Source organism: Bombina bombina, chromosome 1 (assembly GCF_027579735.1).
Source record: "Bombina bombina isolate aBomBom1 chromosome 1, aBomBom1.pri, whole genome shotgun sequence".
In the NCBI taxonomy this organism is placed as follows: domain Eukaryota; kingdom Metazoa; phylum Chordata; class Amphibia; order Anura; family Bombinatoridae; genus Bombina; species Bombina bombina.
Genome location: NC_069499.1, coordinates 776,873,798 through 777,017,976, shown reverse-complemented (window position 1 = coordinate 777,017,976; position 144,179 = coordinate 776,873,798).

Below are 144,179 nucleotides of genomic sequence, written 5' to 3'. Positions count from 1 at the left end.
AAAAAAACTAACACCTGAAGTGTGGAATGAAAAATCTAAACCTCCAGCCTCCCACATCGCCACCACTAAATAAACCTATTAACCCCTAAACCACCAACCCCCCCCCCCCACATTGCAAAACACTAAATTAAACTATTAACCCCTAAACCTAAACCCCCCTAACTTTAAATTAAAATAACAATATAACAATCTTAAAATAAATAAAAACTTACCTGTGAAATAGAAATAAACCTAACATTAAACTATAAATTAAACTAATACTAAATATAAAATTAAATACTACCAATTAAAAACCTAAATTACAAATTTAATTTTTTTTAAAAACACTACGAAAAAAAATAAAAAATCTAAAATTACAAAAAATAATAAACACTAAATTACGAAAAATAAAAAACACTAAATTTACAAAAAGTAATAAACGAAATTATCAAAAATAAAAACAATTACACCTAATCTAATAGCCCTATTAAAATAAAAAAGCCCTCCCAAAATAAAAACACCCCCTAGCCTACAATAAACTACCAATAGCCCTTAAAGGGGCCTTTTGTAAGGCATTGCTCTAAGTTAAACAGCTCTTTTACCTTAAAAATTAGCCAATAGGATTTCAGTAGCTCTCATCCTGTTAACTGTTTTGAACAGCCAATAGGATTTCAGAAGCTCTCATCCAATTGGCTGATTTGAATTTGAAGAATCAAATCAGCTAAAAGGAATGCAAGATACGCCATTTCGAAACGGCTACCTTGCATTCAACTTCAGCGTACGGAGGTGACCATATGAAGAGGATGCTCCGCGCAGGATCCACTTCCAGGATAGCTCCGCTCTGTTCCGCACCACAAGGATGAAGATAGAAGACGTCCCCAAGATGGATGAAGGTGTCGCCACCTGGATGAAGACTTCTTGCCGCCTGGGTGAAGAAGGATGTCCGGACTTCAGGAAACCATGAGTAGATTTTATGGGGTTAGTATTAGGTTTTTTTTGTTTTTTTGGGTTTTTTTTTTTTTAGATTAGGGATGGGCACTTGCAAAAGAGCTGATTGTCCTTTTAAGGGCAGTGAAAAAGAGCTGAATGCCCTTTAAAGGGCAATACCCATACAAATATCCCTTTAGGGGCAATGGGTAGTTTAGGATTTTTTAAAGTTATTTTTTTATTTTGGGGGGTTGGTTGGGTGGTGGGTTTTACTGTTGGGGGGATTTTTTTTTTCAAGGTAAAAGAGCTATTTAACTTAGGGCAATGCCCTACAAAATGCCCTTGTAAGAGCTATTGGTAGTTTACTGTAGGTTAGGGGGTGTTTTTATTTTTTGGGATGGTTTATTTTTATAGGGCTATAAGATAAAGTGTAATTGTTTTTATTTTGGATATTTTTTTTTTATTTTTGTAATTTAGTGTTTATTATTTTTTGTAATTTTAGATTTTTTATTTTTTTTGTAGTGTTAGGTTTTTAAATTTGTAATTTAGGTTTTTAATTGGTAGTATTTTTTTATTTTAATAGAATAGTAATGTTAGTTTAATTTATAGTATAATGTTAGGTTTATTTTTATTTCACAGGTAAGTTTTTTATTTATTTTAAGATAGTTATATTGTCATTTTAATTTAAAGTTTTAGGGGTTAAAGTGAAGGTAAATTTTCAAGAATGAGTGCCCTTTTTTTAAAAATACTATTAAGAACAGGTGTACTTTCATTTATGAAAGTTTACATTTCACCCGTTTTCTTAAAATACTTACCTTTTCTTCTTGAAGCCACTCCAGCGCTTCACCAGCCCGTCGCAAGGCTCTACATGCGTCAGCAATGACGATTCCGGCATCCTCCAATCATGGTTTACCTCCCGGGGTAATCATTGCCCGAGACAACGCCGTGATTGGAGGAAGCCGGTTTCGTCATTGCTGGGTATTTTTAGGGGTTAATAACTTTATTTAATAGTTGCGATGTGGGTGGGTGGCAGATTAGGGGTAAATAAGTTTAATATAGTGTTTGCAATGCGGAAGGGTGGCGGTTTAGGGGTTAATAGGTAGTTTATGGGTGTTAGTGTACTTTGAAATTAAGAAGATAAGTACTGGCACTAGTTATAGTGTAAAATAGGAATTAATGGAATACAGTAATAATTCCGGTGCTACCCCTCCAAATATAATATCAAAATGAATAACACTATTTAACACAAACATGTTTCGGCTGTTGTATCAGCCTTTCTCAATGTGTAGTGACAAGCCGAGGCCCAGGTGCTGCCTCTTAAAATACCACAACCATTATTGAAATCGTCCAATCTTATCGTTCAGAATTATACCACCCCCTAGCTAACCAATAACAGTCAATTACGTATCAAACAATGAGGGTGCATGGTTGTCAACCGTTCTAATTGGTTAAGGGGCCGTATATGTTGATAATATTATTTGTATGTCTGCAAGCTATAGCTTGTAATCAGTGTTTAAATATGTATATCCAGAGTGTAATATCTGTCTTAAAATGAATACTGTTATGTAAGCGAACTCTCGGGTCTAATCATATTGATGCCTATGTGAAATGTATGACAGCTGGTCTGTGCTTTTTCTATGCGTTCATTTGTCTGAATATATATTAATGCTTAATAGATGTGTTTATATCATAAGGTTACCTCCGTTACAATTTCTATTTAGAATGTATGGATGCAGAGTATCTTACTTCGTAGGGCGAATGAGCAGATCCTGACTTGATAGGTGCCAGTTGGGTGACCAGTACACTAACTTATTACCACACATTAGCCTTTGGTAAATAACCTCCCGGGTCTGATAGTATAGAAACCTTTGCTAGAGTATATAGTTTAGACTTACTTTTCTATATGCACGATGTGGTTCCACATCTATATTTACATCATGTGATTGATGCTTTAAAGTTATCAGTATTTGGAAATAAATATTGTTGACATAGTATAAGTTTATCGTCCATATGATACTGAACGTGTTGCAATGTACTACTCATATTTGTAGCCTCCCGGGTCTCACATTATGGATACCTACATTAGAGTGTATGACAACTTGTCTCTAATTATTATGTGTAGTCATTTATTTCTGTGCATAATAGTACTTATCACATATATTTGCATCACTTAATAGGTGCCATACTAGCACCCGTTAACGATACATTGATGTGTTGCATATTACTTAGTGTAGCACATTTGACAGCCCTTGGTTATATGAGTGAACAATAGTTAATGGGTGCTTGAACTCATTTCCACACATTTCTACCTTAATAGTGTGACTAGGTTAGTACACCTTCATCTATACTTTGATTGACACGATAGGCAAATATATACCCAAATATAAAGCTATGATATGCTATACAAATTTAATAGGACTAATAATTACACTTCATATGGGTTGTGTTATGGGCAGCACTAGATAGTATTAAAATATTTCTCAGTTCATTAACGTAAATAGTAGTCCCATGGTTACTTGTAAATCAAGTTGTTATGGCTCTTTTGCGTTAAGATATCTATAGTTTAAGAATTCATCAAATAAATAGTACTGAGTCAACATACTAAGGTGGCGTTCAAGAATTGCCATTAAACATCCACCCCATATGAACCCAGCATACTTTAATCAGATATCTGATCACTGATAGAATTTACAACTATCCAAGATACATTAGTTCATATCTGTAAAATATCTTAAACCTAGTCTAATATATGATATAGTAGTAGGTTATGGTTATTATAGAAACACCCAATAATTGTTAGCTTCGTTCACCCTGTTTGGCATAACTGTATTCAACTTAAAGATCCAGCCAGTCTCTCTCTGCAGAAGGATTTTCTCACAATTTCCACCTCTAATGCCAGGTCTGACCTGTTCCAGACCCCAACATTTAAAGGATGTAGTTTTACCTGAGTGGTATTGGAGAGAATGTTTGGCCACACTGATTATTTGTTTACCCTTATCTAAATCCTTTTGTGCATTGCATATATTGCTTAAATGTTCGGTTATTCTGATACTCAGTCTACGTGTAGTCATACCTGTATAAATAATATCACATGAACATGACAGGCAATATATAACGTTACATGTAGATATGAATCTAACAATGTTTGAATCTGACATTGTTTGCTTCTTTAGTTTGATTGCTGAAACGTGGTTATACTAGAAAACTTTTGGCTAGAGCTTACCAGAAAGCACTAGCAAAAGACAGGTCAGAACTTCTCAAACCAAAGAAGCGAAGAATGTCAGATTCAAACATTGTTAGATTCATATCTACATATAACTGTCAAAGTGATAAAGTGACCACTATCATCAATAAACATTGGCATATTCTGAAAAGTGACGAGACATTGAAGACACTTCTACCTGATAGACCTTCATTCACTTTCAGACTAGCCAACAATTTGATGGACAATCTGACCACCAGTCACTTTGACAGAAATAGAAACAAAAAGCCCATTTACCAAGGCTCAACTCCATGTGGACACTGTAAAACATGCCAGTTTATGATAAAAAAAGAGACTATCACTGATAGATTTGCTAAAATCTGGAAAATTTAAACCCATATCAACTGCCAAAGCAATAACGTTATATATTGCCTGTAATGTTCATGTGATATTCTTTATACAGGTATGACTACACGTAAACTGAGTATCAGAATAACCAAACATTTAAGCAATATACGCAATGCACAAAAGGATTTAGATAAGGGTAAACAAATAACCAGTGTGGCCAAAGATTTTCTCCAATACCACTCAGGTAAAACTACATCCTTTAAATGTTGGGGTCTGGAACACGTCAGACCTGGCATTAGAGGTGGAAATTGTGAGAAAATCCTTCTGCAGAGAGAGACTGGCTGGATCTTTAAATTGAATACAGTTATGCCAAACGGGATAAACAAAGCTAACAATTATTGGGTGTTTCTATAATAACCATAACCTAGTACTATACCATATATTAGACTAGGTTTAAGATATATTACGGATATGAACTAATGTATCTTGGATAGTTGTAAATTCTATCAGTGATCAGATGTCTGATTAAAGTATACTGGGTTCATATGGGGTGGATGTTTAATAGCAATTCTTGAACGCCACCTTAGTATGTTGACTCAGTACTATTTATTTGATGAATTCTTAAACTATAGATATCTTAACGCAAAAGAGCCATAACAACTTGATTTACAAGTAACCATGGGACTACTATTTACGTTAATGCACTGAGAAATATTTTAATACTATCTAGTGCTGCCCATAACACAACCCATATGAAGTGTAATCATTAGTCCTATTAAATTTGTATAGCATATCATAGCTTTATATTTGGGTATATATTTGCCTATCGTGTCAATCAAAGTATAGATGAAGGTGTACTAACCTAGTCACACTATTAAGGTAGAAATTTGTGGAAATGAGTTCAAGCACCCATTAACTATTGTTCACTCATATAACCAAGGGCTGTCAAATGTGCTACACTAAGTAATATGCAACACATCAATGTATCATTAACGGGTGCTAGTATGGCACCTATTAAGTGATGCAAATATATGTGATAAGTACTATTATGCACAGAAATAAATGACTACACATAATAATTAGAGACAAGTTGTCATACACTCTAATGTAGGTATCCATAATGTGAGACCCGGGAGGCTACAAATATGAGTAGTACATATTATATATAGAAATTGTCACGGAGGTAACCTTATGATATAAACACATCTGTTAAGCATTAATATATATTCAGACTAATGAACGCATAGAAAAAGCACAGACCAGCTGTCATACATTTCACGTAGGCATCAATATGATTAGACCCGAGAGTTTGCTAACATAACAGTATTCATTTTAAGACATATGATCTTTATATAAGGAATAGGAACAGATATTACACTCTGGATATCCATATTTAAACACCGATTACAAGCTATAGCTTGCAGACATACAAATAATATTATCAACATATACAGCCCCTTAACCAGTTAGAACGGTTGACAACCACACACCCTCATTGTTTGATACGTAATTGACTGTGATTGGTGAGCTAGGGGTTGGTATAATTCTGAACGATATGATTGGACGATTTTAATAACGGTTGTGGTATTTTACGAGGCAGTTCCCGGGCCTCAGCTTTTCACTACACATTTAGAAAGGCTGATACAACAGCCGAAACGTGTTTGTGTTAAATAGTGTTATTCAGTGTGCACTATTTTTCGTTTTAACTTAGCTGTCCATTATCCCTGTCACCTGAAGCCGAGGTATGCTGTTATCAGCCAGGAAACAGGGGGATGACGAGACTTAGCTTAATTTTATGGTGAAGGTATTAGATATTAGAGGTCTTTATTTTACATTTTAATGAATATTATTAAAGTTTAATTTTTTATTACTCACTTTATAGGAAGGAGTGCTAATTTAAACCCCCACTTAGGTTCTTATTTACCTCTTTTTCATTTTGTTAGTGTACTTTGTAACACTTTAGTTATGAGTTTTGTGAAACATTTTTGTCACACAAAATCCATAACTACTGCTCTCAGATGGTGGTATGGATCGAGTCGGTATAGGCTGTAATGCCAGCATTTTAGCCTGAATGCACAACCTGTAATACCTGCGCTATAAAAATACCACACAAAAAGATAATTTTTTTGAGTGCGAAATGGACGTTGCGTTACAGGCTAAAATGCTTGCATTACAGCTATACCGACACAATTTGTAATATGCATTCCTAGCCATTCCAGCGTAATGGCCAATTTTTCAGCGTTCAAAGCCATACAGCACCGTAACGCAAAACTCGTAATCTAGGTGATTGCTCTTTGTTCATCATTGTAAAACCAGCAATTTGTGATTTAAAGCATATGTAAAATATATTACAATATTATGCTTATATTTATAAATATTAAAATGTTTATTATTAAATTAAGGCCTTGATTACAATCTTTTGACGATTTCCTCTTGTCATGACCAACTCTCCTGATCAGACTGTGCAGGCAAGGATGTGACTGAGATGTGAGGATGAAAGGGTTAACAAAATACTTTCTAAACTATTCTAGCTCCAGAAACTATAAAAATCAATTTTATCACCACCCACTATTTGCATCTATAACTCCAAATGCTGGCCACCACCAAGGATAATTAAAACTCCCCACTACACAGATTAAAATCCAAAAACCCAATTTGCCAAAAATCTATCTATCATCTATCTATCTATCTACCTATCTATCTTTGTGACCTCTGCTTCATAACTGCTCGCCAGAAACACGGGGCATTCGGAGCTTGATAGATAGGCCCCAAAGTGTCCAACTCCCCCTCTACAGTTTTGCTTTTAGAGACACCTATATCAGATCCGCACAATATAGTTAAACAAATTACAGAGCTTATGTTACCACAATTTGAACAGATCAAAACTGACATTTTGAATCTAACTACGGAAATTAAACAGTTCACACATAGAGGCCGAATTATTAAGCTGTCAACTATGCTGCATTCGACGGCACCAATATGCTCGCCTAACATCGTGGCTGCGGACCTGAATACACTCTCCTTATTTATAAAAAAAAGCTGTCAAAAAGCCACGCACCAAGTACGGGGCGATGAGCAGCGGACTTTTGTTAACTAACAGTCATCGATCTCGCTGCTATTTGACTTTTTCTCAACTTTATTTATACCCTATCACTAAACACTGCAACAATACTAAAATGTTAAACCCATATCCCGCCGCTCCTGGACCCTGCTGCAACTTTAATAAAGTTATTAACCCCTATACCGCCGCTCCCGGAGCCCACCGCAACTCTAAAAAAGTTATTTACCCTTATCCCGCCACTCCCGGACACCGCCGCAACTAAATAAATATATTAACCCCTATCCCGCAGCTCCCAGACCCCACCGCCACTAAATAAATGTATTAACCCCTAAACCCCTGGCCTCCCACATCACTACCACTTACTAAAGCTATTAACCCCTATCCCGTCACTCCCAGACCCCACCGCTAGTGATGTCGCGAATAGTTAGCCGGCGAATAGTTCCCGGCGAACATAGCATGTTCGCGTTCGCCGCAGCAGGCGATCATATGCGATGTTCGATCCGTCCCCTATTCGTCATCATTGAGTAATACTTTGACCCTGTACCTCACAGTCAGCAGGCACATTCCAGCCAATCAGCAGCAGACCCTCCCTCCCAGACCCTCCTACCTCCTGGACAGCATCCATTTTAGATTCATTTGGAAGCTGCATTCTTAGTGAGAGGAGGGACAGTGTAGCTGCTGCTGATTTAGTAGGGAAATCGATAGCTAGGCTAGTGTATTCAGTATCCACTACAGTCCTGAAGGACTCATCTGATCTCTGCTGTAAGGACAGCACCCCAAAAAGCCCTTTTTAGGGCTGCTTTTTTTTTTTCCTGTGTAATCTAATTGCAGTTGCCTGCCTGCCAGCGTGTGTGTCAGGCTCACAGCGTATACTGTGCCCACTTGCCCAGTGCCACCACTCATATCTGGTGTAACAGTTGTGTAGATTTAAAAAAAACAACACTTTTTTTACTGTGTTAAATAATAGCAGTCAGTTTCCTTCACACGTGTGTGTTTCAGTGCCTGCCTGCCAGGGCACAGTGTCACCCCAGTGCAACTCATATCTGGTGTAACAGTAGTGTAGATTTAAAAAAACAACACTTTTTTGACTGTGATAAATTATAGCAGTCAGTTTCCTTCACACGTGTGTGATTCAGTGCCTGCCTGCCAGGGCACAGTGTCACCCCAGTGCAACTCATATCTGTTGTAACAGTAGTGTAGATTTAAAAAAAAAACACTTTTTTGACTGTGTTAAATAATAGCAGTCAGTTTCCTTCACACGTGTGCGTTTCAGTGCCTGCCTGCAAGGGCACAGTGTCACCCCAGTGCAACTCATATCTGGTGTAACAGTAGTGTAGATTTAAAAAAAAAAACACTTTTTTGACTGTGTTAAATAATAGCAGCAGTCACTGTGCTCGTGCACGAGAAGTTATCTGGGAGCAGGCACTGATTGGCTAGACTGCAAGTCTGTCAAAAGAACTGAAAAAAGGGGCAGTTTGCAGAGGCTTAGATACAAGATAATCACAGAGGTTAAAAGTATATTATTATAAATGTGTTAGTTATGCAAAACTGGTAAATGGGTAATAAAGGGATTATCTATCTTTTAAAACAATAAAAATTCTGGTGTAGACTATCCCTTTAAACGGGGAGTTTGGTCTGTCACTGTGAAGCGGGCGTAACCCTTACACTACCTGATAGACACAGCATCATACCTGATGTTTTAAAGCACGTTATTCCAAACAATTTAGGAATGTTAGGTGATTTATGCCCTTTATGGATTAAAACCAGACTCTGCATCAACTATGTAATTTTCCATGGGAGTTTTGCCATGGATCCCCCTCCAGCATGCCACAGTCCAGGTGTTAGTCCCCTTGAAACAACTTTCCATCACTATTGTGGCTAGATAGAGTCCCTGTGGGTTTTAAAGTTCGCCTGCCTATTGAAGTCTATGGCGGTTCGTCCGGTTCGCCTGTTCGCGAACAGTTGCGGAAGTTCACGTTCGCAGTTCGCAAACCCAAATTTTTATGTTCGCGACATCAATACCCACCGCCACTAAATAAATGTATTAACCCCTAAACCCCTGGCCTCCCACATCACTACCACTTACTAAACCCATTAACCCCTAAACTGCCAGCATTGCCATAAACTAAATTAAGCTATTAACCCCTAAACCTAACAAGCCGCTAACTTTACATTAAATATTAACTCATCCCTATCTTATAATAAATTTAAACTTACCTTTAGAATTAAAATAAACTATATTAAACTATTAATTAACCTACTCTAACTATTATACTACAATTACATTAAACTATATTAAACTATGAATTAACCTACCCTAACTATTATACTACAATTACATTAAACTATATTAAACTATTAATTAACCTACCCTAACTATTATACTAAAATTACATCAATTACATATTTAAAAACCATACCCTACTCAAATTATTTAAATCAACTATTAAAAATGACTAAATTACAAAAAAAATAACAACTAAGTTACCAAAAATAAAAACACTAAGTTACAAAAAATAAAAAACCACAGTATCAAAAATAAAAAAGAATTACACCTAATCTAAGAGCCCTATCAAAATAAAAAAGACCCCCCCAAAATAAAAAAAACCTAGCCTACACTAAACTACCAATGGCCCTTAAAAGGGTCTTTTACGGGGCATTGCCCCAAAGAAATCAGCTCTTTTACCTGTAAAAAAAAAAAATATAAACACCCCCCAACAGTAGAACCCACACAACCAACACCCCCAAATAAAATCCTACCTAAAAAACCTGAAAAGGGTATTTGTATGGGCATTGACCTTAAAAGGGTATTCAGCTCTTTTACTGCCCAAAGTCCCTAACCTAAAATTAAAACCCACCCAATAAACCCTTAAAAAAACCTAACACTAACCACCGACGATCCACTTACAGTTTTCGAAGACCGGACATCCATCCTCATCCAAGCGACAGAAGTCCTCAGCGAAGCCAGCAGAAATCTTCATCCAAGCGGGCAGAAGTCTTCATCCAGATGGCATCGTCTATCTTCATCCATCCGGCACGGAGGGGCTACATCTTCAAGAAATCCGGTGCGGAGCATCCTCTTCTTCCAATGGTCAACGAGGAATGAAGTTTCCCTTTAAGGTACGTCATCCAAGATGGCGTCCCTTACATTCTGATTGGCTGATAGAATTCTATCAGCCAATAGGAATTAAAGGTAATCCTATTGGCTGTTACAATCAGCCAATAGGATTGAGCTTTCATCCGATTGGCTGATCCAATCAGCCAATAGGATTGAGCTTGCATTCTATTGGCTATTCCAATCAGCCAATAGAATACGAGCTCAATCCTATTGACTGATTGGATCAGCCAATAGGATGAAAGCTCAATCCTATTGGTAGATTGCAACAGCCAATAGGATATTGTCCCCTTTAATTCCTATTGGCTGATAGAATTCTCTCAGCCAATCGGAATGTAAGGGACGCCATCTTGGATGATGTACCTTAAAGGGAAACTTAATTCGTCGTTGACCATCGGAAGAAGAGGATGCTAAGCCCCGGATGTCTTGAAGATGTTGCCGCTCCGTGCCGGATGGATGAAGATAGAAGATGCCGTCTGGATGAAGACTTCTGCCCGCTTGGATGAAGACTTCTGCCGGCTTCACTGAGGACTTCTGCCGCTTGGATGAGGATGGATGTCCGGTCTTTGAAAACTGTAAGTGGATCATCGGTGGTTAGTGTTAGGTTTTTTTAAGGGTTTATTGGGTGGGTTTTCGTTTTAGATTAGGGATTTTGGGCAGTAAAAGAGCTGAATGCCCCTTTAAGGGCAATGCCCATACAAATGCATTTTTCAGGGCAATGGGGAGCTTAGGTTTTTAAGATAGGGTTTTATTTGGGGGTGTTGGTTGTGTGGGTGGTGGGGTTTACTCTTGGGAGGGTATTTGTATTTTTTTTGCAGGTAAAAGAGCTGAATTCTTTGGGGCAATGCCTTTCAAGGGCCATTGGTAGTTTAGTGTAGGATATGGGGTTTTTTAATTTTGGGGGGTCTTTTTTTATTTTGATAGGGCTCTTAGATTAAGTGTAATTCTTTTTTATTTTTGATACTGTGTTTTTTTATTTGTTTAACTTAGTGTTTTTTATTTTTTGTAATTTAGTAATTTTTAATAGTAGATTTAAATAATTTGAGTAGGGTTAGGTTTTTAAATATGTAATATAGTTAATTTAATTGTTAGTTTAATGCAATTTTAGTTTAATAGTTAGGGTAGGTTAATTAATAGTTTAATAAAGTTTCATGTATTTGTAGTATAATAGTTAGGGTAGGTTAATTAATGGTTTAATATAGTTTATTTTAATTCTAAAGGTAAGTTTTAATTTATTATAAGATAGGGATGAGTTAATTTTTAATGTAAAGTTAGCAGCTTGTTAGGTTTAGGGGTTAATAGCTTAATTTAGATTATGGCGATGCGGGGGGCTGGCAGTTTAGGGGTTAATAGGTTTAGTTAGTGGTAGTGATGTGGGAGGCCAGGGGTTTAGGGGTTAATAATTTTATTACAGCTGTGGCGGGGTCTGGGAACGGCGGGATAGGGGTTAATACATTTATTTAGCTGTGATGGGCTCCGGGAGCGGCAGGATAGGGGTTAATACATTTATTTAGTTGCGGCAGGGTCTGGGAGAGGCAGGATAGGGGTTAATAACATTATGTAGGTTGTGGCGATGTGGGACGGCAGATTAGGGGTGTTTAGACTCGGGGTTTATGTTAGGGTGTTAGGTGTAAACTTTACTGGTTTTCTAACATATAAATCAATGGATATCTGGCAGCAACAAACATAAGCTTTTGCTGCTTTCAGACTCCCATTGATTCCTATGGAATCCACGGCCTCCAGGGTGGCGGATTGAAAACCAGGTACACTGGGCCGGAATAGTGGCGAGCGTACCGGTTAGAAGTTTGATAACTTGCAAAAGTTCTCAGATAGTGCCGAATTTGTATTCGGAACATCTGTATTGATGTAAGCATCAATCTGTATCGGTTTGAGACCGGCGGATCATATGTTACGTCGCAAATTTCAACTTTTGCTGGTCTGTAGGCTTTGATAACTAGGTCGAATCAAGCTTGCCACAATTACACTGCGGAATTTCAGCATATTTGCGGTTGACGGCTTGATAAATATCCCTCATAGGGGCCTATCTATCAAGCTCTGAAAGGCCTGTGTTTCTGGCGAGTCTTCAGACTCGCCAGAAACAGCAGTTATGAAGCAGCGGTCACAAAGACCGCTTCTCCATAACCCTGTCCACCTGCTCTGTGCAGGCAGACAAGAATTGCAACAATTCAACCCAATCGACTATGATCGGGTTGACTGACACCCCCTGCTGGCGGACCATTGGCCGCGAGTCTGCAGGGGACGGCGTTGCACCAGCAGCTCTTGTGAGCTTCTGGTGCAATGTTAAATGCGGAGATCGTATTGCTCTCCACATTCAGCAATGTCTTGCGGACCTGATCCGCAATGAGGTAGAACAGCGAGTCTCTGATTTAGAGGACACTAACATTCATCAAGAGATGATTATTAAAGAACAAACTAAACATATTGTAGACATGCAACATAAACTTAATGAGATTGAGGACTGTGCAAGACGGAGTAACGTCAGATTCATAGGTATACCAGAATCCAATGAACACCAGGACTTACTTAAATATATCTCCGTAACGTTACCACAAAGTTTAGGAATTGATCCCACTTTACTACCCCTTGCAATAGAGAGGGTTGCACCACTATAAACAAAGGACTCCATTTGACCACAATTTTAATGTTTCAAGATATTTCTAACAAAACCTCATTATGGAGGAGAGAAATGTTGCCCTTCTGCACTAAACTAATAAATATTGGCATGAAGGCTACAGTTATATATCCTGCAAGAATTAAGATTTTTACAGAAAATGAGTGCTTGATGCTGAGTAATCTGAGGGAGTTAACGGAATTATTTAAAAATAAAGGTATTTCATTGTAAGATGGCGATATGTGGTTACTTTGCTTGAAAAACAGAATGTATGTGTACCTGCAAAAATATATGTTACAACTTGAGTATAACTAGCTGATTCTTTGGATAAGAGATCATTTGTTATATCAGATGTACTTCAGTTTTAAATTATTTTTTTCCCCGCCTCCTCCCTCTCATTGGCAGGATAAGTCCATTGAGTTTTTTGTCAATAAATTCATCTTTTTAAGATAATTAAATGAAGGATCAGTTATGTTTGGCTTCGTGGAATGTAGGAGGGATTATATCCCCACAAAAAAGGAAAAAGATCATAGCACAATTAAAAAATGTACCCCTGATATAGTCTTTTTACAAGAGACACACCTAAAAGAAGTAGAACTGGCTAAATTAACAGCAGGGTGGGTCGGAGAAGTAGTCGGAACTCCCTGTGTAAGTAGGAAGAAAGGGGTTGCATTTCCTTTTAATAAAAGACTTCAATATAAAATCTTGGGGGTTGAATAGGGCTCAGAGGAAAGATATATTATCCTCCAACTGGAGGTGGAGGGTATCGCCCTAACACTATGTAATATTTATGGATCTAATAAGTCAGAAAAAGCATTTTGGGACAGGTTACAAGTGAAGCTCCTCCCATTTCACTTGAAAAATTAAATTATTGCTGGTGATTTTAACCTTACATTGTACCCTACATTAGATAGGTTGAGACCTACGATTAACAGAAATAGTAAACAAGACACTAAAATATTTAAAATGTTCAGTAAGACACTGCGTGTTAAAGATATATGGCGGATACAGAATCCGGACTTAAAGAAATACACATGTGAGTCGCAGGCGCATCAAACAATGTCTAGGTTTGATTATTTTTTATTAGCTGATAAAATGTTAATTTACAAAATACTAGCTGATATTAAGGAAATTATCATTTCAGACCATGCCATTATTACTTTAAATATTAAAGTTCGGAATAATCAGGCAATAGGTAATAGGTTCTTTTTCCCTAGGTATCTTGTTACAAATGTCCAGTTCAAAGCATGGCTGAAATTAAAATGGAAGGAATTCTGTCAGTATAATTATAGTCCAGAAATATGAACCAAAATTTTGTGGGAAACTTTTAAAGCCGTAATAAGAGGGGAAATGAAGGCGTACTTAGTTATACAAAAACGCAAAATAATAGCTAGAGACACACAACTGGCGAATCAACTACAAAATGTCTATAATTTTTATATTAGTGACCCGGCCAAAAAAAATGTGGGACATTTATCAAGAAAAAAAAAGGGAAAGAGAAGTATCACAAAAAATGGGACAAGAGGAACTTTTTTTCTATAGGCACGGGGGCAAGTCCGCACAATTCTTAGCCAATATAATAAAAATTTAAAAAAAAGAAATCCCTGATAGAATCTCTCAAAACCCCACAGGGTAGAATTACTAATATTAAAGAAATTAATGAGCATATTCTGCAAAATTTTCAGAAATTATACTCAAATAATAAAATAAACCCACAAGCTAAGGAGAATTTCTGGAAAGGTATACAGACCCCAAAGATAGAAAAAAAGAAAATTACATGAGTTAAACACCCCTATTTCTCACAAAGAAGTTAATACTGCCATTAAGAGAGCAGCGGCTAGTAAAGCTGCCGGACCAGACCAGATCCCGGCAGAACTTTATAATTGTCTCATAGAATATATTACACCAACACTGGTTAAATTATTTAACAATTATTATGTGGACGACATGCCTTGTTCTAGTTATTTTACGTCATCTTTAATAGCCTTGATTCCTGTAAAGATAAAGAAGAGATCAGTTCATACAGGCCAATTTCAATATTAAATAGCAACTATAAAATTCTTACAAGTATTATAGCAAACAGACTTAAATCAGTCATTGGACCCCTTATCCATAAGGATCAAGTCGGTTTTATGCCTGGTAGAAACTCTTCATGTTATTTAAGGAAAATCCAATTGATATTTAATAACTTTCAGATATCTGAACAGAAAAGAAATTTGTCCAAGGAGCCTGATGCAGCAATAGTCACAGTAGATGAGGAGAAGGCCTTTGACTCCATTACCTGGGACCACTTGTTTTCAGTGCTTTCTAGGTTTGGACTCAAGGGCCCTTTTTCTAATTTTATTCATACAATTTATAAACAACCTAATGCTGCCATTATTATTAATGATAGGCCTACAGTTAGTTTTCAGTTACATAGAGGATCAAGACAAGGTTGTCCTTTATCTCCTTATTTATTTAACATGGCTCTTGAACCCTTAGCTATTTGCTTAAAGGGACAGTCAACACCAGACATTTTTGTTGTTTACAAAGATAGATAATCCATTTATTTCCCATTCCCCAGTTTTGCATAACTTACACTGTTATATTAATACACTTTTTACTTCTGTGACTAACTGGTATCTAATCATCTTCTGACCTCCCCTAATCACATGACTTTTAGTTATTATCTACTGACTTGCATTTTAGCCAATTAGTGCAGTGTCTGCCACTAGCCACGGGCGTGATCACAATGCTATCTATATGGCCTACATGAGCTTGCTCTCCCCTGCTGTGAAAAATAAATAAAATAGAGGCGGCCTTCAAGGGCTTAGAAATTATCATATGTGCCTTCCTAGGTTTGCTTTCAACTAGAATACCAAGAGAACAAAGCAAAATTGTTTATAACAGGAAATTGGAAAGTTGTTTAAAATTACATGTCCTATTTGAAAAAGAGATTGAAGGAATTAAAGTTGGCACAAGAAAAGTATATTCCTTTATTAATACAAATATTGCAGGAGTTTAGTGCCTTTTCGGGGTATAAAGTTAACACAGCTAAGACAGAAATCTTTTGGCTTAAGAAACAAAAAAAAATCATATCTTGGTTCTCAGTTTAAAGAAGCCAAAGAGGCAGTCACGTATTTAGGTATCAAACTTTCCAAAGATAGTAATGACTGGTACAGGCTCAACTACCCCACAATTTTCGCTAAAATAAGAAGCAATTTGAAAAACTGGGCTAAATTTAAACTAACTCTAACAGGCAAAGTGAATTTGATAAAGATTGTGATATTCCCCAAACTTTTTTGCTTAGTGCAAAACATACCAATTATGATAAATCGGGAAGACTTAAGTGTATTTAAACAGGGGTGCCTTTAATTTCTGTGGGGGGGGGGAGCAGAGAGCCATTGCTTTTAAAACACTGTCATTATATAGGGCTAATGGCAGTTTGGCCTTACCAGATATTGAAGTATATAATTTAGTGGCCATCTCGAAGTTAGCGTTAGATTGGTTATACTGGAGCTGATTATTACGCAGTACAAGCTATCGGCTAGATTTAGAGTTCGGCGGTAGCCGTCAAAACCAGCGTTAGAGGCTCCTAACGCTGGTTTTGGGCTACCGCTGGTATTTAGAGTCAGTGATTAAAGGGTCTAACGCTCACTTTACAGCCGCGACTTTTCCATACCGCAGATCCCCCTACGCCATTTGCGTAGCCTATCTTTTCAATGGGATCTTCCTAACGCCGGTATTTAGAGTCGTTTCTGCAGTGAGCGTTAGAGCTCTAACGACAAGATTCCAGCCGCCTGAAAATAGCAGGAGTTAAGAGCTTTCTGGCTAACGCCGGTTTATAAAGCTCTTAACTACTGTACCCTAAAGTACACTAACACCCATAAACTACCTATGTACCCCTAAACCGAGGTCCCCCCACATCGCCGCCACTCGATTAAAAATTTTAACCCCTAATCTGCCGACCGCCACCTACGTTATACTTATGTACCCCTAATCTGCTGCCCCTAACACCGCCGACCCCTGTATTATATCTATTAACCCCTAACTTGCCCCCCACAACGTCGCCGCAAGCTACTTAAAATAATTAACCCCTAATCTTCCGACCGCAAATCGCCGCCACCTACGTTATTCCTATGTACCCCTAATCTGCTACCCCTAACATCGCCGACCCCTATGTTATATTTATTAACCCCTAATCTGCCCCCCACAACGTCGCCGACACCTACCTACACTTATTAACCCCTAATCTGCCGAGCGGACCTGAGCGCTACTATAATAAAGTTATTAACCCCTAATCCGCCTCACTAACCCTATCATAAATAGTATTAACCCCTAATCTGCCCTCCCTAACATCGCCGACACCTACCTTCAATTATTAACCCCTAATCTTCCGATCGGAGCTCACCGCTATTCTAATAAATGTATTAACCCCTAAAGCTAAGTCTAACCCTAACACTAACACCCCCCTAAGTTAAATATAATTTTTATCTAACGAAATAAATTAACTCTTATTAAATAAATAATTCCTATTTAAAGCTAAATACTTACCTGTAAAATAAATCCTAATATAGCTACAATATAATTTATAATTATATTATAGCTATTTTAGGATTAATATTTATTTTACAGGCAACTTTGTAATTATTTTAACCAGGTACAATAGCTATTAAATAGTTAAGAACTATTTAATAGTTACCTAGTTAAAATAATAACAAATTTACCTGTAAAATAAATCCTAACCTAAGATATAATTAAACCTAACACTACCCTATCAATAAAATAATTAAATAAACTACCTACAATTACCTACAATTAACCTAACACTACACTATCAATAAATTAATTAAACACAATTGCTACAAATAAATAAAATTAAATAAACTATCTAAAGTACAAAAAATAAAAAAGAACTAAGTTACAGAAAATAATAAAATATTTACAAAGATAAGAAAAATATTACAACAATTTTAAACTAATTACACCTACTCTAAGCCCCCTAATAAAATAACAAAGCCCCCCAAAATAAAAAATTCCCTACCCTATTCTAAAATACAAATATTACAAGCTCTTTTACCTTACCAGCCCTGAACAGGGCCCTTTGCGGGGCATGCCCCAAGAATTTCAGCTCTTTTGCCTGTAAAAAAAAACATACAATACCCCCCCCCAACATTACAACCCACCACCCACATACCCCTAATCTAACCCAAACCCCCCTTAAATAAACCTAACACTACCCCCCTGATGATCTTCCTACCTTGTCTTCACCATGCCAGGTTCACCGATCCGTCCTGGCTCCAAGATCTTCATCCAACCCAAGCGGGGGCTAGACATCCACTGAAGAAGTCCAGAAGAGGGTCCAAAGTCTTCCTCCTATCCGGCAAGAAGAGGACATCCGGACCGGCAAACATCTTCTCCAAGCGGCATCTTCTATCTTCTTCCATCAGATTGAGCTCGCATTCTATTGGCTGTTCCGATCAGCCAATAGAATGCGAGCTCAATCTGATTGGCTGATTGGATCAGCCAATCGGATTGAACTATATTCTGATTGGCTGATTCCATCAGCCAATCAGAAAATTCCTACCTTAATTCCGATTGGCTGATAGAATCCTATCAGCCAATCGGAATTCGAGGGACGCCATCTTGGATGACGTCCCTTAAAGGAACCGTCATTCGTCGTCTAGTCGTCGGAAGAAGAGGATGGATCCGCGCTGGAGGTCTTCAAGATGGAGCCGGTCGTCATCGGATGGAAGAAGATAGAAGATGCCGCTTGGAGAAGATGTTTGCCGGTCCGGATGTCCTCTTCTTGCCGGATAGGAGGAAGACTTTGGACCCTCTTCTGGACTTCTTCAGTGGATGTCTAGCCCCCGCTTGGGTTGGATGAAGATCTTGGAGCCAGGACGGATCGGTGAACCTGGCATGGTGAAGACAAGGTAGGAAGATCATCAGGGGGGTAGTGTTAGGTTTATTTAAGGGGGGTTTGGGTTAGATTAGGGGTATGTGGGTGGTGGGTTGTAATGTTGGGGGGGGGGGTATTGTATGTTTTTTTTTACAGGCAAAAGAGCTGAAATTCTTGGGGCATGCCCCGCAAAGGGCCCTGTTCAGGGCTGGTAAGGTAAAAGAGCTTGTAATATTTGTATTTTAGAATAGGGTAGTGAATTTTTTATTTTGGGGGGCTTTGTTATTTTATTAGGGGGCTTAGAGTAGGTGTAATTAGTTTAAAATTGTTGTAATATTTTTCTTATCTTTGTAAATATTTTATTATTTTCTGTAACTTAGTTCTTTTTTATTTTTTGTACTTTAGATAGTTTATTTAATTTTATTTATTTGTAGCAATTGTGTTTAATTAATTTATTGATAGTGTAGTGTTAGGTTAATTGTAGGTAATTGTAGGTAGTTTATTTAATTATTTTATTGATAGGGTAGTGTTAGGTTTAATTATATCTTAGGTTAGGATTTATTTTACAGGTAAATTTGTTATTATTTTAACTAGGTAACTATTAAATAGTTCTTAACTATTTAATAGCTATTGTACCTGGTTAAAATAATTACAAAGTTGCCTGTAAAATAAATATTAATCCTAAAATAGCTATAATATAATTATAATTTATATTGTAGCTATATTAGGATTTATTTTACAGGTAAGTATTTAGCTTTAAATAGGAATCATTTATTTAATAAGAGTTAATTTATTTCGTTAGATAAAAATTATATTTAACTTAGGGGGGTGTTAGTGTTAGGGTTAGACTTAGCTTTAGGGGTTAATACATTTATTAGAATAGCGGTGAGCTCCGGTCGGCAGATTAGGGGTTAATAATTGAAGGTAGGTGTCGGCGATGTTAGGGAGGGCAGATTAGGGGTTAATACTATTTATGATAGGGTTAGTGAGGCGGATTAGGGGTTAATAACTTTATTATAGTAGCGCTCAGGTCCGCTCGGCAGATTAGGGGTTAATAAGTGTAGGCAGGTGTCGGCGACGTTGTGGGGGGCAGATTAGGGGTTAATAAATATAACATAGGGGTCGGCGATGTTAGGGCAGCAGATTAGGGGTACATAGGGATAACGTAGGTGGCGGCGGTTTACGGAGCGGCAGATTAGGGGTTAAAAGTGTAATGCAGGGGTCAGCGATAGCGGGGGCGGCAGATTAGGAGTTAATAAGTGTAAGGTTAGGGGTGTTTAGACTCGGGGTACATGTTAGGGTGTTAGGTGCAGACGTAGGAAGTGTTTCCCCATAGGAAACAATGGGGCTGCGTTAGGAGCTGAACGCTGCTTTTTTGCAGGTGTTAGGTTTTTTTTCAGCTCAAACAGCCCCATTGTTTCCTATGGGAGAATCGTGCACGAGCACGTTTTTGAGGCCGGCCGCGTCCGTAAGCAACTCTGGTATCGAGAGTTGCATTTGCGGTAAAAATGCTCTACGCTCCTTTTTTGGAGCCTAACGCAGCATTTGTTTGAACTCTCGATACCAGAGTTAAATTTATGGTGCGGCCAGAAAAAAACCCGCGGAGCGTTAACAGCCCTTTTACCGCCGAACTCTAAATCTAGGCCTATGGAAGAAAACCTGGTCCAGCCATATTCTCTTACAGCTCTCCTCCACTGTGCCGCTGAAAATGGGCCACCTAAAATCAGACAAATACTGGTTATTCAAAACGTGATTGTCGCCTGGCAAAAAATATTCAAACTGCTGCACATTAATCCTAGATTCTCCAAATATTTGACTATCTTGGGTAACCCTAATTTTATTCTGGCATTAAACTCCAAAATATTTAGAGAATGTGCCTTAAAGGGCCTAAGATATATATGGCAACTTAGAGAGCAAAGTACAGGGAGAAGCAAGTCATTTGAGGACCTAAAACAGGAATTTGGGTTGATAAATAGAGAGTTTTTTGCTATCTTACAGGTCCGACATTATGTACAAACATTTGCTTTTGATGGTCCTGAAGAGGACAGGTGGAGCATTCTTAACCCAGTGCTAAACCTCTTTAGAGCAGGTAAATACTCTATCTCATTATTATACAAAACAATTTTGAGTTTCTTTGGTCAATTAAAGGTGCAAAAGATTGCACAGGTCTGACAAGTGGCAACAGAGGTTATCCAGAAAAGCTTCAAGTTAGTAGATTCTGCAATTCTCTCATCTTCATGGAGAGAATTGCACACCAAACTGGTAAATAGAATTTATATTACCCCAAAAATTAAAGCTCATTGGGATAAGTCAGGATCGTATTGTCATAAATGTAAGGAAGTAGAGGCAGATATATATCAATGTTTTTGGAGTTGTCCGAAAATAAAGAAATTTTGGTATAAAAAATAAATTACTGGTTAAATAAAATTAACGGTAATCAGTTTCAAATAATAGACAACCATGTTTTTTTAATAGATGGTCATAAAGAAATGCATTTTCAAAACGTCCATCAATTTAATGTCATAATTATGGTAGGCAGATTATTGATTTTGAAATACTGGAAATCAAACAAAGCCCCTAACCTGACAAAATTACAGCAGAAACTTACAAACCAGATAATTATGGAGCAAATGGATACTTCAATAAACTCAGAAACCCAAGTTAAGTGGTTCTTTTATAAATGGAAGAACGTAATTATAAGCTATCCTAAAGAGATACATAAACAAATTATCGCACCTTTCAGGGGCACCACGTATCTTGATTTAGCCATAATTGATAATGAATTTCCGGATTTATAGATGACATGAGGAGGAGAGGGAAAATATATATAATTTTTTTCCTCCCATTTTGTTTTCCTCTTTTTTGTTTTTGTTTTGTTTGTTTTGATCCACTATCTTCATGTTTAAATTATGGTAAACAAGAAGTGAAAATAGCCAATTCATATACAAAAAATTTAACGTTTGTTGTAAGGGCAGTTTGGAAAGCCCTATGAATGGAAAAATTTATGTATGGACTTTTTGAGAAATGGAGCCTTCCTTATGAGAAACATTGTGTTGACACTAACAATGTGTGACTATTGTCTTTTCTTTTGTCTTGTATTATTTATGATCATATGTCTTTTCTGATCTGTATTATGAACTGGTAAATAAATAAAGAAATAAAAAAAAGAAAAAAAAGAGAGATACTGTTCTATGTCACTGTAGGACTTAAGGCACCAGGCCTCTGTTGGTGGGCAGTAAAATTTGGCCAAGTTAAACTGAGAAGCTATTTATCTCAGGAGGTCTGTTTTTTAAGCAAAAAACACAGAGACATACATCCTCTGACAACACTAAATAGTTAGCAAACATACAAAAGTTAAACCCTTATACCTAAAATCATGAGGAAAACACTCTTTGCTTTCTGACTGAATTTAAACCTGAGTTTCTCTAGGTAAAACAATGCTAAAGTGGTATAAACTGGAAAGGTCTTGAAAAGGAATTCTCATGCATTAAGTACCGCTTTTCAAAATAGAAACCAGGAGGTCTCCTAAAACTGACACATACAATAGCCGATTCACACCTCTTTAGATTATAGAAAACTTCTATTCATGTAACCCCTTTGTTTCCTCTCCAAGGAAAAGAGTAAATTTGCATGTGTAACATTAATCTATTATTATCAGAATACATCCTCTTGGCAGGATGGACATATTTCAATAGTCAATTCAGGACATGCACACTAAATCAAAACTGATTCATAAGAGTGTCTTACAAGTGATTGAGTCTATGTTATTGAACTCACAGTCACAACACTGTTTGCAAATAGCCATGAAATAGTTGTAAATATGTTTAAAATGCCCTTTTGAGGACTTATCAAGTTCCCAGAGGTGTCAAATTGGAGCCAAAAATTGCATTGCGAATGCCGTGATATTTTCAGTCCTATAGGGAAAATAGAGATTATATCAAGAACCAAAAACATGTTTGTCAGTCGAAAAGACAATATTAAGATTGTGCAGAATTGAAAAGTATCCTTTTTTAATCGAAAAAGATACAAAAAGCCTCTGCCAAAAGATTGTAATCACGGCCTAAATGTTTAAAATTGTATTGTGTATGTATGAGTACACATACATACATAGACATACATACACACATACAAATCCCCACATACATATACAGTCATGGCCAAAAATATTGGCACCTCTGCATTTCTGTCAGATAATGCACCACTTCACCCAGAAAAGTGTTGCAATTACAAATGTTAAGGCATTTTCATGTTTATTTCTATTGTTGGTATTGGTATGACACAAAAAGCGGAGGAAAAAATGCCAAATCTGAAACATTCCAAGCAAAACTCCAAAAATAGACTGGACAAAATTATTGGCACCTTCTCAAAATTGTAAGAAATTATTGCATTCCAAGTTTGTGATGTTCCTGTAATTTGTAAATTTGTAAATTAATCTCACCTGTATCAATTGACAGGTGCTGACAATATAGAAATCACACCAGCAACCCATTAAAATTGTGAAAAATTGACTGAAGCTTTCTGTTGTGTGCCACATTAAGCATGGAGAAGAGAAAGAGCAGCAATTAATTTTCTGAGGATTTGAGAACAAAAATTGTGGAAAAGCATGGACAATCTCAAGGTTACAAATCCACCTCCAGAGATCTTAATGTTCCTGTGTCCACTGTGCGCAACATTGTTAAGATGTTTACAGCCCATGGCACTGTAGCTAATCTTCCTGGATTAGGATGAAAGAAAAAAATTATCAAAGATTGCAATGAAGGATTGTTCGAATGGTGGATAAAGAACCTCAATCAACTTCCAGACAAATTCAAGCCGACCTTCTGGCACAGGGTACAAATGTGTCAGCTCGCACTATAAGTCGCCATCTGAATGAAAAGGGACGCTATGGTAGGAGACCCAGGAGAACCCTACTGCTGAAACAGAAGCATAAAAAAGCCAGATTGGAGTTTGCAAAATTTACCTGAGAAAGTAAAAATCCTTTTGGAGGAATGTGATGTGGGCAGATGAAACAAAATTACAGCTTTTTGGTAAAACCCATCATTCTACTTTTGTCAGAAAAAAAAATGAGGCTTTTAAAGAAAAGAATGCAGTCCCTACAGTCAAACATGGTGGAGGTGCACTGATGTTTCAGGGTTGCTTTGCTGCTTGAGGCACAGGATGTCTTGACTGTGTGCATGAAATTATGAAATCTAAAGACTACCAAAGAATTCTGTGGTGCAATGTAGGGCCCAGTGTCAGAAAGTTGGGTCTCCGTCAGAGGCCATGGGTCTTACAGCAGGACAATGACCCAAAGCACACGTCAAAAAGCACCCAGAAATGGTTTAAGACAAACTGCTGAAGAGTACTTCCCAGGAAAAGGAACCCTTACAATCTGAGAGACCTGGACTAGTTGGTGAAAGAAGAGTGTGTCACGCTGCGCCGCTCTAGCCGTTGCTAGGGGCACAGCGTCTCCTTCCTTGCTTGTTGCCAGGGGCTGTGTTGGGTCCGAATGTGTGTGGTGTCATCGCCGCACGCTTCTCTCTCTCTGATGCTGGTCGGGCGCCTGTGGCGTGATTTCTGCGCCTATGTAAGTTTCTCAAAAACGATCTATCACTGCCCAAGTATAGGTGTTACTTTGTGTGCTCCTGGGTGTAATAGATCGTTACTTCTCTGATTGCCTTATTGATATACTGCTGCTGAACTCTGCCTGTCTGACCACTCTACCTGTTAACCCCTATATTGCTTGATTGATATACTGCTGCTGAACTCTGTTTGTTTGACCACTCTGCTTGATTAACCCCTATTGTTCTGGATTGCCTCTCTGTTCCCAAACCCTGCCTGCCTGACCATTCTAATGGTTTACCTTTGGACTGCTTTGCAGTTGCCAGATCCTGCCTGCCTGACCCTTCTTATGATTTACCCCATGACTGCCTTTCTCTGATTTCCTGTCTGTTGCCGCCAAAGACCATCCTGCCTGTGGTGAGTGCCATTTACCTCATCTTGCAAACTTTCTCTGCTCTGGGATTTTCCCTATCATTCTGGCTCGACGCCAAGATAAGAAGACTACTGGCCGAGTTCGGTCTGATAGTGGAATATCCCATGAGCATTACATTATACTTAAGAAGAACAGTTTATCTTCAGGGACAGATGTTGGGAACCCATACCACACAGTTGCAGAGTATGGATTCCAAACTAGAGGCTAGAACCGCTCAACTCTCTTCACTACTTACAGCGAGGAATACCACTCCTGTTGTTGTACCGACAGTCTCTGCTCCAAGTACTGCAGCTTCTTCCTCTGCTTCTGGAAGTATACCCCGGATACCATTGCCTGACAAGTATGAAGGTACTACTGATTGCAGGGATTTTCTTAACCACTGCAGGCTACACTTCCACAATGATCCTCACACCTTTCAGTCTCACCAGTCAAAGGTCACCTTTATTGTTTCTTTACTGAAAGACAAGGCCCTAGCCTGGGTCTCTCCCCTTTTGGAACAGAATGCTCCACTCCTGAACGATGCGGATGCGTTCATTGCTGCACTTACTTCTGTGTTTGGCACTTCTGGCTGTACTTTAGCTGCAGAATTTTCTCTCCTAGATCTCTGCCAGGGCAATAGAACTGTGGCACAATTTGCCATCGAGTTTTGCACCTTGGCACTAGAGACCAGTTAGGATGGCAGTGCCCTCAAGGCAGCCTTTAGGAGGGGTCTGCATGAATGCATCAAAGATTAACTCACTTATGGTGATATTCCCTCTTCTTTGGATGACTTTATAACACTTTGTATCAGTCTAGACTCTTGCTTCCAGGAGAGACAAGCCGAGAGAGACAGAACTCGAAGAATCCTTCCCTCCCCTCCTTCCATTCATCCATTTTCTGCAGTGTCCTCTACCCCTTCTACTTCTCCAGCCACCCCTGTAGAGGAACCCATGGATCATTCACCCTTCAAACCCTCAGAGTCTAAAAGACAGAGAAGAAGGAGATTGAGACTATGCTTTTATTGTGGTTCTGACTCCCACCAACTAAATTATTGTGACATTCAGCTGGGAAAAGCCAATGCTTAGGGGATAACACTGGGGTACCTCTAAGCTTGATCTCTACTAAATCCCCTCACTCCTCTCAAGAATATATATCCAGTACCAAGCTCCTCCTCTTCCTCCTGGTCCATGGTGACCCTAAATATGAGGTAGCTAAGATCCTGGACTCCAGATACATGCGCAGACAACTGCAGTATCTGATACATTGGAGGGGTTACTCTGTGGCAGATTGTTCCTGGGTTCCTACCCGTGATGTGCATGCTCCATCTTTGGTCTCCAAATTCCATACTGCTCATCCTTTGAGGCTGACTCTGGAGGGAACCCTTGAGAGGGGGGCTTTGTCACCCCGTGCCGCTCTAGCTGTTACTAGGGGCACGGCGTCTCCTTCCCTGCTCGTTGCCAGGAGCTGTGTCGGGTCTGGATGCGTGCGGCGCTGACGTCATCGCCGCACACTCCTCTCTCTCTCTCTGATGCCGGTCGGACGTCTGTGGCGTGAATCCTGTGCCTATGTAAGTTTCTCAAAAACGATCTATCACTGCCCAAGTATAGGTGTTACTTTGTGTGCTCCTGTGTGTGATAGATTGTTACTTCTCTGATTGCCTTATTGATATACTGCTGCTGAACTCTGCCTGTCTGACTAATCTGCCTGTTAACCCCTAAATTGCTGGATTGATATACTGCTGCTAAACTCTGCTTGTCTGACTACTCTGCCTGTTAACCCCTAAATTGCTGGATTCATATACTGCTGCTGAACTCTGCCTGTCTGACTACTCTGCCTCTTAACCCCTAAATTGCTGGATTAATATACTGCTGCTGAACTCTGCTTGTCTGACTACTCTGTTTGTTAACCCCTATATCGCTGGATTGATATACTGCTGCTGAACTCTGCTTGTTTAACCCCTCTGCTTGATTAACCCCTATTGTTTTGGATTGCCTCTCTGTTGCCAAACCCTGCCTGCCTGACCATTCTAGTGGTTTACCTTTGGACTGCTTTGCCGTTGCCTTTCTCTGATTCCCTGCCTGTTGCCGCCTAAGACCATCCTGCCTGTGTTGAGTGCCATTTACCTCATCTTGCAAACTTTCTCTGCTCTGGAATTTTCCCTATCATTCCAGTTTGATGCCGGGATAAGAAGACTACTGGCCGAGTTTGGTCTGATAGTGTAATATCCCACGAGCATTACAGAGTGGTCCAAAATCCCAGTTGAGAGGTGTAAGAAATTAATTGATGGTTACAGGAAGTGATTGATTTCAGTTATTTTTTCAAGGGGTCTGCTACCAAATATTAAATTCAGGGTGGCAATAATTTTGTCCAGCCCATTTTTGGAGTTTTGTGTGAAATATGTCAGATTTGGCTTTTTCTCCACTTTTTTGTGTCATATCAATACAAACAAAAGAAATACACATGAGATTGCCTAAAAATTTGTAATTGCTACAATTTTCTGTGCGAAGTTGTGCATTATCTGACAGAAATGCAGGAGTGACAATATTTTTGGTCATGACTGTATATATATATATATATATATATATATATATATATATATATATATATATATATATATATATATACATTGTCATATACCATATCACTTTAAAGCAATGTTAACACCATTTATATAATTTTAAAAATATAAATAGTTGAAAGTTTTGTTCTTCACTCAGTAAAAAAAATTTAAAAAAAAAAATGTTTAAAACATTTTAAACGGATGAAAATTAAATAATTGTCCCTTTTTTCAAGAACTTTATTTTTTTATTGGTTGTCAAATAAAACAACATACAATACTGTAATAAAAAGAAAAACAGATGTGTTTTTATTTATGTATATGTTTATTTATTTGTCAGAACAGTGAATACATTAGTATAAACATTACACATTTTTATAAACATTATACATTAGTATAAACATTTTACAGAGTAAATGCAAGCTCATTAAGGGACAGATGATTTAAAGCTCTTCTTTTCTAGCGAAATTGTCTAAGAAGTCCAGTGGCGTCACTAGGGTTGGTGTCACCCGGTGCGGTACGTTATGGTGTCACCCCCCTCCCCCCAGAAAGCAGACACACACAAACACAAAAACACAGGCACACACACATACAAACACTCAGACACACTTAAAAACACACTGAGATGCACACGCAAACACTCGGAAACACACTCAGACACAAGCACAAAAACACTCAGACACACGCACAAAATCATTCAGACACACACACAAAAACACTCGGGCACACACACAAACACTTAGACACACACATACACAAAAACACTCAGGCACACAAACAAACACTTAGACACACACATACACAAAAACACTCAGGCACACACACAGAAACACTTAGACACACACAAAAAAGCACTCAGACACACACACACACACACACACAAAAACACTCAGACACACACACACACACACACAAAAACTCAGACACACACATACAAAATATGTAAACTGCACTGCAGTTTACATATTTTGGCTGTTCCGATCAGCCAATAGAATGCGAGCTCAATCTGATTGGCTGTTTTGATCAGCCAATCGGATTGAACTTGATTCTGATTGGCTGATTCCATCAGCCAATCAGAATATTCCTACCTTAACTCCGATTGGCTGATAGAATCCTATCAGCCAATCGGAATTCGAGGGACGCCATCTTGGATGACGTCCCTTAAAGGAACCGTCATTCGGCTAGTAGGCGTCGGGAGAAGAGGATGTTCCGCGTCGGAGGTCTGCAAGATGGATCCGGAAGAAAGAAGATTGAAGATGCCGTTGATAGAAGACTTCATCCGGATCATGGACCTCTTCAGCTCCCGCTTGGATGAAGACTTCATCCGGATCATGGACCTCTTCAGCTCCCGCTTGGATGAAGACTTCAGCCGGATCATGGACCTCTTCAGCCCCCCGCTTGGGCTTGGATCAGGACATCGGAGGAGCTCTTCAGGACGGATCGGTGAACCTGGCAGGGTGAAGATAAGGTAGGAAGATCTTCAGGGGCTTAGTGTTAAGTTTATTTAAGGGGGGTTTGGGTTAGATTAGGGGTATGTGGGTGGTGGGTTGTAATGTTGGGGGGGGTATTGTATGTTTTTTTTTACAGGCAAAAGAGCTGAATTCTTTGGGGCATGCCCTGCAAAGGGCCCTGTTCAGGGCTGGTAAGGTAAAAGAGCTTTGAACTTTTGTAATTTAGAATAGGGTAGGGCATTTTTTTATTTTGGGGGGCTTTGTTATTTTATTAGGGGGCTTAGAGTATGTGTAATTAGTTTAAAATTGTTGTAATATTTTTCTTATGTTTGTAAATATTTTTTTATTTTTTGTAACTTAGTTCTTTTTTATTTTTTGTACTTTAGCTAGTTTATTTAATTGTATTTATTTGTAGGAATTGTATTTAATTAATTTATTGATAGTGTAGTGTTAGGTTAATTGTAGGTAATTGTAGGTAGTTTATTTCATTAATTTATTGATAGTGTAGTGTTAGGTTTAATTGTAACTTAGGTTAGGATTTATTTTACAGGTAAATTTGTAATTATTTTAACTATTTTAGCTATTAAATAGTTCTTAACTATTTAATAGCTATTGTACCTGGTTAAAATAAATACAAAGTTACCTGTAAAATAAATATAAATCCTAAAATAGCTATAATATAATTATAATTTATATTGTAGCTATATTAGGGTTTATTTTACAGGTAAGTATTTAGCTTTAAATAGGAATAATTTATTTAATAAGATTTAATTAATTTTGTTAGATGTAAATTATATTTAATTAGGGTTAGACTTAGCTTTAGGGGTTAATACATTTATTAGAATAGCGGTGAGCTCCGGTCGGCAGATTAGGGGTTAATAAGTGTAGGCAAGTGGAGGCAACGTTGTGGGGGGCAGATTAGGGGTTAATAAATATAACACAGGGGTCAGCGGTGTTAGGGGCAGCAGATTAGGGGTACATAAGGATAACGTAGGTGGCGGCGCTTTGCGGTCGGCAGATTAGGGGTTAATTATTGTAGGTAGCTGGCTGCGACGTTGTGGGGGGCAGATTAGGGGTTAATAAATATAATATAGGGGTCGGCGGTGTTAGGGGCAGCAGATTAGGGGTACATAAGGATAACGTAGGTGGCGGTCGGCAGATTAGGGGTTAAAAAATGTATTCGAGTGTCGGCGATGTGGGGGGCCCTCGGTTTAGGGGTACATAGGTAGTTTATGGGTGTTAGTGTACTTTAGAGTACAGTAGTTAAGAGTTTTATAAACCGGCGTTAGCCCAGAAAGCTCTTAACTACTGACTTTTTTCCTGCGGCTGGAGTTTTGTCGTTAGATGTCTAACGCTCACTTCAGAAACGACTCTAAATACCGGAGTTAGAAAGATCCCATTGAAAAGATAGGATACGCAATTTACGTAAGGGGATCTGCGGTATGGAAAAGTCGCGGATGAAAAGTGAGCGTTAGACCCTATTTTGAGTGACTCCAAATACCGGCGGTAGCCTAAAACCAGCGTTAGGAGCCTCTAACGCTGGTTTTCACGGCTAACGCCAAACTCCAAAACTAGGTCCAAGAAAATTCTGCTCTCAGACTCTGTTCCAAGTCTGTCAGTGCACAGCCCCAGGCCACGTGTCTACCGCTTCTTATGGCCAAGCACCTCTGCTCTCTGCCCACCCCCAGACCCCCGCCTGCCCTCCCCTCCTACCTCTTCAGTGTGAACTTAGTGTACCGTACCAGTCTGCTGGGCATCATACGTGGCTCCTTTTCTTTAGAGACAGTGTCAGACTCCACTGCTCCACACGCCACTGAGCAGTGACCACAGATAGGCAGGCAAGTTTAGGCTAGCAGTGCAACTTCGCAAGCCCCACGGCACACCCACAACATTCATAGTGAAATTGGGCAGTGGAGGAGAAAAGTACAAACAAGCAAAAGCAGCCGGGAAAACTATTTGTGGAAATTGCAGCGCTGGCTCAAAAAAATGAAGTGTCTACAACTTTCCCAGTCCCACTAATGTTCACAAATGCTGGCCACTCTAATTTTTGGTGGTGTCACCCCCTGGAGGGTGTCACCCTGGTGCGGCCCGCACCCCCCTAGTGATGCCACTGTATCTCTCTCTCCCCCAGCTGAATTTTAAAGTATCTTGCCACAGTCTTAAAGAAAATTCACAGACCCACTCACTTCAGCTGACACAGCCTTTTGCAACAGGTAGCCTCTGGAAGATAATTATCCCATTATACTTCTACCCTGTTATTACTAATGTGTGTGTTGTAATATGTATTGGCTATTCTTTTTACTCTTTATTTTAAATGCATATTGGAGCACATTGATGGACATATATCTTGCTTGTTTAATGGTTTTATTTTCCTCAATGGATGCCTCTCTTATCTCTTTAATTTGTGAACTTTCCCTGTGTTTTTTGCCTGTATGACCCCTAGCTCCAATGTCTATGCCCTCCCTTAACTTTTTTGCAGGCCAATCTAACACTAATACATCTCTCTCTCCCCCAGCTGAATTTTAAAGTATCTTGCCACAGTCTTAACCCCTTAATGACCGGACCATTTTTCAATTTTCTTACCCTTAATGACAATGGCTATTTTTACATTTCTGCAGTGTTTGTGTTTAGCTGTAATTTCCCTCTTACTCATTTACTGTACCCACACATATTATATACCGTTTTTCTCACCATTAAATGGACTTTCTAAGGATACCATTATTTTCATCATATCTTATAATTTCCTATAAAAAAAATATAAAATATGAGGAAAAAATTGAAAAAAACACACTTTTTCTAACTTTGACCCCCAAAATCTGTTACACATCTACAATCACCAAAAAACACCTATGCTAAATAGTTTCTAAATTTTGTCCTGAGTTTAGAAATACCCAATGTTTACATGTTCTTTACTTTTTTTGCAAGTTATAGGGCCATAAATACAAGTAGCACTTTGCTATTTCCAAACAACTTTTTTTCAAAATTAGCGCTAGTTACATTGGAACCCTGATATCTGTCAGGAATACCTGAATATCCCTTGACATGTATATATTTTTTTTTAGAAGACAACCCAAAGTATTGATCTAGGCCCATTTTGGTATATTTCATGCCACCATTTCACCGCCAAATGTCATCAAATAAAAAAAAAAGTTCACTTTTTCACAAATTTTGTCACAAACTTTAGGTTTCCCACTGAAATTATTTACAAACAGCTTCTGCAATTAAGGCACAAATGGTTGTAAATGCTTCTTTGGGATCCCCTTTGTTCAGAAATAGCAGACTTATATGGCTTTGGGGTTGCTTTTTGGTAAGTAGAAGGCCGCTAAATGCTGCTGCGCACCACACGTAAATTATGCCCAGCAGTTAAGGGGTTAAATTAGGTAGCTTGTAGGGAGCTTGCAGGGTTAATTTTAGCTTTAGGGTAGAGATCAGCCTCCCACCTGACACATCCCACCCCCTGATCCCTCCCAAACAGTTCTCTTCCCTCCCCCACCCCACAATTGTCCCCGCCATCTTAAGTACTGGCAGAAAGTCTGCCAGTACTAAATAAAAGGAGTTTTTCTTTTTTTTAATAAAAAAAATAAAATGTTTTAGCTGTGATGGACTCCTGCCTTAGCCCCAACCTCCATGATCCCCCCCCCAGCTCTCTAACCCTCTCCCCTACCTAATTGCCGCCATCTTGGGTACTGGCAGCTGTCTGCCAGTACCCAATTTGCCCCCCAAAAAAGTGTTTTTTTTATTATTTTTTATTTCCATTTTAATTTTTTCTGTAGTGTAGCAGCCCCCCACAATACCCCAACCCCCTCCCCCTCCCAGATCCTCATATATTTATTATTATATTATTACTTTCCCCCCCCTCTTCCCACTCATTGGTGTCAGTGTGGGTAGGTAATCGCGCGCGCGCACCCGCGCGCGCACGCGCACGCGCACGCGCGCCCCCGCACGCTCCCGGCACCCGGCGTGCACATTACACTAACAGGAGCCGGATGCCGGGTAGCGATGGGCCGCCCACCCTCCTCCCTGTTGCGCTCCCACCCACCAACGAACCGGCCGCATCGCTACCGGTGCAGAGAGGGCCACAGAGTGGCTCTCTCTGCATCGGATGCTTTCTAAAGGGTATTGCAGGATGCCTCAATATCGAGGCATCACTGCAATACCCTGAGAGCTGCTGGAAGCGATTGCGATCGCTTCCAGCACTCTCTTAGACAAGTGACGTACCAGGTACGTCCATTGTCACTAACTGCAAGTTTTTGCAGGACGTACCTGGTACGTCACTTGTCATTAAGGGGTTAAAGAAAATTCACAGACCCACTCACTTCAGCTGACACAGAATTTTGCAACAGCTGAATTTTAAAGTATCTTGCCACAGTCTTAAAGAAAATTCACAGACCCACTCACTTCAGCTGACACAGCCTTTTGCAACAGGTAGCCTCTGGAAGATAATTATCACATTATATTTCTACCCTGTTATTACTAATGTGTGTTGTAATATGTATTGGCTATTCTTTTTACTCTTTATTTTAAATGCATATTGGAGCACATTGATGGACATATATCTTGCTTGTTTAATGGTTTTATTTTCCTCAATGGATGCCTCTCTTATCTCTTTAATTTGTGAACTTTCTCTGTGTTTTTTCCCTGTATGACCCCTAGCTCCAATGTCTACCCCCTCCCTTAACGTTTTGCAGGCCAATCTAACACTAATACATCTCTTTCTCCCCCAGCTGAATTTTAAAGGTAGGCTTGTAATGGCATTTTATAGTTTGGTTATTCATGTAGCCTGATTAAAAAGAACGTTGCAGTTGAAACCCAAATTACTTATTTTTTGATTCAGATAAAGCATGCAATTTTAAGCAACTTTCTAATTTACTCCTATTATCAATTTTTCTTTGTTCTCTTGGTATCATTATTTGGAAAAAGCTAATAGTTCACTCAGTGTTAAAGATGGGAAAATGTTGAATTTCTTACTCATACACTGCAATTTTTTTTACTCATCTGGGACTAGTGGAAATTTCAAGTCCTGTATTTACATACAATATAAAGATTAGTAGATAGATAGATAGATAGATAGATAGATAGATAGATATACACACAGATACACACACAATTAAATTTAAATATATTTTTTAATTGTGGGAAGAACTAAATTCAGCAAGGAGCTGAGTTTTGTAGCATACGCCGTGCCCCATAGAAATCTATTTAAAGGAGTCCCGCTATCTGACCTTCAGATGTTAGCTTAGCCAAGGCTTTTGCTCAAGCGCTAAAATTTTACTTTCAACTAGTAATAAGAGATTAAGGGGCCTATTTATTATGTGTCTGTCTGCCCCCTGCAGATTTGCGGCCAATCGGCCACTAGCAGGGGAGTGTCAATCAACCCGATCGTATCCAATCTGGTTCAATTGCGGCAATGTCTGTCCACCTCCTCAGAGCAGGTGGATAGGTTATGGAGCAGCAGTCTTTAGACCGCTGCTTCATAACTGCTGTTTCGCCAGAAACACGGGCCCTCAAGCTCCATACAGAGCTTGATAAATGGGCCTCTAAGTATAAAAGCTCTATTGATTTAACTTGAGCTGTGTTAGCCCTCATAATCACTAATATTTTTGCATTCCACTTGTAATCAAGCCCTGAGTTTTTTAACCCCTTGAGTGCTAATGATGGCTCAGAGCCGTCACTAGCACTCTCCAAACTTGAGGGAGATCTGGGGGCTCCCACCCGCTCCTACCCCGGTGTTCGGTTCTGCATAATGAAAGGCATCGCCGGGGCTTCCGTTTTGCGTGGTGACGTCACGCACAACTTTATTTAACATTAACAATGTTAAATATAGGAGCAGGGGACATGCTGCTTAGAAGCCTGTATCTCATGCATCTAAGCAGCTACAACAGTGTAAGTCTTGGGGATCTGAAATAAATAAAAAAAAAATATTTTTAAAAATATTAAATAAAAAACCCTTTAAGAAAACCTTAGCACCCAGGTGGGAAAGTGCTTAGCACCCAAAGGGTTAATACACTTGCTTCACTTTTTCATTTTAGGTGTTGTTTAGAGTTATTATAATGAAATACAAAAAATCGCCTAACTTTTTTGAGTGATGTATGTTTATAGCTACAGTCTGTCTGTGTGTTACAGCACCATACAAAAATCACTAATTTACTGAGTATACACAAAGGGGCCTAGTTATCAAGCCGTCAACCTCAAATACGCTGCGTATTCCGCAGCGTATTTGTGGCGAGGCTGATACGCCTTAGTTATCAAAGGCTCGAGACCGGCAAAAGTAGAATTTTGTGACGTAAGCTTCGATCCGCCGGACTCAGTCCGACACAGATCGATTCTTACGTCACTCCAGATGTTCCGCACACAAGTGCGGCACATTCTCACTACTTTTGCTAGCTATCAAAAAACTAGCAGGTACGCTCGGCACTTTTACGGCCCAGCGTACCTGGTTTTCAAAGCGCCAGCCTGGAGGCGGCGGATCCCATAGGAATCAATGGGAGTCTGACCATAGCGAAAGTACAAGTTCGCTGCTGACAGACATCCCATTGATTTCTATGGGAGCTGTCTACACCTAACACCCTAACATGTACCCCGAGTCTAAACACCACTAATCTGACCCCCCCTACACCGCCGCAACTAAATAAAGTTATTACCCCCTAAACCGCCGCTCCCGGAGCCCACCGCAAGCTACTCTATACATATTAACCCCTAAACCGCCGCTCCCTGAACCCGCCGCAACCTATATTAAATGTATTAACCCCTAAACCGCCGCTCCCTGAGCCCGCCGCAACCTATATTAAATGTATTAACCCCTATCCTGCCCCCACTACACCGTCGCCACCTATAATACATTTATTAACCCCTAATCTGCCCCCCCTACACCGTCGCCACCTATAATAAATTTATTAACCCCTATCCTGCCCCCCACTACGCCGCCGCCACTGTAATAAAATTATTAACCCCTAAACCTAACCCTAACCCTAACGCCCCCTAACTTAAATATTAATTAAATAAATCTAAATAAATTAACTCTTATTAACTAAATGAATCCTATTTAAAACTAAATACTTACCTTTAAAATAAACCCTAATATAGCTACAATATAAATAATAATTATATTCTAGCTATCTTAGGATTTATTTTTATTTTACAGGTACCTTTCAATTTATTTTAACCATGTACAATAGCTATTAAATAGTTATTAACTATTTAATAGCTTACCTAGCTAAAATAAAGAGAAATGTACCTGTGAAATAAATCCTAACCTAAGTTACAATTACACCTAACACTACACTATACTTTAATAAATTATTCCTATTTAAAAATAAATACTTACCTGTAAAATAAACCCTAAGATAGCTACAATGTAATTAATAATTATATTATAGCTATCTTAGGATTTATATTTATTTTACAGGTAACTTTGTATTTATTTTAGCTAGTTAGAATAGTTATTAAATAGTTATTAACTATTTAATAACTACCTAGCTAAAAGAAATATAAAATTACCTGTAAAATAAATCCTAACTTAAGTTACAATTAAACCTAATACTACACTATCATTAAATTAACTAAATAAACTACCTACAAAGAACTACAATGAAATACAATTACATAAACTAACTAAAGTACAAAAAATAAAAAAAAGCTAAGTTACAAAAAATAAAAAATTAAGTTACAAACATGTTAAAAATATTACAACAATTTTAAGCTACTTACACCTAATCTAAGCCCCCTAATAAAATAACAAACCCCCCCAAAATAAAAAAAATCCCTACCCTATTCTAAATTACATAAATTTCAAAGCTCTTTTACCTTACCAGCCCTTAAAAGGGCCATTTGTGGGGGCATGCCCCAAAAAGTTCAGCTCTTTTGCCTGTAAAATAAAAATACAACCCCCCCCCAACATTAAAACCCACCACCCACATACCCCTAATCTAACCCAAACCCCCCTTACAAAAACCTAACACTAATCCCCTGAAGATCATCCTACCTTGAGTCGTCTTCACTCAGCCGAGCCACCGATGGAACTGAAGAGGACATCCGGAGCGGAAGAAGTTAATCCTCCAAGCGGCGCTGAAGAAATCTTCCATCCGATGAAGTCATCATCCAGGCGGCGCTGAAGAAGTCTTCGATCCGGCCGATGTCATCTTCAAAGAGGCGCTGAAGAGGTCTTCTATCCGGGCGAAGTCATCTTCCAAGCCGGGTCTTGAATCTTCCTTCCGCCGACGCGGAACCACCTTCTTCACCGACGAACTACGACGAATGATGGCTCCTTTAAGGGACGTCATCCAAGATGGCGTCCCCTCAATTCCGATTGGCTGATAGGATTCTATCAGCCAATCGGAATTAAGGTAGGAAAATCTGATTGGCTGATGGAATCAGCCAATCAGATTCAAGTTCAATCTGATTGGCTGATCCAATCAGCCAATCAGATTGAGCTCGCATTCTATTGGCTGATCGGAACAGCCAATAGAATGCGAGCTCAATCTGATTGGCTGATTCCATCAGCCAATCAGATTTTCCTACCTTAATTCCGATTGGCTGATAGAATCCTATCAGCCAATCGGAATTGAGGGGACGCCATCTTGGATGACGTCCCTTAAAGGAGCCGTCATTCGTCGTAGTCCGTCGGTGAAGAAGGTGGTTCCGCGTCGGCGGAAGGAAGATTCAAGACCCGGCTTGGAAGATGACTTCGCCCGGATAGAAGACCTCTTCAGCGCCTCTTTGAAGATGACATCGGCCGGATCGAAGACTTCTTCAGCGCCGCCTGGATGATGACTTCATCGGATGGAAGATTTCTTCAGCGCCGCTTGGAGGATTAACTTCTTCCGCTCCGGATGTCCTCTTCAGTTCCATCGGTGGCTCGGCTGAGTGAAGACGACTCAAGGTAGGATGATCTTCAGGGGATTAGTGTTAGGTTTTTGTAAGGGGGGTTTGGGTTAGATTAGGGGTATGTGGGTGGTGGGTTTTAATGTTGGGGGGGGTTGTATTTTTATTTTACAGGCAAAAGAGCTGAACTTTTTGGGGCATGCCCCCACAAATGGCCCTTTTAAGGGCTGGTAAGGTAAAAGAGCTTTGAAATTTATGTAATTTAGAATAGGGTAGGGATTTTTTTTATTTTGGGGGGGTTTGTTATTTTATTAGGGGGCTTAGATTAGGTGTAAGTAGCTTAAAATTGTTGTAATATTTTTAACATGTTTGTAACTTAATTTTTTATTTTTTGTAACTTAGCTTTTTTTATTTTTTGTACTTTAGTTAGTTTATGTAATTGTATTTCATTGTAGTTCTTTGTAGGTAGTTTATTTAGTTAATTTAATGATAGTGTAGTATTAGGTTTAATTGTAACTTAAGTTAGGATTTATTTTACAGGTAATTTTATATTTCTTTTAGCTAGGTAGTTATTAAATAGTTAATAACTATTTAATAACTATTCTAACTAGCTAAAATAAATACAAAGTTACCTGTAAAATAAATATAAATCCTAAGATAGCTAGAATATAATTATTAATTACATTGTAGCTATCTTAGGGTTTATTTTACAGGTAAGTATTTATTTTTAAATAGGAATAATTTATTAAAGTATAGTGTAGTGTTAGGTGTAATTGTAACTTAGGTTAGGATTTATTTCACAGGTACATTTCTCTTTATTTTAGCTAGGTAAGCTATTAAATAGTTAATAACTATTTAATAGTTATTGTACATGGTTAAAATAAATTGAAAGGTACCTGTAAAATAAAAATAAATCCTAAGATAGCTAGAATATAATTATTATTTATATTGTAGCTATATTAGGGTTTATTTTAAAGGTAAGTATTTAGTTTTAAATAGGATTCATTTAGTTAATAAGAGTTAATTTATTTAGATTTATTTAATTAATATTTAAGTTAGGGGGGCGTTATGGTTAGGGTTCGACTTAGGTTTAGGGGTTAATCATTTTATTACAGTGGCGGCGGCGTAGTGGGGGGCAGGATAGGGGTTAATAAATTTATTATAGGTTGCGGCGGGTTCATGGAGCGGCGGTTTAGGGGTTAAACTATTTATTTAGTTGCGGAGAGGTGCGGGATCAGCAGGATAGGGGTTAATAATTTTATAATAGAGGGCGACGGTATAGGGGGGGCAGGATAGGGGTTACTAGGTATAATGTAGGTGGCAGCGGTGTCCGGGAGCGGCGGTTTAGGGGTTAATACATTTATCAGAGTTGCGGCAAGGTCTAGGAGCGGCGGTTTAGGGGTTAGTAACTTTATTGAGTTGCGGGGGGCTCCGGGGGCGCCGGTATAGGGGGTAGAACAGTGCAGTTTAGTGTGAGTGCTTAGTGACAGGCTAGCAATAAAGCTGGGAAAAAGCCGAAGGGCAGCGAGATCGGATGAGTGATAACTGTCACAGTCCGCTGCTCATCGCCCCGCGGCTTTTTGACAGCTTTATTTGATAACTTAGGCGTATTTTTTCAGGTCCGCGGCGGCGAAGGTAGGCGAGCTTAGGCGGACGTATTGGGCCGGCGAAGCCAGAAAAGTAGACGGCTTGATAACTAGCCCCCAAAGACTCAGCTCAAGAACAAGTGCTGTGGACAATTACAAATAGTAATACTGGGTGTGACTCATGAAAGGATATGATTCATGCAAATAGAACACATTCTAAGTATCTGTATTGCTGCTTATTAATTACTGTAGCAGACGTGTCTTGTTTCTTTTTGCTTCTCTCGAGAATTAAATGCCACATAACATATGCTAGATTTTGGCAATCATATGTTTACAGAAGTTTAAAAAATATTTTGAGCAGTTGTGCATGAAATTATTTAATATCTCTCATGAGAGGAAATGCTAACAATGTTAAAACCAAGTACAACTGCTTTCTATGAATATAGGTTTTTTTTATATCTCGTGAGAACCGGTTAAGTAGAATATTAAATTTCCACAGCCACAACTTGGAAAAAGAAGAGACAATACAGGTATGTAAAGGCAGATATAAATAGAAAAGATTGGATCTAAAGATACAATTGAAAATTGTAACATTAACAGGGCCATAAATCGTAGATAAAATGTTCCCTACGTATTGTCTCTTGGGTGTTGGACGTAATCAGGTTAGTAATTGAAGCAATTCTGTTATTCTTTCATAAATAATGCTCTGTTGGGGATACTAATTTTGTTATTGACATGGCTGTATTTAACATAATGTTTTAGTCCAAAACTGTGAATACCAAACTGTGTATACTTATTCACACTGATACACACATTCACAAATATTATAGATAGATGAGAGATAGATGGATAGATAAAACATCTACAACTGATTAATGGTGTACAGTACCGCACTGGGAGTGCATTTTGGACAGCATTAGTTAGCCACATATAGGGCTAGATTACAAATGGAGTGCTTGTGGGCATGCAATAAATAACCAGCCATTACAAGTGGCTGGTTATTGCTACAGCGAGCTCACGGTAGCAATTAGCACTTATAAAATTAACCAGAGATCAGATCTCTGGTTCATTTTATAAATGTGCCCCAAATGCACATGCAAATACAGTGTAGCATATCTTATTAAAAAAATTAGCATTTTTATTTCTTAGTAAAATAACTCCACTAGGTAGTATTTTGGGGGGAAAGTTGGCGGGAGTGAGGTGTTAGAAAAATAACGGCACTGAAAAGTGTCTTTACATTGAGGTCTATGGGAATTGTGTGTTCCCAGTAAATATATATATATGTATATGTATATATATATATATATATATATATATATATATATATATATACACTAGTCCTAAAGCCTGTGTACATGGGCCATTTTTTGCAGTACAGAGGTTCCACCCCTTGCTCTCTCTCTATCCCCCCTCTCTTTTGCTCTTTCCCCCCTCTCTTTTGATCTCTCTCTCCCCCTCTCTTCTGCTCTCTCTCTCCCCCTTTCTCTATTTTGCTCTCTCTCTCCCCCTCTCTTTTGCTCTCTCCCCCCTCTCTTTTGCTCTCTCTCTCCCCCTCTCTTTTCCTCCCTCTCTCTTGTGCTCTCTCTCCCCCTCTCTTTTGCGCTCTCCCCCTCTCTTTTGTGCTCTCTCAATCTCCCCTCTCTTTTGCTCTCTCTCTCCCTTTCTTTTGCTGTCTCTCCCCCTCTCTTTTTCTCTATCTTTTGCCATCTTTTTCTCTCTCTCTCTCTCTCCCCCTTTCTTTTGCTCTCTCCCCCTCTCTTTTGCTGTCTCTCTCCCTCTCTTTTGCTCTCTCTCTCCCCCTCTCTTTTGCTCTCTCCCCCTCCTCTCTTTTGCTCTCTCTCCCCTCTCTTTTGCTATCTCTCCCCTCTCTTTTGCTCTCTCACTCCCCCCTCTCTTTCCCCCTCTCTATTGCACGCTTTCTCTCTCCCCCCTCTTGCGCTCTCCCCCCTCTCTTTTGCTCTCTCTCCCCTCTCTTTTGCTCTCTTTCCCCTCTCTTTTCCCCTTTCTCCCCCTGTCTTTTGCTCTCTCCCTCCTCACTTATGCACTTTCCCCCTCTATTTTGCTCTCTCTCTTTCCCCCTCTTTTCCCCCTCTCTTTTGCGCTGTCTCTCCCCTCTCTTTTGTGCTCTCCGTTCTCTTTTTCTCTCTCCCCCTCTCTTTTGCTCTCTCTCCCCTCTCTGTTGCTCTGCCCCCCCCCTCTCTTTCCCCCCTCTCTTTTGCACACTCTTTCTCTCCCCTCTTTTGCGCTCTCCCCTCCTTTTTTGCTCTCTCTCCCCTCTCTTTTCCCCTTTCTCCCCCTCTCTTTTGCTGTCTCTCTCCCTGTCTTTTGCTCTCTCTCCCCTCTCTTTCCCTAATTTCTGTTATATCTTTTTTTTAACTTCTGCCAAACCATCTTTAAGGATCTTTCCCACTTGTTGCAGGAGGGTGTTGAAGTCTTCTTTAGTTGTGAGTGAGGTTAGATCTGCTCTAGTTAGAGGAGCATTGGTTTCTGTGTCAGAACCTATAGGGTTCAGGACATGCATGGATTCTTCTTGTTCAGAATCTATTTCTTGCTCTTGTGATGTACTCAGAGCTGTGAAGTAAGTGTTAAGCTTGGCTGTCGTGGAAGGGATGGTTTTAGGTGCTTTATCTCCTTTGGGCTGTCTCCTTGCCGCCATGTTGTCAGGTATATGAATAACAGTAGGAGAATGCACTAAGGAATGACGTCTCCATGCTGGGTAGTGTGTTGAGAAGCCTGTGTACATAGGCCATTTTTTTCAGTACAGCGGTTCCACCCCTTGCTCTCTCTCTATCCCCCCTCTCTTTTGCTCTTTCCCCCCTCTCTTTTGATCTCTCTCTCCCCCTCTCTTCTGCTCTCTCTCTCTCCCCTCTCTCTATTTTGCTCTCTCTCTCCCCCTCTCTTTTGCTCTCTCTCTCCCCCTCTCTTTTCCTCCCTCTCTCTTGTGCTCTCTCTCCACCTCTCTTTTGCGCTCTCCCCCTCTCTTTTGTGCTCTCTCAATCTACCCTCTCTTTTGCTCTCTCTCTCCCTTTCTTTTGCTGTCTCTCCCCCTCTCTTTTTCTCTATCTTTCACCCTCTTTTTCTCTCTCTCTCCCCCTTTCTTTTGCTCTCTCCCCCTCTCTTTTTGCTGTCTCTCTCCCTCTCTTTTGCTCTCTCTCTCCCCCTCTCTTTTGCTCTCTCCCCCTCCTCTCTTTTGCTCTCTCTCCCCTCTCTTTTGCTATCTCTCCCCTCTCTTTTGCTCTCTCTCTCCCCCCTCTCTTTCCCCCCTCTCTATTGCACGCTTTCTCTCTCCCCCCTCTTGCGCTCTCCCCCCTCTCTTTTGCTCTCTCCCCTCTCTTTTGCTCTCTTTCCCCTCTCTTTTCCCCTTTCTCCCCCTCTCTTTTGCTCTCTCCCTCCTCACTTATGCGCTCTCCCCCTCTATTTTGCTGTCTCTCTTTCCCCCTCTTTTCCCCCTCTCTTTTGTGCTGTCTCTCCCCTCTCTTTTGTGCTCTCCCGTTCTCTTTTTCTCTCTCCCCCTCTCTTTTGCTCTCTCTCCCCTCTCTGTTGCTCTGTCTCTCCCCCTCTCTTTTGCACACTCTTTCTCTCCCCTCTTTTGCGCTCTCCCCTCCTTTTTTGCTCTCTCTCCCCTATCTTTTCCCCTTTCTCCCCCTCTCTTTTGCTGTCTCTCTCCCTGTCTTTTGCTCTCTCTCCCCTCTCTTTCCCTAATTTCTGTTATATATTTTTTTAACTTCTGCCAAACCATCTTTAAGGATCTTTCCCACTTGTTGCAGGAGGGTGTTGAAGTCTTCTTTAGTTGTGAGTGAGGTTAGATCTGCTCTGGTTAGAGGAGCATTGGTTTCTGTGTCAGAACCTATAGGGTTCAGGACATGCATGGATTCTTCTTGTTCAGAATCTATTTCTTGCTCTTGTGATGTACTCAGAGCTGTGAAGTAAGTGTTAAGCTTGGCTGTCGTGGAAGGGATGGTTTTAGGTGCTTTATCTCCTTTAGGCTGTCTCCTTGCCGCCATGTTGTCAGGTATATGAATAACAGTAGAAGAATGCACTAAGGAATGACGTCTCCATGCTGGGTAGTGTGTTGAGAAGCTGAGTTTCCACAGTATGTAAAATTTGATTTGCGTTCAGTAGTTTTTGTTAAGTTTTGCTTATGCCTTGTGAACTGCTTGAATTCACCTTGGGATTCTGTGTTATGAATTATTGCAGCACTATATGTTGGTTATTCTACCTCACAGGCCTCGTCCACCCGTTAATTTGTATTCCTGTACTTCTCCCCATGAGTCTTTTATCCTATACTTAATGTACAATTATATTGAGGAGAGGTTTATTCTTCGTATCGCCTATATGCCTGTGTCAGCTGCAAAGATTTTGTCAACTCTAGCACCTTTAAATTTATCTTTGGAGGCCGAACTGCATGTCAGTGCCAAAACTGCTGTTTGCAGCCTTCTGCGGCTAGTGCTGTATCTCAGCTGCTTTATAAAGTCAGTACTTATGCTTATATTATGTAGCGCTTATGTGCCTGTAATAGTTGCAAAGTTATTGCCTACTTCGGCACCTTTAAATTTATTTTATAGGCCCAACTGCGTATCAGAGCTAAACTACTGTGTCTTAATTCCCCTGTCCAATCCCGGTGTCTGCCTCCACTTATGCTTATCCAGGTGTTAGCACTGTTTTTAGTTCTGCATATAAGGTTGCTGGTCCATGGAGAATAAAATTGGGTCCCGGGACCGGAAGCCTTGAGGAAGAAAAGTTTTCCGGTACAGATGGCTCCTGTGTTATACTCCGGTGCTATGGCGGTCCGTTGTACTGCTTTTCAGAGCCTCTGGCAGATGTGCTGAGTAAAGGGGTTGTAAATTATATCTTTAGGTAGGTTTACATGCTTTGGTTTTTTTCCCCTAGCTAAACTCAGTACGGAGCTCCAACTAAATGCGACCGTTCATGTCGGCAGTCGACTCCGCCCGCATTTTTTTTTTAATGGCTATTAAAGGTAGCCATCCTCACCTGTGATCTGTTTGCTGGTAATTAGTGTGTGTGTATAAAAGGTCAATGAGTTTCTAGACTCCTGACAGACCCTTTCATCTTTCATCCAGTGCCGCACTGACGTTTCTGGATTCTGAGTCATGGGGAAAGAACTGAACTGTACAAAACAGGAAAAGGATATAAAAAGATATCCAAGGAATTTAGAATGCAAACCAGCAGTGTTCAAACTCTAATCAAGAAGTGGAAAATGAGGCGTTCTGTTTGATAACATAGTGCATTCATCTTACCATCATTCTGACCAAATTTCCTGTGCGTTTGTAGCTCACACATCCCCAAAACATCAGCGATCCACTTCCGTGTTTCACAGTAGGAATGGTGTACCTTTCATTGTAGCTCACACATCCCCAAAACATCAGCGATCCACCTCCGTGTTTCACAGTAGGAATGGTGTACCTTTCATCATAGGCCTTGCTGACTCCTCTCCAAATGTAGTGTTTATGGTTGTGGCCAAAAAGCTCAATTTTGGGCTCATCACTCCAAATGACTTTGTGCCAGAAGATTAGAGGCTTGTCTCTGTGCTGTTTGGCGTATTGTAAGCGGGATACTTTGTGGCATTTGTGTAGTAATGGCTTTCTTCTGGCGACTTGACCATGTAGCCCATCTTTCTTCAAGTGCCTCCTTATTATGCATCTTGAAACAGCCACACCACATGTCCTGTATTTCACTTGAAGTTATTTGTGGGTTTGTCTTTGCATCCCGAACAATTTTCCTGGCAGTTGTGGCTGAAATTTTACTTGGTCTATCTGACCGTAGTTTGGTTTCAACAGAACCCCTAATTTTCCACTTTTTTATTAGAGTTTGAACACTGCTGATTTGAATTCTCAATTCCTTTGATATCTTTTTATATCCCTTTCCTGTTTTATACAGTTCAACTACCTTTTCCCGCAGATCCTTTGACAATTATTTTGCTTTCCCCATGATTCAGAATCTGGATGAAAGATGCAAGGGTCTGTCAGGAGTCCAGAAACTCATTGACCTTTTATACAAACACACTAATTACAAGCAAACAGATCACAGGTGAGGATGGTTACCTTTAATAGCCATTAAAACCCCTTTCTGTCAACGTGTGTGCATGTTATCAGGCCAAAATCACCAAGGTATGTAAACTTTTGATCAGGGTCATTTGGGTAGTTTCTGTTGTAATTATGATTTAAAAAGAGTAAACACAGTTGATTGATAATAAATGGCTTCAGCCAAACACTAACGATGAGTGAAAGAAAACGTTTTGTGTTATCATTCATATTCTCTGAAAAATGGCCAAGAAATTATAAATTCTGCCAGGGTGTGTAAACTTATGAGCACAGCTGTGTGTATATATATATATATATATATATATATATATATATATATATATATATATATATATATATATATATATATATATATATATAAGCAGGAGAGCACTCGCACAACTAGGTCAACCTGCCAGGGTGCATGCAGGAGCATGAATAGAAGTAGAAAAATGGCTTGCACTCACTGGACTTTTAAATACGTGCCTTTATTCGTGACGTTTAAGTTGGTAAATTTCTAATCCGGAACCTCTCTTGGGATCAATTTTCTCCTATGATAGTGTGATAAATACAGTCTGTGTAGTTTCAGATCTATCTCCTTTTTCTTCAATTTTAAGAGGGCTACAAAATAGAGCAGCAACTAGGTAGTGCGAGTGCTCTCCTGCTGCTCATATTTTGAATTTTTGTGTTGAAGCACCCACCAGCAAGATATGCCTCTTCCCTAGAAATCGTCATTTTATGCTTTCACATACTATCACTTTCACGGTGTATTTACATTAGTATCTTTGTGGACTACATTGGTTTCTAAATCCTCTAATCCTCTACTATGGATAATGATATTGAGGATACTGAACTGCTAACCTTCACTGAGGTGGATGCTGCTAGAATCATTTTCTCTGCTGAAGAGGACACCACTGGTCTTGAAGTATGGCGCCACCTGGTGGAGATTCATAGATGACATCTTTGGCATATGGTGGGGCAGCAGGGACTCCCTGGTCCGCTTTGTGGATGAGATCAATCATGAGGTAGCAGGCCTGGAGTTCACTTTAAATTTAAGTGAAGAAAGGATGGTGTTTCTTGACACTGAGATATACAAAAAGGGTACTGAATTAAAAGTTGATATACATTGCAAAGAAACAGATCGCAATACCCTTTTAAGGTATGATAGCTTTCATAACAACAGGTTAAAGGACTCATTACCTAGGAGTCAACTTATTAGGGTGGACAGAATTGTCAGTGAGCAAGAAATCAAAAAAATTAGGTTTAAGGAAATGGGCAAAAAGTTTCTAGATAGAGGGTATCCTGCAGTGCTTATTAATCAAGAGATACAAAATGTACATAGAGTAAGGGATAGAGATAAAGCAGGACAAGCTAAAGATGATAAATTGATCTTTATATCCCAACATAATGAGCATAATAATAAGATATCTAAGATTATAAGAAGGCACTGGCATATCATCCAGGATTGTAATAAAGAAATAAAAGCATTGCAGAACAAACCTATTATGGCCCACAAGTGTGTTAAAAATCTTGGAGACTTTCTAGTAAAATCAGACTTAGGATCTAAACGACCAAATAAAGAAAGGTATATCACTGAGAGGAATGTAGGTTGTTACCCATGCTTAGGGTGTAGTAACATAAGTCAAATATTAGAAAGAAAGATGATAAGGCTCCAGTAGCTTGCCACTTTGTGGAATTTGGCCATAAAATTAGCCAGTTACGTTGGCAAATCATTGATCAAGTGGGAGTGCTCAGAGGAGGAGGTGACAGAGAAATGTTTCTGAAACAAAGAGAGGCATTTTGGATCCACAGGTTGGATTCCATGTACCCTAAGGGGTTAAACAGAGAATGGGATCTGTCTGTCTTCCTTTAAGCAAACTCACTTTTAAATCCCTTTCTGGCAGTATGATGTTAAAAAACTTCTTATTACAAGTCTGAGTTCCCCTCTACTTACTCTCTTGATTGTTGTATCATGAGTGTATTCCTAAGGTTTAGAGTTATAAATTTAAACAAAGTTATTTATGGTTTATGCAGAATAATTTTTTATATCTCGTGCTTTGTAGGATTAAAATAAAGATTTCATACATTGTAAACAATAATAACAGTACTTTGTTTAAAGGCTTTAAATTAAAAGAGTTGCAAAATCGAGAGGTAATTATATTTCTGTAAGTGTACATCTGCTTTTTACCTATGTTCTGTAATTTACCTGTTCTTAGTGTAAATACATTGTTTTTATTTATGTCTCTATTTGTGGATGGCAGAATCTACATACTTAAATCACAATTGTACATATGTTTAAATAAGAGATGAAAAGGTTAATCCAAGCACAAGGTGTGTTACCTTGGATCCTGAATGTGATTGGTTGACACTGCCTTTAAATTAAGAGACAGGTGCATTACTGTGTATGCATGATTAAGAGACTGTGGTCTCGAAACGTTGCATACCTGTCTTGTATGCTTTTAAACATTTAATAAAGAAGATTCCTTTTACTTCACTGGTGCTGTGGACAGTTTTGTTTGTTATACATTGTGGAGCTGGAGGTCGCCAGCTCGACCAATTTGCATCAAAGCCTAGGAAGGCATTGCCCTGTGCCGGTCTCATCTCACAGTGCCATTGTTTTCTATGGGGATATCGTGCACAAGCACGTTTTTGAAGCTGGCCGCGTCCGTAAGCCCTGCTGGTATCTAGAGTTGCAGTGGCGTTAAATTATGCTCTACGCTCCCTTTTTGGAGCCTAACACACTGAAAACCCAGCCATTCTGTGAACTCTAAATACCAGCGGTATTTAAAAGGTGCGGGAGAAAAAAAGCACGCGTAGCTAACGCACCCCTTTGGCCGACAAACTCTAAATCTAACCGATAGTGTTTGTTTGTTTTTGTATTATAGAATAGTTTTTTTTTTTTTTTTGAATCAAAGATTTTTATTGAGGCAACACAAGAAAAAGAAAGAAAATAAACATAATATACATTTTACATCAATTTGGTAGATTTTGCATACAAGATATTGTTTATCCAATGGACAATGAAACCTTTTCATATAAGATAGTAAAGAAATCTTAATTCAGATATCATATGTGTATCTCATCAGAAGAACATAATGAAAATAAAGGACATTGTATGCGAGTACAAAATCAAATGTATATAATCTAGTGTTACCTCTTTTTTCTTTTTGTTTCCTATACGAACGTATAATAAAGTTATAGAATTTGAATAGCCTGAAAAGCTTATACTTCTTATAGAGTGATACGTTAATTATAAAATAGATGTATTTATTGTCTGAGAATTTACAAATTATAGGGAGTCATGACAAGTTGCTCCTACTAAATGCACGTAATTGGAGGACAAATTGCCTCAAGTTCTTTGTAGACAGAAAGGTAGGAGCAACTTATAGCAATACAATATCAATAGCGGGTGAATACAGCTTATTTGTCCACCTAAACTAGAGGTGGACGGTAGCTAGATAATTTGTCCACCTAAAATAAGAGTGGACAATAGCTATGAGGGCGGGGGACGGAGCTATAGATTCTATTGGAGTTCACTGTGGTAAAAACATGCTGAGCAGTGCATTATACCCAGATAATTTAATGTAATAAGTGAACCTGAATGAGTATGTTAATCTGCTTAGGTGGTGGCTTCAGTCAAAATAGTCTTCCACTATAGTCATAAAATGATATTATCTTAATTTACTTATAAGGTCATTATATGCTGAGACCTTATACTTGGTATGTGGATATTTGTATAAATAGCACTAATTTACCAAACATAATAAGTATTAGCTAAGTGAGACCAAAATCACCAAATACTATAACTTAAACTGATCTACATTCACCAATAAAATTGTATTTTACTGTCTCGGCCGCAGACAGCACTATTGGAAAATATAATAGATTCATGTAGATTAGCCACTACGCTACGGTTGTATCAGCTGATGTATGCCATTTACTTAAAAAGTATTTCCATAACTTTACTGATCCTGGTCTTGCTGTTGATCCCAAGGAGGAGGACAACTAGGCAGCAATGGTTGACACTATTAGGCTCCAGCCTACTTAAATTATGGTATTACTTCAAAATAAAGATATATCTTTAAATCTCATACACAATAACTTATTTCTGCGATCAGATAGCTACTAAGCTATGCAAATTTACAAACTGTTTCATTGTATGTGAAGCATAATAAGCATAATGCAGCTGGTTTCCCATCTATCTAACTAATGTATATAAAAACTCTAAAGCCAACTCAATTCCTATTCTATACCTTTGGGCATAAACATAGTCCTGACTATAATCATGCTGGCAGTGAACAAAAGAGAAACTATTAAGAAAACCCTTGAAATCTCTCTAAACGTTTGATGGGGTAATAGAGTTAGCTTATATAGTGAAGGGACTGGAGATAAGTACGCAGAAACTGAGGAACATGACATGGAAGCACTTTTATATCAGTCTAGACAAAGAAATCTTATCTGGATCCAGTTATACAGAACTTGTGAACAGCATCTTGCAAAGTTCCATACTTTCACATCAAAGCCAACTGCATGTTGTGTGGGAAGCTAAGTTTCAATATGTTTAGCTGTAGCCCATTAGTGTGTCAGTCATTGCTTAAGAAGTTATTGTAGTGGGAAAACAATATTGATGTTCCTAGTTGGCTAAGCAATACAAATAACTTCTATGCCACACTCAGATATACTAAAGTTAGCTAAAAATAGGGATATGTACACTCAAGAAAAAACATACAGTATAATTAGAAATGGTCAGGAGGATTTTCAAAATAAAGGACGAACCGGGTGGCTATCAAGTTACAGTCTTTGTTCAAAATGTATCGTGTACCAGGGCTGGTCCTCTAAAGCTAGTGTCTCACAATATGAAAGTGGAACACGGGTATATAGGTGTTAGTCTTAGGGGATGTGCTCAACAAGGGTGTCTGAACTAACAGTCAATAGGCATTCCAGGCTGCAGCGTCTCTCCAAAAGCTCTGAGAGCTTCTAACCGACTCCTCTCCTGCAGCTAACAAAAGTCTCATACCCGTGATGACTATTGAGCAGGTCCGCTGAGGGGGTTATCCTGGTAGAGCTGGAAATTCTTGGGTGCCCGCCACGCTCAGCACCAATCTGATTCTGCGACCGGCTGTAACCACTTGTGGGATTCTTAGTGCAATCGGTATTGTGCCTTTTAGCATTTGGCTCTGGAACAGGGAGAAAAGTAGCTAGCGCATTCTTGTGTAGGAAATGGTAATCTGCTAGCACGTAACTGCAAATTAAGTGGCTGCAGCTCTGCGAGGTCTCCGCTACACTGAGTGACTCAGTGAGAGTTGTATTCCTAGACTTACTTGCCGGGTCACCTGTCGCATAGTTATAGTCGGGCTGTAGAGAAAATAATTCTTGGCTCCCAACTTCAAGAGGCATGTCCATCACATGGAGCTCGCTCTTTGCAAGCAAGGGAGTAGAGTTTTGTGTCGGGTAGTTAGCTGCATCTTTCAGACCCGGTCTATGGCATTGCAGGGAATTTTAGTGAGACATACCATATGATCCATTATAGTCTAGGATAGAGCCTGCAAGCCTTTCCCTTTGCGTACGGGGTTTATCTCCAAGCGTTGATGTAGCGATGTTATCCACCTTGTCATGTTCTATACAATCCCACTGTGTCACAGCAGATCTGAAGTGGGCTATAATGTCAGCGAATCCAATTGTCATCTGCTTGTCTAAATCTAACAGAGCTATGTAAATGTACGACCACGCTTCTATTATTTATTTAATTAATTTAATGATAGTGTAGTGTTAGGTTTAATTGTAACTTAGGTTAGGATTTATTTTACAGGTAATTTTGTAATTATTTTAACTAGGCAGCTATTAAATAGTTCTTAACTATTTAATAGCTATTGTACCTAGTTAAAATAAATACAAAGTTGCCTGTAAAATAAATATAAATCCTAAAATAGCTACAATGTAATTATTAGTTATATTGTAGCTATATTAGGGTTTATTTTATAGGTAAGTATTTAGTTTTAAATAGGATTAATTTAGTTAATTTTAGGAATATTATTTCTTTTAATTTAAATTATATTTATGTTAGGGGGTGTTAGGGTTAGGGTTAGAGTTAGGTTTTGGGGTTAATAACTTTATTATATTAGCGGCGACAGTGCGGGCGGGAGATTAGGGGTTAATAATTGTAGGTAGGTGGCGGTGATGTTAGAGAGGGCAGATTAGCGGTTAATACTATTTGTTATAGTGTTTGTGAGGCGGGAATGCGGCGGTTTAGGGGTTAATACATTTATTATAGTGGCGGCGAGGTCTGGTCGGCAGATTAGGGGTTAATAAGTGTAAGTAAGGTAGCGGTGACGTTGGGGGGGCAGATTAGGGGTTAATAATATAATGCAGGTGTCAGTGATAGCGGGGGCGGCAGATTAGGGGTTAATAAGTGTAAGGTTAGGGGTGTTTAGACTCGGGGTTCATGTTAGGGTGTTAGGTGCAGACTTAAAAAGTATTTCCCCATAGGAAACAATGGGGCTGTGTTAGGAGCTAAACGCTTGTTTTTTTTTTCAGCCCAAACTGCCCCATTGTTTCCTATGGGGATATCGTGCACGAGCACGTTTTAGCTGCTTACCGCTACCGTAAGCAACGCTGGTATTGAGGGTTGAAGTGGAGCTAAATTAGTCTCAACGCTCGATTTTTTTAGCCTAACGCAGCCCCTCAGACAACTCTAAATACCAGCGTTGTCTTAAGGGTGCATTGGGAAAAAAAGCAGCGTTAGCAAACTGTGTGTGCCTTGTGGGAGTAGAGGGAAGAGGTTGAGCAGTCTTGGGGGTAAATTTATTAATGTGCGAGCTGACATGATACGATGTAGCGTATCAAGTCCGCCTCACATAGATAAATGCCGACGGCATTTTACAATTTGATCAAGAATTGCTCACCATTAATATCTGTCTGGAAGAAACTGATGAATTGCAACAACAATATCTACTAACATTTCTAAGTAAAACTGTTTAAATTTTGCATTTATTGGACTTAAGTGCTCTGATTCTTTTGTTGTTTAGGGGGTTAGGGGTTTTTCCACTTTTTTGCTCTATTGACTGCTATGGTGGAATATGTTAACATGCATGTGATATCCTAAGCAGCTTTTTGTGCACATTGGGTTAGCACTTGTGCGAAAACAGTTAACTTTCAACATTTAATACGAGTACTACCCGACGCGCGTAAAAAGCTTACTTCTAGCAGAGTTAGCGCACAAGCGGAAACATTAAATACTGCTCCACTTGTAATCTGGCCCTTTACGTGTTTTAATTTGGACTTAAACTACCGTGCAGCCATAACCATATGAAAAAGCACCTGAATATCACATATCAATACATTCATTGCGTTCATTGATATATAATTCCCGGTGCAGAGGCTATGATCTTCCATGAAAACCAAAGTAAAAGGACTGAAAGACTACTTCAAATACTTCTGTTTCTTAATGGATTTATAAAGATTTAGATTCACATCAATTCTTATAAATAATTATATAAGATTTAGATTCACATCAATTCTTATAAATAATTTTATCTTCTTTTTCTTTGGAAATTTATAACTGTGTCATTGGGTTCAGGCAAATATGGTATGTTTAACGTGTCATATAATTTTCTACATTTTCACCAACTTGAATCATTTTATAGCTTAATAATTAATAGTGATACAATACGCTAAAAAATGGTTTCTAATTATTGCATTATGGGTTATATCTGATTAAATTACATTCATATTTTTGCAGGTCCACTATAATTGCCGATATAAGTTGCATGACTGTTAAAACAGAATCCTCCATAGAATCTGATATCCAATAACCATACAGTCCCTTACTGTAACACTAGTTATACTTGACTATGACTATAAACTGCTCATTACTAAGGCTAATGTATAGTAAGGAGAATAACTGGTTAAGGATCCATCTTGAAATTAGGTTTTATTAGATGTTTTCCTATACAACCTTTTGTAGATGCATGGGGAAATACTATAGCGATACATTAAAGAAATATGAAACCCAAACATTTTCTTTTGAGGTTCAGACAGACCATATAATTTTTAAATAGTTTCAATCAGATTGAGCTCGCATTCTATTGGCTGTTCCGATCAGCCAATAGAATGCAAGCTCAATCTGATTGGCTGATCGGATCAGCCAATCGGATTGAACTTGATTCTGATTGGCTGATTTCATCAGCCAATCAGAATTTTCTTACCTTAATTCCGATTGGCTGATAGAATCCTATCAGCCAATCGGAATTCGAGGGACGCCATCTTGGATGACGTCCCTTAAAGGAACCGTCATTCGTCGGGAAGTCGTCGGTGAAGATGGATGTTCCGCGTCGGCGGGATGAACATGGACCCGGAAGAAAGAAGATTGAAGATGCCGCTTGATAGAAGACTTCAGCCGGATCATGGACCTCTTCAGCTCCCGCTTGGATGAAGACTTCAGCCAGATCATGGACATCTTCAGCCCCCCGCTTGGGCTTGGATCAAGACATCGGAGGAGCTCTTCTGGATCGATCGGTGAACCCGGCGTGGTGAAGACAAGGTAGGGAGATCTTCAGGGGCTTAGTGTTAGGTTTATTTAAGGGGGGTTTGGGTTAGATTAGGGGTATGTGGGTGGTGGGTTGTAATGTTGGGGGGGTATTGTATGGTTTTTTTTTACAGGCAAAAGAGCTGAATTCTTTGGAATTCAAGGGGGGGGTGAGGGAGGTAAGAGAGCTGTTTGGGAGGTAGCGATAAGGGGATGGGAAGTATCAAGTGGGAGAGTGATCTCTACACTAAATCTAAAATTAACCTTACCTGATACCTGATTAACCCCTTCACCAACAGGAATAATAGGTGTGGTGTGCTGCTACAATTAGCAGCCTTCTAATGACCAAAAAGTGATGACAAATCCCTGTATATCTGCTATTTCTGAACAAAGGGGATCTCAGAAAAGCTTTTTTAATCATTTGTGTCATGATTGCACAAGCGGTATGCAAATAATTTCAGAGAGAAAACCAAACATTTTGAAAATGTTACTAATTGTTTTTATATGACCACATTTGGCGGTGAAATGGTGGCATGAAATATAACAAAATGGGTCTAGATCAATACCTTGTGTTGTCTACTTAAAAAAATATATCGTTTTGACAGGTAACTAAAAAAAAACAAGGCTGTATTTCTGTTTAAATGGAGTGATAGCAAAAATACTAAAGATTCTCCAGTATTTTGGGTAAGTTCTTCTCTGAAATTCCCAGAGAGTCTAAGCCACAATTAAAGAGCAGCTACTGGCTCGATATGACATCACCACTGAGGCCCACAGACGTTCCAGGAACTAAGGAAGAGAGAGCATGATTTCAATGCTGAATGGGCTTATAAAATGTATAGAGCTGGGTCCAACTGGTGGAAGGGGTGCTAAGTAGAGAAAGGATTGCAGCTTGTGCTACTGGAATAATTCTTTATCCACACAGCTCCAAAAACCCAGGATTGGATGAGGAACCGTAGACCTCTTACTGTTGAGAAAGCAGCCAGGTTGGCAAATAAGTATGTTGACACTCGCTGGTGCATAAAGCCACCCCCAGGGGGGCCAAGATTCCAAACCCTCAACTCAACCCCAAGGAGCCCCCCTTTCCCAGACTGCAACACATACGTTGCACCTCCGCAACACCTGTGCTGGCAAGGGCACCACAACACCTGGCCCCGGACAAACCCTCCAAAACCACTATAGCCTTAAGTCCCAAAACAGACTCTTGCGGTGGAGCAAACTCTGTACTATGCCCATGGAGGGACTGAGGCTACCCCTGGGCAGCTGGACGCTTGAGAAGAGGTCTATGATATCAGCACTATCCACCCCACCCCAGGAGACAAATGGAATCATAATTGTCAGATGGTGCTTGTTAACTGGCAACTGGCCCGAGACCTCATGGATTCTGGAGCCACCTTCACATTGATACAGCCTCACCGGGTTCCATACAGATATATAGGGGAATGGATAGTGACAGTATGGGTAGCAGGGGGAGCAATCTACCACATACTTACCACCAAAGTACACCTTCACTGGGGAGCTGGGGCCGGGATGTGTCCATGGGTGTTATGGAGGATCTACATGCTGAAGTCCTGCTGGTGAATGACTTAGGCCACCTGACCTCCTTCCCTCCAGAGGGATAATGTTGGCAAGTGACACGGGCTAAAGTCAGATGGGAGCAAGCCACAGGGACCCAGTTAAGACCAAACCCCCATACAAAACCCCCGACTGATCCCCAACTGACATGGTCCCCCCTTATAAATACCAACAATCAGTTAGGGAAAATCCCTCACTAGCCTGATACAGATCCCTTGAGGATGCCAAGGCAGATGAACCAGGTTTGGAGTGTATTGCATGGGACAAGGGACTGTTGTATAGGATTTCTGATGGGGAGGGGAGAGATACCACCAAACTCGTTAAGCGGCAGCTGGTGTTGCCTTGGAAATACTGGGCTGAACTCTTTAAGTTTGCCCACAATATTCCCCTGGCTGGGAACCTTGGACACAATTGCACCCTCAAGTGGCTGACAATATTCTCGAACATGTTACACTTGCCCAGCAGGTTGGGAGATGAGGGGACAATCCTAAAATGCCTCTCCACTTCTTACCCATCATCAATGAACCCTTCCAGTATATCTTGGTATACATTGTAGGTCCGGTAGCCAGACCCACCACCTCTGGGAAAGGTACATTCTCACCCTTGTTCCCCAGAAGCAGTGACTATCCAGAATATTGCAGCAGAGACCATAGCTGAGGCTCTGTTGAAGATATTTACTAGGGTAGGTTTCCCCAGTGAAATAATTTCTGATCAGGAACCTAATTCACAGCAGAATTGACTCACAAGCTCCGATGGGCATGTGGTTTTAGGCCCATTCTTAGTGCCCCATATCACCCGCAGACAAATGGGCTCTGTGAAAGGTTTAATGGGACATTGAAACAGATGGTTAGGAAATTTGCGGCTATCCACCATAACTGGGAACGATTTCTGCCTCACTTACTCTTTGCCTACCAAGAGGTGCCACAGGAATCCACAGGGTTTTCCCCCTTCAAGTTATTATCTGGGAGAATAGTAAGAAGGCCCTTAGACCTGATTTGGGAACACTGGGAGGAAGAGACCAAAGAGGATGGGGTGCCCATTATTCCCTATATACTCATAAAGGATGGGGTTCCCATTATTCCCTATGTACTAGAGTCCTGAGACAGATTGGAGTTTCTGACTGGCCTGGTACAGGAAAATCTTTAATCTGCCCAAACAGAAGCTGTGGTATGACCAGAGCCGGGAATTCTGGGTCGGACAGCAGGTCCTGTTCCTTCTACTAACACGACTGAACCAGCTACAGGCAGCCTCGGAAGGGCCCTACCGTATCCCAGAGAAATTATGCGACACGAGGTACATATTTGATAAGTGTTCTAATGAGCGGATTAGGCAAACCTTCCATGTCAATATGATGGAGTACCTAAAGAGGGATGGGGATATAGCTGCCCTATGTGCTCTCCCCAGTTATTAAATTAAGAACCCTCCTCTCCCTGATTTGTTATGGGCTATTAACGTGGTCAACTCACTCTACCAGGCCCATATAGGTCCCAAACTAAGGAATAAGGAGAAAGGGGAGGTGCAACTGAGGTTAGAAGGTAATAAACTTATGTTTTCTTCCCAACCGGGTGTCATTCATCTGCCCAACACCATGTTTAGACCACTAGTCAGACACCACTCCATCAGTCTGCCTACCAGATAACAGAGTTGGTAAAGTCCGGGATGCAAAAAGATATAGCTGAAATGGTAGACCTAAGATTTATTGAGCCCTCCACCAGCCCCTGGGCCTCCCCAGTAGTCCTGGAACCTAAAAAGGATGGGACTACCCAGTTCTGTTTAGACTATCAAAGACTCAATAACAAAAAGGTGACTGATGCATACCCAATGCCTGGAGTAGATTAACTTCTGGACCAATTGACTAACGGGCACTATGTGTCCACCCTAGAATCTGCCTTCATCACCCCATTTGGCCTTTACCAATTTAAGGTTATGCCTTTTGGGATGAAAAATTCTCCTGCCATCTGAGGCTATTTTTAGCCAGACCTGGGAAGACCATCTTCGGCACCTGGGGGAAGTGTTAGACCACATCTCTGCAGCTGGCATAACTCTCTGGCCAGAAAAGTGTCACTTTGGGATGGCGGTGGTCCAATACTTAGAACACTGGGTTGGGGGTGGAAAGCTGCATCCTGAACCGGCTAAGATAGATGCAATAGTGAACTGGCCAATCCTCCAGATGAAGAACCAAGCACATGCGTTCTTAGGGTCTGCTGGATACTAAAGAAAATTAGTGCCCCAATATAGTGAGATGGGCGAACCCCTGACTGCCTTGACCAAAAATATCTGCTCAAAAAGAAGAGTTTTTTAGAATGTGCTGCTGCCTTTCAGGAACTAAAAACAGCTCTAGCAAGTACTCCTGTCCTGGCTGCTCCAAATTTTAACAAATGGTTTCTTGTCCAAACAGATGCCTCTATGTACAGACTGGGAGCAGTGCTGAGCCAAGTCAATGAATTAGAAGAAAAACAACCGGTAGCCTTTCTCAGTCGGAAGCTATTACCTCTGGAGGTCGGTTATGCTGCTGTGGAGAAGGAGTGTCTGGCCCTGGTGTGGGCACTAAAGAAACTGAAGCCATACCTTTATGATAATTGTTTACAAAATCTCCTAGTCTGGTTGAACCAAGTGGCTGGGAATAATGACAAACTGTTGCGCTAGAGCCTAGCGCTTCAACCACACAATTTTACAATACAATATCGGCCAGGCAGGGGCAATGGAAATGCTAACCGCCTTTCAAGTCAATCCGAATTGAGCCTAGCGCATATACCTAAACAGACTGCAGCCAACTCGCCAAAGGATCTAGACCGGTCTGCTGGACCTTCGGTTAAGGGGGGGCATTGTGACACAAAGCCAGTTGCTTATTTTTCAGTCCAGAACAAGATGGTTCCTACCCAGAAGTCCCTTTAACTATTTTTCTTTCTGACCTATTAAGCTCTGTACCTCATCCTTTCACAAAAGCACCATTTTCAGGACATTTTTTTTAGCCGCCAGGATGTATTTTATAGTACCAGTGGTACCCCTACTAATCCCAGAATGGGTGCCTGAAAAAGAGGTTTAAAAGAATACCAAACACTTGGGGGTGCTCCCACTACAATCTGGGTGCTTCACTATTAATGTTACCGGACATAAAGGAGGTAGGGCTAAATGCTATGCCCAAGAAGCCTTTTCTCCCGGCAGGATCTTTGCACAAGGGGGGAGAGCAGGGGGGAGTATGTAATTGACTTTGCATATTTACATTTTACATTAAAGTGTGTTACTCTCTACTGCACTAAGCCTTGCCTGGATTTTGTATGGGAGGGAAAGAGCTTCTTCACTACAGAGCTCAATCACTGCATATAGGGCTATTAGTCGAGTAGTCTGGTCCCTGTAGCACTCTAGTGGTACTTGGAGAAGGGAGAACAGCACAGTGGAACGGATCTGACCCTCACCTCAGGGTGCAATCCATTAGGTCCCAATACACCAGTGCACTAAGTTCACCAGATGAACTTATTTATCTTCAGCAATACCAAAATTAATCAAATGAATGGATTGGATACAAATTATGGAGTATGTTTTACGTGCTGCATTTCTATTTCTAAATAAATTTAAATCTTTTAAAATCTTTTTCTCCCACTTAGTATCACTTTATGCTCTTAGGTGGAGAATGTCTTATTTTATGAGGCTGATGTAGACCTGCACTTTTTATTCAGCTATGTACCATGTGTAAAATAAAGAAAAAGCAGTGTACAGTTAAATCTGTCTCATGATCATAATTGTACTGCAAAATTTGTTAAAAAGATTTGTTTCACACACATCAAGGAGTTGGTTGTCAGAGCTTTGGTTGGCACTCACTATATTCGGTGTAGTGGCCAATAACTGCCTGAGGACGTATTATGAGTGATACGGCATAAAATAGATTCTACTCAGTTGTCAACTGTGATGTCATATTACTAAAAGATAATCTGGAAAAATGATGCTGAAGTCTCATGATGCTGAATGTATGTAAAAGGAAAAAATTAATCAACAAGTAGAGACAAAAGCATGTATACAGTGAGTATGTGCAGCAACTCTCCTTCAGATACCTGCAGTGTAACCCAGCTTTCAAAATTGTGGCCCAATAATTAGAGTAAGTTGTATGAAATGTATTTAGGGCCAGATTACAAGTGGAGCGCTAAATATCGCTTTCAAGAAAGCGATATTTGCACTCTACTGTGTAATACCAGCGCACCCTAATGTGCACTGGTATTACAAGTTAACCGCAATGCGAACGCGAGCTCACGTTCAAATTGCTGGGAAGCATTGCGCTCACAGGAGCGTGCTTCCATAGGCTCCAATGAGAGCATCATTCTTATGCCGTCGGAGACGGCATCAGCACCTAAGTACAGTGAAGGGGGTAAATAGGGGAGAGATTGCAGCGTTTTCAATCAGCCAATCAGATTGAGCTCGCATTCTATTGGCTGTTCCGATCAGCCAATAGAATGCGAGCTCAATCTGATTGGCTGATCGGATCAGCCAATCGGATTGAACATGATTCTGATTGGCTGATTCCATCAGCCAATCAGAATTTTCCTACCTTAATTCCGATTGGCTGATAGAATCCTATCAGCCAATCGGAATTCGAGGGACGCCATCTTGGATGACGTCCCTTAAAGGAACCGTCATTCGTCGGGAAGTCGTCGGAAGAAGAAGATGGGTCCGCAGTGGAGGTCTTCAAGATGGAGCCGGTCCTCATCGGATGAAGATAGAAGATGCCGCTTGGAAAAAGATGGTTGCCGGTCCGGATCTACTCTTCTTCCCGGATAGGATGAAGACTTTGGAGCCTCTTCTGGACTTCTTCAGCCGTCGGATGATAGATGTCTAGCCCCCGCTTGGGCTTAGATGAAGATTTCGGAGCCTGGAACGATCGGTGATACCTGGCATGGTGAAGACAAGGTAGGAAGATCTTCAGGGGCTTAGTGTTAGGTTTATTTAAGGGGGGTTTGGGTTAGATTAGGGGTATGTGGGTGGTGGGTTGTAATGTTGGGGGGGTATTGTATGGTTTTTTTTACAGGCAAAAGAGCTGAATTCTTTGGGGCATGCCCCGCAAAGGGCCCTGTTCAGGGCTGGTAAGGTAAAAGAGCTTTGAACTTTAGTAATTTAGAATAGGGTAGGGCATTTTTTTATTTTGGGGGTCTTTGTTATTTTATTAGGGGGCTTAGAGTAGGTGTAATTAGTTTAAAATTGTTGTAATATTTTTCTGATGTTTGTAAATAATTTTTTATTTTTTGTAACTTAGTTCTTTTTTATTTTTTGTACTTTAGTTAGTTTATTTCATTGTATTTATTTGTAGATATTGTATTTAATTAATTTATTGATAGTGTAGTGTTAGGTTTAATTGTAGGTAATTGTAGGTATTTTATTTAATTAATTTATTGATAGTGTAGTGTTAGGTTTAATTGTAACTTAGGTTAGAATTTATTTTGCAGGTAATTTTGTAATTATTTTAACTATTTTAGCTATTAAATAGTTCTTAACTATTTAATAGCTATTGTACCTGGTTAAAATAAATACAAAGTTACCTGTAAAATAAATATTAATCCTAAAATAGCTATAATATAATTATAATTTATATTGTAGCTATATTAGGATTTATTTTACAGGTAAGTATTTATCTTTAAATAGGAATAATTTATTTAATAAGAGTTAATTTATTTCATTAGATTTAAATTATATTTAACTTAGGGGGGTGTTAGTGTTAGGGTTAGACTTAGCTTTAGGGGTTAATCCATTTATTAGAATAGCGGCGAGATTCGGCAGATTAGGGGTTAATAATTGAAGTTAGGTGTCGGCGATGTTAGGGAGGGCAGATTAGGGGTTAATACTATTTATTATAGGGTTATTGAGGCGGGAGTGAGGCGGATTAGGGGTTAATAACTTTATTATAGTAGCGGTGAGATCTGCTCAGCAGATTAGGGGTTAATAAGTGTAGGCAGGTGGAGGCGACATTGAGGGGGCAGATTAGGGGTTAATAAATATAATATAGGGGTCGGCGGTGTTAGGGGCAGCAGATTAGGGGTACATAGCTATAATGTAGGTGGCGGCTCTTTGCGGTCGGCAGATTAGGGGTTAATTATTGTAGGTAGCTGGCGGCGACGTTGTGGGGGGCAGGGTAGGGGTTAATAAATATAATATAGGGGTCGGCGGTGTTAGGGGCAGCAGATTAGGGGTACATAAGTATAACGTAGGTGGCGGTCGGTAGATTAGGGGTTAAAAAAATTTAATCGAGTGGCGGCGATGTGGGGGGACCTCGGTTTAGGGGTGCATAGGTAGTTTATGGGTGTTAGTGTACTTTAGAGCACAGTAGTTAAGAGCTTTATAAACCGGCGTTAGCCCAGAAAGCTCTTAACTACTAACTTTTTTCTGTGGCTGGAGTTTTGTCGTTAGAATTCTAACGCTCACTTCAGACACGACTCTAAATACCGGAGTTAGAAAGATCCCATTGAAAAGATAGAATACGCAATTGACGTAAGGGGATCTGCGGTATGGAAAAGTCGCGGCTGAAAAGTGAGCGTTAGACCCTTTCCTGACTGACTCCAAATACCGGCGGTAGCCTAAAACCAGCGTTAGGAGCCTCTAACGCTGGTTTTCACGGCTACCGCCAAACTCTAAATCTAGGCCTTAGAAAATTAAATAAAAAGATCGATCTCTGGTTCATTTTCTGAGCACTAATTGCTACTGTGAGCTTGTGGTAGCAATAACTAGCCACTTATAATGGCTGGTTAACTATCGCGTGCCGTCTGATTTGTACGTGCACAATAATTTAGCGCAGAATGTTATACAGGTACAAAACCCTTTATCCAAACTGCTTGAGAACATAAAAGGTTTTGATTTTGGAATAGTCTGGATTTCAGAATAATTGTATTTTAAAATGGTACCATGTGTAAATAACAATATGTTCATGTCATAATACAACTTATACCTGCAACCTAAAGGCAGTTTTATGTAATTATTTCATATTTTTGTATACACAACAGTACCATCAGAAAGACAGTGCTGTTCTATATTTAGAAAGGTTATACTTGGTGTTTTAAATAAATATAGATTAGCATTTGTATTTTATAACACAAAAAACAAACAAAAGACTCAGGTGGAGAACATTGTAACTTGCTGGTGTGGACAATTTGTCATTTTTAATAATTTTGGGCCAGATAAGAAGAGGAGCGCAAACGTTTGCCTGCAAGCCATAAGGGATTTATTGTGTGTCTTTGCGCTTGTCGGCTTTCCGCTGGTAATATGAGTTGAAAGTAAATGCGATCGCTTGAATGATTATCGCTAATTCAGAGCTCTCGTTAACTGTTTTGCACAACTAAGTTGCACAAAACACATAAAAAATAGATTTCAAAGTACAGTTACAATCATAGTAACACTATCTAATACATTTTTTATAAGGGCTTAATTATAGGAGGTCTCAGGTGTTAGAAAAAAAAGGCAGACAAAGGGCTTTAACATAGGCATACATACATATATATATAGCAAGAGGTAAGGGGCGCTCTATCATATATATATATATATATATATATATATATATATATATATATATATATATATATATATATATACATATATTATATTATAACAATTCTATATTGACTAAATACAATCAACCTTATAGAGAAAAACACTTTTAGAAAAATACAAATAAATATATAATATAGATCAGATATATTAGACAAACCATATGATTTAATGGTCCGGGATGAACACAGTCCCAACAGAAAGTCTCAATTAGGGTATCAGATTCTCGATGGTTTTGTAAATCCAATGTGGTCAGGTAATCCGATTCTGTAAGTAGGGCATAGATGGAAGGATGCTCTCGTCCTCACAGACTAGTCTGGTAGAAGCTACAGAGAAAAGAGATAATGGAGGGGCGCCTCATGTGTGCATCAGTATGTAAAGATGAATCAATCAGATAGGCAATGCCAAATGGATACTCACATTTAGCCCAAGTACACTTATGTATTGGTAGAAGGAGGCTGGTAACTTGGGGTGTACCAGCTAACCCTCTCCTGGTGAAGGATGATCCTGCCACACTCAGTGTGTGATAGATACCAAAAAGAAGTCAGAGGCAGTGGTGATACTGCTCAAGAAGGTGCTAAACCAGAGCTTGTATAAAACAAGTTTCTTTTTGGTATCTATCACACACTGAGTGTGGCAGGATCATCCTTCACCAGGAGAGGGTTAGCTGGTACACCCCAAGTTACCAGCCTGCTTCTACCAGTACATAAGTGTACTTGGGTTAAATGTGAGTATCAGAATATGGGGCGATAGTAAGCGCTAAATAGCTTAAAAGGCTGGAAACTAAATTCTGGCGAAAATAATTTTTATTCCATATACATTCAAATTAAAATCACAGATAAAATGTTAGAACACAATGTTCATGTAAAAATACAGTAAAATTCTATTCATGGATCCATGAAATATTCCAGGAGTTGTGTAACTGGCTAGTTTAGTTATACAAAACCTTGAATGAAACTCACCCCAAAGTTCATATGTATGTTTGGGATGGATGTGTAAGTCGGTTGCCTGACTTTGAGGTCAGATTGTGCATACAATTGGACAAATTTCAGCAAATGGAAACAACGTGTGGACTGTGGTTCAAATCGAAACAATGTGATGTGTAACAATAAACAATAAGTTAACTTTCAATGGGACAATAAAAATCTCAGCACATAATGGTGTAAAAACATTCGTTCAAACTTCAGTACAAAGTTCACAAAATAATGCAATCAAAGGTGTGTGAGATCCGTTACCGGACCAAGTGAAGGAGGGGCTGTGAGAAAACGTGACTTTGATGCAAAAGTAGGTGTCCCACCCCACAGGAATGTGAATCCACACTAGCGCTAGTGAAAAAATACAAAAAGAAATCTAAAAAATATATAGTTCAATGTAGATCAATCTTGATATCTTCCAAATTTTGTGTATTTGTAACCATATGTTCTGGTGGTATAAAAATCGACAACAAAATGGTACTTTTAGATAAATGTTAAATCCAGTGTTAAAACAACGATATGTGAAAAAATGGGAGACAAATGAAAAAAATGAAAAAATGTGACACGAATGAAAAAAATATATGTGTATCCTCAAAAATAGATGAATAATCCCTTAAAGATTAGAACAAAAATTATGTATCCACAATCCAAAAGTATAAAGTAGGTATAAAAAGGTAAAAATCTTGATGGGCAAAGGATTATGGTGGACAGAATTTCTATATGGGTGCTCCTAAATGTAGAGCCGCTTCAGCACCCTAGGTGCCAGATCCGGAGGTGGTGGTTACCAGCTGTTAGGTGATATTGTTAGTGTCTATGATGGAAGTCCATATATATATAAAATACTGTTCATAAAATCAATATCACAAAAATATAAAAAAATATATAAAAAAGAAAAACCTGAAAGAGAAAAAAAGAAACAATAGTGCAACACTGTATATAAAGGACAATATTGGTATTAGAATCAAGCTCACCAGTATGTCTGTCAACGCGTTTCGGCCACGATTTGGCCTTTCTCAAGACTATACTGAATTTGTGTAGACTGGGATCTTATAAAGCCTAAATGTGGGATTGTTTGTGGGCGGTTTTGGCGCCAAAATCTGAGAGGAAATTCCCCTTCCTATTTGCCTCAAAGCATCTCTGGGAGGGAATTCCCCTTCCTGTTTGCCTCAAAGCATCTCTGGGAAATGTACAAGTGTTAACTTAGTCTAATTTTCATCATCGTTTCCTATCTTCTTATATCAGTTTGATTATATGATATAGTGCTAATTCTCAATTGTATTTTACAAGTCTTTCATTTCCCGGATCTATAATATACGTTATACCATTAGAACTCTAAGTTAACCTTCTATCGTATTATAAAAGTATAAATCTTTATCCAGTGTATTGCATCTTAAAGTGTGTGCCTTTTTTCGGAATAAGGAATAAGGGAGCTAGTTTTTGGATTTCGATCGCTTAATTTGTTTTTATTGGAAGAGAGTAAACATATCCGAACCGGATGTGACGGCTCCCGTGTTGCTATCTGGTATCTGTAGTTCTATCATGAGCTTCCGGTTTGTTGTTCTGTTGCTGCTACTACTATGTGTGGCTTACGGTAGTTGTAAATAATGAATAGATCTACTTTCTTATGGGGGGATGTAGTGGCTGACACTTGGATTTTGATAACATAGTTCATTATTGTAAAAAGGGAGGGGAGTTTTTCGGAACCGGAAGTCTCGGCTCCCATATTGCTATCTGGTATATATCGTCTAACATATATTTCCGGTTTTACCTATTGCTCCATTGATATTACTTCCTTGTGCTGTTCACAAATATTATAGATAGGGAGTGAATATACTCTCCTATGTCGACATAAAAAATCAATTGGTATATTTATATTCATAATTGAATATCTTCTTATGTTTGTGTGTTAATTCGTAAGTGAGAGAATCTTTCTGATAATTCGGATATGCCTATATGGTTCCTTCACTATATGTGGGCTCGTTGTTGACTTGGTCATATCAATGTCACTAGTCTGGAATTAAGAGGATAGTGTTTTTTGAATAAATGTCTACGTAGTTATGTTAAGGTCTATAATATGTCCAGTTTGGGTCTCTGTGTACAACATTAGTCAAATGATAGTTTCGACAGCTACGTTTCTAGTGGATGAAGTCTCTGTTGACTTTATTGAGATGTACCTTAGATTTTACTTTATGGCTTGTTGCATTGATTAATGGTCGTGGTGTATGTGATCAGTCCGATCTTGTGACCACTGAACGATCATGATATATGTCCGAGTATAATCCCAACTATAAGTGTGTATATTAGCTTCTATAATTTGTATTTAACAAGGGGCTGATACTGTGTTCAGGATGGATAATTCTCATATTCAAGATGATTCTTTTAGGTATACTTGAACTGTATACCTGGGACGTGTGTCTGAAAACATATATGATAAAAAGGTCCTTATGTTTATAAAATTTCAATCTATGGGGAATAATTTGGATATATTCTCTAAATGTGTCATCATGATTGGTATTATTTTATTTCATTTCATGTTATTTCATAATCCCATTTTTGGATTATGAGCTATATGTATGGATCTGTTATCATTCGGGTGGTCAAAGCCTCACTTGCTTTCGATGCTAAATCTCTAGATGGAAAGGCTATTTGTCTTTTAGTACTTGGTGACTCATTTGGGGGATACTTTTAGTTTAGAAGATGGACCTACTGTCTGAATTAGTGGCAGTTAATTTTAGATGGGAACTCTCTGTTGTTTGGATCTACCTAAGGATCCTGGTTAGTGCAGAGTGAGAAGATGAGCAAGGTCTTCCTTGTGATTGAGACCTTTGGGGAAAAGGCAATCCAGCATAAATATCCATTTGGATTCATTATATAACAATTTCTGTTCGTGGTTCCCTCCCCGCCAGTTTTTTCTGACTTTCTGTATTCCAAAGAAGCAAAAATCCTTCATATTCCCCTTGTGGATAGTCGCAAAATGTTTATATAGTGGGGTATCGATTCTTCCTTTTTCTATACAGAGGATGTGCTCCCTCATCCTATCCTTAAGGGCTCTTGATGTTTGCCCTATGTATTGAAGACCACAGGAGCAAGAGATTAGATATATGACGTTCTTGTCGCTGCATCTGATTAGGTCTCTGATCTTGTATTTCTCATTTCTATGATGTGAAGAAAACGTCTCAGTTTTTTGCCCATTCTTACATGCCTTACAGCTCGGGCATGGGAAGAATCCTCTGATGTTTTTGCCAAGATGGTCAGTAGTGGAGTTGGTGTTCCCTTTTCTTGGTATACTGGGTGCTATCATACATTTTAGATTTTTCGTTTTTCTGTAAATAAATTTGGGGTTGGGAACTAGCTTCTCCCCAATTATGTCGTCTTCTTTTAGTATCGCCCAATGTTTCCTGATGATATTTTCTAGAATATATCTATTCTCGAAAAACTCGGTTATCATCGGTACGTCAATCACATTATCATTCCACATTATTCCCGGTTTTGTTTTATAGCCTAAAAGGTCCAGTCCAGGAAGTCTAATCTTTCTTGACTGTATTGATATGTAAACTTCAGGTTCATCTCATTTTGGTTCATTACTTTTAGAGTGTGTAGCAGGTCTTCCGATGTTCCACTCCAGATCAAAAAGATGTCATCTATGTATCTGGAGTATAGAACCAGGTCCGCGCCAGCTGGACATGAGTCCCAAAAGATGTTCTCCCATTGTCCCATATACAGGTTTGCGTAGCTTGGCGCGAACCTGGTCCCCATGGCTGTTCCACACTTTTGCTTGTAAAATTTGTTGTTGTTGCAGAAGTAGTTGTGATTTAATATAAAATCAATGCTGTCCAAAACAAATTTCCTTTGTTCTTCTGGTATGTCCTGGTCTTTCATTAGAAAATTGTTGACTGCCTTTAATCCCAAGTCATGTGGGATGCTCGTATAAAGTGACATCACGTCACATGTGGCCATTATGTAATTCTTCTTCCAGGTGATGTCATTCAGTAGTGTCAGAATTTGGGTCGAGTCTCTCAGGTATGATGGTAATGCAATAACATGTCTCTGTAAGATTTTGTCAACATATTCTGATAGATTACATGTTAAAGACCCTATCCCAGATATAATCGGCCAACCCGGCAGATTTTCTAGGGATTTGTGGACTTTCGGTAGTTGGAAAAAGACCGGAGTTCTTGGATGTGTTATTCTTATATAGTCATATTCCTTCTCACTTAGTACACCTTGGGTTTTTGCTTCTCCCAGTAGGGCATCCAGCTCCCTTTTGAATCTTTTTACTGGGTCACTGCAGAGTTTATGGTATGTTTTCTTATCGCCTAAAAACCTCATACACTCATCCTCATACTTCGTCTTGTCCATGATGACTATTCCGCCACCCTTGTCGGCCGGTTTGATTATCAGGTCGTTGTTCTTCTCTAGACATTTGATCGTCTCCAATTGCGGTCTTGTGAGATTATGTTTTATTTTATTACATTTCGATAATTTGAGGTCTCTAATATCTTTACAGACATTCATTTCGAACGTTTCTATACAGCTCCCCTATAGGATAGAAGGTTGATTTTACTTTGAGATCAGTGTGTGTAAATCTGTAATTTGTTCCACCATCCATCCGTGTTGGATGTGGATCGATGGGTGATTTGAGGAAATGTCTCTTTAGGGTCAGTTTTCGTACTAGTTCTTTAGCATTAATGAATGTTTGGAATTTATCCATTTTCTTCGATGGAGCAAAACTCAATCCGTAGGAGAGTACGTCTTTTTCTTTGTCCGTCAATGTTTTGGAACTGAGGTTAAATAATCCTCTGTTGCTTCTATCGGTATCCACTTCTGTTGGGTTATCCGTACTCGGTGTTACTGTTGGATGTTTCCCAGATTTTTGTTTCTTTACTCTATTGCCCCCTCTCGATCCTCTCGGGGTTTTCTTTTGTGTATGGAACTTGATGGTTCTTCCATGTCTGTGTTTTTTCTTTTCAGTGTTATTTTGCTCTTCTCTTTCTCTCTGGGTGGAAGGGGGCTCTCCCCTAAAAAAAACCTGGTCACTATTTTGGCCATTTTCATGCCCCACCTTGGTTTTTTGGTTTTGCGGGGTCTGTTTTGATTGGCCCATCTCCAGATTGTGGTGATGTCGCTGGTCACTCAACAACCTCACATGTTTAGATGTATTCTGATTATGTGGAGGATATTCCCTCCAGCTCTGTTTCCTATACCCATTATATGAGTAATGATTATACTCTCTGTGGTCAGTGGGGGGGGCGAGTGTTTCCCATATAAATGGGACGGTCTCGACCTTGATCTACTGGTGGTAGATCCCTTCCATAAATTACCCTCGATGGGGGTGGTGATCTTCTATAGTCCTGGTAATAGTATGGTTGTCTGTAATTGTGGGTCTGCGAGCGAGGTTGTCCGTAGTTTGGCCTGTTATTACCATGACGTGGTTCATTCTCTCGATAGGAATATTCGTGTTGTCTTCTATTATGGTATCGTGGTTTTCTTTCATGGTATCCATGGTTGTCATAGTCTCTGTAGAGTCTCTGGTCTCTCTCATATTGAGTATGTCCATAATTCCTGTTATATGAGAAATTTCTTCTATGAAGGTAGTGGCTGTTACTCGGCCTCCTTGGCGAATAATTCTGTGGCCTCTGTGTTCTGTAGTGTACTTGGGTTAAGTGTACTTGGGTTAAATGTGAGTATCCATTTGGCATTGCCTATCTGATTGATTCATCTTTACATACTGATGCACACATGAGGCGCCCCTCCATTATCTCTTTTCTCTATACATACATATGCATGTCTAAAGATGTATATGTAAATATATATATATATATATATATATATATATATATATATATATATATATATATATATATATGTCTACACATGTGTACATATGTATTTATATGTGTACATATGCATTTACAGACATATATACACAAATAAATACATAAATACATATCTACAAACATATAGACATATATATAGGTGCATTTGAGCCCTTTGCAGTTAAAGGGACATGAAACACACATTTTTTTCTTTAATGATTTACAGAGAGAATGCAATTTTAAACATCTTTCTAATTTACTTCTATCATCTAATTTGTTTTATTCTCTTGATATTCTTTGCTGAAAAGCATATCTAGATATGCTCAGTAGCTGCTGATTGGTTGCTGCACATAGAAGCCTCGTGTGATTGGCTCACCCATGTGCATTGCTTTTTCTTCAACTAAGGATATCTAAAAATGAAGCAAAATAAATAATAGAAGTAAATTGTAATGTTGTTTAAATTTGTATTCTCTATCTGAATCATGAAAGATTTTGGGTTTAGTGGCCCTTTAAGTAGAAGAAAACATGTAAAAACATATTTATGCAAAATTCATATTTAATAGTGTTAGAGTGTGCATTTACTGTAAATATTTCACATTCCAATGTTCTGCACAAAAATAAATATGAATCCAGAAATGTCAGTGCAGAACTGGATGAAAGATGCAAGGATCTGTCAGGAGTCCAGAAACTCATTGACCTTTTATACACACACACTAATTACAAGAAAACAGATCACAGGTAAGGATGGTTACCTTTAATAGCCATTCAAACCCCTTTGTGTCAACGTGGGTGCATGTTATCAGGCCAAAATCAGCAGGGTATGTAAACTTTTGATCAGGGACATTTGGGTAGTTTCTGTTGTCATTATGATTTAAAAAGAGTAAACACAGTTGATTGATAATCAATGGCTTCAGCCAAACACTAACCATGAGTGAAAGTTTTTGTGTTATCATTCATATTCTCTGAAAAATGGCCAAGAATTCATAAATTCTGCCAGGGTGTGTAAACTTATGAGCACAACTGTATATATAGGTATAGATATAAATTGTACAAAAATAAAACTCATATATATGTAGAAATATTTAATTCTGAATAAATAGAACATATTCTGTTATGTGAAGAACATTGGAATGTGAAATATTCATATTTTCATGCCAGGTTAGCGCACATGAGAATAATTGATCTGGTTTGCGCGAGGGTGTGGTGTTTTTTTTCCACTTTATTTTCTCCATTGACTTCTATGGGGGAATACATGAATGCGCACGCAATATTCTAACTTTAACTTTTTCCGCGCTTCAGGTTAGCACACGAGTGAAAACAGTTTACTTTTATAATACAAGCACAACCCAACGCGTGCAAAAAGCTTACATCTAGCACAATCAACGCTCGATAGGGAGCATTAATTAGCACTACATTGGTAATCTGGTCTTTTTTTTTTTTCTTTTTTTTTTTAAATATTAATGAAAAACTTAGAATTTCTGAATAATTCTGGATTTTTCTATTTGAGGATTTGTACCTGTACTAGAATCATGTGTGCTTCCTTCAAGCTCTGAATTTGAATATGCACAAGATAACATTTAAGTAAAAAAAATAAAAAATAAAGTTCTAGATATTGGCATCATGGCATTGTTGTTTAGTAATACAAAAAAAGGGTTTCCTTTGCTTTCAATTTAAAAAAAAGGTGTTGATTTACTTCTATGGGTGTCTGTGCCAATAGGAAGGTCACAATGGTAAAAACTATAACATTCTGAAAAGAATATAGAGTTTGAACAGCTGCCAGCCATTGTATTCCTTTGTAGTTTAAGACAACACATGCTGTCAACAGCTTTGCAGTGGGATTTTATGAAGGTTGGGTAATCAGTGGAACAAACTTCTGGAATCCTTGTAGGAAATACTAAACATTGCTTCCTTCACTATTTGTATTTGAAATTATAATGGGCTTAACATTTGGCATAAGTGATATATTTGTAAGTGTCACTTTCACTTCAAGAGAGGGACAATTGTTTAAACCACATATGACATATTAATCTGACATATAGTAACATGTGAGCTGTAAATTTCCTTTTTACTATACTTTTATAAAGTACTAAACAGAAAAATGTGACACTAATTTTGTTGAAAAATATATTGTTCTTGAAATATACACCCTATCTTTTTTAAGGACATTGTACTGTAACATTTTCTCTTTTTTAACATGTTCCCAACAATCAATGTTACTTCCTGGAGTACATTAAATGTTATACAACTATATCCTTTACCTTTATTTTGTATTTTGAAAAAATGTGTTTTTGACTGTTGAAACCACCACTTATATTGAAAATTGTAATAATGCAAAACTGTCTATATAAAAGCTATGCAAATTAGAGGTAGCATAATAAATTAGCCTCCGAGTGAAGATGGTGGAAGAAAGAGAGCCCAGGTCATTTAAAGGGTGTCCTGACAGCTTCTTTAAATACAATAAAAGCTTATCAGCAACTTGCCTGCGTACCATTTCCCTTTAAGTAGAGTGATGCATAAGTTATTACACTGTATTGTTGCTAATGAATGTTCATATATCATAACAAATGCAAAAAGTCCAGGCTAAAACATCTATGAATAGGGCATCCAACATTTTAAATGGGTAAATCATAGGGTGAACACATTTTAGAAATGTTATTAACCAAAACAAAAATAAAAAGGTAATTCAGCTATGAGTGGACCAGTGACAGAGACATAGATATACACTTAGAGAAGAAAGGGTGGAGCTAATTTCAGCAATGGCCTCTGTGGGGGGAGATGCTAGAGGTGCTATGTATCCCAATCATAATTATAGCACCCCTCAATCTCATAAGTATCAGTAGCCATATATTTGCAAGGTAGTCACTTGTTAATATGTGTTTGCTTTATCCAAGATAGGAAGAGAATAACATGGTGGGAGGGAAGTTAAAGGGACAGTCTGCACCAGAATTTTTGTTGTTTAAAACGCTACAGTAGATAATCCCTTTATTACCCATTCCCTAGTTTTGCATAACCAACACAGTTATATAAATACACTTTTTACCTCTGTGATTACCTTGTATCTAAGCCTTTGCAAACTGCCCCCTTATTTCAGTTATTTTGACAGACATCCATTTTAGTCAATCAGTGCTGCCTCCATAGAACTCCTTGTGCATGAGTACAGTGTTATCTATATGATGCACATGAACTAAAACCCTCTAGTGGTGAAAAACTGTCCAAATGCCTTGGGAGAAGAGGCGGCCTTCAAGGGCTTAGAAATTAGCAATGAACTTCCTAGGTTTATCTTTCAACTAAAAATGCCAAGAGAACAAAGCAAAATTGGTTATAAAAGTAAATTGGAAAATTGTTTAAAATTGCATTCTCTATCTGAATCATGAAAGTTTATTTTGGACTAGACTATCCCTTTAATTAAGAAAAACAGGGATACATTTTAGAAAATGTTGATTCCGCTCACCAGATGCCACCTTTTAAACAACCCATTACAGCAACTACAGTAAGCACCAGTCGTGCTTCCAAAAATCTTATAATGGGTGGGGGTGGCACTTTTTTGGTTTAGAAACATGTGTTCTGGGGGTGGGATGAAAGAAGGAGAAGGCACAGTTGAAGGTGCTCTGAGGGTGTTGCTGAGCAGCCCTGGGTGTGGATTGGAATCCCTGGGACAAGCTGGGAATTTTTTTCCATTTCATCCTTATCTTCAGCCCAATGGGGTGCAAAGTAGTAGATTAGAGGTGCTCCAGACTCCCACTAGAACCAGCACAAGTTAACACTCAAAGTTTTTTCAGGTCTAGAACCTCCCCTGAATTTCAAATAAAAGGACCAGGCTGTTCCCCAGCTTAGCTGTCAGCGTGGGAGAGCATGTTCAGTGATCTAGACAGGCAACATTAGAGGAGTAAATAGTGTGGGATCACAGTCAATTGTTTCAATGCATCACCTTGTTCTGGTCATAAGTAACTTGCCTGAGGATACTGATAAAGTGCTGTAAAATTACACCCACCATGGCTCATACACAAACAGGCTAGACAAACATTTCCCTGTTTGCATTGCAGTGATGAACTTTTTGTCTTCTTTCATAATATTAGTGTTTGTTTAAATTTAAAGGAAAATTCTTGTGTACAAATGCTATGTTTCATTGGAGCATTTTATTTTTATACAAATTCCTTTCATTTACCTTGTGTTTAGTTACTTCACGTGCCCATTTGGACTCCTGGAATAGTGATAGGAAGGTACACATGTATGTCTGTTCCTTATTGGCTCACCAGCTGTAGCCTGATCTTAAGTGGCACAGGAATAAATACATAGTAAAAAAAATAAACTAACTTAAAAATAAAATGTTATAACAAAATAGAGAATTATATTTTTACAACATAATGTAATTTAGCATTGGCCCTTTATGCTTGTTATTCCATTAATAATTTACCATGTGGTACCTAAGATATAATCACTCTGGGTATATGAAGGGTCATTATAAAATTCCCAGCCCTTATAATTGTTCATTCATTTTAACGTCCTTTGAACGTATGGGCTTTTTCTTCTGCACATTTTGAAATAGTTTGTTATGTCCCACAAGGAAGAGACGCCCCTTTATCTCGCTCTTTCATTCTCTCACTAAATTCATCCCTTGTTTGCCAGCAGGTCCGAACACAGATGGCTTCCTTATTGCAACAGAAGCAAAAATGCTACATTAATGTTTAAAGGGATTAAAAAAATCCTCTTGGCAACAGTGGCATATGTTACCAGTTAATTGTAGCATTGGAAGCTTCCCTGCTGTTTTAAAACATGGAGTTCCATTTACATGCTTTCTGTATAGCTGCATGAAAATGTCACGTTTGTTGATGTAAAGTCTGAATTCACAAATAAAATGACCTATAAAGGATATTGTTTAAAATGTTTAGGTTTCACTACACAGACTGAATTCTTTTTATACAGTACTCTAATTGGTAAAAGGGTTAATATTTTTTTCCTACATAACTTAGCCTTTCAAAATCTAATTATAAAAAGGTTATTTAAACCTTTTTTTCATATAGATGATAAGAAAGCGGTTATCTATATTCAGTAATAAAATAATTTGTCTCTATCTGCGTTTAGTTTGCTCTGCCCCCAAGATGTAAATGTTTTTAGAGAGGTTTCACTATTGACACTTAGTCAAAAGTGCAAGTCAAAAGACTGTAGGGAACCTATTAATTAGGATTTTGTTTTGTAGTTGATTGTGGGAATTTAAAAGGATACAGATATTAAAAATGTTATATATTTTAGACATTAAATGCTATATTATAAGTGGAGCGCTAACGTTTGTTTGAAATTTAGGAATATTGCGCCCGCACTAAATTGCGATCATATTACAAGTTGAAAGTAAATGTGTGTGCTTAAATGCAATCGAATGTAAAGCACGCCAGGTTAGCGTGACTGAGGACCTCGCATAAAATAAAAGTTGCACTAAACATAACATAAATACAATATAATGTTACACTCATATAAACACTGATAAAAATGAATCATATACTTATTCATAAATATTATTTATAAGGGTTCAATGGTATATGATATATAGCCAAGTATTTGACTGCAAAGGACTATACTAAATAGATAGATAGATAGATAGATAGATAGATAGATAGATAGATAGATGTTTAAATAATAATGATATAATAATATTTAATAATGTGTTTTACTGTATATTTACTGTAATCTATATATGCTTATACTAATATTTAACAATATTTAACATTCCAATGTTCTTCATATACAGGAAACTGTTATTTTTATTATTAAATATATATATATATATATATATATATATATATATATATATATATACAGTATATATATATATATATATATATATATATATATATATATATATATATATATATATATATATATATATATACTTCGTGTTTTGCGCTTTAGGTCTACCACGGTGTTGGGTTAGCGCACATGAAGAATGAGTTATCTTAAGGCAAGTTATGTAAAATATTAAATATAAAATATTTAAAACTATTAATAATAATTATTAAAGATACTGTAATATATACAGTATATATAATCTATAAATGATATAAAATGTTATATTACATCTAAAATAATTATTTACATTAATTTTTAATATTTTTCAGTATTTTATATTTAATAAATACATAACACACATTAACAGAGCACACAACAAATTAGTGTACTCCTGTTGTTGTTTTTTGCTTAAACTGTACAAGAGTACACTAACTATATATGTATATATATATTTATCTTTTATATACAGTATATATATATATTTATTTTTTACAGTATCTTCAAAATTATTATTAATATTTTTTAATATTTAATATTTTACATAAAGCGCCTTACAGTAATTCATTCTTTAAAGCGCATTATGCACATTTTACATACCATTGTTCTTCACATAGAATTTTTTTTTTTTAAATTTATTTGTTATTATTATTTCTACATATATTTAATAATGTTAATTCAAAATATATATCTATAACTATATATCTAAAGGGATATATATGTAGGTATAGGCATATATAGATATATGTATTTAATATTTTATATTTAATAAATACATAACGCACATGTCTCATGTCAAGTTAGCATACATGAAAATCCAGTGTACTCCTGTTACACATATTTTACATTTCAATATTCATCACAGAATAATTTTTTTATATTTTTTATTGAATATATATTTCTACATATATTTAATAATGTTCCACTATAACTATATATCTATAGGAATAGATTTATAGGTACAAGTATATATTATATATATATATGTATTTAATAATACAAATAAAATCTTCCTGTATGTAGAGAACATTGGAATATAAAATATTAATAACTCCTGTCAGGTTTACAAGCATAATAGCTGATTACTTTGGGGCAATGCCCCACAAAAGGCTGATTAGAATAGCCAATAGAATTACAGTAGCTCTTATTCTATTGGCTTTTCAAATCAGCCAATAGAATTATAGTAGCTCGCATCCGATTGGCTGATTTGAATTTAAAGGCTCAAATCAGCCAATAGGAATTCAAGGGACTCCATTTTTAATCGCGTACCTTGAATTCCTTTTCAGTGTACGGCGATGATCATATGAAGAGGATCCTCCATGCTCAGGTTCCGGTCTTCAGTTCCAGTGGTCTTCAGTTCCAGCGTCGCCGATCTTCAGTTCCAGCATCGCCGGTCTTCAGTTCCAGATGGACGGTCTTCAACTCCTCCGCTCCGCGCTGGCTGAATCCTGGAAGAAGAAGATGTCACCGCCTGGAAGAAGACTTCTCCGCCTGGAACAGGACCTTCTCCGCCGGTCTTCAGGACAGGTAAGGAGCACGTGGGGGTTAGACTTAGGTTTTTTAAGGGGGGATTGGGTGGGTTAGAGTAGGGGTATGTGGGTGGTGGGTTGTAATGGGGGGGTTGTTGTTTTTTTTACAGGTAAAAGAGCTGATTACTTTGGGGCAATGTCTCACAAATGGCCCTTTTAAGGGCTGGTAATAGAGCTGATTACTTTTGTAATTTAGATTAGGGTAGGGACATTTTTTTATTTTGGGGGGCTTTGTTATTTTATTAGGGGGCTTAGAATAAGTGTAATTAGCTTAAAAATCTTGTAATCTTTTTTTATTTTTTGTAATTTAGTGTTTGTTTGTTTGTTTTTGTAATTTAGTTTAGTGTATTTAATTATATTTTAGTTTAGATAATTGTAGTTTATTTAATTAATTTATTGATAGTGTAGGTGTATTTGTAACTTAAGTTAGGATTTATTTTACAGGTAAATTTGTAATTATTTTAACTAGGTAGCTATTAAATAGTTATTAACTATTTAATAGCTATTGTACCTAGTTAAAATAAATACCAAGTTACCTGTAAAATAAATATAAACTCTAAAATAGCTACAATGTAATTATTAATTATATTGTAGCTATCTTAGGGTTTATTTTATATACAAGTATTTAGTTTTAAATAGGAATAATTTAGTTAATATTATTAATATTATTTAGATTTAATTTAATAATAATTATGTTAGGGTTGTTAGAGTTAGATAGGGTTAATATAGTTAATATATATAATATAATAACTATATTAACTATATTAACCCTAATATAATTAGGGTTAATATAGTTAATATAGGTGGCGGCAGTGTAGGGGGATTAGATTAGGGGTTAATATATTTAATATAGGTGGCGGCGGTATAGGGGGATTAGATTAGGGGGTTAGAGATTTATTAAAGGTGGCGGCGGTGTAGGGGGATTTAGATTACAGGCAAAAGAGCTGATTACTTTGTGACAATGCCCTGCAAAAAAGCCCTTTTAAGGGTTGGTAATAGAGCTGGTTACTTTGGGGCAATGCCACGCAAAAAGCCCTTTTCAGGGCTATTTGTAGGATTAGACTTAGGTTTAGTGGTATGGATATTTTAGTATTTTAGGGGTTAATAAATTTAATATAGGTGGTGGCGGTATAGGGGGATTAGATTAGGGGTTAATAATTTTAATATAGGTGGCGGCGGTATAGGGGGATTAGATTAGGGGTTAATAATTTTAATATAGGTGGCAGCAGTGGCGTCGTTACAGGGGGCAAGGGAGGGCAACTGCCCCCCTAGAATTTCCTTTGCCCCCCCCGTCAGGCCACAGCATTTGTGTACCTCTCCTCTTGCCAGCTTCTCCGTGATATATACCACTATGATCCTGCCTAGACTTCGCCACCCTTATCCTTGCTCTGTGATTATCCCTCCCTCTAAGTGCTCCTTTTACAATCTGCAGGTCGCTCCTCATTACCCGCCTCTAACTCATCATCAGTCCCTCCCACAACCCGCCTCTCCTTTGCTGTCACTCTGCCTCCAGTCCCGGTACCTGGCTGGCTTACTTCCGGAGGCGGAGCATCTTCAGCATGGATCGAAGAGTGGCCCGTACCCGGCCTGTGAATGTGAGTGTCTGAGGTACCGGCGGGGCTGCTTGTTATTTATGGAGTGAGAAATATGTAGGGTCAGGGTGGTACTATGTGCTGCTATTTGTAGTAGTAATTTTTAAATAATATGCGCAGTGCAAAAACGCATAAATATGCTGCAGCACATTGTCTAGCAATGCAAGCGTGTGGCATTACTTGTAGAAGTTGTAGGTTGTAGCCATAGGTTATGGGCGAAAGTCCACGCATCTATTGACCAGGTCCAAGTCTTGTTACTTTCTGCCAATCAGAGTGTCCCAGCTGAGCTCTGCTGGCAGCCAGCAAAAAATATACAGTAATTTGTGGTAGTGTTTTTTTAGGACAATATGGTGGAGGGTGTTTCATGTATAGATAGAAATGATATGAAGACCATAATAATTCCATAACAGAGGCTTTGTTAGATAAAGGGTACTCTCTCAATGTGTTTGATATTCGTCAGGGATTTCAGAATGAGCAGGTGCAATTTTTTTTATTGTTGATCTCTGCAATAAAAAGGATCCTATTTGTGTGTATGTACTGTGTATGTGAGTGTGTATTTATGTATGTGTGTAACTGTGTATGTATGTATGTGTGTTTGTGTAACTGTGTATGTATGAGTAACTGTATGTATGAATGTGTATGTAAGTATGTTTGTATGTATGTTGTTTATGTGTGTATTTGTGTATGTGTGTGTCTGTGTGTGTGTATGCGTATGTATGCATGTGTGTGTAACTGTGTGTGTATGCATTTGTGTGTTACTGTGTGTGTATTTGTATTTATGTGTATGTATGTGTAACTATGTGTGTATGCATATGTGTTACTGTGTGTGTATGTGTATTTATGTATATATGTGTAACTGTGTGTGTATGCATGTGTGTTACTGTGTGTATGTGTATTTATGTGTATGTATGCATGTATGTGTAAATGTGTGTGTATGCATGTGTGTGTAACTGTGTGTTTGTATGCATTTGTGTGTAACTGTGTGTGTATGCATGTGTGTTACTATGTGTGTGTATGTATGCATGTGTGTGTTACTATGTGTGTGTGTATGCATGTGTGTTACTATGTGTGTGTATGTATGCATGTGTGTGTGTGTATGCATGTGTGTGTATGCATGTGTGTGTTACTAGGTGTGTGTATGTATGCATGTGTGTGTTACTATGGCCTCTAGTTATCAAGCCGTCAACCTCAAATACGTTGGAATTCCGCAGCGTATTTGTGGCGAGGCTGATTCGCCTCAGTTATCAAGCCCTAGACACCAGCAAAAGTAGAAAATAGTGACGTAAGCTTCGATCCGCCGGACTCAGTCCGACACAGATCGATTCTTACGTCACTCCAGATATTCCGCACACAAGTTCGGCACAATCTGACTACTTTTGCTAGTTATGAAAAACTAGCAGGTACGCTCGGCACTTTTCCGGCGGCGGATCCCATAGGAATCAATGGGAGTCTGACCATAGCGAAAGTTCATGTTCGCTGCTGCCCGATATCCCATTGATTCCTATGGGAGCTGTCTACACCTAACACCCTTACATGTACCCCGAGTCTAAACATCCCTAATCTGTCCCCCCCTACACCGCCGCAACTAAATAAATGTATTACCCCCTAAACCGCCGCTCCCGGAGCCCACCGCCACTCTAATAAACTGATTAACGCCTAAACCGCCGCTCCCGGACCCCACGGCCACCTACATAATACCTATTAAGCCCTATCCTGCCCCCCCTACACTGTCGCCACCTATAATAAAGTTATTAACCCCTATCCTGCCGATCCCGGACCCCGCCGCAACTAAATAAATTGTTTAACCCCTAAACCGCCACTCCCGGACCCCTCCGCCACCTATATTAAACTTATTAACCCCTAATCTGCCCCCCCTACACCGTCGCCACCTATAATAAATTTATTAACCCCTATCCTGCCCCCCTACACCTATCCTGCCCCCCCGCCACTGTAATAAAATTATTAACCCCTAAACCTAAGTCTAACACTAACCCTAACACCCCCCCTAACTTAAATATTAATTAAATAAATCTAAATAATATTTCTCTTATTAACTAAATTAATCCTATTTAAAACTAAATACTTAGCTTTAAAATAAACCCTAATATAGCTACAATATAAATAATAATTATATTGTAGCTATCTTAGGATTTATTTTTATTTTACAGGCAACTTTCAATTTATTTTAACTAGGTACAATAGCTATTAAATAGTTATTAACTATTTAATAGCTACCTAGTTAAAATAAAGAGAAATTTATCTGTAAAATAAAAACTAACCTAAGTTACAATTACACCTAACACTAAACTATACTTTAATAAATTAATCCTATTTAAAACTAAATACTTACCTGTACCTATAATTAATAATTACATTGTAGCTATTTTAGGATTTATATTTATTTTATAGGTAACGTTGTATTTATTTTAGCTAGATAGAATAGTTATTAAATAGTTATTAACTATTTAATAACTACCTAGCTAAAAGAAATACAAAATTACCTGTAAAATAAATCCTAACCTAAGTTACAATTAAACCTAACACTACACTATCATTAAATTAGTTAAATAAATTAGCTACAAATAACTACAATTAAATTCAATTAAATAAACTAACTAAAGTACAAAAAATAAAAAAAGCTGTTACAAAAAATAAAAAAAATAAGTTAAAAACATTTAAAAAATATTACAACAATTTTAAACTACTTACACCTAATCTAAGCCCCCTAATAAAATAACAAAGCCCCCCAAAATAAAAAAATTCCCTACCCTATTCTACATTAAATAGTTAAAAGCTCTATTACCTTACCAGCCCTTAAAAGGGCCTTTTGCGGGGCATGCCCCAAAGAAAACAGCTCTTTTGCCTGTAAAATAAAAATACAACCCCCCCAACATTAAAAGCCACCACCCACATACCCCCCTTAAATAAACCTAACACTACCTCCCTGAAGATCATCCTACCTTGAGCCGTCTTCAGCCAGCCAACCACCGATGGAACTGAAGAGGAGATCCGGAGCGACAGAAGTCATCATCCAAGGGGCGCTGAAGAAGTCTTCCATTCGATTGAAGTCATCATCCAAGGGGCGCTGAAGAAGTCTTCCATCCGATTGAAGTCAACATCCAGGCGGCACTGAAGAAGTCTTCCATCCGATTGAAGTGTTCATCCAAGCGGCGTCTTCAATCTTCATCCATCCGGAGCGGAGCCATCTTCAGACGAGTAACGACGAATGACGGTACCTTTAAGTGACGTCATTCATTCAAGATGGCGTCCCTTCAATTCTGATTGGCTGATAGGATTCTATCAGCCAATCGGAATTAAGGTAGGAAAAATCTGATTGGCTGATTTAATCAGACAATCAGATTGAAGTTCAATCCGATTGGCTGATCCAATCAGCCAATCAGATTGAGCTTGCATTCTATTGGCTGTTCCGATCAGTTTTAATGTTGGGGGGGGTTGTATTTTTATTTTACTGGCAAAAGAGCTGCTTTCTTTAGGGCATGCCCCGCAAAAGGCCCTTTTAAGGGCTGGTAAGGTAATAGAGCTGGGGGGGCAGGATAGGGGTTAATAGGTCTTATGTAGGTGGCGGCGGGGACCGGGAGCGGCGGTTTAGGGGTTAAACTATTTATTTAGTTGTGGCAGGGTCTGGGATCGGCAGGATAGGGGTTAATAAATTTATTATAGGTGGCAGCGGTATAGGGGGGGCAGGATAGGGGTTACTAGGTATAATGTAGGTGGCGGCGGTGTCCGGGAGCAGTGGTTTAGGGGTTAATACATTTATAAGAGTTGCGTCGGGGTCTAGGAGCGGCGGTTTAGGGGTTCCGGGGGATCTGGTATAGAGGGTAGAACAGTGTAGTTAGTGTGGGTGCTTAGTGACAGCTTGTCAATAAAGCTGTCAAAAAGCCGAAGAGCAGCGAGATCGGATGAGTGATAACTATCATAGACCGCTGCTCATCACCCCGTACTTGGTGCGTGGCTTTTTGACAGATTTATTGATAACTTTGGCAAAATTTTCAGGTTCGCGGCGGTGATGGTATGCGAGCTTAGGCGGGCGTATTGGGCAGGCGAAGGTAGGTAAAGTAGACGGCTTGATAACAAGAGGCCTGTGTGTGTGTGTGTGTGTGTGTATGTATGCATGTGTGTGTTACTATGTGTGTGTATGTATGCATGCATGTGTGTTACTGTGTGTGTGTGTATATATATTTTATGTATGTGTGTGTATTTGTGTCTCTGTGTGTGTGTATTTTGAAGTAGGGGCTGGCTGTGTAAATTGGTACATGGAGTATTAGATAGACACACACACACACACCCCAACAAACACTCAGGGTCTGTTCATTGGTCTTCATTAGTGACTTTTTTAACATAGGGGACCTGGGGAGGGGATTAATTACAGAGCCCTGATTTTTGCTGAAATTGCTTTAAACTATAAAGAAAATCTTTTGAGTGTTTTCTTCTCTCTCTCAGGTCTGAAGCAATACCTGATGAAGAAAGGAAAACTCTTGAAAGCTTATATTTTTAAGTATTTCGGTTAGTACAATAAAAAGGTATTATTGCATAATGCATTACTCTTGTATTTTGGAATGTTATTTATATATATATATATATATATATATATATATATTCAGTTTATTTTCAGTGGTATGATTTACTGGTGAAGATTATTAGTGCCCCCCCAGTTTTGACTGTGATATCGTATGTGCCCCCCCCCCTATATATTGTTCCTAGAGTCACCACTGGTTAAGTGAATTTGGACTTGTGGTCCAAGCTAATATAGCTATAAATTACTTATCGTTATACCTTCCTTTAGTTACAGAGTAGGACCATAATGGGCCCATTATTAACAGTGGGGACAAAATCTAGGGAGGCAGGGAATATGATAAAACAACCACTTTTAAATTATTATAGAACTCCACTTAGAACCCATGATAAAATAAAACAATTTTAATATATAATTAATTAAGGACACCAGAGCTAGTCAAGACTATGTGATGTTGTGATAGGTTTCAACACTTTAGGAACATTAGTAAGTCAAATAGTACATCTAGAACACAAAATGGAAAGTAAAACAGAAGCCAGCTATCAAGAACTTGTATGAATAAGAGAACATTAAATATATGTAAAACTGTTCTTATATCTACATGAATATGCTGAACCCTCTGAGTATCTGGTTTCAAAAAATAATGTAAGATATCATGTTTAGGGCTCTCAATAAAGGTAAAGAAGACGGTTCTCTATAATAATAAGATGGCTTTTGGTCTTAATCAATAATATACCCATAAATAACGATGTGTAGGCTGTAGTAAGATGTTCAACATCTATGAAACATAAGTTTGGGTATGTATCAGGGAAGCGTCTTGATAAAGCAGCTCATGAGTTTTATATAAAAGAAAGAATGAAAGAATGCCTTCCGCGGGACCGCTAACAATCCAAATAGCATGGTTACTAGCCAACACCAGACTTAGGGGAGCAAAGGTTTTCAGGTAAGCCGACCACTCTTGGGGAGCTAGGGGATCGACCTGTGATTCTAATACGTCCCACCAAGAACAGAGATGGCAAATCTTTGTTGACTATGTGGGGAGTCTCTTCCGAACTGTATAGCAGAAGCCGCATACCCCCATCGTAGGTTGATGAGATTCTCCTGACACTCAGTCCGGTAAGACAATCAGTTGTTGGTCTATGTGAAGGGGGAGAGTCGCCTGACCCGGTAAGTGTAAAAGAAGTCCCCAATGTATAGTTTACAGGCCGGTTTACCAAGATATCAGTTATTTCCAAAGATTTGTCAGTCGAATGAATCGAGAGCTCTGTATAAAGAACTGAGCTTAGACATGGTGCGCAGGACCCCTTGGGAACCGGTCTCATCGCCAGAAAGCCCTGTCTCGACTCTTCAATTGTGGGCGCCATGGTAAAGCCCTCCCCTGACTCACATAAAACTTTTGGCCAAGCAACCTCAGTTAATCTCTCCTCGCCATCTACCATTAGATTAACCGGAGAGGTATACTCATCTGGGACCTCTGTTGTGGTATCGAGCATCTTAGATGTAGATACAGCCGATAAACAGGTCTTTGCTTTATCACCAAAGTCGTCCCACTCCGCTTCCAGAAGCTCCATGAGGGAGTTAAAATGGCGATCCATTTTATTTGTTATGTATTGCAGCAGCGCCACAGACTCCAATGCGTCGTACTGTGTCCTTGAGTTCCTATTAGCTTGTGATAGATCTGGAAGAGTGTCTGGACAAACAGCAGACCAAGAGCTTCTCTACCCCGCCAATTCCTTAGCCGGGGGGGGGGGGGGGTATTTGACAAGGTGTCTCAGGCCTCTGTCAAACTTAGGTAGTCCAATATCAGTGTTCTGCTGATCAGAATACAGGATAGAAGGATTTGTCTAGCTCTGAGTCTTCCCTTCAGTGCACCTGCCGATGTTTGTGGTAGATAGGTGTACTTAACAAAGGGTATTCAGTTGTATATTTAAAGTTTAGTCAGAGCTTCATATCTTTGCGACTTGACGAGGCTGCGGCTTGAACACGCCCCCGTAACTTAGTATTTTTTTATTGTAGATTTAAATAATTTGAGAAGGGTTAGTATTTTTTTTTATATGTAATATAGTTAATTTAGTTGGTAGTTTAATGATGTAATTGTAGTATAATCGTTAGGGTAGGTTAATTAATAGTTTAATATAGTTTAATTTAATTCTACAGGTAAGTTTTAATTTATTATAAGATAGGGTTGTTGTAATTTTACTGTAAAGTTAGCGGGTTGTTAGATGTGGGGTTAATAGCTTAATTTAGTTTATGGAGATGTGGGGGCTGGAGGTTTAGGGGTTAATAGGTTTAGTTAGTGGTAGTGATCTGGGAGTCCAGAGGTTTAGGGGTTAATACATTTATTTAGCGGCGGCGGTGTCGGGGAGCGGTGGAATAGGGGTAATAATAACTTTATTTAGTGGTGGCGGGGTCCGGGAGCGGCAGGATAGGGGTTAATACCTTTTATTTAGGTTGCGGCGATGTCAGGGCAGCAGATTAGGGGTGTTTAGACTCAGGGATTATGTTAGGGTGTTAGGTGTAAACTTTACTGGTTTTCTACCTTAGAAATCAATGGGATATCTGGCAGCATCAAACATAAGCTTTCACTGCTTTCAGACTCCCATTTATTCCTATGGCATCCATGGCCTCCAGGATGGCAGATTAAAAACCAGGTACGCTGGGCCAGAATAGCCGCAAGCGTACCAGTTAACCATTTGATAACTTTGAAAAAGTGTCAAATAGAGCCAAATATCTATACGGAACTTCTGTAATGACGTAAGCATCAATCTGTGTCAGATTGAGACCGGCGGATCGTATGTTACATCACAGATTTACTTTATAGCTACAATTACATGAGGCTGAAGTTAGTTTATCAATTAAGTGATGAGAAAGCATAAAAGTGCCAAATAAACAAAATTTGCATGTGTGATATATATATTATTCCCATAGGAAAGGTAGCTTGGTAAAAAATGGGATTAACAATCCCAGTAAGTTTAAACCAATGTTTCTCAACTCCAGTCCTCGAGTCCCCGTAACTGACCAGTTTTTCATGATACCTTAACTAGAGTACAGGTGAAATAATCAGCTGATGGGTTAAAACATGTTAGTAACTATGGTTATGGATCAGCTGATTACTTCACCTATGCTCTTGTTCAGATATTGTGAAAATCTGGCCTTTTTTTTTGGGGGGGGGGGGGTTTCAAACAAGCTTTATTAAATAAATAAGTAAAGTTTACAATGATGACATGGTGGCAAAAGCCCACCAGTCCAGCATATTTAAATACAGAAACATATCAATTTACTTTACAAAAGAGATAAAAAGAAGAGAGGATTAGGGAACTAAAATATGATCAGTTATCTTTACCCAATAATAATAATCAGTATTGTCTCTCTATAATAGGGAGGGTCAATTAAGTATCCAACAGTCCAGTTATGCGTTCCACATTGGGCTTGTAGTTTTTAACTTTAACAATTCAAACATTTAAAGGGACGTCAAGTCCAAAAAGAACTTTTATGATTCAAATAGGGCATGTAATTTTAAACAACTTTCCAATTTACATGTATCACCAATTTTGTTTTGTTCTCTTGGTATTCTTAGTTGAAAGCTAAACCTAGGAGGTTCATATACTAATTTCTTAGACCTTGAAGGCCACCTCTGATCTGAATGCATTTTGACATTTTTGAAGTTACCTAGGAGTGAGCACTGATTGGCTAAAATGCAAGTCTGTCCAAAGAACTAAAATAAGGGGGCAGTTTGCAGAGGCATAGATACAAGGTAATTACTGAGGTAAAAAGTGTATTATTATAACTGTGTTGGTTATGCAAAACTGGGGAATGGGTAAAACAGGGATTATCTATCTTTTTAAACAACAAAAATTCTCGTTTTGACTGTCCCTTTAATAAAACAAAAGGTACATTTCGGGTTATTGGTCAGTACAATCAGTCTGATGATGCTATCAGGGAGGCTGATTGTAATGTCTTAATGATAAAGAAGCAATAGAGCATACTTGTATTATTCAAGGGCACATTCATTTTTAACGAGGGATTTGATACCTCTATTCGATCATATGCAAGGGGGTGGTAAAGCGTATGTTGTTTATATAGTGGATGGTATTGAGTATAAATACTCTTCCCAGTAAAGTTTTATTGCATAATAGGAGAAACATTGTTTTAACCTACAGTATGTTTAAAGAACTTTTATTTCTATGCCAACTTTGGGCTGGATTACAAGTGGACACAAAAATATTAGTACCATTGTGTTTTAACATCACTCAGTTTAAATTAATAATGCTTCTATTACAAGTCAAACTTTATTTTGTAGGTGATAGTCTAGGGCACACAAACATCTGAATTTCAGACAGACTGGTAAATATGTAATATATGGTAAATATGTAAATCCGGTAAATATGTAAATCCGATAAATGTTGGGGAATGTGAAAATAGTTTACCTCCAATGAATGCCAATAGTAAAAATGGTTGCTCATATAAACTGCTATACAATAAAGAAGAAGAAGAGTTACTGTTTTTTTAGAGTGGTGAATATACCTAAGGAGGTCTTTCTTCATCAGAAGCATCGTAAAATATTCAACACAACTTTACCTTAGTCCCTAACAATGCTTTCAGAATGCCCACACCAAGCTGAGTTTTGTCACTGGTCCATATAATATTTATGAGCGAAAATACTCTTTCAGATGTATCATTGTTTCCAGATATCATTAGTTGCCATCTGCCTCTGTATGCCAGCCCATGCTATAGTTGCAAGGGTGCCAATCCCAAACACAATATCCCCTGCCTCTGTATGCCTGCCCATGCTGTAGCTACAAATGTTCCAGCACTAAACACAATATCCCCTGCCTCTGTATGCCTGCCCCAGCTGCAGCTATAAGTTCTCCAGCCCCAAACACATACCACCTCCATCTGTATCCCAGACCATTCCGTAGCTGTAATTGCTTCAGCCCCAACACATATTATCTTCCTCTGTATTCCAGTACATGCTGTAAGTTCACCTACATATTTGATTAAGTTAAAGTATACAGAGATATTAACACATACTTGATTTATCTTTCTTAATCATGTTTATGGGTTTGCAGTTGCACGTATATTGCCATACTCTCTGCTCTGCATGACTTGAAAAGTATATATGACATGTAGGAGATGTCAGAATATTGATGCGCTAAAAACACAACTTTATAAGACAGATAGCACACACACACACACATATATAAATATATATATATATATACAGTATATATAAATATATATATACCGTATATATATATATATATATATATATATAAGACAAATTATAAAGTCAGTAGCAAGGAACTAAATATAATGAACTGTGGTTATGCAATGTGTAAAACCATATCACATTTAAGTATAGAACTACCCCAGCTCTGTACGCTGTACCTGGCACAGATGATCTCTGTATAGCAGCAAGAACAAATTACAGGAAAGACCCAGGTGGGGGTTAAATATAGCACTCTTTCCTAATTGTTAAGTAATTAATTATTAAAAGGTAATACTTTATTAATAACTCAATAAAATAAGAGGGAACCCCCTCTATAGGGTATACAGATTTAGCCAAAAAGTAATAATTAAACTAACATGTTATTACACCCCCTGTTTCCTGGCCTACATCAGCTGCAGTCAGCATCAGGTACCAGGGGTGATAACATGAAAAGATAATAGTGCACAGATTGTGCACTGTAACACACAAACACGTTTTGGCCTTGTATACAGCCTTTTTCAATGTGCTTTGGGACAAGTCGAAGCCCGAGTGCCACCCCTTTAAATAGCATCACTGTGGTTAGTCATCCTCCAATACTAGCTCCGAATTCTACACCACCTCCCATTAGACCAATCTTGAGCGTTCCAACCGAAAGATAGGCGTGTGGTTAGCTTGTGCATCGATTGGCTGTCAGTTGGTAATGGCGTGGGGAGGGGCAGACAAAACCTTTGTCGATCAAAGTTAGCTACGCCTAATGTGACATTAGTTGTCATATAACTGTCCAATTTTAGCAACAGCTTAAGCTGGTTATGTTTATTTTAGACAGGGCAGAATGCCTTTCCTTCGGTCAAACACTATTACAACATACACTTTGGCTAAAAAGAAGAGAAAGGGCGCCTCCTAGTGTAGCCAATGGGTGGCGTTAAGGGAGTACAAAATGCTGGTAATATACTCACATAATATAAAGGCAAAAATAATGCCGAGGGAGATGGTCTAAGAATTTAGCAGTGTCCCAGTAAACTGTGCACAGGAAAGGGCAGCTCCTCCTGGAATCAGTGGAAGATTCAACGATCTAGAAAGTGAAAATAAGAAGGGCGACTCCTAGTGCAGAGCAATAAGGTAGATGAACCCCTTATCTGAATCCCAGATGTACAGGTACTCACAATTTGAAGCGCACACGATGCGTGCAAATATCACCTACTGGGTATATTACAGTGGCCCAGTCTACATATTGCTCTCAGTGGCAGATAAAAAAGATCCCAATGTGTCCTTCGCTGTTAGGCGCTAAAGGCCGTGTAAAAATAGGAGACTTAAGATGATATTAAATGTATAAAAACTTTGGCCTAGATTTAGAGTTCGGCGGTAGCCGTCAAAACCAGCGTTAGAGGCTCCTAACGCTGGTTTTGGCCGCCCGCTGGTATTTGGAGTCAGTGATTAAAGGGTCTAACGCTCACTTTTCAGCCGCGACTTTTCCATACCGCAGATCCCCCTACGCCATTTGCGTAGCCTATCTTTTCAATGGGATCTTTCTAACGCCGGTATTTAGAGTCGTTTCTGCAGTGAGCGTTAGAGCTCTAACGACAAGATTCCAGCCGCCTGAAAAAAGCAGGAGTTAAGAGCTTTCTGGCTAACGCCGGTTTATAAAGCTCTTAACTACTGTACCCTAAAGTACACTAACACCCATAAACTACCTATGTACCCCTAAACCGAGGTCCCCCCACATCGCCGCCACTCGATTAAAATTTTTAACCCCTAATCTGCCGACCGCCACCTACGTTATACTTATGTACCCCTAATCTGCTGCCCCTAACCCCGCCGACCCCTATATTATATTTATTAACCCCTAACTTGCCCCCCACAACGTCGCCGCAAGCTACTTAAAATAATTAACCCCTAATCTTCCGACCGCAAATCGCCGCCACCTACGTTATCCCTATGTACCCCTAATCTGCTGCCCCTAACATCGCCGACCCCTATGTTATATTTATTAACCCCTAATCTGCCCCCCACAACGTCGCCGACACCTACCTACACTTATTAACCCCTAATCTGCCGAGCGGACCTGAGCGCTACTATAATAAAGTTATTAACCCCTAATCCGCCTCACTAACCCTATCATAAATAGTATTAACCCCTAATCTGCCCTCCCTAACATCGCCGACACCTACCTTCAATTATTAACCCCTAATCTGCCGACCGGAGCTCACCGCTATTCTAATAAATGTATTAACCCCTAAAGCTAAGTCTAACCCTAACACTAACACCCCCCTAAGTTAAATATAATTTTTATCTAACGAAATAAATTAACTCTTATTAAATAAATGATTCCTATTTAAAGCTAAATACTTACCTGTAAAATAAATCCTAATATAGCTACAATATAAATTACATTTATATTATAGCTATTTTAGGATTAATATTTATTTTACAGGCAACTTTGTAATTATTTTAACCAGGTACAATAGCTATTAAATAGTTAAGAACTATTTAATAGTTACCTAGTTAAAATAATTACAAATTTACCTGTAAAATAAATCCTAACCTAAGATATAATTAAACCTAACACTACCCTATCAATAAAATAATTAAATAAACTACCTACAATTACCTACAATTAACCTAACACTACACTATCAATAAATTAATTAAACACAATTGCTACAAATAAATACAATTAAATAAACTATCTAAAGTACAAAAAATAAAAAAGAACTAAGTTACAGAAAATAAAAAAATATTTACAAACATAAGAAACATATTACAACAATTTTAAACTAATTACACCTACTCTAAGCCCCCTAATAAAATAACAAAGACCCCCAAAATAAAAAATTCCCTACCCTATTCTAAAATACAAAAATTACAAGCTCTTTTACCTTACCAGCCCTGAACAGGGCCCTTTGCGGGGCATGCCCCAAGAATTTCAGCTCTTTTGCCTGTAAAAAAAAACATAAAATACCCCCCCCCAACATTACAACCCACCACCCACATACCCCTAATCTAACCCAAACCCCCTTAAATAAACCTAACACTAATCCCCTGAAGATCTTCCTACCTTGTCTTCACCATCCAGGTATCACCGATCCGTCCTGGCTCCAAGATCTTCATCCAACCCAAGCGGGGGTTGGCGATCCATAATCCGGTGCTCCAAAGTCTTCCTCCTATCCGGCAAGAAGAGGACATCCGGACCGGCAAACATCTTCTCCAAGCGGCATCTTCTATGTTCTTCCATCCGATGACGACCGGCTCCATCTTGAAGACCTCCAGCGCGGATCCATCCTCTTCTTCCGACGACTAGACGACGAATGACGGTTCCTTTAAGGGACGTCATCCAAGATGGCGTCCCTCGAATTCCGATTGGCTGATAGGATTCTATCAGCCAATCGGAATTAAGGTAGGAATTTTCTGATTGGCTGATGGAATCAGCCAATCAGAATCAAGTTCAATCCGATTGGCTGATCCAATCAGCCAATCAGATTGAGCTCGCATTCTATTGGCTGTTCCGATCAGCCAATAGAATGCGAGCTCAATCTGATTGGCTGATTGGATCAGCCAATCGGATTGAACTTGATTCTGATTGGCTGATTCCATCAGCCAATCAGAAAATTCCTACCTTAATTCCGATTGGCTGATAGAATCCTATCAGCCAATCGGAATTCGAGGGACGCCATCTTGGATGACGTCCCTTAAAGGAACCGTCATTCGTCGTCTAGTCGTCGGAAGAAGAGGATGGATCCGCGCTGGAGGTCTTCAAGATGGAGCCGGTCGTCATCGGATGGAAGAACATAGAAGATGCCGCTTGGAGAAGATGTTTGCCGGTCCGGATGTCCTCTTCTTGCCGGATAGGAGGAAGACTTTGGAGCACCGGATTATGGATCGCCAACCCCCGCTTGGGTTGGATGAAGATCTTGGAGCCAGGACGGATCGGTGATACCTGGATGGTGAAGACAAGGTAGGAAGATCTTCAGGGGATTAGTGTTAGGTTTATTTAAGGGGGTTTGGGTTAGATTAGGGGTATGTGGGTGGTGGGTTGTAATGTTGGGGGGGGGTATTTTATGTTTTTTTTTACAGGCAAAAGAGCTGAAATTCTTGGGGCATGCCCCGCAAAGGGCCCTGTTCAGGGCTGGTAAGGTAAAAGAGCTTGTAATTTTTGTATTTTAGAATAGGGTAGGGAATTTTTTTATTTTGGGGGTCTTTGTTATTTTATTAGGGGGCTTAGAGTAGGTGTAATTAGTTTAAAATTGTTGTAATATTTTTCTTATGTTTGTAAATATTTTTTTATTTTCTGTAACTTAGTTCTTTTTTATTTTTTGTACTTTAGATAGTTTATTTAATTGTATTTATTTGTAGCAATTGTGTTTAATTAATTTATTGATAGTGTAGTGTTAGGTTAATTGTAGGTAATTGTAGGTAGTTTATTTAATTATTTTATTGATAGGGTAGTGTTAGGTTTAATTATATCTTAGGTTAGGATTTATTTTACAGGTAAATTTGTAATTATTTTAACTAGGTAACTATTAAATAGTTCTTAACTATTTAATAGCTATTGTACCTGGTTAAAATAATTACAAAGTTGCCTGTAAAATAAATATTAATCCTAAAATAGCTATAATATAAATGTAATTTATATTGTAGCTATATTAGGATTTATTTTACAGGTAAGTATTTAGCTTTAAATAGGAATCATTTATTTAATAAGAGTTAATTTATTTCGTTAGATAAAAATTATATTTAACTTAGGGGGGTGTTAGTGTTAGGGTTAGACTTAGCTTTAGGGGTTAATACATTTATTAGAATAGCGGTGAGCTCCGGTCGGCAGATTAGGGGTTAATAATTGAAGGTAGGTGTCGGCGATGTTAGGGAGGGCAGATTAGGGGTTAATACTATTTATGATAGGGTTAGTGAGGCGGATTAGGGGTTAATACATTTATTATAGTAGCGCTCAGGTCCGCTCGGCAGATTAGGGGTTAATAAGTGTAGGTAGGTGTCGGCGACGTTGTGGGGGGCAGATTAGGGGTTAATAAATATAATATAGGGGTCGGCGATGTTAGGGCAGCAGATTAGGGGTACATAGGGATAACGTAGGTGGCGGCGGTTTACGGAGCGGCAGATTAGTGGTTAAAAGTGTAATGCAGGGGTCAGCGATAGCGGGGGCGGCAGATTAGGGGTTAATAAGTGTAAGGTTAGGGGTGTTTAGACTCGGGGTACATGTTAGAGTGTTAGGTGCAGACGTAGGAAGTGTTTCCCCATAGGAAACAATGGGGCTGCGTTAGGAGCTGAATGCTGCTTTTTTGCAGGTGTTAGGTTTTTTTTCAGCTCAAACAGCCCCATTGTTTCCTATGGGAGAATCGTGCACGAGCACGTTTTTGAGGCCGGCCGCGTCCGTAAGCAACTCTGGTATCGAGAGTTGCATTTGCGGTAAATATGCTCTACGCTCCTTTTTTGGAGCCTAACGCAGCATTTGTTTGAACTCTCGATACCAGAGTTAAATTTATGGTGCGGCCAGAAAAAAACCTGCGGAGCGTTAACAGCCCTTTTACCGCCAAACTCCAAATCTAGCCGTTTATATGGTATAAATAATATGACAATGAATGATAATATATATATATATATATATATATATATATATATATATATATATATATATATATATATAAAAAAACAATCCAGTATTACTCACTACACGTTTCTCGGCGTTAACCACGCCATTTCCTCAGGCTAATAATAAACGTTGGGTATTACTATTCGATTTATCATGCGTTTAATACAAAGAATTGTATCTAAAGTGTGTGTTGTTCCATCACTTATTAGATCAACTGTATTGTCTGTATTGCACATTAGGTACAAAATCTTAATGACCAAAACTCAAGGTGATAATGCTTGTGGCCGCAAGTAATTTTCCCAAAGGTTTAAATGCTTATAGTCACAAGCTGTGTCATGTGAGCCACAACCGCTGTAAAATCTAAGGCAGAAAACAGAGCAATAATATGATTCAGTAGTAGACTAATATGGTATAGGGCAGCACATATCATTAGACAGTGTAGCTATATGTTACCTATATAGGCAATATCTACGATCTGATAGAGCAAGTGTGCACTATCTCTTAGTATATGAATATCATTATATGGGGTCTTTAATCCCATCATAATAAAAGTATCACATCCTTGATTTTAAACATCTCCCTTAAACAGCGATAGAAAATATATTATTTGAACATCTTGGTACTTAGACAAATTATATCTTAAAGTATGCACAAAAAATGTCTAATGTCCAGGATAAAGTATTGATATATATCCATATTAATCAGATCTCAAATTGTCTAAATTGTTGGCCATATATGGGAGCTACATCCCTCTTAATAAAAACAGACAAATATTGTGATGATAATTTCAGACACACTACTTATACATGGTTGCCTTACAGATAGACCCAGTAATTATTTGCCTTGTTCATTCCATGTGGCATTACTGTATTTAATTTAAAATTCCAGTTGGTTTCTTTTTGGAGTAAAATACGCTCACAGCTACCTCCTCTTATCCCTGATTTAACTTTCTCCAAGCCCCAGCATTTAAAAGTGGTGGTCTTACCACCATGATATTTTAATAAATGTCTGGCCACACTCGCTATCTGTTTACCCTTTTCAAGGTCTTTATGTGCATTACGGATGATACTCATGTGTTTTGTCATCCTAGTGCCCAATTTTCGGGTGGTCATACCTACATAGAGGCTATCACATGAGCACGATAAGCAATAGATAACATCAGTACTTTGACAGTTTATGTGTGTTTTAATTTTCCATTTCTTATTAAATCTGTTGGCAAATCTTACAATGCCCGCATGTAACCGAACCCATATAGATAGGTGCTTTTTTTCGCATTCCTATTAAAGTGGCTGGTAGTGAGGTTAGCAGTGAGGTTCCTAGCTCTTCTAAATGTGAACGATGGTCTATCTGGTAATAGTTTTTGCAGTTGCCAATGTTTTGTGGACATTTTTTGTTAATTGTTCACTCTGGCAATTAAAGGTAGAAATCAATCTTAGTGTGTCAGCTGATTTCTGCTCTTTTGGTTGTAAGAGATCAGTCCTATTTTTAGCCAGAGCTTTGTGATATGCTCTGGCCAGGATAAAGTATTGCTATATATCCATATTAATGAGATCTCAAATTGTCTAAATTGTTGGCCATATATGGGAGCTACATCCCTCTAAATAAAAACAGACAAATATTGTGATGATAATTTCAGACACACTACTTATACATGGTTGCCTTACAGATAGACCCAATAATTATTTGCCTTGTTCATTCCATGTGGCATTACTGTATTTAATTTAAAAATCCAATTGGTTTCTTTTTGGAGTAAAATCCGCTCAAAGCTACCTCCTCTGATCCCTGATTTAACTTTCTCCAAGTCCCAGCATATAAAAGTGGTGGTCTTACCACCATGATATTTTAAGAAAAGTCTGGCCACACTCATTATCTGTTTACCCTTTTCAAGGTCTTTGGGCGCCATGTACTAAATGGCGGGCGGACAGCTTCTCAACTCGCGAAGCTGTCCGCCCACTTTCGCTACACACGGGCAGCGGATCTATTGATCCGCTTACCCATATGTATCATTACACACTGATCGGAGTGTGTAATGCCCGCCCCTTCAATCGTGCGACTGAAGGGGCTGTCAATCACCGAGAGCGAACGTGCTCTCTGTGATTTTGCCTCGCCATCTAAGAGGTGGCGTAGGGTGTAGGAAGCAGCAGTCTAATGACCGCTGCTTCTTACATTGCGGGAAGCAGGCTCGCATATGCGAACCAGCCCCGCAAAGGCTCCGGAGCAGCTTTCGCTGATTCGTACATGGAGCCCTTTATGTGCATTATGGATGTTACTCATGTGTTTTGTCATCCTAGTGCCCAATTTTCTGGTGGTCATACCTACATAGAGTCTATTACATGAGCACGATAAGCAATAGATAACATCAGTACTTTGACAGTTTATGTGTGTTTTAATTTTCCATTTCTTATTAAATCTGTCTGTTATGGTTTCCTTTTTAACCATGTGTTGGCAAATCTTACAATGCCTGCATGTAACCGAACCCATATAGATAGGTGTTTTTTTTGCGTTCCTATTAAAGTGGCTGGTAGTGAGGTTATCAGTGAGGTTCCTAGCTCTTCTAAATGTTAACGATGGTCTATCTGGTAATAGTTTTTGCAGTTGCCAATGTCTGTGGACAATTTTTGTTATTTGTTCACTGTGGCAATTAAAGGTAGAAATTAATCTTAATGTGTCAGCTGATTTCTGCTCTTTTGGTTGTAAGAGATTAGTCCTATTTTTAGCCAGAGCTTTGTGATATGCTCTGGCCAGTAGTTTCTTAGAATTACCACATTGAAGGAGTCTGTCCCTTAGCAAATTAGCTGCCTTTTTAAAAGATTCCTGTGTAGTAAATGTTTTCCTTATTCTTAGGTATTCTCCATAAGGAAGACCCTTAATAGTAGAAGGATGGTGCTGACTAGTGGCAGCAGTATATTATTAATGGCTGTAGGTTTTCTATATGCTTCCATAGCCTATTGGTCCTGCATCTTATGGATAGTTAAACCTAAGAATTCAACTTTATCTGTACTCATGTTATATGTCAGGAAAAGGCCAAATGGTTTGGCATTCAGTGTCTTAAAAAATTCCTCCAGTAGTTCTACCGGTCCCTCCCATACAAATAGAATATCATCTATATACCTGGACCAGTGGGCAATATATTGAGTGCAATTACTGAGAGAATAATATTATACCACCATTTCCTCCCACCAGCCCAACTGACAAGCATTGATTGCCACTATGTCCTGCTATAGTATATAAGTATAGAACTTTCCCATCTCTGCACACACTGTACTTGGCACAGATGGTCCATGTATAGCAGCAGCAGACAGGCTGATAACCACTATGCCATACTATCTCATATAATATAACTACCTCAGCTCTACAGACATTGTATCTGGCACAGATGATCCTTGTATTACAGCAGCAGAAAGGCATTGGTCAAAACTATGACGATCACCAGAGATATCCTGCCCCACTCTGCAGCCAATAGGGACTGCCCCAGTTAAATAATACTGCTGGTCAGTAAAAGCATCAGAGGCTCCCAATAAAAAGTGGAGCAGACTCATTTAACCCTGCTGCATTAGCTTTATGCCAGCCTTTTGGCACTGGGAATGTAAACTGGGATACCTCAACACCTGCTGGTTTGGAGAAGTAACTGCGGCTGAATTTGTGGAAAGGGAATTTGGTTCAAACACACACACACATATAAACATACACAGGCACATACACATGCACTGACTATTTTAAAACCTCTGTTATAGTTATAATTATAATTAAAAATTAAATATGTTAGTTCCATATATTTTTTATGCGTTTTGTTACGCAAACTATTAAGAGATAATGGTTTACTTCAGATCTCCAAGCATTTTGTATACACTCAAGCACTCACCACTTGCCATATTAGAGCCAATAGTACTCCACATTTCATTAAAAGTATAAGGTAAATAAATACCATAAAGTGCGCTCTACTTGTAATCTAGGCCTTTATGTACCTTTTCCTAGAACACATAACATCAAGCCGGAACGGGTCAGCCGTTAACTTGCATCATGTTTTTTGTTTGTTGTTACTTGTTCATATTTTTAAGTTTTATTGATAACCGTTGCTCTTCTGATTATTTATATTGTAATACAAAAACAATGAAATACATAAATATATGAATTAAAAATCAACTATAGTTGTTGAAATGTGAATTGAAAATCAGTCTAATATTAATATTAGGAGATAAATAAATACATTATTAGTATACATGTATACCTTACCTACATCAGATAGTCAGCTTTATCACCTAATAATTCACTATACAACATTAATAGAATAGCTAAGAGATCTATATAGGGGCATGTAAATGAATTAGACAGTATATAATATATTTTGTGATATGTTTATCATTTGAGCAAGTCGAGAAGTATAGATATGTTTAAAATGTTCAGGAGTATAACAGAAATGTTGTTGTCATAATCTAAATAGACAGCAGAACTTCAAAACACATCAAGGGATTTTCTACTCATTAATCCCATTTTTATAATTTAAAATTAATTTGCTACATTTATCATTTGTTCACTAAGGAGACTCCAATAATCTCTGGTATCCTCTTTATAATGAACAGTTTGGCTGTGGTAAGGACATTTGGAGCTACCCTGATCAGGTGATTAACATACTGCTGAGTAACATTATTCTTTCAGTGCCTCTATTCTCTGATTAACAATTACACAATCTGAAATGAGTTTTTCATGGTGCGAATCCTCTGCCCTTGTGTTCATGAACAACTTATCCGATGCCCAAGAGAAAAAACACAATCTACACACAACTGGCAATAATATCTTAATTAGCTCAACAATTTGTAGTTTTGTAGTCTTCTTAAATGCACATGGAAGTGATCCATTAGATTTAAAGGAATACTAAAGTCAAAATTAAACTTTAATGATTCAGAACTTTCAAAATCACTTCCATTATCAAAATGTGCACAATCATTTTATAGGCACACTTTCTGAGGCACCAGCTCCTACTGAGCATGTGCAAGAATTTACAGAACATGCATTTTGTGCTTCTCTTATGGCTGTCACATGATGCAATGGGAAGGAAAATGTAATTTATTTAGGGCTAGATTAAACAAGTCGTGGGCTATTGCTAGCGTGGGCTGTGATTACCAATATCGCAACCATGCTAATTTGCACACATATTACAAGTGGAAACTAAATGCATTAGCTTGAACGCAAACTAAATCAGAGGACATCAGGTTTGTGCGAGGGAAGACCTAGTGTAATGTGTAAGGGTTAAAAAATAAGTTGCACAAAGAATTTAAGTACATTAAAATAAAGTGTTACACTCTTATATACACTATCTGATAAAAATTATTCATATAAATATTTTTTTAAACGATAAGAGATAAAAGGTATATGGTATAAGACAATGTATTTTCAAATGGCTATTATGTATATAACATATGATAAGAGATAAAAAGGTATATGGTATAAGACATGGTATTTGCAAATGGCTCACTGTACTAACAGGCGGATGGACGGCTTCTCGACTTGCGAAGCTGTACGCCCGCCTTCGCTACATATGGGCAGCAGATCTATTGATCCGTTGGCCCGTATGTACCAATACACACCCATCGCAGTGGGTAATGCCCACCCCATCATTCGCGCGACCAATCGCGCGACTGAAGGGGCTGTCAATTACAGAGAGCGAGCGAGCTCTCTGTGATTTTCCCTCGCCACCTCAGAAGTGGTGCAGGGTATAAAAAGCAGTGATCTAATGACCACTGCTTCTTACATTGCAGGAAGCAGGGTCACATATGTGAACCTGCCCCGCAAGGGCTCGGGAAAAGCTCTCACTACTTCGTACATGGAGCTCATAGTCTAAATATGTGTATGTGTGTATAGCTATGTATATATATATATGTATATATATATATATCTGCAAAAGACAAAACACAAGCGCAACTCAGATTCATAGGGCTGAATAGTTTATTAAACAGACAAGTGCACATACATATGCACTTACAAAATGTCAGATAAAACAAGTATATATTAGCTGCTAGCGTGATATATGCAGTCCTGATAGTCCTGCTACTGCTAGTGTAACTCTCCACTGCTCACGCACTCGCCAAGTTATGTATAGTAGCTGCTATATGACTCCAAATGTCAAATAGCACATACGGCTCCAACTCAACACGTTTCTTCTGCTACCTATGCAGACTTTCTCAAGAGATTAACGGAGTATGAAGAAAACTACATATCGAATGTTTAAAAATAGTGCTAGAACATACCTACATTTGCCTATTGGACGATAAAGATAACGTAACAACAAATGAGGAAAGCCCTTCTGATTCTACATGGTACACTAAATGAATATAACAATGTTGAAAAAATGCAACTTAGTAACAAGGGAAAACTCTCTTAAGGGTGTTGCGTGATGTGTCCAGTTTGGTTATAAGGGAGTCAATCAGATAAGCGCTCTAAGCAATACGAGTAGGTATTAAGGAACATGACGCCATATCCATTTGGAAAGTGTAAAAATGATAATCACACAATGCAAGGTGTGCTAGTGCTCATTAGACAGGTTACATCATTCAAAACATAATAATTGAACATGTAATAAAAAGAAAAGTTAAAAATAGAGAATAAAAAACTGACAATAGAACAGCAAAACAAATTAATGAGCAATCACGATCCTGAAAAGTTAAATTTTTTTATAAATAAACAATACTTTGCTCATATCTGAATTAATAGGCTACCATTGAAATATTGTATAAACATTGTACAGAGTTCGCAAAAGGATTTTAACTCTACAGTAGAACAGACCATATTCAAAAAAAGGAGGTAAGAATATATTGGTGGATAGGAAACCCTTTTCAGGGTTAACACTAGTATCCTGATTAAACTTAACCCATGGAGGCCTACTTTATCAAGCCGTCAACTTTCTTGCATTCGACGGCACCAATACGCTCGCCTGACATCGCCTAACATCGTGGCCGCGGACCTGAATATGCTCTCCTTATTTATAAAAAAAGCTGTCAAAAAGCTGCGCACCAAGTACGGGGCGATGAGCAGCGGACTGTTGTTAACTAACAGTAATCGATCTCGCTGCTATTTGGCTTTTTCCAAGCTTTATTTATATACTGTCACTAAACACTGCCACTATACTAAAATGTTTAACCCCTATCGCGCCGCTCCCGGACTCCGCCGCAACTAAATAAAGTTATTAACCCTTATCCCGCTTCTCCCGGAGCCCACTGCAACTCTAATAAACTTATTAACCCCTATTTCTCCGCTCCCCAACACCGCTGCAACTAACTAAATGCAACTAACTAACGCCTAGATTTAGAGTTTGGCGTTAGCCATCAAAACCAGCGTTAGAGGCTCCTAACGCTGGTTTTGGGCTACCGCTGGTATTTGGAGTCAGTCAGGAAAGGGTCTAATGCTCACTTTCCAGCCGCGACTTTTCCATACCGCATATCCCCCTACGCCATTTGCGTATCCTATCTTTTCAATGGGATCTTTCTAACGCCGGTATTTAGAGTCTTGGCTGAAGTGAGCGTTAGAAATCTAACGACAAAACTCCAGCCGCAGAAAAAAAACAGGAGTTAAGAGCTTTCTGTGCTAACGCCGGTTCATAATGCTCTTAACTACTGTACTCTACAGTACACTAACACCCATAAACTACCTATGTACCCCTAAACCGAGACCCCCCCACATCGCCGCCACTCGATTACATTTTTTTAACCCCTAATCTGCCGACCGCACCCCGCCGCGACCTACGTTATACTTATGTACCCCTAATCTGCTGCCCCTAACACCGCTGACTCCTATATTATATTTATTAACCCCTAATCTGCCCCCCACAACGTCGCCGCCAGCTACCTACAATAATTAACCCCTAATCTGCCGACCGCACAGCGCCGCCACCTACGTTATCCTTATGTACCCCTAATCTGCTGCCCCTAACACCGCCGACCCCTATATTATATTTATTAACCCCTAATCTGCCCCCCACAACGTCGCCGCCAGCTACCTACAATAATTAACCCCTAATCTGCCGACCGCACCTCACCGCTACTATAATAAAGTTATTAACCCCTAAAGTCTAACCCTAACACTAACACCCCCCTAAATTAAATATAATTTAAATCTAACGAAATTCATTAACTATTATTAAATAAATTATTCCTATTTTAAACTTAATACTTACCTGTAAAATAAACCCTAATATAGCTACAATATAACGAATAATTATATTGTAGCTATTTTAGGATTAATATTTATTTTACAGGCAACTTTGTATTTATTTTAACCAGGTACAATAGCTATTAAATAGTTAAGAACTATTTAATAGCTAAAATAGTTAAAATAATTACAAAATTACCTGTAAAATAAATCCTAACCTAAGTTACAATTAAACCTAACACTACACTATCAATAAATTAATTAAATACAATACCTATAAATAACTACAATTAAATAAACTAACTAAAGTACAAAAAATAAAAATGAACTAAGTTACAAAAAATAAAAAAAATATTTACAAACATTGGAAAAATATTATAACAATTTTAAACTAATTACACCTACTCTAAGCCCCCTAATAAAATAACAAAGCTGTTCCGATCAGCCAATAGAATGCGAGCTCAATCTGATTGGCTGATCCAATCAGCCAATCGAATTGAACTTGAATCTGATTGGCTGATTCCATCAGCCAATCAGAATTTTCCTACCTTAATTCCGATTGGCTGATAGAATCCTATCAGCCAATCGGAATTCGAGGAACGCCATCTTGGATGACGTCCCTTAAAGGAACCTTCATTCTTCAGTTGGACGTCGGAAGAAGAGGATGGATCCGCGTCGGAGGTCTTCAAGATGGAGCCGTTCGTCATCGGATGAAGATAGAAGATGCCGCTTGGATCAAGATGGTTGCCGGTCCGGATCTCCTCTTCTTCCCGGATAGGATGAAGACTTTGGAGCCTCTTCTGGACCTCTTCAGCCACCGCTTGATAGAAGACTTCAGCCGGATTATGGATCGCCAGCCCCCGCTTGGGCTTGGATGAAGACTTCGGAGGCTTGGATGAAGACTTCGGAGGACGGATCGGTGAACCTGGCATGGTGAAGATAAGGTAGGAAGATCTTCAGGGGCTTAGTGTTAGGTTTATTTAATGGGGGTTTGGGTTAGATTAGGGGTATGTGGGTGGTGGGTTGTAATGTTGGGGGGGGGTATTGTATGTTTTTTTTTACAGGCAAAAGAGCTGAATTCTTTGGGGCATGCCCCGCAAATGGCCCTTTTCAGGGCTGGTAAGGTAAAAGAGCTTTGAACTTTTTTAATTTATAATAGGGTAGGGCATTTTTTTATTTTGGGGGTCTTTTTTTATTTTATTAGGGGGCTTAGAGTAGGTGTAATTAGTTTAAAATTGTTGTAATATTTTTCTAATGTTTGTAAATATTTTTTTATTTTTTGTAACTTAGTTCTTTTTATTTTTTGTACTTTAGTTAGTTTATTTAATTGTAGTTATTTGTAGTTATTGTATTTAATTAATTTATTGATAGTGTAGTGTTAGGTTTAATTGTAACTTAGGTTAGGATTTATTTTACAGGTAATTTTGTAATTATTTTAACTATGTTAGCAATTAAATAGTTCTTAACTATTTAATAGCTATTGTACCTGGTTAAAATAAATACAAAGTTGCCTGTAAAATAAATATTAATCCTAAAATAGCTACAATATAATTATTAGTTATATTGTAGCTATATTAGGGTTTATTTTACAGGTAAGTATTTAGCTTTAAATAGGAATAATTTATTTAATAAGAGTTAATTTATTTCGTTAGATTTAAATTATATTTAACTTAGGGGGGTGTTAGTGTTAGGGTTAGGGTTAGCTTTAGGGATTAATCCATTTATTAGAGTAGCGGTGAGATCCGGTCGGCAGATTAGGGGTTAATAATTGAAGTTAGGTGTCGGCGATGTTAGGGAGGGCAGATTAGGGGTTAATACTATTTCTTATAGGGTTATTGAGGCGGGAGTGAGGCGGATTAGGGGTTAATAACTTTATTATAGTAGAGGTAAGGTCCGGTCGGCAGATTAGGGGTTAATTATTGTATGTGGCTGGCGGCGACGTTGTGGGGGGCAGATTAGGGGTTAATAAATATAATATAGGGGTCGGCGGTGTTAGGGGCAGCAGATTAGGGGTACATAGGGATAACGTAGGTTGCGGCGGTGTACGGAGCGGCAGATTAGGGGTTAATAATAAAATGCAGGGGTCAGCGATAGCGGCGGCGGCAGAATAGGGGTTAATAAGTGTAAGGTTAGGGGTGTTTAGACTTGGGGTACATGTTAGGGTGTTAGGTGCAGACTTAGGAAGGGTTTTATTTCAGCTCAAACTGTCCCATTGTTTCCTATGGGGGAATCGTGCACGAGCACGTTTTTGAAGCTGGCCGCGTCCGTAAGCACCGCTGGTATTGAGAGTTGCAGTTGCGGTAAATATGCTATACGCTCCTTTTTTGGAGCCTAACGCAGCCCTTCTGTGAACTCTAAATACCAGCGGTATTTAAAAGGTGCGGCCAGAAAAAAGCATGCGTAGCTAACGCACCCCTTCTAACGCAAAACTCTAAATCTAGGCGTCTGTTATTTATACTACTGATTGTGTATATACATACATATCAACTGCATATTATTCTGTTTATCAGGACTTGAGAGCGCTGTTAACCCTTTGTGCATTTATTTGTTACTTTTACTCTACTAGGGTTCTACCCCTGTAAAGTGTTTGTCCCTAATAGCTGCCAATCATTTCCTGTCTCTCTGACTGGCGCAATTTGTGAGTATAGCTTGTTTTCAGTTCAGGTCTCTGAATTGTTACATTCTACTTGCTTGCTTTTATATATATATATATATATATATATATATATATATATATATATATATATATATATATATATATATATATATATATATATATATATTCATGTAGATATATAGGTATAGATATATATTGTGTAAAAAATAAGATATATATAGAAATATATATTTAAAAATAAAAAGAACATTTGAATGTGAAATATTCATAACTACCTTCAGGTTTAACGCTGTAGGTCTAACATGATGTTGAGTTAGAGTGCAATCGATAAGTGTTTATAAGCCAATTATCTAAACCTCACCAGATCAGACGTGGTTTTTCACGCCAACCCTTGCAGGGGCTGCCTTGGTGGAATTATCTTAAAAAAGGGGCACTCCCTGCAAGTGGCGAGATGACTCCTATTGAAATTAATGAAGCTCACTGGGAAGGGAAACTTTACTGTGTAAGGCAAAGTAAACAGTGAGCTGGGGCAATGAAATCCTCCAGCTAGTATAAATCATATTACGCTGCTTTCTGCGTATAGCATCTTACAATCGCCTATATTTTCATACGCATGTGTTTTTCTTTCAGTTTATTAAGGTATTTTGAGTATTTTGTCACAGATTTTCATTTGGGAGAAAAAAACTGTGAGAACTGTAGGGCATAAATGTTTAGAGAATTACATTGGGTTTTGAGAGAAAATTTCATACACGCTCATGGAACGCCAATTTTCAGCTCATTTTACAAAAAAACCCAATTACACTTTGTATTTTATACTTATAAGTACACATTTGTATGTGTTTTTTGCACATCCAGTGTACTTAACTTATTATTTATGCTGTGCATATTTAATATGATTTATTCCTGTGTAATTTACATACATATTTTACGTTTTTGTTAAACAATTTTGTTACAATTTCTGATGCAACTTAACAATACAATTTTTTTTCTGCGTATTGTTGTCTGAGAGGTTCAATTATTCGATTTGTATGATTTTGAAATTATAATTTTCATTATGCACTTTTGTAATGTATGCCTCTCCTTACCATACGAAAATGCAGTACATGCCTCTTAGTGAGACACCCTGTTTTCATAGTAAAAATATTTTTAGGCACAATGTAATGCAGTTTAATAATTGAATTGGAAGCTATGCACAAGCCTTAATGCATCACTTCCATTTTCATGTAAAGGGACACTCGAGTCAAAATGAAACTTTCATGATTTAGATAGAGCACACAATTTAAAAAAAAACATTCCTATTCACTTCCATTATCAAAATGTGCACAATCATTTTATCTGCACTTTGTGAGGCACCATCTCACCACTGAGTATGTGCACAAATTCACATAATATAAGTATATGCATTTTGTGATTTGCTTATGGCTGTCACATGATGCAGGGGGAGGAAAATTAAACTAACTGACATTTGTCAGAAAAAAAATCTACTACCCACCAGTCCTTCTATTTCCCTGGTAGAATGATCTAAAGCCACTTTGGGCTTGATTTATCAAAGCTGAGGCAGACAGGGGCGCATATACGCGCCCCTGTACACCTCAGCTCGCCTGTGACGGGGAGAATGTACCTGCAGGTAGTTACCATTGCACACCAGTGGAATTTTGCACTCGTGTGCAATCCCGCCCCCTGCCCGCGCACAGCCAATCATGCTCGGGCAAGAGCTGTTGAATTTCACCACCTTAGAGGATGGGAAAGAGGTTAAATACGGCGAGCAGGTTCATGCGAGAACCTGAAGCCGTAGGGCTTTGATAAATCGAGCCCTTAGGGGTGTATACTGGATTTTCGTATGGGGAGGCAAAGCATACATTACAAAGGTGCAGAAAGCATGTTGTAATTTAAAAATCTTACAAAACTAATAATTTAACCAGTCACACAAAAATATGCAGGGAAAATTAGTATTGTTTAGGTCCATCAAAAATCGTAACAAAATTCTTCACCAAAAAATAAGATTTTAGCAAAAACATAAAATTTGTATGTAAATTACTTGGGAATAAATTGTATTAAATATGCACAGCGTAAATTGTAAATATGTTTCCCTTTAAAAGTTAAATTCAAAAGTATTTCTCAACATTGAACTAAAGAAATCTAAACCTAACCTTTGAATGATGATTCCTGTTGACTTAAAGGGACATGATAACCAAATGTTGAAACACTTGAAAGTGATGCAGCATAGCTGTAAAATGCTGACTAGAAAATATCCCCCGAACATCTCTATGTATAAAAGAAAGTTATTTATTTTAACTCAAATGTCCAAAGCATTCACACCCCATTGTAAAGGACTTTAAGCAGCAAATCAGTATGCCTGTACCGTGACTTGCAAGGGAGCGTGCCTCATGCACTTTAATGTTATTTTCCTATTGAGTTTAAAGGGATAGTAAACCCCAAATTTTTCTTTTATGATTCAGATAGAACATACAATTTTAAACAACTTTCCAATTTAATTAAATTATGAAATTTTCTTAATTCTCTTGTTATTCATTGCTGAAGGGACAGCATTGCACTACTGACAGGAAGCTGAAAATATCTATTAAAGGGACATTAAACACTAAATACATGCTAGATAGAATGATGCATTCAAAGTAAAGATTAGTCCATGACTAACATGTAGATGTATTTTTTAAAGTTTCATTAGTTGTTTAATAAGCGACAAAATAAGTGTAAAGTTTTAGTGTCTATAAAACACTGGGAGCTGCCATGTTGTAACTTGTGTTACCTTCTCTGCTGTGGCCAATTAGGGACCGTTATAAATAGGTCACTAGAGTGTGCAGCCAATGGGTGTGCTGGATTTAACAGTGTTCTGCACTTCCATTTCTAACCGGAACTGAAAAGCTCACAATTTGAGAATGGAATTACAGGCAAAGAGGACAAAATAAATAATGAAAGTAAATTGCAGAGTTGTTTTATATATACAATTTATAATTTTATATTACCATCTCAAAGTGTTTAATGTCCCTTTAAGCCAATCACAAGAGACAAATGTATGCAGGCACCAATTAGCAGCAGCTCCCACTAGTGTATGATATGTGCATATTCATTTTTTAACAAGAGATACTAAGAGAACAAAGCACATTTGAAAATAAAAGTGAATTTAAACGTGTCTTAAAATGACATGCTCTATCTGAATCATACAAGTTTAATTTTGACTTTCCTATACCTTTAAGGAAGTTTACTATGAAATGTCATGAGATCACAGTTCATGACCTCAGCACTGGTGATACTGATTGGCTGGTGTTCATTTTTTCCCTTTTTTTTACCTGCAGCTTGACAGTAGCTGCAGTATAACTGTTTACATAGCCCTTACTCTGCTGAGCTGAGGAAATTGTGAGGTAAAATGTCTTCCATTTTTACATAGAGATGTTCAGGGGATATTTTCCTGTCATATATATATATATATATATATATATATATATATATATATATATATATAGAGAGAGAGAGAGAGAGAGAGAGAGAGAGAGAGAGAGATTGATTGTATATAGACATATATATATAGAAATATATATTTACAAATTAAGAACAAATTGAAGAACACATGAATCTTCAAGTGATTCTATTCAAAACACATCAAAACATATTAAAAATGAATAAAAAGAATATTTCATGTTTAAAGGTATTTGACTTTGAAGGGCTCAAAAGTGTATATATATATATATATATATATTTATATATGTGTATACATGAGTTTAAATGTAATTATACAGTATGTGTGTGTATATGTATGTGTGCACATACATATTTACACATATAAACACATAAATACACCTGTAGACACATACAATATAAGACATGTATACATACAAACACACATATTATAAGGCGACGTTTCAGGGTCTCCCCCGTCCTCAAACTAACATACATACAATCAACATTGCTTACCTAACTTAAATAGACCCATGTAGCCCCCCCCCCCCCCCCCCCACACACACACACGGCACCACAAGTGTTGTACCGGACGTCCTGGCAATTACATGTTACAGTCACACATCAACTCTGCAATCCGGCGTGAATTCTACTAATTGCAAATCTTAAAAACAAAAACAATTTTATATATCGGTAATACCAAACTAGAAAGAAGGAGGATGGAATCATAATAATGCTTAATATACAATCATCAGTGTATTCATCTCATATGATGCAGGCTAACCAATGACACTAGAAGGGCATGGTCTAACGCAGCCAATCCAAACATAGGTAAACATAAACATATCTTGGTAAATTATTTTTAGCATGCTTTTTAGCTTAGTGTTTTTCCTGCCTGTATGCATAGTAGCCTGTATTTGAGAATTTACAAGTAATATGCTATGTTAGACAGGTAGATATATTTATGTGAATGTTTTCTATATGTTTATTTATATGCTTTGCTTTATATTGCTTAACACACTGTTATAGTTGATCATGACAATGGTTTTTAGATGCATGAACCATACCTCCTCTATTTAATTATTATCCATTTTTGAGTACCCTGTCATGGAGACATCTGTTGTTGATAATACGGATACTAATTGGCATCAAGTTGTGCCTCTATTTGTGTACCATGACAAAGATATTGCATTTCAGGAGGTCATACCAGAATGGCCGACTTAGGACATGCTAAAAAGCATGCTAAAAATCATTTACCAATACAGCTAAGGTTTTCCAGAAGATTTCTCAAAAGATTTGTGTATACCTGAACAGAAACTGTTTTGATTGCCTAATTCCAATAGTCTATGAGTATCTACACCTAACTGGGGTCTGAATGAAATACATTTTTTTCTCATTAAATTGCTGTCTAAACCAGACAAATATGTGGAATTTATAAATCATGTTCTGTCATAAAGATGGTAGGGGACTCTCATAGGAAACATAGACTATATATTGGGTAGTGCATGTCACCCTGTGCTTTATGTTGAACCTTCTATTGGATTAGGGATCTCCAATGGTGTTTCCAGTCAGGAGGCCTCCACAGGTTGTGCAGCTCAAACAGCGAAAGCACCCTGGTTTGGCTTTAAGCCATGTTTCCTTAGTGTAGCATTTTCTGAGGTCAGATTTTATTAGTTGGCCCATCAGTGACATTGCCCTCCGACATCCAATCCTTGGAGGAGGAGTCCTATATAGAGGTAGATCTTTGTCTGTATCTATCAGTGCCCAATTCTTTCTCAGACTATCAACCAGATCATGTTTGTCAATATCGAAGGTAGTAGTAAAAGTCAATCTTTTGTCATCCCTTTCCCCATTCTTTGGTTGTAATAGACTCTGTTGGCTGTCCCTCAGTAAATCCTGCTTAATTTCATGCAAGTGTCTATTGTTATATCCCCTTGTTAGGAATCTTTGTTCCATCACATCCAGTTGTTGTACCATAAGGGATTGGTCTGAGTTGTTCCTGACAGTGTATTTAAATTGGGAAATCGGTAATGCTATCATAAGCGTGCCACTTGTAATTTGGCCCAGAGTAGGGATGTTGCTAGTGTTTAAAATACAATTACAAATTAGAGCATGTAATATTTTCATTATTATGGCTCATTAAGATTTAATAGTAAATCAAATCATTCACCCCTTCCTCATGCATCTAGTTCTTTTATAGTATGAAAACCTTTATAATTAATTATTCCACCTGGTAGAAAATAATTAAATTCCTTAAATGGGACACAAAACTACACAATTTTAAACCATGCATATAAAAGTGAATTGTTTCATAATGCTAAAACATTTTTTTTATATAAATAAACGTTAAGTTAAAGCTGTTTATTTATTATTTGAAGCTAACTATACTGGGCTAGAATACAAGTGGTTTACAACCAATATCCTCTTTTTGTGTGTGTCGGAAATACTGTGCGTTACAAGTCAAAAGAGTGCAATCGCATTTTGCGCTCTGCAGGTTAGCGCAACTGAAACCCTTGTGTAAATAGTAGTACATTAAAAAAAGTTGGATAAAACACAACATAAATACATTTAAAATTACAGTTACACTCATATAAACACTACCTGATTATTCATATAAATATTAAAAAAAAAAAAGTTATAAGGGTTCAAAGATATATGGTATTTAACAAGGTGTTTCACTGCAAAGGTCTATATTGTATATATACATACGTATACATGTCTATATGCATATGTATGCATATGCTGGATATATACTATACATATTTAACATTCCAATGTTCTTCACATACAGGATAATGAAATTTTTTTGTAAATACATATTTCTATATATATCTGTATATACCTCCACCTGTATATCTATTCATATATGGCTAGATTATGAGTTGTGCGTTAAGGTAAAAAAGCAGCATTAACAGGTCCTAACGCTGCTTTTTTACACACGCTGGTATTACGAGTCTTGCAGGTATAGGTGTACCGCACACTTTTTTGGCCTTACTGCAAACCAACTTACGTAAATTTAGTAAAGGCTTTTTTCAATGGGACTTGCATAGCGCTGGTATTACGAGTTTGTCCTGGGAGGCCAAAAAGTGAGCGGTATACCCTCTACCGCCAAGATTCCTAACGCATTTTAAAGTCAGTAGTTATGAGTTTTACACTACAAAGCTGTAGCATAAAACTCATAACTAAAGTGCTAAAAAATACACTAACACCCATAAACTACCTATTAACCCCTACACCGAGGCCCTCCCGCATCGCAAACACTATAATAAAATTTTTAACCCCTAATCTGCCGCTCCGGACATCGCCGCCACTATAATAAACATATCAACCCCTGAACCACCGCACTCCCGCCTCGCAAACATTAGTTAAATATTATTAACCCCTAATCTGCTGTCCCTAACATTGCCGCCACCTACATTATACTTATTAACCCCTAATCATCTGCTCTGGACATCACAGCCACCTACATTATATTTATTAACCCCTAATCTGCTTCCCCCAACATCGCTGCCACCTACCTACATTTATTAACTCCTAACCTGCCGTCCCCAATGTCGCCGCCACTATTCTAAATTTATTAACCCTTTAAACCTAAGTCTAACCATAACCCTAACACACCCTAACTTAAATATAATTTAAATAAACCTAAATACAAATTACTATCAATACCTAAATTATTCCTATTTAAAACTAAATACTTACCTATAAAATAAACCCTAAGCTAGCTACAATATAACTAATAGTTACATTGTAGCTAGCTTAGGGTTTATTTTTATTTTACATGCAACTTTGTATTTATTTTAACTCGGTAGAATGGTTACTAAATAGTTAATAACTATTTAATAACTACCTAGCTAAAATAAATACAAATTTACCTGTAAAATAAAACCTAACCTAAGTTACACTAACACCTAACACTACACTACAATTAAATAAATTCCCTACATTAAATACAATTAAATAAAGTAAATAAAATTAGCTAAATTACCACAAAAAACCCCCACTACATTACAGAAAATAATAAACAAATTACAAGATCTTTAAACTAATTACACCTAATCTAATAGCCCTATCAAAATAAAAAAAAGCCCATCCAAAATAAAAAAAACCTAGCCTAAACTAAACTACCAATAGCCCTTAAAAGGGCCTTTTGCGGGGCATTGCCCCAAAGAAATCAGCTCTTCTACCTGTAAAACAAAATACAAACAACCCCCCAACAGTAAAACCCACCACCCACACAACCAACCCCCCAAATAAAAGCCTAACTAAAAAAAACTAAGCTCCCCATTGCCCTGAAAAGGTCATTTGGATGGCCATTGCCCTTAAAAGGGCATTTAGCTCTATTGCAGCCCAAAGGCCTAACCTAAAAAATAAACCCACCCAATACACCCTTAAAAAATCCTAACACTAACCCCCCCAAAGATTCACTTACCGGGAGAAGTCTTCATCCAAGCGGCAAGATGTCCTCAACGAAGCCAGCAGAAGTGGTCCTCCTGATGGGCAGAAGTGGTCCTAGTTAAAATAAATACAAACTTGCCTGTAAAATAAAAATAAACCCTAAGATACCTACAATGTAACTATTAGTTATATTGTAGCTATCTTAGGGTTTATTTTATAGGTAAGTATTTAGTTTTAAATAGGAATTATTTAGGTAATGATAGGAATTTGTATTTAGATTTATTTTATTCATATTTAAGTTAGGGGGTGTTAGGGTTAAGGTTAGACTTAGGTTTAGGAGTTAATAACTTTAGTATAGTGGTGGCAACATTGGGGGCGGCAGATTAGGGGTTAATAAATGTAGGTAGGTGGTGGTGATGTTAGGTGCAGCAGATTAGGGGGGTAATAATATTTAACTAGTGTTTGCGATGCGGGAGTACAGCGGTTTAGGGGTTAATATGCTTATTATAGTGGCGTCGATGTCCAAAGTGGCAGATTAGGGGTTAATAAATATAATGTAGGTGTCAGCTATATCAGGGGAGGCAGATTAGGGGTTAATAAGTGTAAGATTAGGGTGTTAGGTGTAAACATAAAATGTGTTTCCCCATAGGAATAATGGGGCTGCGTTACTGAGTTTTACGCTGCCTTTTGGCAGGTGTTAGACTTTTTCTCAGGCGGCTCTCCCCATTGATGTCTATGGGGAAATCGTGCACGAGCACGTACAACCAGCTCATCGCTGACTTAAGCAGCGCTGGTATTGGAGTGCAGTGTGGAGTGTAATTTTGCTCTACGCTCACTTCTTGCCTGTTAACGCTGGGTTTGTAAAAACCTGTATTACCAGCGCTGTAGGAGAGTGAGCGGTGACAATAAACTGCAAGTTAGCAACGCACCCCTGTTACCGCACAACTCGTAATCTAGGCCATAGATATTTAGCTATAGATATCTATTTTACATTAATATTATCATACATATATATATATATATATATATATATATATATATATATATATATATATATATATATATATATAGTAAAATATTCCACAGAATATATATATATATATATATATATATATATATATGTATGTATATATATATATATATAGCAATGTGGAATAGAGAACACTCTAAGGTCTTGATTAGATTTCAACGATTATTTATTTGCAATAAAAATTCACATGAGTTGACGTTTCGGCTCTACAAGCCGCCATTCCCAAATATCGATATTTGGGCATTGCGGCTTAAACATGCCACAAAAGAAAAATAAGATTGTCTTGAAAAAGGCTCACTTGTAGAGCCGAAACGTTGACTCATGTGAATTTGTATTGCTAATAAAATAATCGTTGAAATCTAATCAAGACCTGAGAGTGCCCTCTATTCTACATTGTTACATATGAATAATTATTGAGGAGACACCCGAGCTATATTGGAAACTCCTAGAGGAAGGAGTGCATGAATTGGAAGATATATATATACATTTTTTTACAGTATGGATAATAATATTTAGTAATTCATATTTTTAATATTAATTTAATTTAAATACAGCGCAATGAGGTTAACAATTCTTCAATTAGATCTAAAGTGTAAAACATGAAGCACATTAAGCATAGTTTACATTCCTATGTTTTTCATATAGAAAATAATGTAATTTTTATTATATATATATATATATATATATATATATATATATATACACTTAAAAAAACTGAGTATTTGCATATCTAATTTGCATATCTTACCCAGAATTCTCTTGTGCATTGGTAACATTGTATATTAAGTATTTCTGGGGAAAAAGCAAGAGGGGAATCTTGCCTAGATGTGCTAATTTCCTATGCAAATATTTACATTGATTTAATTTTGAGACATGGAGGATTTCAATTTTTGTTTTTTATCTCCCCCCATAATTTTAATGAATTTTGGTTTAACCTTGAAAATAGCTTTACCAATGCAGCAACCAGAAATCTATCTCCTACTGATGGGTTCCAAAACGAATGAAACATGCTGTCTAGTGAGTGATTTTTTTGGTTTGCTGCAATAATCCTGTTAAAAGGATCGCTGTGTTAAAACAGTATTTTGAAGCAAAAAAACTGTGAATTTGCATATCTAATTTGCATATCTTACCCAGAATTCTCTTGTGCATTGGTGACATTGTATATTAAGTATTTCTGTGAAAAAGCAAGCGGGGAATCTTGCCTAGATGTGCTAATTTCCTATGCAAATATTTACATTGATTTTTATATATATATATATATATATATATATATATATATATATATATATATATATATATATATATATATATATATATATATATATATATATCATGTTAATGTCAAATAGATAGCTATACCTATATATCTATAGAAATAGATATACAGGTATAGGTATATGCAGATATATATAAATATATATATTTACAATAAAAATAATATTGTTCTGTAAGTGATGAACATTGGAATGTGAAATATGAGTAACTCTTGTCGGGTTAGCGCACATTTTTTTTCTACTGCACTGTCCATTAACTTCTATAGGGAAAAATACGTTAACGCAGTTGCGTTATCACAAAGTCCTTTGGTTAGCACTCGTCAGGTTTCTCGCACTCAAACATTTTTACAATCCGAAGTGCACAAAAAGATTACTTCTAGCCAAGTTTATGCTACATAACGCGCCACTTGTAATCCGGCCCTCTGTGGGTAGAGCCTCATTGGCTGATAAGACTTCCACAGTTCTATTGGTGGAAAGTAACACACCCCATAAGGATAAGAGAAAAAAATATATATTATTTCTCAGCACAGGAAAATTCAATTAAAAGTGTTGAACACTTCAAATTACCTTATTTTAGATTAATCTTAGTAACTTAATTACTTTAATTCCTTTATAAATCATTTAATAATTTAATTGATTCCACCTTTACTGGAAAGCTCTATAAATTATTATATATAGCTAAAGTTAAACATTTCACTTTTTTTTCCAAATATTTTGCCATCAAAGTCATCATGATGCTCCTTCTATCTCCCAGCATTTCTCATGCTAACTCTTTCATGCTGGACCATAAAAGTATTTCCTTCAAAATGGTAATTATTATAATGTTAGACATAAAGGTCACTGTGCGCTTATATGCATGTTTATGGCCTCTCACAACCACCCCATCGATGCCTTTACAAAATATACATTTTCTGTTGTATTGTTCAATCACATAAAAGGTAATTTATCAAGTATGCTAGAAATAGCAAAAAAATTGGTGTAACGCCGCATTGATTTATATCATAATGTTGCAAACGTTTTCAGGTCTCATTTGCTTTGTGATGCAAATGTATGATTTATTGACATCAAATCTGAGCAAAGATGTATAACTTTACAGCATAAATCAATATACCGCTTTGTTAAAGCTTTTTGCAATATGCAATAAAGGCTCAAAAAAAGCAAATATATATCTTTTTTAGCTTTTGGTTATAGTCCATCTGCAATACAAAATAGAATCACAAAAATGGATTAATAACTACAGGGGATTTTTTTTTCCGAGCACCTATGACTATAAGCACTAGAGACATATAAACAGTAAATATGAGTCATATTGTACTTTATGGTCATGTTTAAGTATTATTTCCCCTGCAGACTTTTTGGCTTCCACAAATCATTTTTAAAACTTAAGAATTCAAATTGATTTCCTGTGCACACTAAACCTATTAAGCAAATATGACCAATAAAACAACTTAAGTGAAAGATTGTGTTTCTTCATCAGGAAACATTTTACAATAAAGCTATTTTAGCATATGTAGACTTTGCTTTTGAAGGGAACACCTTCTGGAGTTCAATATTGAGACATTCAAATTGCATATATATATATTGCGTCCACGTCAGAAAACAAAATCATTGTTTCCATTTCTCCTGTAATAGTATGATTTGTAACAATCCTGTGTCATTAGAAAGAGTTTATATATATGGAAATTACTCATTAAACTGATAATTAATTCTAATATAAATGTGAAGACAATGTTTACCAATAAAACATACTACCAGTAAGCAGTATCACAAAACATTACTCATCAATCGTTATAATACTGCAGAAACATGTCAGACCAAAACAATTATAATAATGTTTATATATATATATATATATATACTGTATATATAATGCTATATAATGACTTCTTAAATTTAAAGAGCATGAAATAAAAAGGATATCATGAATTATTGAAAAAAAAATTGGAAATTAAAGGTATTTTTAGCACCTAAAGTGAATGTAAACTTGAGCATAGTTGCTCATGTCATAGGAAAGAATTTACAAAATGAATGAGACTTTCATTCATCAAATGAGTAGGATATATGTATCTTCTGATATTTTTACCTTGTAATGATAGAACGGTAAGCACCATTCCTCCACCCACCGTATTCGTCAATTGATTGACAGATGACGCATCTGAAGTCCACTAATCAGGGCCGCCATCAGGGAGTGAATAGGGTGACTCCTGTCAGGGGCATAGTGGGCCAGGGGGCCCCCATGAGGCAAGCACAATTATTATTTAAAAAAAAAATTATATATATATATATAAATAAAAAATTACATTTTGGCAGCCACCAGAGGGCGCTACAGCAGAGTGCTATTGAGCATGGGAAATATCATTACAAGGAGTAAAGCATTAGCATTTGAGAGGATTTCTGAGTGTGCACTAAACCACTATGCACAGTGTGAGACAGACTTGGCACTTCAGTTTGTAGAGTGTGTGCCTGAGTCAGATGGCAGATCACTTTCATTTGCAGAGTAAGTAGGACTTACTTAGTAAATGTTTTTTATTTATTTGTGCAATTTCAGATTGTAAATTCAGTGTGGTAGTTGTATGGTGGGGCCAGGGGTCCATAAAAACTTATTTTTTATTTGAAATATGCAGCAGTGTATTTATAATTATTTGACAATGCTGTAGAAATTCTATATTTAAAACCATGCAGTAATCTTTGCTCTTCAATACACAAATGGTAGGTGCCCTTTTAGCAGATATGATTTTCTTAATTTATATATATATTTTAATTACATTCCAGTTTATTGCCCCTTTGTGCGAGGACTTTTCAGATGCCAGGAGGCATTTTATCTAAGATTTTAACATCTGCATAAAATGTTGTACTCTCAGGCTAAGATTGTTCAGTGTTTGAAATGAGACAGGTTAACTTAACACTGTTCAGTTTACACTACAGCTGACTTAATTTTGAAATACATACAAAGAAGCCTAAATCTTGCATTTAACCAGATCTAATAGTATGAAATTGAGTACCACAGATTATGGTTCCACCAAGACCATATAGAGTACAGCATTTTCAAAAGCCATAAGTATAGCTGACAGATTTAAAGTGGTGCTCTTTGTTGGGGAAAATGGGGGGGACCCCAAACATATGTCAACCTTTCAAAAGTACTGACAGATCAATAATGTACAATTTTTAATTCACAGAAGTATTTTTGTTTGCTCATTTACAAATATGATTCTTTAAAAAGTGATCTCATAATTTCTGCTATTTTTTTTTTATCATGCATGTCACACACTGTTGATTTGGGGGATGGCTATCTGCAGACATTTTACCTCCTGTGAGTATTTCTGTGGGTTTCTGTGTTTATGTCTTTGTGCTTTTGTTGGTGTCTCTATAAGTGTGTATGTATTTATTTTCTGTGGGTCTCTCTGTGAGGGTTTATGTGTCTGCTTTGTGCATTTTCTGTGGATGTCTTTGTGAAGGTGTGTGTGTGTGTGTTTTTGTGTGTTTTCTGTGAGTGTCTCTCTCTGTGTGTGTATGTCTTTGTGTGTTTCTGAGGCTTTCTCTGTGGTTGTTTCCTTGAGTGTATGTGCAAGTTTGTGTTTGAGTTTGTGTGTGTCCATTGTCTGTTCCTTTTTAGGACATTTTGACCTTACTACAGAGTTCTGTGTTTGTGTGTTACTACCTTCACAACATTTCCAAGTTTGACTACACTTAAGAATAAAATGCATATACGTTTTAGTCACTTAGTAGAAAATTGCACATGTCAAGGGGGGGTTAATCATTGGTTAAGTAAGGGGCCCCAAAATTACTAGTGGCGGCCCTGCCACTAATCATTGTTTCCCCCCTGGGTGTGATGTTTGTGTAAAGGGGCTAAATGCCCCAGGGGGAAACAATGATTAGTGGATTGCAGATGAGTCATCTATCAATTAATTTACGAACATGGCGGGTGGAGGAACGGCGCTTACCGTTCTATCATTACAAGGTGAAAATATCAGAAGATACGTATATCCTACTCATTTGATGATTGAAAGTCTCAATCATTTTTCTAATTCTTTCCTATAACTTGAGCGACTATGCTCAAGTTTACAATCACTTTAAGAAAAAACTATTGTGCATTAAAAAGGGATAGCCTACATTTGGAATATTTATATCTAAATGGGGATTAAAATACATTTATCTATACGTTTTTAAAACTATTATCTAGAGAGGATTATTTGCATACAAAGCTTGTTTGTGAATTTGTTTAACATGTCATTGATGTACCAAGTGTTTTCGTATGTAATGCCATTATGAAAACTGTTATAAAGTTTACCATGAGTTGCTTTAGGGGTACTTTAGAGTCAAATCTCTTTGAATAATAAAATAATAATAATTTATCAGAGCTTGTTCTGAAAAGTATTTCATCTCCATAGACTATTAAAGCTCAGGTAGCATTAAAATTAAGATGCCTTTTATAGAGATGGGGCCATTTCCACCTCCTAACATAGCATTCAGCTGAGTGCTGAAATCACATGCTTTATTAGCTGGAAATAGGTTATTTAACTCTTAAGTAATGCGAATAATCCTGTCTGATATATAATTTTACAGATAATCAAGTGGTATAATTTGTTGCTTTTTAACTTAAATAATTAGCTGGAATCCTCCTATTCCCTTGGGTTCTTTGATAGGTATTTTCTTTCATACAGGTGGTGAGAGTCCACAATCCATTTCTCCTGTGAATTACTCTTCCCTACCACTAGGAGGAGGCAAAGATTCCCTAACCCTAAGAACTCTATAAAACCCCTCCCACCTCACCGGTACATCAGTCTTTACTTTGCCTCCACTGGAAAGGCTTAAAAAATGAAGTTGTGAGGGGGGCGGAGCCAACCACCGCACATAGCAGACGCCACTTCACTGAGCTCCTGTACCTCAGATAATATAAATCTATCTAAAACCACCTAATAAGCAATTTTTGCCTATCAAGAGGCTCAGCTAAACTTTTCTAACTGCTTGGTCTGTGTGGACCAAAACTTTGGACTGCACTGTGCTGTCTACGGCTCTGTTGTGAGCTGCGCCGGACTTGAAGCACCTAAAGACCCTACGAGCGCAAGTCCTATAGAACTCTGAGGCCATCTACCACTAGTGATCCGCCTGCTTGACACCTTATTAACCGCAGCTTCATACCACATCTGGCTCCGGAGGGTCGGGGATCCGCTCCGGAGCCCAGCTGTGTACTTCACTACAGGGATTAAGGCTGCTTCCAGGACGCCACAGCAGAAATCCCTTCCAGACCGCAACTAAAGTGGTGGCAGTGAGTACAAACCAGGTGGACACTGGCTAAGGTCCATAACACCGCACCTAAACTTCCACACACTTACAGAGGGAATTATTGAGAGGCACCGCGATAACACCCTAAGACTGTGTCACTGTTTATTGCTCCCTGAGCTGTGGCGTGAAAATGCCATCTTTATTTCCTCCACCAAGATACACACTGTAGTGTAAAACGCCTGCAAATACAGGCATCAAATTCCCTATATAACCCCCAGCTTTAGAGGTGAAAGAAGCTCCCCAGCGTGGACACCAGCTTAAAAAAACAGTCTAAAAGCTCATAAGTTATAATTTAGCTGCTTTTTTACCTATCCTGATAGCCAGCTCTGCAGTACTGTGCAGCACTGCTCCCACGTGGGGCACATATTATACCATTAAGGCTTTCTGACTCACAGAGGAAACATTCAACAACAAGTTACACACAAAACTGGGTAACATTGTTAGTGTGGAACACTTACAACATACAAGACGCACACCTAGCTATCTTCCCTGTTGGATGCTTCCAGGTTTTGGCGTGAGGACGCCATTTTCACCTCACATACTGGCTTAGCGCTGCAGATCAATCAACAGAGCGCTACTAATACTGGCAGCAAAACCCAACACAGATCTTAACTGTAAATAAAAGAACAACCTAGGGAGCACTGTGGATTTTTATATTTTCACTAGCTATCATACAGCTACTTTTTCTATCTAGTTTGTAAGCCAGACATTCAGCTTAGTGCAGCTCTACCCACACGTGGAAGCAGGCTATACTAAAAAGGCTCCTCAACAGTCCACCCCACATTGCTATCACAGCATCTCATCAATCCCAACTAAGAAAGGAGCAATACATCAACAAGAAAGTAAATACTTGTCACAGGCTTTCATTAAGAGACAATATTAAAGTCAATTTTGCATGTTTTCTTTTATTTTAACCTTGCTTGTTGTTGCTGCAAGTCACCTGCTGGCTCTAATATCATTTAATTAGCCCTTAAGGTTTGCATACCCCTAGGTTTGGCGCTACAACTCTCCTAAGTCAGTCTGGGCATTCTAAATAAAGATCTCCTGTTACTCGCAACCCACATGGAGCTGTAAGTCAGAATACTGTATGACCAGCCTTACAGCACACAGTAGAAAAATATTCTTGCTGCTCATAGTTTCAGAGACACTTTTGTGATCCAGAAGGCCGCAGTTACTTAATTCACAAATATATCCTAACTTCATCACACAGCTGACTACAATCAGAGGTGCAGAAGTACCTATTTCTCCCTATATTCTCTCCTTTTTAGGGCTTCAAGTCTAGTTAAAAGATGGAGTAAGTCCTTCCAGGCCTCTAATACTTGCCTACCACTCAGTGTAAATTGACCTCTACTAACAACCTAATTTGTTTAAGCAGTTTGGGAAATAAATGTATCTACTCCCATTGTTTTCACTCCATTTTTGCCTGCTGATCCGCTACAATGTCACAATCTGCGAGGAAAAAAAACAAGCAGAACTTTCCTTTAAAAAAGACAGTTATGGACCACTTTGGGCCTACATGTGCACCTCCTCTGACTGAGACAGAGGTGCCTGATTCACCAAGATCTGACATTTCTGAATTAATCTCAGCCGCTATACAGAACATCCAGCAATTTTCATCAGAAGAAGTTACTCCTTCATTCATCATGGAGTCCCTGAAGCACCTATTAGATCAACACCATGCCTCATTCACGGCTAAACTTGCAGTATCTACAGCGGAGCTTAAGAAAGAAATATCTTCTACTAATTAGCGCATAGACTCCCTAGAGAGGAGACAAGAGGACCTTTCCACAGAGCAATCCAATCTTCTTAGCTTTGCCCATTTTGATGTCATCAAGGATAAAATTGCAGATTTAGATGACAGATCTCGGCGCAATAACCTTAGGATCTGAGGTGTGCCCGAGTCTGTCTCCACAGCTGACCTACAACCATTTCTCCAAGATCTGTTCCACACCCTAGCACCTCCAACCATGAAGTCAGAAGATCAAGTGGACAGAGCACACAGGTCCCTCAAACCTAAGGGCTTATCGGATGACCAGCCTAGAGACGTTATAGTGCACCTCCACTACTTTACTTGCAAGGAGTGCATCCAAAGAGCACACTTTCTAAAGCCTGCACTGCCTGACAAGTTTAAAAACCTTCAAATTTTCCCTGACCTCTCTACACGGTCTCTACAAAAAAGGAAAACTTTCACAGAAATTACATATGCACTCAGAAAGAACAATGTTAGATACAGATGGGGTTACCACATCAAGCTTTTGATCTTCAAGGACAACCAGATGTTTACAATTCTCCAACCAACCAAAGGATATGAACTTCTCCAGAGGTGGAATCTACTCCCCCTGAGTAAAGAGAAATCTAAGCCTCAACACAACCAACTTCGAGCCTCTGCTGGGGAATGGTCAGCAGCATCTTCTCCACCACATTGACAGACCTCCCAGCAGTCGCACAGACCCGCTGACTCAGAGTGGCCGACTGCAGAACCCCATGGCCTTATTCGTCATAGACAACCACTTGATAGGCACGAATGGGGCGCTCTGCCTCCAAGAAACCGATCAGGATCACCATCTTGAAGTTCCATTCTGGTTTCTACTTATGAACATCTTGGCCCTTACTGATAAATCTTTAACTGCTTGCTATCTGCTGCGAACTTTATCTATATGAGCCCGCTTGTTGACAGATAAGTATATGCAATGTTGTGCCTATTGACTATTTGTGTTGCCTCTTATTATACTATCATTACCTATGTTTATTAGCACCTGTACTTTTTTACCCATATGGACCGCCTCCTGAGGAACTAAATGTGCATTATAGCTTTGGTGATCTCCTCTAGATTGTTATATTGCCTGATTTACATACCGATCCATACTTTGTCAACAATGCCCAGATAGATTATCTTCAATGGTACTGTTTATCCCCTTTAAAATCTAGCTTAAATACAGATATATAGATGCTCTACAATTACCTACCCACCAATACGGGTTGCTAACCTTGTTTGTCCCCCGGTTACCCTAGATGGGACATATGGAACCCCTTACCTATAACTAATTACCCTTGCAGGTTCTGCGACAATGCATTTATGCACACAGAGTTATACTTTCCAGTTCCCACTTTGAGTTCCATTCTAGTTTACATACGGGTTCACCAGTAAACTGTATAAAGGTCATAGCACACGGATGGATTTGCACCGCCAAAACATACTTAGCCATCTGTTGCAGTGGATGAAGACGTCCGTTCACTGATATTATAAGTGTGGTCCATCCTGACAGGATTTGGCCTTATAGTATTGCATTATGCCCCTTTGGCCAAGCATTTCTTTTCTCTTAGTTCCTAGATTAAAATATTACAATGGTGCATTTACCCCCATGTAATGGTCTTCCTAGATAGACGCTCTCAGTCTTAGGTGCACATTTATTTATGTTAGGTTCAGGTGGAGTTCGCAGTGTTTATCAATCAAATGTTAAGTTGTTAGTTGTTAAATTTCTAATTAATATCGCTATTGATAATGGTTTGTCTACCTATGTCCCTTCTTCCTACACTGTACCACACCCCTTCAGCCAGAGGCTGTTAACAGTGTTCCCTATTTGCCTTTTCTCTCTACTTAATTCTTGATACACTGACACATCTCCAACTTTTTAGGCATCTATAACATGAGGCGATATGACCGTCTTGATCTATACCTCTTTCTCTCATTAGAAGTAACCCTTTCCCTTTATTGCCTTTTCCTTTTACTCTCCTGCTTCTACGCGGCACTCTAACTAACGCAGTCCACCTTTTCCCACCTCCGTCCTCCTCCATCTTCTTTTCCTCCGCCTCTTCGCTCCCCCTCTTCTTCTCCCCTTCCCTTCCCTTCTTTTCCTTCCTCGATTGGTCCAGCCGCACTCCTTTATTTTTCTACTCTTCTTAACAGAATCCACGATATATAATCAACCCCTCCCTACCTCTTCCCCCCTACCTTTTTCCTATCCCTTCTATAATAGATTGCTATTCCCCTACCTTTCCAACAACACCTTTTCCTATCCTCCAATTAACAAAATACCCCCCCTCTGAAGGGGTCTATCTGAGCGTTTTTTCTCGTTTATACCGCAATCAATAGAATATAAGTACTACTACTGTAATTGAGTTTGCCTGTTTTCTTTTGTTCCTCTTGTGTACCAGGTGACCTACACTACAGCTGCATGGTATCCCACTCCTTATTCACCCCTCCTCCCCATCCCCTTCCCCCTGTTCCTCTCCCCACTCCTCCCCCTCTTCCTTTCTCCCCCCTCCCCCCCTTCTTCCCCCCCTTTTTTTTTCCCTTCTAAACCAGCCAGAATTACAGGATGTCCTTCATCTGTACCTCTCAAAATGTAAGGGGTCTTAATACCCCGAACAAAAGAAGCAGACTGTTAAACTATCTTTATCATACCAAATCTAAAGTGTTTTTTTTACAAGAAACCCATTGGGTTCAGGGAACGCCCATACCCTTACACTGTAAACACTTTCCAATAGTTGAAACAGCCTCCTTTGACTCTAATTCACGTGGCGTGGCAATCATGATTCACAAGTCAGTGTTATATGAAAAAATCAGTTCCTGTACAGATTCTAAGGGCAGGTACCTAATTTTGAATTGCAAATTGGATAACATCCCATACACCCTAGCTAGTTACTATGCTCCCAACTCAGGCCAAACCAGAATGCTCAGGAAATTTCTAAGACTTTTAGCCTCCAAGAGGTCCCAAAACCTTCTACTTGCAGGTGACTTCAACATGATTACAGACACCACATTAGATAGACGCTCTCCTAAATCTAAAACATGTGACCCCCAAACCTCACGATCTGCTAGACAATTCAACAGCCTTCTTACACAATATAATCTGTTCGACATTTGGCGGTCCCATCATCCTACGTCTAGAGATTACTCCTACTATTCCGCGGTGCACAATACATATACCAGAATCGATCATGTCTATTGCGAGCCCAGGCTTCTTGATCTTGTTCAGCAGGTCTCTATGCCGGGATGCCCCTGGTCTGATCACTCCCCGGTTCAGTTTTCCTTAAAAGCTCCAACCTGTATGTCCTTTAGGTCCTCCTGGAGACTCCCGGAGCACTTACTCTCTACCCCAGAGCAGATTCTGTTCCTCCAAAGAAACATTAACGAGTTTCTTCAGATAAATGATAATGGTTCTGTGAATGATTTCTGCCTATGGAACACACTCAAGGCTTTTGCTAGAGGATTGTTCTTTAAATTGAAAGCAGACCATAACAAGCAATTAGGGGGATCTCTGTCCCAATTACACTCAAACCTCCACTCACTAACCACCTCTCACATGATTTCCTTAGATCCACAGACCCTCTTACAAATAGAGGACACCAAATTGAAAATAGAGGCCATAGAACTTAAGCGCTATCAGACACAGGTTAGCCGGTTTCAACAAACTTTTTACGCCAAAGGAAACAAAGCAGACCGACTTTTAGCCAATAAGCTTAGACAACGCACTGCGGAAGCTCGCATTCCTCATTTAGTAACACCACAGGGCATTGTTCGCCTCCCAATGGATATTGGGAACGCTTTCGCGCACTATTACTCCTCTCTATATAATTTACAAAATTCCTCAGAAACTCCTGCCCCGTCTTCTCAACACATCCAGGATTTTTTGAAATCCTTGTCCCTACCAGTTCTATCTGAATCTCAAAATATGATGCTAGAGTCTCCTATTGCCATTGATGAGGTGGCTTCGACAATTAAATCTTTGAAGCCTAATAAATCACCAGGTCCAGACGGGTATAGTGCCCTTTTCTATAAAACCTTTTCTGCACAGCTCTCCCCCCTACTTGCCAGAATCTGTTCGCTTGCTAGACAAACTAGCTCCCTCCCTCCAGAAATGCTTGAAGAAGTTATAGTGGCAATTCCAAAGCCAGGAAAGACCCCGGACAGGTGTGAACATTTCCGCCCTATCTCATTAATTAATACGGATGTCAAAATCCTGGCTAAGGTTATGGCTATTAGACTTAATAGGGTTCTTACATTACTTATCAACGAAGACCAGGTTGTTTTCACCCCGGGCAGGGAGGGGCCGGACAACACTCGCAGGCTGCTCAATATCTTCTTCGAGGCCAAACAAAGACTTATCCCCTGCACAGCGCTGGCGCTTGACGCCGAAAAAGCCTTTGACAGGGTGAATTGGTCATACCTGTTTGAAGTCCTCAATCACTTCGGCTTCCCCCCCTAGCTTTATCTCTTGTGTTAGGTCACTTTACTCAGCCCCCTCGGCCTCAGTTAAAGGCCTAGGTTTTAGCTCTTCGATTTTTCAAATCACTAATGGGACCCGACAAGGGTGCCCTCTGTCTCTGGCTGATATTCTCTTTGATTATGGAACTGCTTGTGGAGGCCATTAGGAGCAACCCAGAGATAGGAGGAGTTGAGATTGAGGGAACAGTGCAAAAGACTGCACTGTTTGCAGATGACCTAACTATTTTTCTGAATGACCCTGTTCGGTCTCTCCCTGCCCTGTTTAGGTTACTGGACTATTTCGGTCAACTCAGCCACTATAAGCTGAACCTTAACAAAACTGACGCTTATGCCATCAATTTGGAGGACGGTGTACTTGAGTCTCTAAAAGCGACATATTCGTTCAATTGGTCCAAACAGAAAATCAAGCATCTAGGAGTCTATCTCTCCTCTAACATATCTACCATCATCGAATCCAACTTTTACCCATTGTTACAGCAGTTCCAGAAGAGCGCAAATACATGGAGTGTACCTTGTATCTCATGGCTAGGCCGGGTAGTGGAGTTTAAAATGGTGCTACTCCCTAAGTTGACCTACCTTTTTCGTTCACTCCCTATTCCGATACCTAAATCCCTCATTGGTAAATTTCAACAAGTCTGCAATAAGTTTATCTGGAGAAACAAACACCCCAGAGTAGCTACTCGTATCATGCAACAGCCGATTTGCAATGGAGGCGCTGGCGCCCCCAACATTGCTACTTACCATGAGGCCTCACGTCTAGCCCACATCCTCGCTTGGAATGTCACCTCCACCCCTTGTGGATGGTGAACACTGGAACAAGCTACCTTACCTAAGTCTCTATTACTTCCAGATCTCATCTGGCTCCCTAAACATGTTAGATCTATGTATAACATACATAATACTATCATCATACACTCTTTGGATTTTTGGGATAGGCTATGCTCGTTGAAGCAAATTGCCCCACATCCCTCTCCCATACATTCCTTATCGGGACTCCTCTTAGCCCTCAGGGATTCACATCCACAATTCTGGCATGAGTGCGGTATTACTTGCATAGCTGACTTGTTTCCCAGAGGCAGATTTATAGCCACCTCTTATTTCATCTCGGCTTATAACCCATCTCCCCTCTTACAATTTGAATTCTGGAGGCTCCGTAGCCTCTTAAAATCCTGGGGATTTCTTGACTACCCCCTCCGGGAAGCCACTGAATGGGAAAAAATATGGTCGGGCAAAATCAAAATCCCATGGGCGCTCTCGATTTCTTATAGGTACCTGCTGAATTCCCCTACATTTTTCAAGTCAGCTTACATTATAGCCTGGGAAAGAGACTTAAAATTCCATGCTGACCAAGCAGACTGGGCTAAAGCTGCCATGCGAACCAGACAGGCGCTTCATTGCGTGACCCTCTTAGAGCTCTACATTAAAATTTGCACCCAATGGCACCTCACTCCGCTTAGGCTATTCATAATGTCCCACTCCAATTCTCCGCTGTGCTGGAGGGAGTGTGGGATGGTGGGATCGCCAGCCCACATATGGTGGGAATGCCCGACATTACAACCTTTCTGGTCCACAATCCAAAACAAGTGCTTAGCTCTTGACCCTCTGATTGGCAACTCCCCACAAACTTTGCTATTCCATATAGGCATTAAGTCACACTCCATCTCCACCATTTTCCTGAGCATTTACCTATTATCGGCTGCCAAGCTAGCAGTTGCTAGACTCTGGGCACAAAAAACAGCCCCAAGATGGGCAGACATAGTTAAGATCATGTCCTACTTTGAACAAATGGAATGCCCAATATTCACTCAACAGAATAAGGTGGCCCTACACTCCCAGATTTGGGACTCTTGGAGACAACTAACAGACCCTCCGAGAGGACCCTAAGGCAGTACCCAACTTCCCATGAGCCCGGAATAATTAATGTCTGTCTCAAGCATAACTAATTATCAGTTAATCCCGGGTTTCTATTCTGGAAGCCTTAGGGAATATATGACTTCCCTCCCCCCCCCCTTTTTTTTTCCCTCTCTCTTTTCCCTTGCTCTCCTTTCTCTCCTATCCCACCCTCTCCCCTTCATTTCCTCCCTTTCCCTCCTCACTCCTTTCCACCCCTTGTTTGGGTCACCAAGATCATCAGTCATCGCTTTACATAAAACAAACTATTGGTATTGTTATTTGCTTTTCTTATCCACAGATATATGATATCCTACAGTAATATTGAAAATGTTAAGGCCGTCTGTTGTTTATTATTTCCAATTTGTATGCTTTCACGTATTGTTTGCATCATTATGCTATGTACTGTGAATATTTGTATTGCCAATTTCATATTGGATGTTTGATCATTACCTTGTTATTCTCATGACTTTCGACCTCAATAAAATATTACTTTAAAAAAAAAAATGAAGTTGTGCATTTGAATCTTCAGAGAGAGGGGTTTTCAGTCTATATTGAGGCCCGGATTCCCCTCAGAGTACAGTTCTTGTCAGAGGTATGTATATGGGTATGATTTGTGGCACTTTTTTTCACCTCATGGGAAATCTATCACATACCCTCCATAATTGGTTGCGGGGACTTTATCCTCCTTCTATGGATCTATAATATTTTCCAATTCCATAAACTCTGCTGAAATGTTTCAATAATGGTTATGCTTTCTACTGGCTGTTTGCTGCTAGATGAGTGTCTATAAGTAAGTATCTTTATTTTTCATTTAAGACACTCTATAGCTTTGATTTGGACATTCATAGTTTATATATATATATATATATATATATATATATACTGTATATATATATATATATGGTACAGAATCTATACATTATTCCCCATTGCTTTTTTGCGTGTGTCAGGTTTTTTGTTTAAATTTCGTGCATATGTGTTTTTATTTACACGCGGCAGGTTAGTGCACATTAGGTTAGTGCACATTAGTTTAACGCACGTTTTTCATGCTTTGGCTGGTTTACGCTAGTTGGAGTGTATTCAGTTATTTATAAGTAATTCCATTGCCCTTATATTGGCATTTGAAATAGTTTATGTAGCCTGTGGTATCCACACCTATCCTGAAAGTTTTTCGCCTCGAGGCCAAGCTGTATTAACACAGCCAGTAGAAGAAATTAAACTCCCAGTGGGTTATAGAAGAGATAAAGTAATAACATGTTAATTTTCCATTGTTCTCTCCAAGTATTGGTGATCGGTTTATGGACAGATATAAGATAAAGAAGCACATATATGTACACAATGTGATAATGAGATCTGATTATACCTAGAAGCTCAACCCATTTTATTAGATTGTGGCTTCAAAACACAAAATCAGCTAATTCATATACACAAATAAACCTTAAAAAGCAAATCTCATACATTTTATTTTCTACATCTGGTAAAAAAAAGTAATTGGAAACACATTAAGGGAAAAACTATTTTAAAATATACTGACCCTTTAATATTGTATATTGCTTTGCTTTGTCAGTGTTACACTGGAGCTGTCTGATTCTGTCCATAAATCTACCTTAGAAGCAGAGTCTCTTAAACACCTTCATACCAATATTAAGTGTGTTTATTTACCTCTAGCTTATTTATGTGACTCATATTTATCTATGATAATGCATTTAGGCCAACCTAATGCTGCTTCTATGGGTATTTCTGCTATTTCATTTGTTTTTCATGAGTGAAAATACTCTCTGGCTGAACTCCCTCCTTCAACTAAGCATAAAATGTCAGTTCAGAATTTACCCTCTAATAGTTTTTAGCCTGTAAGGTTAATGTTTCTAGCTATGAGGCTGTTGGGTCCTTTAGAGGGGGTGGATTTCTTTGTTAATCAGGAGACTTCTTCTGATCCGTATACTGACTTCTTTTTATATGTTTTATATTTTTGCTTTCTTACTTACTTTAGAGGTTGCTGTTCCTAAAGTAGATCCAGATTGCGTGCAAGCGATATTAGCACTCCACTTTGCAATACCAAAGCACGTTAAAGTGCACTGGTATTACAAGTTAAGCACAGAGCGAACATGATCTCGCATTCACATTGCTAGGAAGCATTGCGCTCACAAGTGCGCGTTTCCATAGGCTCCAATGGGAGCCTTGTTCTGATGCTGTCAGAGATGGCATCAGAACCTAAGCACACCAAAGGGGGTAAGTAGAGCAGTGATTGCAGCATTCATAAATATATATGTATATGCTGTCGACATTTAACATTGCACAAGCATTTCTGGTGAAATGCTTATGCAATGCCGCCCCATGCACATTCGCGGCCATTTGGCCGCTAGCAGGGGGGTGTTAATCACCCCAATCGTATCGTATTGGGATGATTGCAGTCTGCCACTTTAGAGGTGGCAGATGAGTTAAGGAGCAGCAGTCTTAAGACCGCTGCTTCTTAACTCCTGTTTCCGGCGAGCCAAAATGCTCGCATCGAATAAGCAGCAATCGTTGCTTAATAAATCAGCCCCTTAGTCTCTCTGCTTGCAAGACTGCAAAGCTATTTACCAGACATATTCATATGCTCTGGAGAGTGCAGTCAGGGTCTGTTCCCAGTATTTTTTCTAGAACAGGATCAGTAGGGCATAAGGAGTTTGGTCTCCTTGGGAGGTTAGGTTACCTATTAATATTTTAAAATCCATGCATTATTCAGGGCCTTTTAGGGTTGGCCTCTTATGAGGAAAATCTTTTTTCTGTTTTCAGATTGGACTATGTTACATCTTTAGCTTTTTATCAATAATCAGGGGGAAACTTGCAGTTCCCTACTTATGAGGATAGTATTTTAAATTCTATCCTGGTCAGGAATTTATTTCTGCTGTTTTTTTTATTCTATGGGGCCAAATAAAATAAAAATGCCCCTGGTTCCGCTGCTCCATAACTTATCCGCCTGCTCTGAGGCTGCAGTATTCAATCCGCCTGATTCTATAAGATCGGGCTTATTGACACCCCCTGCTAGTGGCCGCAAATCTGCAGGGGGCGGCAATGCACAAGCAGTTCACAAGAACTGCTTGTGCAATGATAAATGCAGACATTGTATCATGTTTGCTCGCACTTTGGTAAATTGGTCCCAATGACTGCATCACTAGGAAGCAGTGTTTTTTCAGTCTTCAGTTTTTCAGGCTGAAAGAGTGGTCTCTTTTGGCTAAGTTCTATCAGATTTTTGGGGTAATTCAAATATGTTTCTGATAGCTGCCTGGTACAATTTCGTTTGTCCCAGGTATTGTGTAGATCCAGAGATCTTTGAACTGTGTTTGTGTTTGTTCTGGTAGTTCAGTGGTTATATTAGTTAGCCAATATTTTTTTCTACCTATGTTTTGTGCCCAGCGTGATTGTTAGGCTTTTGTAGGAATATCTTTGGTGTTTTTTCTTTACTCCAACTTATTCCTGCAGTATTTGGTTTACAGATCTGATCCTGATACCATTTTTATGTTTTTGCGTCTTCTGAGGTAGCCTTTTGTAGGATGTTCTTCGGACAGTTGTCTCAGGTTATTTTATTTTTTACCTGTCGGTTATTTTTTTATTGCCTTTTAGGCTCTATTGGGGTTGTGGATTTAGTTTCTCAGTGGAAAAAAAGATGTTTCTTAGGTATCTCCCTTTTCTATTATTACTCGTGGACTCCACAGCTTGGGTATTAGTTTCCAGGAGTAAGGGATTGTGGGCTCTCACCACCTGTATGAAAGAAAACATAATATATGCTTACCTGATAAATTAATTTCTTTCATGGTAGTTGGAGTCCACGAGACCCCACCCTATTTTGATCTGGGTTGCTGTTTCATTTTCTGTGCACATCTTTATTCCCTGCTCCTTTAATTGCTCTTATTCCTTTTTCCTACCTTATTTTGCTTAGCTATATGTTAGACTGAGTTACCTGTGAGATGTGAGGGGTTTTATAGAGCTCTTGTGGTTTGGGAATCTTTGTCTCCTCCTAGTGGTAGTGAAGAGTAATTCCCAGGAGTAAAGGATAGTGGACTTTCACCACTATGAAAGAAATGAATTTATCAGGTAAGCATAAATTATGTTTTTCAGAATATAAATTAGTAAAATGTTGGAAGAAGTGTACATATTACGAGTTAAAAGTAAATGCATTTGCTTGAGTGCAATTGAATTTAACGTGCGGCAGGTTGGTGTGACCTCCAAGCTCTGGCTAACTGTTACATTGTATAGTAGAGTTACACTCATATAAAATAAATATTAATTTTTCATGTCAAGTCATTTGGTTAAACCTGATCAGATTTGCGCGTGTGTATGAAGTCTATTGGTGAATACGTCACGATAGTCTAAGTTAGTTTGAGTGATTCTATTTTAATATTTTACACTTACACGTAATACAAAAATGTTATTGAATTATGATTTATACAAATAACTGGAAACAGACTCAAATCAATAAAGTATAAACTTCTAGATATTCCTGTAACTGCTTCTGGTCCAAATAAAAGCAAAAAAAACTGGAAGAAAAATACATTCATAACTCAAAAGTAGCAATCTTTTTTTTCCTTGGATCAGCAAGCTACTATATTGTGAGGACTAACTGTTACATCTGTGTATGTCCTGCTTTGCCAAAAAGCATTTCTTTTTAATTCTAGTGAATTTTCTAAGACAATCTAATAAGACATACAATTCTATATCCATATTGTTCATACTTTAAATCACCATTAATTATAGTGGAATTGCAAAATCAAAAATTGCATAATAAAAAGACTATACTAACAGTTTGAATTTCAAAAGAGTAGAAGTTTGTTTTCTGATAAATTTTTAACATTATCTCCATTTCCATGCCCTGTATCATGTGACAGCCTTCAGCAAATCACAGACTCATAAAGCAAAGGGACTCTACTCCTTACTAATTATTCTGGATCTGTCTACTTCTTTTGACACATTTGACCATCCTGTCCTCTTAAAAATCCTACATTTCTCCTGATTTGCTTACTATCTCTCAAACCACTATTTTAATGTTTCCTTTAACATCATATCTTCTGATACTTTGCCTCTCTCAGTAGGAGTATCGCAAGGCTCTGTATTTGGCCCTTTGCTCTTTTCTCTCTATACATCCTCCCTTGGAAAACCTATATCCTCCTTTGGGTTCCAGTACCACCTATATGCTGATGATACTTAATTCTATCTTTCCTCTCCTGACATCTCTCTCTCTTTACTCAACCAGATTACCAACTGTTTTTCTGTAATTTGCTCTAGGATGTCCTCGCACTACCTCCAACTCAACCTATCTAAAAGTGAGCTGCTTCTCATTCCTCCCTCTCTGAGACCTCCTATGCTTGACATTTGCTTTGACAAGTTCTCCGTCTTGGGGTTACACTTGACTCTTAACTCTGATTCACTCCACATACTCAAGCTAATCCAAAACTTATGTCTATGCACCCTGAACCTGTAGATTGTAAGCTCTTCAGAGCAATATCCTCCTCCTTCAGCACTAGTATTTTTTAGGCTTTTATGTATTTGTATCTTATCACAAATGTTTTTATTGCATACCCTTTCTCTGTACCCAGCACTACAGAAGTTTGCAATGCTATTCAAATTAATGATAATAATAATGTATACACTGTGAACTCTTGCACATGCTCACTGGGAGTTGATGCCTTAGAAATTGTGCATATTAAAGAAATCTTAAAAGTTAAATTTTGTCTTTAGTTCTCTTAAAATAACCATTCTACACTGTAGGGGAAACCTCTGTTCCTCGGGTTACAGTAGATGATCTCTTTTCTTTAGCACCGTTCAATTGATGACCAGGTCAGCTAAGAATTGCTTTTTTTCCCCAAGTATTATTATTATTATTTGCATTTATTTATAAAGTACCGGCATATTTAACTGAGTTATGACTATAGGTGTATGATCACAGAGTTGCATATACAAGAGTACAATTGTTATGTGATGTACACAAGGCAATATACAGGACAGGTAGCGTTGTTCACACTCTTATGAACATAAATGTTAAACAGTTGAAGCAAACGTTGAAGTATCCCAGGAGGAAAATCCCAAAAATATTTTAGTATAAGTTTGAAACTCAAAAAACTTGAGTCAAAGGGCTCCATTTATCAAGCAGCAGATGCCCCTTCCGAGGCCCATCATTTCAGGCTCACCGGAAACTAAAGTCATGAAGCAGCAGACCTCTGCTTCTAACCTTTTTAGGTGGCGGATTGAAATCATCCCGATCTGATCAGGATGATTGACAGCCCCTTTTAGAGGCCGATTGTCCGCCAGTGAGCAGAGGGCAGCATTGGTGAAATGCTTGTGTAATGTTAAATGCTGTCCGCATTTAGAGATATCCAAAGTCTACTAGTGTTACATATTTGGAAAAACAGAAATTCCATGGCAAAAAGCCTTTGTTAATTTAGGTATCAGACTTCAATGAAAAATTCAGAAAGTGAAATTCCCTCACTCACATGACAGTTGTGATATTATCAATTACATTCCTAGTAGCAAAATAATGACATCACACGTTACATCAATGGTAAAGTACGCATAACCTACTGGTTACGCAGGGCCATTAGCAACTCTACTGCCCTGTGGAAGCAGTTTTTGTTGCCTTTTTTAAAAATACCAATGCACATATGTGTTGCCATATGCAAGTATAACGATCAAAAGTATTTTGCTCAATAAAGTCAAGGAAAAGACATACAAACACATGTAAAAAAGAGTATATACTTTCCATGGAATGTGATATGGAAGTATTAAAAAGTTAAAGAAAAACAATGAAGTTAATTCTAATCTTCTCTATAAGTTGCATGCATAAGTTAGCAAAGTGAGATAAGCTGTTTTTATTTTTTGACGTTCCCAATCCAAGGTTTTTAAGCAGTTGTTGAGTGACCCTGTCCTTTCTTAAAGTGACTTTGGGGTTGATTTATCCTTTTATTTGCTATAGCGAATTAAATCCGCTCAACATCGATAAATGCCGACAGCATACACTGTCCACTTTTATTATTGCACAAGCATTTCTGGTTAAATGCTTGTCCAATGCCACCCCTGCTCACTGGCAGTCAATTGGCCGCTAGCAGGGGCTGTCATTCATCTCGATCATATCGTATCAGGATGATTTTAATCCACCACCTAAAAGGTAGCAGACAGGTTAAGGTGCAGCGGTCTTATGACCGCTGCTTCTTAACTTTAATTTCAAGTGAGCCTAAAGCAAATGGGTCTTCAAAGCAACATCCACTGCTTGATAAATTAAGCCCATTGAATGCTTTGAGACTGTCGTTTAACATGTTTAATTCTGTGTAGTTAAAATATATTGACTCAGTATGTTAAGATATCGCAAGTAATTACAAGTTGTTCACTGTCCCTTTAACCAGTTGAATACTTAACATTGAAAAAGGGGTCAGGATCAGGAGCTGAGTTTAACCATGTATTTAATCTATTTAAAGGTGTTAAACACATAGCTCTTTTTCAAGGGATATAAAATGGTGCTCCTTTAATAAAAACAAATATGCTGAATTAAAATAGACATAAAGAGAAATATTGTGTAAAAAAATAAATGAAAAAAATAACTGGTTTTCTAGCAAAATGAGCACTTAAAAATTCCCAGTGTAGTCAATGCCCTCCAGGAAATGAGGGAGCTGTCATGTTTTTAACTTAAGTTACATTCTGCCTCTACTGAGCATGGGCACAAAATGAAAGGTAAAATCCTTTACATATTGCAATGATTTCTATTAAATATAACCAACTGCTACGTGTATTACAACAATAAAACAGATTGTTTTATATCCCTTTAAGCCATAGTGCAAAAATAGCATGCTCTAGTAAATTTGAACATTTATTATTGCTTCTTTATATCCCTTTAAGAAGACTCTAGGGAGAGGAACAGTATCCCACTGCAATTCCCTAAGCAGCCCAATTCCTCTGCTTCACAGTGATATAACCTCTGACAGAATGGCATTATGGTAGTTATCAGTTAACTCTCAAGAGAAAGTCAGGCTTTTGGGATCAAACCAAAACTCCCTCTGGACACAATTTCTCCCCTGTAACTGAAACAGTTCCCCATGGCTTATCTCCCAATTGCTCATGGCCTGATAATGTACTTACTTTCATAGTGGAATATGTAGTAAAGTTGGTAGATTTCCGGAACAGCCTCTCAGAAAGGTTTGTAGGGGAAAATATAGTAAAGAAAAACTATAATCCATGTTTTTATACTGCCCAAGTAATCAAATAAGCATACTTTGTTGGGTCAATTGCAAAATCAGATGCTCTCATTGATAAAAAAAATTTAATAATACAATGATTGACTTTAACATTTTAAAATGATATTCTAAATACCTCTCACTGTCAAATGTCTGCAAATCTGTTAAAGCACATGTATATTTGTATCTTTATGTTATACCTCCATCACTTATGAGAGAACCATTCAAATATCCTAGCTCCACAATATTAAATATATTGATCATTTTGTACTTTGGGATAAGTGGATTTATCTTAATTCTATAAACTATTTTAATTAATTGATTAGCCATAACTTAGCCTTGCGCTATGATAGTATTTTTTTTTCCTGAATACACACAGTGGAGCTCATCAAATACATTTAAAAGGTAAATAATCTGAGTGTAGTTAATGATTATATTTTCTATTAATATAGATAATCACATGGATCACTGATACAGTTCTGTGCATTTTATAGATCACAGAGAAATGTGCTTAGCCCCACTGCTTTACAGATCAATTACTATTACACATTTTATTTGCAACTACTTCAGATCAGCAAAGCTTGATCACTTAGCAAATTCCTTCATGCAAGTTGTGCATTTGTGCAGTTAATTTAAACAAGAACAGAGATAAGTAAAATATTATCTTTGTAAATCTTATTGATATATTTGTAAGAAATTTGCAAGAGCTTAAATATCTCCTGCTGTCTTGCTTTCTGACATACACTACTGCCCATCTGCGTCTTGATTGGTAGTAAACTCCAAATGAGAATTAAATCTCATTAATCATGTCACATCACAGGGATAAGGACTAAAAAAAAACTTTATGCTTCACAGCAGACATCCAGAGCGCAAATAAGACAAATGCAGAGACGAGAAAGAGACAGAATGTTTGCTCACTAATCATGTCATCTAATGCAATGCTGTACAGAATATTTAGATTTAATATATTGTATACTATAAATGGCTTGGATGCAAACCATACTGATCTGTAGAGATAAAACACCAATAGATATTTATGGTTAGTATTGTATAGGACTAGTCAGAATAGCCCATCTGTTTATGTATTGTTACAGGATTTTTAAGAACTTTCCAATATATGTAGTGTTTATTAATTTATAAATATGTCTACATTTTACTATTCAGGGGTTAAAAGTTACTAGACCAGATGGGAAAAGTTACTAGTCCATTTAATGTTAAGGATAAGGAAAAGCTAAGGGCGCGATCCGATAAAGATCGGAGTTTGCTGCGCAAGTGAGGGAACCCCCGCCAACCGTAGTTTCAGCTCGCAACTCGAGCTATCCTATATACGGCGCCGTCAGATGCTAAAGTGCCGTAAGTCGGATAAACCAGCGATATCCAGAAATCGGCAGTGACTTACGGCACTTTAGAAACTGCCAGCGCCTACAAAATCTGACTAAATTATTAAATCTCCCGTATTGTCTAACACACCTCCCAAACATAGCTCGACATGTCTAACCCTCTATACTCTATCCCCCCTCACTATCCTAACAATAAAAAATGTATTAACTCCTAAACCACCGCTCCCGGACCCCGCTGCCACCTACTAAAGTTATTAACCCCTAAACCACTGCTCCCGGACCCCGCAGTCACCTACATTATCTATATTACCCCCTAATGTGAGCTCCTACCCCGCCGCCACCTACATTATCTACCCCCTAATGTGAGCTTATACCCCGCCGCCATCTACATTAACTACCCCCTAATGTGAGCCCCTTACACCGCCGCCAGCTATATTAAAATTATTAACCCCTAATTTAATCCCCCTACCCTGCCGCCAGCTATATTAAAATTATTAACCCCTAATCTAATCCCCCTACCCCACCGCCAGTTATATTAAAATTATTAAACCCTAATCTAATCCCCCTATACTGCCGCCAGCTATATTAAAATTATTAACCCCTAATCTAATCCCCTACCCCGCCGCCAGCTATTTTAACCCTTTGAGTGCTAAGATGAATTCTATATTTTTCTGTTTTTTACTATTTCAGAAAACTTTTTTTAAACTTTTTTATTTTTCCCCAAGACGTATACCATTGGAAAGGTTAGACGATTACCTTTCCAATGGTAGGTCTTGGGGGTCTGTAGCTGCTTAGATCCCTGAGATACAGGTTTCTAAGCAGCATGCCCCCTTTCCCTATACTTTGTATGGGCAATTTTAAATAAAGTTGCGCGGTGACGTCATCATCACCGCGCGTAACGGGAAGCCCCGGTGATGCCTGTCACTATGCAGGCCCGATCGGCCGGGGTAGGAGCTGGTGGGTGCCCCCAGATTGGAAAAAAGTAGTTGAGTGCTAATGACGGCTCTGAGCCGTCATTAGCACTGAAGGGGTTAAAATTATTAACCCCTAATCTAATCCCCCTATACCGCCGCCAGCTATATTAAATAGATTAACCCCTAATCTAATCCCCCTACACCGCCGCCAGCTATATTAACTATATTAACCCTAATTATATTAGGATTAATATAGTTAATATAGTTATTATATTATATATATTAACTATATTAACCCTAATTATATTAGGGTTAATATAGTTAATATCGTTATTATATTATATATATATTAATTATAATAACCCTATCTAACTCTAACATCCCTAACTAAATTCTTATTAAAATAAATCTAATTAATATTAATATTATTAATTAAAATATTCCTATTTAAATCTACATACTTACCTATAAAATAAACCCTAAGATAGCTACAATGTAATTAATAATTACATTGTAGCTATTTTAGGGTTTATATTTATTTTACAGGTAACTTGGTATTTATTTTAACTAGGTACAATAGCTATTAAATAATTAATAACTATTTAATAGATACATAGTTAAAATAATTACCAATTTACCTGTAAAATAAATCCTAACCTATGTTACAAATACACCTACACTATCAATAAATTAAATAAACTACAAATATCTAAACTAAAATACAATTAAATAAACTAAACTAAATTACAAAAAAAAAAACATTAATTACAAAAAATAAAAAAAGATTAGAAGATTTTTAAGCTAATTACACCTATGGTTCAGCCAATCGGATTGAACTTGAATCTGATTGGCTGATTCAATCAGCCAATCAGATTTTTCTACCTTAATTCCGATTGGCTGATAGAATCCTATCAGCCAATCAGAATTCGACGGACGCCATCTTGGATGACGTCATTTAAAGGAACCTCATTCGTTGGGAAGTCGTCATGCCGGATGGATGTTCCGCGTCGAAGGAGAGAAGAAAGAAGATTGAAGATGCCGCTTGGAAGAAAACTTTGCCCCGATGGAGGACCTCTTCTCTGCCGCTTGATTGAAGGCATCGCCGGATGGAAGACTTCTTCTCTGCCGCTTGATTGAAGACATTGCCCGGATGGAAGACTTCTTCTCTGCCGATTGATTGAAGACATCGCCTGGATCGGATGAAGAGTTCTGCCCGGCTGGGTGAAGACAAGGTAGGGAGATCTTCAGGGGGGTAGTGTTAGGTTTATTTAAGGGGGGTTTGGGTTAGAGTAGGGGTATGTGGGTGGTGGGTTGTAATGTTGGGGGGTGGTATTGTGGGGTTTTTTACAGACAAAAGAGCTGATTTCTTTGGGGCATGCACCGCAAAAGGCCCTTTTAAGGGCTGGTAAGGTAATAGAGCTGTTAACTTTTTAATTTAGAATAGGGTAGGAACATTTTTTTATTTTGGGGGGCTTTATTATTTTATTAGGGGGCTTAGAATAGGTGTAATTAGCTTAAAAATCTTGTAATCTTTTTTTATTTTTTGTAATTTTGTGTTTGTTTGTTTTTGTAATTTAGTTTAATTTATTTAATTATATTTTAGTTTAGATATTTGTAGTTTATTGAATTTATTGATAGTGTAGGTGTATTTGTAACTTAGGTTAGGATTTATTTTACAGGTAAATTGGTAATTATTTTAACTAGGTAGCAATTAAATAGTTATTAACTATTTAATAGCTATTGTACCTAGTTAAAATAAATGCCAAGTTACCTGTAAAATAAATATAAACCCTAAAATAGCTACAAGGTAATTATTAATTACATTGTAGCTATCTTAGGGTTTATTTTATAGGTAAGTATTTAGATTTAAATAGGAATATTTTAATTAATAATATTAATATTAATTAGATTTATTTTAATAAGAATTTAGTTAGGGATGTTAGAGTTAGATAGGGTTATTATACTTAATATATATATAATATAATAACGATATTAACTATATTAACCCTAATATAATTAGGGTTAATCTAGTTAATATATATATAGTATAATAACTATATTAACTATATTAACCCTAATATAATTAGGGTTAATATAGTTAATATAGCTGGCGGCAGTGTAGGGGGATTAGATTAGCGGTTAATCTATTTAATATAGCTGGCAAGGATAAGCAGGGTCTCCAGCACTTTTCAAACAGACTTTATTGGTACACAGATAGCTATCTGTGTACCAATAAAGTCTGTTTGAAAAGTGCTGGAGACCCTGCTTATCCTTGTATATGTCGATTAGGGATTGGCAGTGGCCTAGGTCTACCGTGCACATTTTTTACTCCTGTGTGCTGTTCCCTTACTGGACTTTGTTTTTAATATAGCTTGTGGCGGTATAGGGGGATTAGATTAGGGGTTAATGTAATTAATATAGCTGGCGGCGGGGTAGGGGGATTAGATTAGGGGTTAATTAATTTAATATAGCTGGCGGCGGTATAGGGGGATTAAATTAGGGGTTAATGTAATTAATATAGCTGGCGGCGGGGTAGGGGGATTAAATTAGGGGTTAATGTAATTAATATAGCTGGTGGCGGTGTAGGGGGATTAGATTAGGGGTTAATTAATTTAATATAGCTGGCGGCGGTATAGGGGAATTAAATTAGGGGTTAATGTAATTAATATAGCTGGCGGCGGGGTAGGGGGATTAAATTAGGGGTTAATGTAATTAATATAGCTGGCGGCGGTGTAGGGGGATTAGATTAGGGGTTAATTAATTTAATATAGCTGGCGGCAGTATAGGGGGATTCAATTAGGGGTTAATGTAATTAATATAGCTGGCGGCGGGGTAGGGGGATTAAATTAGGGGTTAATGTAATTAATATAGCTGGCGGCAGTGTAGGAGCTCACATTAGGGGGTAGGTAATGTAGGTGGCGGCGGTGTAAGGGGCTCACATTAGGGGGTAGGTAATGTAGCTGGTGACGGTGTAGGGGGATCACATTAGGGGGTTATACTTTTAATATAGGTGGCGGCGGGGTCCGGGAGCGGCGGTTTAGGGGTTAAATACTTTATTAGGGATTGCGGCGGGGGATTGCGGTTGACAGGTAGATAGACATTGCGCATGCGTTAGGTGTTAGGTTTTATTTAGCAGATCGCGGTTGACAGGTAGATAGACATTGCGCATGCGTTAGGTGTTAGGTTTTATTTAGCAGGTAGTTTAGGGAGTTACAGGGCTCCAATAGGCAGCGTAAGGCTTACTACTGCTGCATTTTGTGGCGAGGTGAAAATGGAGTAAGATTTCTCCATTTTCACCACGTAAGTCCTTACACTGTATATTGGATACCAAACTGCGCGGGTTTGGTATACCTACCTATGGGCCAAAAAACTACAGCCGAAGGCAGAAATATATGAGCGTATCTTCTAGGTTACGCCGTATATAGGATACCAAACCCGTGCAAAATTCGGCGTCGCCGGCTTTTGCGGGTGACGCTGCATATCGGATTGAGGCCTAAATGTTTTATTCATCCCCTGCAATTTTGCAATTTTTTAGTGGGCTAGTGGACTTGGGAACATTTTAAGCCCTTCATGTGTATGTGTGTGTGTGAGGGTGTATGTAAATATGTGTGTATATGTGTGTGTGTGTGTGAATGTGTATGTAAATGTGTGTGTGTATATGTGTATGTGTGTGAGTGTGTATGTAAATGTGTGTGAATGTGTGTGTATGTATGTGTGTGTGTGAGTGTGTATGTAAATGTGTGTGTGTGTATATGTGTGTGCATGTGTGTGTGTATGTGTGTGTGTGTGAGTGTGTATGTAAATGTGTGTGTGTATATATGTGTGTGTGTGTGTATGTGTGTGTTTGTGTATATGTGTGTGTGTGTATGTGAATGTGTGTGTGTTAGAGTGTATGTGTGTACATTCATATTATTTTCAGGCACATCTTGGAAAATAAGTTGGTGCTAATAAATTGACTGCCACTAAATGAACACAAAACAATTTGCAGTTTTGAAACAAACAGAAACCCGAACGGGTATCTTGAGGGGGTGCACCAATCAAAATTAAAACAGAATATGAGCACAAAATTGTATAAATTTTGTGCGGATACTAAGATGTGAAAATGTGTAAAATATAAAAAAAGATTAAGTCAATGACGTTTTAAAATTGCAGTCAGGAAAAACCTTTTGTGCCAGTAGCAGTATCTGTTAGAGTTCGTAATCGACAGCGGATGATACGGAGGTATGTGTTCTTCTTAAAGTGAAATGAAGAGGAGGCTGTTCCGCTTTAGAACCCAGTGTGTGGGGCAATCTGAGAAACTGAAGACAAAACATGAGGGTGCCTCATAGTGTATATCATACAGGTAAATCTGTGAACATGCAAGTGATGTAAGGCTCATTAGATATCGTTGCACCGTGCTATGACCTTGATCAGTGTACTAGCCGCTGGAAGTGCTAGCCTGCTCTTTAGCACCGGTCATAGCAAGATGCAACAATATCTGTTGAGCCTTACATAACTTGCACGTTCATAGATTTACCTGTATGATATACACTATCAGGCACCCTCTTTTTTTGTCTTCAATTTGTAGTTTTACCAAATCAATAATACCTGCAATGTCTCTTTATTGGCTGCATGTCTTTATAACTTTTGTAAATGTAGTAATTTTTCATTTGAAACTAATAATTATGGAATAACAAAGATACAAAAAACAGAATAAATTAACAGAATAACGTATAACGTTACCAGCTGTAATAGACTTGCAGGGGTTAAGTCCTGTGTAGAGTTGCTCAGGGAACAGTGCAGGTGTTTACTCCAAGATACAGAGTGCGGCTGTGAAGAGACCGCCGTTTAAACAAAATGATAACTGAATATTGCTGGTAACGAATATTCATGGAAATGAATTTCTAAAACACAATATTCTGTCCTGAACACCCCTAATACTTATGTATATGCCCTTTTCACTGTATACAGCCTCTCCAATAGAGGTGAAAAGATATTTAATGAATCGATACCATATGTGTTAATAAACCTCTAATAGACTGTTTTCAAATAACCAAGAAATAGTGTTAAAGGGACATAGAACCCAAAAATGTTCCTTCATGATTCAGATAGAGAATACAATTTAAAAAAAGTTTCCAATTTACTTTTATTATCAAATTTGATTTGCTCTCTTGATATTCTTTGTTGAAGAGATATCTACATAAGTAACATGCACATGTCTGGAGCACTACATGACAGGAAATAGTGCTGCCATATAGTGATCT